Consider the following 144179-nt stretch of genomic DNA (forward strand, 5'->3'; position numbering starts at 1 on the left):
ACGAGTTACGTTGGTAATTGGAGTAATTTTTAATTTACCATTTAATTGTAGCAAAATGTGTCTGTTAATGTACATTTTTTGTTTGACAAACCAAAGCTATCCATTATATATATATATATATATATATATATATACGAAAATTGAATAGACCAAATTGGTGGTTGTATGCCGAAAAGAGGTGCTGTATATATTTGTCCCACTATCAAGACCTCAGTCTTGTGACAAAGGAGGTTGACCAATAGCACGCGGATTTGACCCTATAGCTTATATATATAGTTTTTTTTTTTTTTTTTTTTTTGAATATAAAAAAATTAATACGTGCTTCAATTATAATTATTAAAGTGACATATTTAATAATTAGATAGACATATTTAATTTTGACATTAGGTTAATATTTAATAATATTTAAGTTATTAAACATAATTAAAAGCAACACAATTCAATTAAGCTTGTATTTAGATTATAAGACTATATCACATACCTACAATGCTATAGTCCACTTTTGTTGACAAACATTTGCCACATTGGTATATAGTTGATAATTCAATATTAGTAGATGTATTAAAATTTGAGATTCCTCACACATCCAACAGTAATTTCGCCATTGATGACTGCCTTTGCTTGCCCTAACCAATAAATCCCTTTTAAACTCTCCAATCTCTCTCTCTCTCACTCACGCACGCGCACGCGCGCACACACGAAAACCAGAACATAAAAAATTAAAAAGAACCAACACTACTTTTCAAAGCTTCAAAAACCAGAACAGATAGAATCCACGAGAGATCAATAGGACGATGGAGGTGGTGGCCACATTTCGTTTAGGGATTGGCAGATTCCAAATGATAACAATTATTATGTAATGTTTTCAGGATTGTGTCTCCCTTAAGCTCCTGCCGTTGGATGTTTAATTCAGGATTGGTTAATTTTGTGATTGATTGATCATTGAGCCTAATTCTAATGAAATGTAAATCAAATTACTAGGTCACATTTATTTTACCAAAAAAATAATAAATATTGTTTAATACTATAGTTTAGGAACGGTAATCAATTAGGCACTTATTCACTAAGTTAAAAGCTTACATTATTGGATAATATAACATCTCTACTTATATATACTCGGGTAATCAATTGGGCACCTGTACACTAAATTAAACGTTTAAATTATTGGATAATGTAACATCTCCAACTATATATACTCTGGTTATGTCAACAAGAGTACTCTCTACTAATAATATACAATCGAATTTTTGTGTACCAAAAACAAAACATGAAATTCATAGTTGTCTTCAAGATTTATTGCTTAGAGCATCTCCAATGAAACTCTTAAAAGTTCTCTCATAATTGTATACTTTTTTTGTTAGTTCTAATTTAAATATAACATTTTGGATGAAATGTATTATTGGAGTAGAATTTGTTAAAATATAGTATTTTGACACTGTAACTTATCTTAAAATATAGGTTTAGTATGAAAATATAACATTTTACATTAAAAATGCTCTTATGTCTTTATTTGAAAGAATAAAAAAAAGAAGGTTAAGCAATTAGTCTAGACTTGTGAATCTCGTGTTAATATTGTTTCCTTGTTGTATTAATTCAGTCAAAAAACCAAAAAACAAAAAAGAAGCAAAATTCATTAGGGATTAAAGGTGAATTTATATAGTAATACTCCTATTACATTAATTTAACGGCCCAACATGACTCTTGTTTGATGGATTCAAGTATTTGCACAAAAAAAAAATCAAAATTTATTCTAAATAAAGTTAAATTTGTTTCAACAAAGAGTCATGTTGGATTATTAAATTAATGTAATTGAAGTAAAATTGTGATTAACAGAGATCACCTAATATTGAATAATATAAAAAAAAATTATTTGTTAGAGCAGTCAATTGCCTCCTAAAGCTCTTGTGGCGGTCTTGTAGGACGGCATGCTCTAAGCAAGTGCAAGGGGACACTCACAAATTATCATAGACGAATTACAGTGCCTTAGTTTCCCATCAGCTGGGTACAAAAAGATAAAATATTATATTATATTTTATATATATATATATATATATGTATATATATATATATATATATGTCACTACTTAATAATTATAATGGATAAGGCTGCTCCAATATTATTTATATGTCACTCCTATTATACCGAACCTTTTTGTTATAATACTACTTAATTAATTATAATGGATAAGACTGCTCCAATATTATTTATAATGTACTAAATATTTTAAATCTAATTTAAAAATTTAAGCTATTAAATTATACCAACACACAACTCCCTACTCAATGGAACAAGGTCCTTTGTGTTAGCTCCTTGACATTTGTCTAAGGAAAGACATGGGCTAGAAAAGAAAAAATTCGTGGTATGTTTAAGCCCTGTAACGCGCACACTACATTGTGACCCAAAACTTAATTGAAAAACCATTTCAAGTCCATGAAAAGCTCTCTCTCTATTCAGAAACCCTAGAAAAGAAAAGCTCCATCAATGTGAAAATATATATATATATATATGCAGGAGTGATTGATCTTGAGTGGAAAGTGGTGGATGACAGTTACATGTGCGCCAAGATCGATGTGAAAATTTGGGTGAACGAGAAGAGAGAAATAAAGTATGAGAATGGTTTTTCTTCAATTAATCGATGCTGCTGGCTTTGGGGTCCTTTAATTTCGATCTCTATCCGCTTATTTTCAAATGTGTTTGTTTTTTTGGATATATATATATATATATATATAGTTTGAATGTTTGAATCTTTTTTTGGGGATGATTCAATCTTAACTTATCGTGCAATGAAGATATTTGTGGTTAATTAATTATATATATGTCGTGTTAGTCCTTTATTTATCTTTTATTTATTATTATCGTTTTTTTAATCTTTAGTCCTTTATTTCATAGTTTAACTTTTGGTTTGTGCTCGTAGACTACTGATAATGTAGAAAAAATGGAAAAGAAATGTGACTTGGAAAATTAGAGTCTAATTATCATTTTCCCAAGTGAAGCTTGCGAACGGGGAACTCAATCTAGAACAGCGCGGGATGGAAACTAACAAATATGGATGGAAATTGAAAAATATGGGTTTTGATTTTTTTTAACAATCTGAAATGATACCTGATATGGGTTTTGAACTTTTGATTCTTGCAATTTTCCAAAAAAAAAACTTTTGATTCTTGCATACAAATAGATAATATGAAATGAGATGCTCATATGGGTTTTAAACTTTTGATTCTTGCAGACAAATAGAATTTTTTTTGATTTATGCATGAATTAAATCTTAACTGTTGGATATAAAATAATAAATTATCTTTTTAATTGTTCAATAAAATTTTATTTCACTTTTGTTACGAGTTGAATTTTTCATGCAATAATTCAATTAGCTTTGAATTTGAGAATTATGTACATGATAGAGATGTGATGTGGTGAGAATGTCACTCCTTTTTATTATGCACGAACTACGAGTGAGATAAACTTGTTAAGATTAGGATGACATGAAATTTCCTGTATTTGTAAATATAGAAACTTGGAGTAAACACATTATAGACTATTTTTTTATATATATTATTGAGTGAGAATCAGTCTTGGACACTATTCATCCTTTGTGACATTACTCGAATCTTTAGCATGATTCAACTTGGTGCATTTTGCATTGATTTTTGTCTTTCCCTTTAATGTCCCCCAAATATTAAATGATGAACAATAAAAGGGTAAAAGAATAGTAAGCCATTCATAGACGAGGTGCAGACCAAGCTAGTGATGGTCATTACCACCAAAATGAGCCCTCATCGCATGCTCCTAGGTCCAGACCTCTCTTATTCGTTTTCATCTTACATATTTAGTTATACTTTCATTACCATATCACATTTATTATCTTTCTCTTGTCGCACATTGCCATAAGGGAATATAATAAAATCATAGGATATATTTGATTTATGTGTTCATATGGCATTAAATATTTGCCTATAAAGGCAAGCTTTTGTTTTCGAGCTATAAATTTCATACTTGGTCCGTTTCTCTTAATTGATATTTGAGATTTCTTGGTTGGGTCAAGTGATGAATTGAGTTTAATTAGGTAGATTTGTTATTATTGCAAATTGAAACTTAGCCTTCTTAATGCTTAGATGGCTCTCAAGTAAGAGAACCGTATTTTCTCTGTTAATGTCAGAAACACGCTGATTTCAGTGAACAATAAACAATTATTTTCCTTAATAAGGAGCACAAGCCGAGTTCAGCTTGTAATTATCGCCCTTAGTATTAAAAGGGATCGAATTTAAAGTATCTCGTACTATAAGGGCTCGAGCTGAATGAAACTCGTAATTATCGTTCCTCGTATTTAAAGTTCCTCGTACTATAAGGACATGATCTGAATGAAACTCGTAATTATCGTCCCCCATATTAAAAAGGGTCGACTTTAAGTGTCCCGTACTATAAGGACCCAAACTGAATGAAGTTCGAAATTATCGTCCCCCGTATAAAAAGGGGTCGAATTTAAAGTGTCTCGTACTATAAGCGTCTAATGAAGCTCGTAATTATTGTCCCTTATATTAAAAAAGTGTTGAATTTAAAGTGTCATGTACTATAAGAGCCGAAGCCGAATGAAACTCATAATCATCATCCCTGTACTAAAAGGGATCAAAATTAAAGTGTCCCGTATTATATCATTAACCGTATTAAAAGGAATCATAATTAACATGCTCAATATTAAAAGGACCCAAGTGAAGCTCGCAATTGTCATTCCCCATACTAAAAGGGATCAAGTCAGCATGTCCTATATTAAAAGGTCCCCTTATTAAAAGGATAAAAGGCCAACTACACCTCATTTCTTTATTAAAAGGACGAGAGACCGACTACACCTTCTTCCTTTTTTGCTTTATTAAAGGGACGAGAGGTTGATAACACCTTCTTCCATTATTAAAGGGACGAGAAAACTTCTTCCTTTACTAAAGGAACGAGACAACTACTCCCTTTACTAAAGGGTGGAGACAATAAAGCCAGACCAAAGACTCTTAAAGAAAGAATAGTACTACATGCTAAGACCAAAATCAAATAAGACACAATATCTAAATAGTGCACATTTATTGGGGGAGAATACGATCTTCTAAATAGATAAGTAAAACTATCTACATATATAAATGAGAAAACTTAGTTTGACGGAAAAAAGTTCCAAGCACTACTCAGGAATACACATCATTTGCTTGATAAAGCTGGTCGTGTTGTTTTTTTGGTATATCATCGTACCTTTAAATAGTTTACCATTATCATGTGTATGTCAATGTCATATACACTTCATAAATTATTTCATTGTTTGTTTGCTAAATGGACACATAAAAGAAATGATTGTGCCATGCGCTGGTCACAAGGCTTAAGGACACTGCAATGGTGAGACAGTGCCTAAGTAGATTTGCACAAAATATTAATTATATCCAGCACCAGGTTCATTCTCGATTTCAGTGCATGGATAGTTTTGTAAAGAAACACGGTGTATTGATCCACACACACACACACACACTTCTTGGATAAAAATTACAGATCAAGTTTGCACAATCTTTTTATTCTTGAATAAATTGACGACAAATGAAAATATAATTTCATTAGCTGATTTACAAGCTTCAAATTATTTTTGAACTGTGCTACTGCAAAAATATAACAATAGGCTTGAAAATAAGCAAGGACAGAAGCGGCTCATATTCCCTAAGTTTGACAAGCAAACATATATGGGAATAGAGGGCAACTGATAAAGAATATTAGTTCAAGTGGAAGACTAGCAAACATGAAAGTCCAAGAAGTTTGGATAGATTACACGTAGATGAGATATCGACTTATATATGGAATAACTCTCCTAGTTCTTGGTGGAGGAGTAAAGGGAATCAATTTCCTATGTGGACACAACTATTATTAATTCCTATAAAGAAAAAGTCCAGCAACTCAAAAGGTAGGCTAAAAATTCAATATAAAGTCTCCTTTTGACTTATCATGGCTCAAGTACTAACTTGACCAGGTACACCTGACCGGCACTATGCCGGTTGTCACTTCTCTCTTGTCTTGCAGGAAACACTCTCGGGTCCAGATCGCGTAGATTTTTGTATCAACACTTTCAAATATATTTCTCTTTCATATACATGTATTTTTATTTGGTAGAAGAACTATTACTAATTTATATTAAGAAAAGTTGCATTTATTTTTTTTTTCCACCCCAAAATTCAAGTCAATGTATATATGAAAAATAAATAAATAAATACAAGGTCCAATAATTGGATATATAAAGGGTTGTGATGTACAGCCCAAACATAGAATTAAACTGGCTAGATAGACTGGTCCAAAATAAAGCCCAAACAGAAGATAAACCACCATACAAAAGCCCATCAGAAGGAAAAATCAAATGGAGACGACGCAAATGGAGATGGATTGGAGGTGTCTTCTGTTACTGATTATTAAGCTCCAATGGTAGTTTCGAATGCACAATCTCCATATTGGTGACAGATAAAATTTGCAGTTTTGACTCTCTTCCCTCTCTACGTCTTTGAAAGTGCAATTCCTAGCAGCTTAGGGTTTTACAAACCTTCCTTTTCTCTTTGCATTTATTTTTGAAGGACAAAATCCACAACGTGATTGATTGCTTTGTGTGCACATCATAGATCGGTAAGTGGTCTGAGCTCTAAAGTTTATGTTTAAGATAAGCTATTTCTGTATTATATGCATATATAGAGAGTTGTGACATTTTTACCATTGCACAATTCTAAGACAATTTTTTTTTTTTTTTTTTTTTTTTTTTTTTTCATATTCAGTACATTTATAGTTTTCATTTGAAAATAATATTGGCTTAATTTTGAAGATAGTGCTTGTCAAACATTATTTAAAAGAGAGATCTTAGAGTTTTAGAAGAAAAAAAAAAAAAATTTAAGTTGAAAAGTTACCAAATTTGAGTGACCTAGCTTATATGGAAACCAATGTTTCCCTAATGGGATGACTTTGGTTAAATGAAAACTTGGTCAATTTGAGTGATCTAGTTTATATGGAAACTAAGGTTTCCTTAAGGGGATGACTATTAAGAAAATCAGATCGTCTATTTAATCTATTTTAAAATTAGAATTTGAACTCAAGGGAATGATTTATAAGAAAATCATATGGTTGATTTAATTTGCTATCGAGAAATAAAATTTGAATTAAAGTGAGTCATTTTTAAGAAAATCACGTGCCTGACTACTAAAGAAAATGATTTATATGAAAATTATTTTGTTAATTTAATTTATTTTTTGAGTAACATGATTTGAATTGAAGAGCAAGATTTATAAGAAAATCGTTTGGTAGACTTAGAGTAATCTAAAAATTAGAATTTAAATTTCAAGAAAGACTTTGTATTTGAAAAACATGATTTTTAAGTCCGAATAAGTTCGAAAGATTGAATTTGACTTTTGAAAGAGATTTGGAAAATAATTTATGTTTTAGGAGGAATACCTTTTGGAAAAGACCTAGAATTATGAGGTGAAAATATTTTAATTAAAAAAAAGTGATAATCAATAAAACTTAAAAAGTATATTTTAAGAAACATACTTTTATGAAAGCTTTATTTCAGGAAAGTTTTATTTTAGAAAAGTTTTATTTTAGAAAATATGACTTTTAGGAAAGTTTTTTATTTTAAGAAATATAATATTTAGAAAAAGTTTTATTTTAGGAAAGATGAATCGTGGGAAAGTTTTATTTTAGTAAATATGACTTTTAGGAAAGTTTTATTTTAGTAAATATGACTTTTAGGAAAGTTTTATTTTATGAAAGTTTTGTTTTAAGAAATATGACTTTTAGGAAAATATTATTTTAGTAAATAGGAAGGTTTTATTTTGGAAAATATGACTTTTAGGGAAATTTTATTTTAAGAAATATGACTTTGAAGAAACTTTTTTTTTTTGTGATAACCCAGAACTCCTTGAGGCAGGGCTTTTCGGACCCACTCCAGGGCACCAAACTCGGGATACTGCAGTCGGCCCCACAGCTACAGCACCAAGTTAGTCGACGAAACTAGAAGGCTTGATAGAGGACTCCAACACTGCCCTCGTGTGTGCCAAGCTCAAGTTCCACCATCACTGCTAGCCCGCCAGGGAATTTTTAAGAAACCTATGCATGAAGAAAATTTATATTTTTCACCGAGTGTGATTTTTAGAAAACAAAATGGTTTTAGAATATACAGTTTTATGAAAACTATTATTTTTATGTTACTTTTGATTTTAAAATAATATGACTTTGATAATAAAAAGTAGGATTAATTCCACCTATACCTTGATATCTAAGTAAAATTTTAATATTTCACCCACCCACCCAAAAGAATGCGACCCTTAAGTAGTGGAAATATGTGAATTTACAATATTGCCCATCAATTAAATATTAATATTTCTATAACAATGTACTTGACACTATTACCCTTGTAGTTTAATAAAATAACAAAAAAATTCATACATAGGTGGACCAATGTAACCTTATATATATATATATATATATAGATGAGTCCTACAGCATTAAATTAGACCGAAATGAAATTCAAATGCAAAGATCTCAAATTTTTTGGACAAAAATATCCTCATAGATAATGCCAAATCTAAAAAAAAAAAAAAAGTCATTCAAGTAAATTTAAAAAACCTAACGTCCCTATATTCTCCATCATCGTCTCTCTCTATCTTTCCAGCGCGCCCTCTCTCCTCTGAACCAGAACGGACGACACCACCACCACAATCCCCACCATCGCCACCCAACAACCACCGGCACAACCATCTCCACCCCTATAAACACCACCAGATCTTCATGTCCTTGATGGCTAATATATATATATATATTGAAGACCATCAATGGATATTTGAAGACCCATTTGTTAATGTGCTCAGCAATATACAAGGACTAGTTGTTCTTTTTCACTTACATATGTACATTAAACGTTCATGGTATCAGTCCATTAATCAATTGCACATACCAGTGCAATTACAAAATAATAATTAAAGATAAAATAATTTCATTCCAGAGAAGGTGGGTGAGTACTGGCCGTATATATATGTTGTGTATATGTAACGTATGTTATGTTGAAATATATATATATATATATATATATATATATATATATATATATATCAGCCGCTAATGGTTTGTTCTAGGGATTGCGCTTGCAGCGGGTTCGAGGATTTTGAGTTCCAATTGATAATAGCATATGGAATTCAGTAGAGAATGACCTTCAAACCTTCTAATTTTAAGGCTCAGACCTTCGATTTTTTTTATCTGATTTCAATGCTCAAGCTTTCATGGTTCATCATTCCAAAAAAAAAAAAAAAAGCTTTCATGGTTCACTCTTCTGTGTTTTGATGATCTCCTTAAGATTTCAATCGATTTTTGAGATGAAGCTCTGTATACGATCTCTGTATTTGTATACCTGAAGCACGATTCAGTCAAAGCTCAGCCATGGTCGCCGTCACTGAAACTCAGTACCTACACTCACCCGATGGATCGCTGTAGCTCTATACTTGTCTTCATCTTTGGTCGGACTTGTTTGATCTCTAAAACTTTCCATTGCCGGCGTTGATAGTGATGAGACTACACGTTTTCACGTTGATGGAGCTTCTCTGGTTGGGTCTGTCTTCGCCTCTTTAGAGCTGATGAACAGTGCCTTATTTATTTACTTATTTAGTTTTTGGGGTTCTCACAAGCTATGCATTGGTAGAAGTGCTGTTGAAGTTAAAAAGAAGAAAAAAAAAATATAAGGGTAGTTTTGTAACTCTGCAATGGTCAATGAGGTTAAAAATGTCATTTCAGCCATTGTTAAGGGCAAAACTGCCTTATATACCTGTTTATCCGTCCTGACATTATCAGTAACCGCCTATTACTTAATGGTAGGGGTAACTTGTTAAGTATGGTTAAAGGTTACGAGGTGTGTGTAGAATATTGAAACCTAAAAGGGTGTTAGTGAGATATGGTCAAAGGTTAGAAGGTGTATTTGGAATTAACCCTAAAAATATTTAAAAGTGACCTCAAAGAACCTTGTTTTTTTTTTCATGACCTCTAGGGACTTATTAGGCCTAGATTCAAAGGAATTTAATTTCTAGGTTAGTATGGAACCAACTCCTAAAATTTGAGAAATTAGAATTGTATGTTTGTTTAGAATTAAAAAATAAAATTTGACTCGTTTTTATGAAAACATGACAATTTTATTTATTCTAAATTTTAATGATCTTGAACATAAAGTATATGAATCTTAGGGGTTTGAAGAGTCTTTTAGTGATTTTTATTTACTCTAAGTTGTTTAGAAGCCTAAACTAAAATTTATGTATTTTAGGTATGAAAAAGAATTATATTGACTTTATTTGATCAAAACTAGTTTTACGGAAATACTCTTACAAATGGGTAGAGATAAAATGGGAAGTCTGAGAGAAGGAAGCAATAAATTACCTACCAACTCCTCTAAATTATGAAAAGACATTTTTGACATATATTATGCTAGATGCAGTCTCTTTTTCATGGACCAAAATTGCCCTTTCAAATATTAGTTATATTATATAATTAGATATTAAATTATATATTTCTCCATTAAATATATAATTAGACATTTATAAGAATATTTAATTTAAATACTAATTAAATTTAATTGAAGTTCTTGGTCTTTTCCCATATTATCCTTGTGACACGGTGATGTTGCACTTTCCATAAAAAATGTGACGGAATATCTCACACCAACAATTGTGATCATAAATTTATTTTAAACTTTCTGTTGATCACCGCGTGGGACCTCATTCAAACTAACTATAGCGGATTCTGTGGATTCTTACAATATTATAGCATGTGAGCCGTGTTGGGTTGGAAGGTGAGTTGTCGACTCAAACTCAAGCTATCTCAAACATAAATGAGCGAAGTAAAAAGTCTCTTGTGAAAGTTTGATTCGAGTTTAAGTTAACCTCAAACACTCTTATAGTTTGATTAAGTTAGGATCAAACATACCGTTATTGTTTAATTGAGTTAGGATCAATTTTTAAGTGCATTTCATAAAACAAGCTTAACATGAACAAATCCAAACTTAACTTGTCATAATCCTGAGTGATTAGCCAATAAAATAACACGTCCATGATTATTATTATTATTAAAAAAAATAAAAATAAAAATTTCTTTTGTTCTTTTTGCATTAAACCAAGAAAGCTTAACTTATCATGTTGAAAGACCTAGCGTATTTTATGATATCTATTTTTATTTATTAATTTAGTAAAAATGTAATTTGAAGACTTTTTTAACTGACAATAGTGACTTAAATTTCATTAATGTCGTTACTTTTGTTAAATGATCTTTAAAAATTTAATAAAAAATATTAAAAATTCAACTTTATCTATCAATCGTGACTGCAAACAGTGGGCTGGCCTACTGGTCCATTAGAATTGGCATTAAAAAAATTCTCTTGGCCCAGTGATGGTAGGGAATCGAGTCCATGTCCTGGGCCACCAGGTGACCCACAAATTAATAAATTATTGGTTTAAAATTCATATTTAAGAAGGATTTTGCTTTCCTTTGTTTTTTTTTTTTTTTTTGGGAAAGTCTTATTTAAACTAGGATTAGTATTTAGAAACCAATGAGTAATTCTTATTTAAACTAGGATTAGTATTTAGAAACCAATGAGTAATTCTTATTTAGCAAGGACAATTTGACATATGAGTCTATTATAAATAGATGCAAAGATAGAGCTCATTTGTGTGGATACAAGTGATTAAAAGAGATTTGCTCAATTGATATGGAAGAAAGGATGGATATAAAAGAAAAGAGCTACGGTAGTGACGACAAGACTATCGGTATTCTATCTCTATCTCTTTTAATATATATATATGTGTGTGTGTGTGTGTGTATCCACATATATTTGTTAATTTGGCGAACTTCTTGTAGGCACTAAAAATTTAGCAAGCTTTGGTTTTGACAAAATAAACTCATGAAATATGGGCATAATGTTTAATTAAGTTATATAATTGGCCAAGTTTGGTCCACTTAAATTATTTAATTAGTCCAACCCAGATAATTAAATGGAAAGATAATACGAATAATTATTTTAAAGGATAATTATCACAATATAACCAGCCCGGCCTAGTTATGATTTTATCCTTATCAGTAGATGACACGTGTCATCGTCCTATTAATCTAGGAAGCCTATAAATAGAGGCCTAGAGGAAGAAGAAATTCAGACACAAAATTCAGAGTCCAGAAATATAGATGGTCCAGAAATTGGGAGAATCAGAAATCCAGAAGGCCAGAAATTCCGAGGGCAAATCTGACGGCGAAAAATACCAAGCACATCCAAAGCCGTGCCGTTCTTCACCAAATTCAACAAATTCTCTCCTCTCTGAAGACGAAGAACAACAAGCAAATCCAAAGACGTGTCGTTCTTCCTCACATTCAACAAAGGACACAAATTCAGAATTCTAAAGTCTAAAAACAAAGTACACAAATTCAGAATTCAGAAGTCCAGAGACTCAGAAATTCAGAGACTTAGAAATCCAAAGACTCAGAAGTCAGAGACACAAATTCAGAATCCAAACCCAAAAAAATGAAAAATATCAAGCACATCCAACAATGTACCGTTCTTCATCAAATCCCACGATGATCAATAACAAGCACATCCAACGACGTGCCGTTCTTCATCAAATTCCACAGTGATTCAAAAATAAGCTCGTGCAGCCCTTGAATCCAACCAACAACAAATAAAGGAGATCGAATCAGAGGACCATTCTTTTTGTAAAGAATATTATTACAGAGGATTATACTCCATCTTTATATTTAATAAAATATTCTATTTGCTCCCAATTTTGTTCCTTATTTGCAGTTTACAAAATTTGTGTGTACAAATTTCTAGCACGCCCGGTGGGACCTCCTCTGCCTCTCATCTCTTTCTCCTACATCAAATCCTCAACAAATTCATTATCAGATTCTATAACTTCCAATAAGTTTCAGACGAAGAGCAAGAATACCACCAAAGACATCGCGGTCATGACGGATTACATCAATGCCATCACAAAAGGTGGCAAGAAGGTTGCAACTTCGTCAAGTGGTACAAACACCTCTGCAAGTTCAATGATGTGGAGCATGGCCAAATCATCCGTTCCTAACAAAATACAGCACGATGCGATGAGTGTCAATTCTGTCAAATCTGTCAAAGTAACAACTCAAACTCATACCGCCTTCACCTCGCTGGGGGTAAGGAGGAAGGTTCCTACAACCTCAAAGGTTGCTCCAGTCACAAAGTTCAAGTTCCACCTCGCTGGGGGCAAGGAAAAAGGTTCCTACAACCTCAAAGGTTGCTCAAGTCACAAGTTCAAGGCTGGTCCACCCAAGGCTAAAGATTTTTTCTGACTCCATCACTATGCCAGTCATGATGACGAGTACTACCTTGTATGAAGAGCAATTGATGACTATGACCTGTGTAATTGAAAGATTACAACACTCTCTTAAGGAACAAGATCTAAAAATTGCCTCGATGACAGAAAAGTTAAAATTGCGTGACGACAATGCTGAGTCAAACAAAGGCCGAATTTCTCATTCTAATTCCATGCCAGAGAACACTCCAATTGATAATCAAAATGACGTGTACGCCAATCCAACAACTGATGCTGCCTCTATCACCTTACTTTCTGTCCAACAACTTTAAGATATGATAGTGAATTGCATAAGAGAACAATACAATAGCTCCCTCAAAGTGCTCACATGTACTCAAAGCCTTACACAGAAATAATTGACATTTTAAAAATGCCGGTTGGGTATCAACCTCCAAAGCTTCAATAGTTTGACGGAAAAGGCAATACCAAGCAACATGTCGTACACTTTGTAGAGACTTGCAGCAATGCTGGTACAGACGGAGATCTCCTTGTCAAGAAATTCGTTCTTTCCCTCAAAGGGAATGCATTTGATTGGTACACAAACCTCAAAGCTGGAGGTATTGACAGTTGGGAGCAGATGCAACGAGAATTTCTCAACCGTTTCTATAGCACTCGTCGTACTGTTAGTATGATGGAGCTTACAAATACAAAACAAATGAAGCGTGAATCCGTGTTTAACTACATCAACCGTTGGCAAGCTCTAAGTCTTGACTACAAGGATCGTTTGTCTGAAATTTCTACAGTTGAAGCATGTATGCAAGGCATGCATTGGAAGTTTCTTTACATCCTACAAGGGATTAAGCCTCGCACATTTGAAGAGCTTGTTACTCGAGCCCACGACATGGAGCTTAGCATGGAAAATCATGGTACTAGAGAAGATGTTCCTGATATATCCGACAACCTTCAAAAAGATGAAAGAAGTGAGTCCAAAGAAGAAGACAATATACTTCCTAACTCGGATGACGAAATAGCTTCATCTTTCATTATAAGCATTATATCGAAAGACTTGTATCAAGAAACGCACCATGCTACAACAATGACTTCAACTGAAAGTGCAAAATCACAGGGGGCATTAAGTCAAGGAAACCAAGAAGAAAATCCTCAAAGTGACGACGAGATAGTCCGTACCCTCCAGTATAAGCTTGGATTGTTGTCTGATTCTTGCGAAGTTAAAGAAAATTATTAAAGTTAAAGTGCTCCCAGATATGAGCTTAAACTGTCCATGATGCTCCCAGATACGAGCGTAAACTGTCAACGATGTTCCCTGACACGAGTATAAACTGTCAACTTGAAAGGAAAAAAAAAATGATACTCCCTGACACGAGTATAAACTGTCAACTTGAAAGAAAAAAAAAAATGATACTCCCTGACACGAGTATAAACTGTTAACTTGAAAGGAAAAAAAATGATACTCCCGATACGAGTATAAACTGTCAACTTGAAAAAAAAATGACACTCCTTGACACGAGTTTAAACTGTCTACCTGAAAAAAAAAAAAAAAAAAAAAAAAAAAAAACTCCTTGATACGAGTTTAAACTGTCTCAAAAAATAAATAAATAAATAACACTCATTGACACGAGTTTAAACTGTCTACCTGGAAAAAAAAAAAAAAAAATCAAGAACTCCTTGATACGAGTTTAAACTCTCCCAAACAAAAAAATGGCACTCCTTGACACGAGTTTAAACTGTTTACCTGGAAAAAAAAATATCAAGAACTCCTTGATACGAGTTTAAACTATCTCCAACCAAAAAAAAAAAAAAAAAAAAAAAAAAAAAAAAAAAAAAATGACACTCCTTGACACGAGTTTAAACTGTCTACCTGGGAAAAAAAAATCAAAAACTCTTTGACACGAGTATAAACTTTTTCAGAAAAACTCATGTCTCTTTTGAACTACGTGATGACTTGATCCCTCGTTTGAGGGTACGTAGGTAGCTTAGAATTTCATTCTAAGTTCAGTATGATGAAAAAAAAAAACTCACTCCTTAACAAGAGTTTAAACTGTCTACCTAGAAAAAAAAACCAAGAACTCCTTGATACGAGTTTAAACTATCTCCCCCAAAAAAAAAAAAAAAAAAAAGTTAAGAACTCTTTGATACGAGTATAAACTGTCTGGAAGAAGAAAAAAATTGAACTACGTGATGACTTGATCCTTGTTTAGGGTATATAGGCATCTTGGAAGTTTGTTCCAAGTTCAATCAACCTAAAAAAAAAAAAAGGCAAAGTGTGCTCATCGCATGATATCAAAAGTGCTCGTCGCACCTGTCAGCTTGGCATGCCACCAAAGTGTAGTTGCAAAGAAAATTTTGGTCTGTCGCCAAATTGTAGCTGCAACGAAGAAATTTGGCCCACCGCCAAAATGTAGCTACAAAGAAAAATTTTGGTCCCTCGCCATAATTATAGCGACAAAAGAAATTTTGATCCGGCAAAGTGTAGTTGCGAAGAAATAAATTGGTTTATCACCAGACTATAGGTACCAAGAAAAATTCTGCTCATCGCCGAAGTATTGCTGGAAAAGGTTTTCGTTAAGCTATCGTTGAAGAAAAAAAATTTTGTTCATCATCGAGGTATGGCTGAAAGAAATAAATAAAATTGACTTGCCACCAAGGCGTCGCTGAAGAATCTGGGTCATTGCCAAAGTGTTGCTGCAACAAAGTTTTGGCCTCGCTAAAAAAAAATTTGCTTGCTGTCGAGGTGTTGCTGAAAGAGAAAATTTGGTTTTCTATTGAGGTATTACGTCAAGAAAAATTCACAGCGTCGCCAAAATATAGCTGAAGTAAAAACAAATCACGACACGGAGGCATAGGCATGCAAACTTTGTTTGTCACATCCTTACAGCATCTGCAACAGAGCTCTATCTTCGAGACAGATATACACAAACACACTTGCGTAACTCGGTAACTTCATGTTAAGTGACTACTGGTGTCTGGTGCATAAGTAAACTTATACACTGAGTTAGATCTTTTGGTGGAGTTTCAGCTTGAAATCATCATCAAAACTGATAATGGCTAATGATGCTGGTGGTATGACCTCTCGGAGTATGGTCTCGCTCTATCAATGGCTGCTAGATGATCCTTGGCTGATGAAGACGTTCTGGCGATGGCTAATAATGCTAGTGGTATGACCTCTTAGAGTTTGTTCTTACTCTTTGAATAGTTGTTGTCTGATCTGTGGCTAATGAAGACTACATCTGTCGTTGCTCTCTGGATTGGTTTATAACTGTTGAGTACACTATCTATGCTGGTCGCATGACCTCTCGGAGTATGGTCTCAATGGTTTCTGGATGATCCATAACTGATGAAGACGCTCTGACAACGGGTGTTGATAACGTTGTCTAAGATGTTGGTAAAGCCTCCCTGCGTCTACGTATCACGTTGCTTTCCGAGTCGATTTGTGGTTGTTGACGACACTGTCTGTGCTGGTGGCATGACCTCTCAAAGTTTGTTCTCACTCCAAAACGGTGATAGAAGAAGAAGAAAGAGTCAAAAGTGTGAATTGGCATGCATGGAAGATTTTCGTCCTGAAGGAACAATGGGTCCTTACGGACTAGATGCGTTCCGAAGGAACAATGGGTCCTTACGGACAAGTTGCGTTCCGAATGAACAATGGGTCCTTACGGACTAGATGTTTTCCGAAGGAATAATGGGTCCTTACGGACTAGTGGCGTTCTTAAGGAACAATGGGTCCTCGAGGGACTAAAAAAAAAAAAAGAAAAAAAAACTTCCACCAAGCGTGGAGAAAAAAAAAAAAAAAAAAAATTCAAATCTTCCACCAAGTGTGGAGTAAAAAAAAAAAAAACAAAAATAAAAACAAAAAAAACATACCAATTATTTGTGTTCAAGCAGAGACTGCAATCTAATACGGTCTTCAGAAGTTGTGATCTGACAAGCCTTCAGAGATTATTAGAATTGATGTCAAACTTTACAATATTAAGGGTATATATAGGCAACGAGATACCTCCAAATTGTATTGGGATTTGGACAATTCAACTCAAATAGGAAAGTCAAATTCCAATCCAAAATTGGATAAAAAAAAAAAAAAAAAAAAAAAAAAAAAAAAAAAAAAAAAAAAGAAAAGAAAAAAAAGAAGAAGAAGTTTGGATACTTCAAGTCCCATTTAAAAAAGGAGACAAGTCCTGTTAAACTTGGAACTCGAAGTGGGGGCAATTTGTAGACACTAAAAATTTAGTGGGATTTGGTTTTGACAAATGGACCCATGAAATATGGGCCTAATGGTTAATTAAGTTATATAATTGGCCAAGCTTGGTCTACTTAAATTATTTAATTAGCCTAACCCAGATAATTAAATGGAAAGATAATTATTCCTAATAAAATATATTTGAAATAATTATTTTAAAGGATTATTATCACAATATAACTGGCCCGGCCCAGTTAGGATTTTATCCTTATCAAGAGATGACACGTGTTATCATCCTATTAATCCAGGAAGCCTATAAATAGAGGCTTGGAGGAAGAAGAAATTCAGACACAAATTCAGAGTTCAGAAATCCAGAAGGTCCAGAAATTGAGAGAATCAGAAATTTTCTTCCTCAAATTCAACAAATGACACAAATTCATCCTCAAATTCAACAAATGATACAAATTCAGAATTCAGAACAACGCACATCCAACGACGTGTCGTTCTTCATCAAATCGTCGTTCTTCATCAAATTTTACGGTGATTTAAGAACAAACTCAGAACAAATTTTACGGTGATTTAAGAACAAACTCAAACTCAGAACAAACTCTTGCAGCCGTTGGTTCAAACCAACAACAAATAAAGGAGATCGAATCAGAGAACCATTCTTTTTGTAAAGAATATTATTACATATGATTGTACTCCATCTTTATATTTAATAAAATATTCTATTTGCTCCCAATTTTATTTCTTATTTACAGTTTACAAAATTTGTGTGTACACTTTTATTGTTTATCGAAGTTTATACGGAATATCTATTATCATTATTAGGTTTCAAAAAAATTCAATGTAAGATGTTTTTTTCAGTCAAATTAATATTTCTTCTAAATTTGTTTAATTTTTCATTAGGATTAGCTCTCCATGTTTAGCTGCAAATAACCTTTTTTGGTAAAGTAAATTACGTGATTGTCCTTCCTTTCAGTTTTTGACCACCATCGATTCCGGCCACTTGCCATATGCTTGTTTTCTCCGTCTCGGCTTGTAATTGGGTTAGTTTTTGATCACCATCCATTCCGGCCACTTGCCAATCGCTTTTTCCTCCTCCGCCTTCCACCGCCATCACATGCCACCATCCCCTTGCCCTGCAGAAACCCATCACCTCCTTCTCCGTTGCCGCCGTTGATGATTACATCCTTCGATCGGTGTTTGATTCAGTGTAGGCCGATGTCGGAATTTCCTTCTATATGTCTCTGATGGGTTATTGTGAATGATATAGAGATAGGCGTGGACGGTGGGAACGAAGCTTTTGGATTTGACTTGGGGCTCAATTATTGGGTGTTGGGTCGGCGGCGGCGGCGGCGGTGGTGGTGTTGGGTGCCGGTGGGGAGGGGAGAAACAACTGTTACACACAAACAACTGTGACCTAATAGATTCGTGTATGATTTAATACACACACTAATAAGAAAGCTCTCAATTGATAATTCCTATTGATGGATTAATGAATTACTCCATATGATTACCACAATACTTAACTATTTTGACTTGAATAATTTCTTTTCATTCCATGGAATATAATCTGTTTGTTTCTTTAATGGGATATAATATTTCTTTCCATTAGAGCACCACCATATGTTTATGAGCGCGAGAAAGAGGAAAACAAATGGGTGGAGAAATATAGAGAGATGAAGGGAGGGTTGTGAATTGGGTTTGGTTGATGCCTTTGCATGTACATGTCTTCAATTCTCCGGTTTATTTTCAATTAAGTGTACTATACAAAAATAAAAGAACCACCGGCCGCGACGCTACTCCGCCGTCTGACTGCACTTTCTATTTTCTCCCTGCATCTCCACAACAACCGCCTCAGGGGCACCATTGCCCAATTGCCGATTGCTCCAATAACCGCCTCAAGGGCACCATTAATATGGGAACTGAACTTCTCAGATTTAGTTTCGGAGAGAGCACGAGAGAGAAGCTTATTATACACGAGTTTGTTAGTTTATGAAAATATTAATTTTAACTTTTAAATCTTTAATTTTTAATTAGTGTCCTAATTGCACGGAGTTTTATTTTAATTGTTTTTAATCAAATTTGACTTTTAAAAAGATTCTGCACATTAAAACTAAATTGGTAAATGAGACCCATTTATAATTTTAACCACTAAATTCTACAAAACCTCTCCTGCGTCGGAGAAGATTCTGTTTTCATTTAATATCATGAAAACAAAATCCCATTTATTGTATTAAATATCACTTAAAGTTGTCATCAATTGTGATAATTTATTATCTTGTTTTTTAAGATTTTACCGGAGTTATAAGAAGAAAAAGAGATGTTCTGCCAACTGATTATACACTTAAAATAGACTCATTCTCTTTTTTGTGCGATATACTTTCTGCTTCTTATAAAGAAAAATATCAAATAGGAATCTTTGAAGTGGGTGGTTAAAGATGGTATGTTAATCAAGTCATCTACTCATTATTTATTATTATATTGTATTCAACTTAAATTAGAATTTACTTAAATTAGAATTTAATATTTCAGTTCATACATAAAATTCATATTCTATATATCGTGCTACACTTGTATGGTTTCATTTATTTTTTATTGGAATTTACCAACTAAAGATCAAGAACTAGGAAAAAAAATATCAGTCATAAAAGCAACTACAAGTTCTTTGTTTATAAATAGTTAATGACATTATTATTAATATTAAGTTTTACTTATTATTTTCTTTTGCAGGAAATTGTCTCTATATCCTAATGTAGACTTGAAAAGGAATGGGAATGGTTACATTTCTCTTTATTTAATATTGGAAGATGGAGATTTGCTTCCTACTGGTTTTAGAGATTAGCGAATTTAAGTTATTTTTATACAATCATATTGATGGCAAATTACTTGATCGTACAAGGTAACTAACACCCTTTTTCTTGTGATTGATTATCTTGGTGGTCCTATAATTTTCATTTACACAACTTTAGTTTAATTATTTTCGCTCTTTTAATTATTGCAACTCTTCTAGATGGTGGTGAGACATTGCGTCGATTTCACAAGTTGAAAACTGAACATGGCTTCTCTCAATTCATCTCCATTGCTACATTCTACAATGCTTCAAATGGATATTTAGTAAATGACTCTTGTGCTTTTGGTGCTGAAGTCTGTGTTTTGAAAAATAAATCCAAAGGAGAGTATCTGTCAAAGGAATCCTAATGTTCGTAATAGTGATTTCACTTGGAGGCTCGCCTACTCAAAATTGGTTTCCAAGTTCAATTTTAGTAAATATTTCAGTGTTGGTGGAAGGAGCTGGTAGGTATACTTAAAATTATCACCTATTCAATTTAAATTAAATTTACACTCATAATAATATATATGTTCATGGCAATTTTGGCTTGATCTTTTTTTTTTTTCCTTCCCTGAAATTAATTTTTTCATTTTCTTTGTATCAGGAGGTTATAAATGTCCCCTAAATTTGAGGATAAATATCTCAATCTAACTCTTGAGATGAGTGAAATGAAATTCTATTATAAAATTTTAGGATGGTTTTATACAAACTCATTGGAAAGAAATGAGGAGTAGGTCGAATTTATGCTATTGATAAAGGACCAAATACACAACAAGCATTTGGAAAGAACCCACCCACCCCCCTTTTCATTAGATATATAATTATTTGTCTTTTATTTTGCAGTTCACGGATGGTTCACTCCTGGCACTAGTTGGGGCTCTTTCAGTTTCATGACACTCAATGATTTTAATGATCCATCAAAGGGCTATTTAGTAGATGATATTTTCATTGTGGAAGTAAAATTTTTAGTATATATGCACCAAAGAATTTCTTATAACATTACGGGGCTACTTCGTCGAGGATACTTTTCTTCATTGCGGAAGGCAAAGAGATTGTTGTAGACAATAATTTCTAGTTTGAATTTATAATTTAGATTCCACATTTGTTGTTTACATTATGTGTGACCCATGTGAAAGTTTTAGTTTACAAGGATGTTGTATTATCTTTCCTTTCGCAGTTCGCAAATGTTTAATACAGAACCAAGTACACAGTATAACATGAATATGGTAAAAAAAATAATAATATAATCATTATTATATATATAGAAAATAATTTTTCTTAATTTATTTATATAATTATTAATAATATCACTAATTTGGAGTTTAAGGCTACATGTTTGTTGTTTTTCCTTAGTAAAATTTATATTATTTTTTAACCAACTGATAATATACTTTTAATTTCATTGAATTCCATTATTCTAAAAATAATAATTATATTAATTTTTTGCAAATAAAGAGTGAAAAATGCTTCCTTTTTTAATATCTTTCATTTGAGAACAAAATTGTGTGGTTGTACATTTCCAAAATTCATAGACTTACAACATTGAACCAGAGATATTTTGCAAGATTTTAAAGCTTTTTCACAATTAATTTAGCAATGACAAATTATAAAATTCCTCCTATTCCAAATTAATTTGCAAATATATATATATATATATATATATATATATATATATATAAGGAAACTCGGAGGACACTTACTTATTTTTTGAACAAAAACACCCCCTGAAGGTTCAAAAATGGACAAAGACACCCCTCTACATGAGAAATTGACCAAATTACCTTTTGATCTTTTAGGAGACTTTTTTAACTTTACAATTTAATAAATTGAACCAATCTACCCTCATGAACAATTTATATTGTTCAACATTTTTTTTTTTTTAAATGTCCCAACTTCTTAAAAATGTAGACGTCTAAAATGATTTTTTGATCCCGTACATATATTTCAAATAAATTATATTTTGTTATTACTTCTTTTTTTTTTCTTTTTTTTTTTAAAATTAAGATGCTTAATTCTTTCATCTAAAAATATTAAACTAATCTCTTTTCCTTAAAAATAAAAAATATGGTCCAAGTATAACTTTATGCATCTTAAATTATATATTAAATATTATGCATTTCTCAACATAAACAAAAATAGGTACCATTATAACTTTATGTATCTTAACTTTATGCATGCCTTTTTAATTTTATTTTTTTCCCCTTTGTTTGATTATTATTATTTTTTTCCCTTTATTTTATTATTATTATTTTTTCCCCTTTTATGTTGGGAAATATATAATATTTTATATATAATTTAAGATATATAAAGTTATACTGGTACCATATTTTTTATTTTTAAGGAAAAAGATTGGATTAATTTTTTAGATGAAAGAATTAAGCATCTTAATTTAAAAATAAAAAAGAAAAAGAAAACAAGTAAAAACAAAATATAATTTATTTGAAATATATGTATTTGATCAAAAAGTAATTTTAGACGTCTACATTTTTAAGAAGTTGGGACATTTAAAAAAAAAAAAAAAAAGTGAACAATATAAAGTTTTTTTATTTTTTATTTTTTTATGCATAAATTGTTCATGAGGGTAGATTGGTCCAATTTATTAAATTGTAAAGTTAAAAAAATCTCCTAAACAGTCAAAGGATAATTTGGTTTATTTCTCATGTAAAAGGGTGTCTTTGTTCAAAAAGTAGGTAAATTTCCTCCGAGTGTTCTTTTGCTAAATCTCAAGGGGTGTGGCTGTACTTTACCCATATATATATATATGTATATCGTTCTACTCTTATAACTACCAGCGACGGTTTAAACCGCTGTTGCTGGTAATTCCTTTACCGGTGGTTTTACCTAACCGTCGGTATAGCCACTGCTGCTAGGTTTTACTTGTGCGTTTTCTAAAATGGTTTTATTCAAGCTCTTTTGAAAGAAATAAGATGTTGTCAATTAATGCACGTTGCTGATAAAGGACCAAATACACAACAACCATTTAGAAAATTAATATACTTATTCTTGCCGTGCACCTATCTAACTTTAATTTAAGACTACAATCATAAATTGTAAGAAAATATCGTATTATAGTTTAGATATTTAAATTGTTCTTATTTTATACTATCGAACACATGGTTCGTCCCATATGCACCATTTAATTGCTTAAAAACTTTAGTATAAGCAACCTGAGTTAGGGACTTCAGACTCTCAACCTATGACAAGTGAGTCTAATCTATTTAAGTGGTGAGTGACATTCCAAAACAAAACAATAAATTAGCAATTTGTTAAAAAGTTCAATGTACTCAATTAGTGTAACGGTGGGCGTTTGTCCATTTATTTAAAAATTTAAATTATTTGATAATATTACATATCCACCCATTCATACCCATTCAACAAGTGCCTTGTAGTCACTAATGTAAATGACATGTAAAATATGCTAACACACCCCCCAAACTTAATCTGTGCATTGTCTTTAATGTACAAAGAAGTAACAGATAATGGAAAGAGTATACCAAATGGGTGTAGCAAGTGGGACCCGACAACGGAAGCTTAGTATTGGAAGGCATATGCCTAAACTTAGATTACGAAATCCTATCTAAAAATAGTCACACTAGCAACTATTAAAGCATATGCACCAATTATATAAATGAGAGGTAAAACTAAGAACTGGCAAACGATATGACATATAGCAATATAAAGCTTAGAATATCCAAAACTGATATCCAAATCCAAAAATTCGTATATATCAAGTCCAAAACCATAATCCAAAAATCCAAAGATGCATAGAAATCCAAAACCAAATATCCAAAAATTAAATATATCCAATGCAGTGCAAAAATATCCAAAGTATCAAAAACCAGTGCAAATATCAAAACAGTACAAAAATATCCCAAAATAGCAATGTATCAAAATATCAATGTATCAGCGCAGGTATGATTAATACAGATAGGGATAGAGATAGAGATAATGGTGGAATTAAGGAGCAGGATCAGGCGTCATCATGTCGGCAATGTGCTGTAGCATATCGGACATCTACTTGTTGTATCGAGTGAGATCAGTCTGTAAATCTGCCCGTAGTGTAGCAATGTCTCTCTTCACCTCGGTAACCTCAGTCCTCAGCTCATCAGATCGCCGAACCATATCCTCATGTCACCTCACCATATCATCATGTCTCTGCACCAGGTCATCATGACTCCTCGTGATGTCCCCATGCCGCCCAGTCATGTCAGCTCTAAAAGAAATAAAGTCTGTCTATAGCTGAACTATGTCAACTTTGTAGCTGAAATCAAAACTAGCATAATGGGATCGAGAATCAGCCTGTGGCATCTGCTCTGGAGAAGGAACATGTGAAGGGTCGGCTTGCTGGGATGGAAGGGGTATATCTGGCTGTGAGGTGGATGCGGAAGTAGTAGTACGACGCCTCTGTCTAAAGAGGTGATCCATCAAGTCCCTCAGCTGCCTCCGCTGCCGCTGCATCCTCCTAAGCTCTCTCCTGATCTTGCTTCCTCTTCTGATCTGTATTCTTTCTACAAAAATTTAAAGTCTTATTCCATTTTGTAATGTTATATGCTCTCCTAGCTCTCTACACATCAGTCTCAGGAATCTCATCCGGTTCAAAGGGATAGCCCTGGTCAATCAACAACTGTGTAATCAAGTGGCCAAATGGTAGTGGCTAAGCATCAGCTCTAGAATTGTGCATGTTCATCATGTTGGCCCAGTATTTGTTGATAATCTCCCGGATAAGAGCGGGAATGGAGATCCAGTTTCCTTGGCTCAAATAGTAAAGAGCCCTAAAAATCCCCTCCCGTCTCTGTGTACCATGGCCTGAGGGAAAGGCATTGAGATGTAGCAAAAAATCTTGAAACAAGTATCGGGGATCAATCTCAATCCGGTCTGCAAATGTATTACCCTCAAAGGCAGCATACGGAGATATAGTCGCAACCATGGTTAACTTAGAGGGGTACTTCGGAATAATGGGATAAAATGGCTCCTTAGAGTTAGCGACCAACGGTGGAAGGTGGGGCATCGACAAATAACAGAAATGTCAGGGATATAATTGTTGATATCATACCATCTATAGTTGTATGCATAAGCTGTCTGTTATCCTCATCGATCCGGAGGTACTCGAAGAATAGAGCAACCAACCGAGGATAGACTACAATGTCTACCAGAGTCATAAGGGCATCAATGCCCCTTCGGGTGAGCTTATCAAAAGACCACTTGGTCTGCTCCAACTTGGAAAATTGAGCATGGTCGAATTTGAACTCTAGTTTAAGCTTCCTGTTAGAGAAAAATGGTCTAGGTACTGCTCTGACAACTGGGCTTTGCTCCTCCATAAAAGCTGGCTCGAAATGAGCTGATGCAGATGGTGTAGCCTAGGAAGATGAAGAAGACTCTATCGGAGGAGATTGAGGAGGCTGTGCAGCGATAAGGTAAGAAATTGATAAGAAAACATAAAGCATGCCTGAATCAAGTAAAAATAGAGAATAGACACATAGGATCATGTTTGTGCAAGAAATGATCAAGAAAGTTTCAGAAATATCATTCAACATGCTTCAACTAAACAAGAATAGATCGTGGCACAATAAGTAATCTCAAATGGCAAAACAATGCAATGAGGGCAGAAAATTCACTTTTGGAACATTTTGAGCAAATATGGATCAAAAGGATAAGTATAGGATGGGATGTGCATAAATGATGCAATGTGCATTCACAAACCTAAAACTCAAGAAGATTCTACAAATTCATGGCAAGTAGACCCTAGGATGATATCGTATCAATTCCTAAGTAAGAATGTCTACAAAATCAGCATTTAAGATCAATGTGGCGAGCAGGATAACATGGAGTATATAAGCATGGCGACTGTCAACCTAGAACTCAAGAAACATGTGTATCATGAAATAAAGAGTAAGTGAAATGCACAGTTACAAAATACTTCAATCCTAGGCATGTTATGATATATAAGTTCAAAAATGAATCCTAAACATGGTATGCAACTAAATGGCATATATCTGAATGATGCATAAATATCAACAAACTCCAGAAAAAAGAAATATCATGTACTCCATTGCAACAAAATCAACATCGTATGATCACTTCATGGCTCGTGACCCCCTTTTAAAGCTTAAATGAAGCAAAAAATGGTCAACAAATAAAAATAACAAGAGACTTACCATTTTTGAATCAAATTCAAGACCGGAAAGAACCTCGGTCTCAAGCCCTTACTCAGCTTTCAGAAATGGATCATAAGTGTATAGAAATAAGCAAATGGCATTTGAATATCATCTTTCCAAGAAAAGACACACATACAACTAAACTTGGTTCAAATTGCATTTCAAAATTCCAAATAAGCTTAAGAAGTGATACTAAGGCCAAAGAACAACAATGGCATCCCAAACATGAATTTTTACCTCTAGACATCCATTTCCCACCCCCAAACTTATTCAAAGATCAATTCCAAGAAGATTTATTCAAAAGAATACACATAAACTCCCAAAACCATCAATGTGACATAAGTGTGTGCAAAATGGTGTATATAAAAGTAACAAGTTACAAATTATTCCAAATTGCACACAATTATATAAAGAAGATCACATTTGACAAGTTACAAGTTCATAAAGCAACAATAGAATCATTTGACTTCAAATAGTTTGGTTTAAAATGGCAATTCAACTCAATTTTCAAGATAAGTTCAAAATCATGAAAGATGAGGTCAAAAGACATCAAACTTGTGATCTAAGATAGAAAGAATCAAGAATTTAGCACAAACAAGTTCAAAGGCACTTAGAATATGAAATTGCATGGAAAGGAATCAAATGGAACATGTTTTAACTCAATCAAGGGCATTTTGGTCAACTTTGAAATTTTTCAACACTTTTGGGGCAAAATTGGAATTTTTGAAAACTTTGGAGTCCAAAACATTTTTATGCATTGTAGGTAAACATTATAACAAGAATTATGCATTGAATGAACCACAAAAGAAGGAATTAAGCAACTTGACCTCTCATTTGCAAACAAAGTTCAAAAATTCTTTTTTAACATTTTGAAACCAGCAAGTGTTAAACATTCAAGGATCATTTTACCAAAATAAAGCACCTTATCCATGAGCTATAGCCAATTGAAGATCAAAACTTTTCAAGACAGTCCATTTGAAACACATTTATGCGATATAAACAAGACTTCTCATTTTAAAAAACAAAGAAAAAGTTTCAAGTCAAGTCATACTTGCATGCATTTAGAACAACTTAAGATCAAACACATGCATGCATTTCATACTCAAAACAAACAAATGAAACAAGTTGGGAACCATGCTCACAACATTTCAACTTCAATGCCATTTCAAGTTCTAAATATCCAAGAATTTTTCAAGCTCAAGAAGATTTCCATTTCATTTCAAATATCAAGAAAAACAATTCCTTTTAGAAATTCAAGTCTCCATTTTAAGTTAACAAACAAATTTTCAAATCCATGACATTTCCAAAGTCCAAATTCAATCAAAAATTTCACATTTTATTTACAACTTGAAGTTTCAAATCAATTTTCCAAAGACTTGAAATTTTTTCCTTTTTCAATTCAAACCAATTATGACATCTAACTTTAAAAATCCATTTTCAATTCAATTGCAATTTAAGCTTTCAAAAACAGACCACATGCCATCTAGAATTTAAAACCAAAGTTTAAGCTTAATTTTACAAAAATCTAGCATGGGTTCCCCTTAAAAATGAATTTTTCCAAAATTTTTCAAAGGCATAACAACAAAATCAATCAATTCCTAAACACATCACAGGGGACATCGCTCACAAACATAATTCATATTCAAAATTTTCGCCCGTGTACCTTCTAAACTACCAACATGATCCATTCTCCATTTTTCATTTCTGCCCAAAATACAATGTTATCCCAATCATTCATTCAACTAGGTCACAGTCCAAAGTCCATGGGTCTATTTTTTTTTACAATTTTTATTTATTTATTTATAATTTTTTTTTTAATTTGATTTTTGATTTTTGATTTTTTAATTTTTATATACCATTTTCTATTTTTTATTTTTTATATTTTAACATCAAACATATATACAACAAAAATATAAAAAGCAAGAATTAATCAAACTAAAAATGAAAAATGCAAAAATAAAAGAAAAATAAAATAAAAAATAAAAAGAAATGAATCTACACATACCCGATCCAAAAGATGGAATAGAGGATTGAAACGGAGAGATTCGAGATGAAATGAAGAATTCCGGCCTAATCTTGGCCGGAAGTGGTGACCGGAACCTCACTGGAAGTTCGCCGAAAATTGCAGACGACACCAGAGTGAGAGATCGGGGTCTTCTTGGCCTACATCTGCCAGAGACAATGAGGATGAGAGAATCCAAGAGAGATAGGGCCAGGGAGATGAAAACGAGCTTGGCTATGGAGACGGTGGCTTTGCTTGGGTAGGTCTTCGTCGGTGATGAAGATATGGTGAGGTTAGGTGGGTTGGGTTCGTCCTTGCTGGAGATGAGGGAGAGATATAGAGGGATGAGAGATTGAGAGAGTGAGAAGAGAGTTTGAGAGAGGGAGGGTTATAGGGAGAGAGAGTGCCGAGAGTTACAAGGGAGAAGAAGAGGTAGAAAGAGAGAGAAAGAAAGAAGAAAAGAAAAGAAAAAGAAAAAGAAAAAGAAAAGAAGGGAGGAGAGAGAAAATGAATAAAAAATAGGGTTTAGGGTTGAAAATCAGCGACCAAAGTAAGTCTCAAAAGTTCAAAAGACGTAAGTTTATTTTGATCGATCGAAGGGGTTTTCGATCGATTCAACACTTACTTCGATTGATCTAGGATAAATTTTGATTGATCTAGAATTCCTTCAATCGATCAAAGAGAAAGATGAAAAGTCATGCATTCAAAGGGTACGATCGATTGAAGTGGGCTTCAATTAATCAAAATGGGCTTTGATCGATCGAGAGAACACTGGAAGTGCAGAAAATGCAAGAAACTGTCCGGAAACTGGAATAATCAACTTCAACTCATATCTAGATCACGCAAAAAATAACAAAACAAGAAATGAGGGAGGAATAGGGTTGGAAAACCCTACAAAGCACTAATCTTTAATATCTTAACAAGACGTTGGGCTCTTATAGCCCGGATCAAAGATCTTAGTGGACATCCCCTTCTCAATAGGGTGAATATAACTTCGAACCCCACCCAACAATTTATTCCCTAAGAAAATTGTTGGATTTGGTTCAAGTGAAAATTAACAGCTTCTTATTAAAAACATTTTTGGGCTTCCATGCCCATTTAACACTACAATTTAAGACAACATCTTTTGAAAAATCTTTTAGAGGAAAATCATTTGAATTTTCAACACTAAGTAAGGACTAATTTTTTTAACTTCATTTTCAAAACATTTTTCAACAACACAAATGCCTTCATGTTTCTCCATTGAATTGGGAAATGGATTAAAAATGTTTAACTTCACTTTCATGTAGCCAACAGAGATCTTCATTATCCCCGTCCTACAATTGATGTTGGTATTAGCGGTAACCAACAAGGGACAGCCAAGGATAACGGGTATTTAGCTTTTAGGATTTGGGACCGGTTCTGTGTCGATAACAACGAAATCAACTGGGAAGAAGAACTTGTCAATTTTAATCAAAACATCCTTTATGATACCTCAGGGCTTCTTAATGGATCGATCGGCTAATTGCAAAACTACCGATGTCGATTTTAAATCACCTAAGCGCAATTCGACATAAACTAAATAGGGAACAAGATACACACTCACCCCTGAATCCAAAAGAGCCCGATTGATAAGATGATCACCTATAGTACATGAAGTAGTGGGTGAACCGGGGTCTTTGAATTTCGGAAGAATGTTGTGTTGAAAATCGAGCTCACTTGCTCGGTAAAAACAACTTTCCTAGGTGCTTGGCTTTTGTTCTTCCTCTTAAGAGTGCAAAGATCTTTAAAAAATTTGGCATAAGCCAGAATTTGTCAAATTGCATCCAAGAGAGGAAGATTGATTTTAACTTGCCTAAACACATTAATGATTTCATTAGTTTTGCTTTGTTATTTTTCAATAGAAGTGGATGCTTTCAAAGCATCCAGAAATGGAGCCTTTGGCTCAAAAGATTTTTAAAAAACTTTCTTTGAAACATTCTCAACAACTTTGTCCTTTTCACTAAATGAAGGAGGAGTGGAATGTGAAACGGGACGGGTGTCAACACTAGGTTACACCGGTTCGCTCTCTTCATTAGACTCACCAACTTGATTGTCAATAATTTTTTCACTTCTCAAAGTGGTCACCGCATTTACATGTTCAAGTGTAGATTTTTCGAATGGGAAACGGTCTCTACAATAAATTGTTGCTTTGGTGGAGGATTCAAAGGCATATTTCCTTTCTCCCTTGTATTCAAAGTGCTTGCTATTTGCCCTACTTGGGTTTCTAGCTTTGTAATTGATTGGGAGTGGGAATGAAGCAATTGAGTGTTTGCCTCTAAAGTACCTAAAGTCAATAAAACTTTCTCTTTAAATACGGGACTCCTAGAATGACCTTAAGAGTATGATGGTTGGTTTGGAAAATGAGAATTTGAGAATTGATTTCCATTTGGTGATTGGTAGGATGAACTATAACCTTGGGAATTTTGATTTTGCATGGGAGGTGGAACATACTTACTTTAGAAACCACCTTGGGAAGGGTTTGAGCCTTCCTCTTTGCTTTTCTAAGAGAAATTTGGATGGTTCCTCCACCCAGGATTATAATGACTTCCATAGGGATTATTCCTTTGATTCACAAAAGTTGTATTCATTTGTTCAAGGTGTTCATTGTGCATATATCCATGGGAACAATTGGAAGTAGTATGCAAAACACTAGAATAAGTTATGTATGATTCATTGGAATGATGATGATGATGAGGAGGAGGAGAAGTAGACCCTTGATAGGCCGAATTTTGATTGATAAAAAATTGATCAAATCTTTGAGATAGAGATTTTACTTCGACAACTATATCATCAGAATTGTCAACGTGATATAAGCTTGAATTCTTCCTTCCACCTACATTTCTATTGGTGCATTGAGTTTTTACTCATACTTTCATATAAGCGCCACACACCATCTTCATGTTTATTAAAATAGGAACCCCTCATTGAGGCATCAACTATGCCTTTATGAGTGTCCGACATACTTTCATAAAAGTGTTGAACTATTTGCCACTTTGGAATGTCATGACGGTGACATTTCCTAAGCAAATCATTCAACCGTTCCCATGCCTCATACAACATTTCCCTATCACTTTATGAAAATTCACGAATTGAAGTACGCATTGTATTGGTTTTAGACACAGGATAATACTTACTCAAGAACTCTTGTTGCATTTCTGCCCAAGAAGTTATAGAAAGTGGGTCTCAAATTGTTAAACCAATACATTGCCTTATCTTTTAGAGTGAAGGGAAAAAGTTTCAACCTCAAAACTTCTTCCGGCATGTCCGTATATTTTACGGTGGAATAAACTTCAATAAATTCATCTAAATGCTTTTAGGGTTGTTCATTAGGTAGCCCAAAGAAATTGGGAAGCATTTGAATTGTTTGTGGTTTGATCTCATAGTGATGTGCTCTAAACGAAGGAAGTTTAATACATGTTAGTGCATTGTATTCATTTGGCACATAATGATCTTTCAAAGCCATAGGAGGATTTGCAATTGGTGGCTTAACATAAGCCTTATTGTTGGTCTGGACAATGGGAGGTAGAGGTGGTACAAAGAATGGCCTTGGCATTCCAATTGGAACTTGGTCTTGTGGTTGTGGAACAAAAGGTCTAGGCATGCCCAAAGGGACTTGTACATTGTCTTGTTGTTGCACATTCGGATGGAGTATACCATGTTAGTCTATGTGGCCAAGATCTTCAACGTGGTCGTCCATTAATGCAATGGATCCACTAAAACTACCCCTACCTCTTGGATTGCACACAATCGATTCAAGATTAAGGTTCAATAGACAAGAGTAGGATTTAAAGATTTACGACCATGCATGCACAATGCAAATCAACACAAGCAATTAACAAAACAATTATCAAACACTTCTCTACAACAATCAATCAACAACAATCCTCCACATACGATTATCACATACTCCCATGCTTTTAACAAATGCAAGAAAAATAAATTGCCTCCACGCGGGCCGACGATTTAACTAAGCAAAAGGAGTTAGAATAACTCACGAAGAGTCTTTAATCAACTTCATGATATTTTAAAGCTTTTTGCTTTGCTTTGCAATTTTTATTTTATTTTTGCTTTTTATGCTTTTGTTTTCTTTGCTTTGTCTTAAGGTTCCTTTGCTTTACTTTCCTTTCTCCAAGTACTTAGCCAAGCAAGAGTAACATAATAAGAAAATAAAATAAAATAAAGTAAAACAAGGATCAAAGGAGTACTAATTCCTAATCAATTCCTAGTAATGCGTTGCTACTCCCCGGCAACGGCGCCAAAACTTGGTCGTGCACGTCGCTTAACATGCCAAATTGATGTCATTGTGGCTAAGTTTGAATTTATAAAAGTCACTACCACTACTAATTACTAATGTAGCAAGAGTAAGTAGGGATCGTCCCAAGGGATTTGCATATTACTTAGGAGTCAATATCAGATTAGTAAGTTAAATGATCAAAGAAGGATTTGTTGGTTGAATTAAGCTAATGGCTCAATTAAAATTAATGTAATTTAAAACAATCTAGAAATTAGAGTAAAGAGAATGAGAGGAAGGTCTTGGGGCTTAGAGTTCACCACTAAGCTTCACCTCACTAAACACTTGGTACTTGTTAATTTAAGGGGAGTTTCATGTTGTAAAACAAATGTGTGCGTGATTAATTGAAATACTAAGCATAGATGGCAAATTAAGTATAACTTGTCCAATCAAACTGGTGAGTAGTACAACCTATTAAACTAAGCCATTAACCATTCAATTAAACCGCAAGTAATACATACACAAAAATCTAAAGAAATGTACCACTTGTACCTATAAGCATGGATCATCAAACAATAAGAATGGATTGTCCACCTATCTAGGAAATTAAAACAATTACATTACATCTAGACTAATGACATGGAAATTAAACTAATTAAACTAAGGTTGTGGCACAATCTGTAATACCCTTAATTTAAAAATGATAGTCTCGGTATTTTTACTTGTTTCTTTTATTTGCATTTTTATATTATTGGTTCACTTTCTTGGTTATTTGTTTAATTGCTTATTTTATTAATTGTGCATGTGGTTATTTTATTTAGTTGTTTATTTGTTTGTATGATTCGATGCGGTGTGTTAAGTCTTTAATGGTAATTAATTGTTTAAATTAAATTAAATATTTTTCTATTTATTTTATTGTGAAAAGGAGTTGGGCTTGGACAGTATTAATGGACCAACCGTTTGGGTCTCATGGATTACTTGGATATGACGTTAAATGGGTACGGTTAATACCTATGGATGGTTATACATATATATATGTGGTATATATGTATCTTTATGGATATTATATTTATTAATATTTTAAATAATTAATATTAATAATTATAATTAGTTGTATATATTTATATTGTTATAAGTTAATTAGTTGTATATATATATATATAATTAGTTGTATATATATATATAGTTGTGTGTGTGTATATATATATATATATATATATATATATATATATATATTTTTCATAACGTACAGACTTATATGTAGTTATTCTTTTATTTTTATTTTTCTTTTAGTTTTCTTTTCCCTTAAGTTAGCAAAATTAGGGTGCAATTAGGATTAGGGTTGGTTTTGTATAAGCCTATATATATGACATTAGTTGTTTGCCTTAGGGTGCATTCATGCCACCTTATAGAAGAGAGTGGTAACAGAGAGGTTTGAGAGAAAAACAAAGAGAACAATTTAGGTTTCGGCCATAGGTTGAAGGTCGGACCAAGGAGGACGGAAGGTGATTGCTGGTGGGCTGAACTAGGAGCAACAGAGGTGTTTAATGGCAGTCTAGGAATTACCGAAAAATGTAGGAAAACGACGGCATGATTTTAATCCGAAATCTCAAAGGAAAGTTCTATATCTTACTCTTTCACGTAAACCTGTGTTCTGTGCATGCCTAGATATTCTCCAGGATTAATCGGACTGTAAATCTAAACTTGTATGCATATTAATTCAGAGGTTTAACTGTATTATGTGTTGTTGCTTGAAACTATTTTATTTTATTAATTGTTTTATCTGTTCATCTTAAATTGTTGTTAATAATGCATGCGGGGTTGTTATGAGTTTTCGGGGTTATTTGGAACTTAGTTAGGACTATTAGAGATCTGAACAAAGAGGGTCGGAAGAATTGGAAGTTGCCGGAGCTGAGAGTGACGGATGGCTTCGGACCACGGATGGCTTCAGACCACGGATAGCTTTGGACCACGGATGGCTTCGGACAATGGATGTCTTCACTGAACTAAGGGACATTCATTGAACTAAGTGTTTAGTGTTTATTTTATTTTATCTACTTGTCATTGTTGTTATATTTATCTACAAGGTTATTTAAATTGTTATTTTTTGTTTGTCATTTAAATGCTAGGTGTTTAGTGTTTATTTTATTTTATTTTTTTATCTACTTGTCATTGTTGTTATATTTATCTACAGGGTTATTTAAATTGTTAGTTTTTGTTTGTCATTTAAATACTAGGTGTTTAGTGTTTATTTTATTTTATTTTTTTATCTACTTGTCATTGTTGTTATATTTATCTACAGGGTTATTTCAATTGTTAGTTTTTGTTTGTCATTTAAATGCTAGGTGTTTAGTGTTTATTTTATTTTATTTTTTTTATCTACTTGTCATTGTTGTTATTTTACAGTTTAGTTTGGTTGTATGAATGGATAGATATATATATATATATATATATATATATATATATATACATATATTTTTTTTTAACTCTATGTATATTTTTATTAAAATATTTTAAATAGCATTAATTTAGTATTATTAATAGTAGTATTAAAGTTATTATGGTTATTATTATTTAAATGTATAATAGAGTTAAAAAATATATATATGTATGTCCATTCATACAACCAAACTAAACTGTAAAATAACAACAATGACAAGTAGATAAAAAAATAAAATAAAATAAACACTAAACACCTAGCATTTAAATGACAAACAAAAATTAACAATTTAAATAACCCTGTAGATAAATATAACAACAATGACAAGTAGATAAAATAAAATAAAATAAAATAAACACTAAACACTTAGCATTTAAATGAAAACTAAAAATTAACAATTTAAATAACCATATAGATAAATAAAATGAAATAAACTAAATAAATAAAAGACTTAAAATTTAGGGCTATTACACACTCTTCCATGGAGCCGGCTTTCTCCCTCTCTGAGAGTCGTCTGCACTACTGTAACTTCTACGGCCTTCTGCTTCGTCTCTGGCCGCTTCCACCTCTTCTGTTCTTTATTAAAACTAACCCTAAGGGTCTTAAATTATATCCAGTTATCAATCTAGTCCTTTGTTTACCACAATTTGCATTAATAGAACAATTAAAGCAATTATCGTTTCAACATGCTCAAAGATTAAAAGGTGAAACCAACTTGCCGTAATATTTCCAGATTATGTTCAATACATACAGATGATAAATTTAATATGTATTAAACATGCACGATTCAGTTTTATGGTCCATTAAACCCTAGAGCCCATCTAGGTGCACAGAACACAAGCCAACGGGAAAAGAGGAAGAAGAGAACTTGCCTTTGCAATTTTGGAGTCAAAACCTTGTCGCCGTCTTCCTAAGTTTTTCGACGACGTCTGATCCACTGTCGATCAATCTCCTACTGCTCAACCTTCCCTTCTCTTACGTCCGTCCCTTAATCCTCAGCCGAAACCTCGACTGTAAACTTTCTGTTTTTCCTCATAACCTTAATCTGTTTTCTCTCAATATGCTAGGTACGTGAATAAGGTTTTTCTCTAACCCTAGCAGACGTGTTGCTCTCTCTATATACAGACTTGAATAAAACCCTATTCCCTGTATGATTAGAGATAGTACCCTAATTATATCCTAGTCGGCCCATAGAACAAAACCTAAGTTAATCTATGTCGGCTACACATACTGACTTCTTAGAGAACCGTAGTTAATTAATGTATTTTAAAAACTTATTTAACTTATTTTACATCATTAAACAATTACAATAAATCAATTAATACTTAATTAAACCAGTTACCAATAAATTCAATTAAAGGAAAACAATAAATGCTAGTAAAGAAACAATTACATCAAACAATTAAATAAAACAAATACTGCAATTTAAAAGAATTAATTAACCATAATTTAAAACAACCAAGCAAATAGCCAAAAAACCACATAAAAATGTAAAAATTACAATAAAACTGTAAAATAAACTACCGAGATTATCCTTTTCAAAATTAGGGGTATTACATTCTTCCCCACTAACAAAAGAAATTCTGTCCTCAGGATTCGCTCTTACCTTTTTCCAATATTTCATGAAACTGCGAGCGAATGACATCCTCCCGTTCCCAAGTAAATTCAGCCTCATTGTGATGACTCCACTGAACACGCACCAAAGGAATAACCTTATTAAGAAGGATTTGATCCCGTCGGTCGACAATACGACACGGTGGCTCCAAATAAGTTGCATCTGACTACAACTCAATCTCTCCAAACATCGATATACGGATACCGATCCTTATCTCGTAGAAATTTTCGCAACATGGAAAAATGAAACACGTTATGCACGCGATCCAAATTATCTGGAAGTGCCAACCGATAAGCAATAGCTCCAACTCGATCCGTAATCATGAATGGACCGACAAATCACGGAGATAACTTCCCTTTTTTCCCAAAGTGCACTACACCCTTTATAAGAGACACTTTGAGTAAAACCTGATCCCCAACCTGAAACTACAAAGCACATGTGCGACGATCCGCATAACTCTTCTGCCTACTCTGGGCTAAACGCATGCGATCCCTAATAAGAGCAATCTTCTCAAAAGTATCCTTAATGAACTCAGGACCCAAGAATCTACTCTCGTCAACCTCCATCTAGCAAACAGGTGATCGTACTGATGTTTGTCTATTTATGTTAACAGTATGGTTAACACTAGAGGAGGACATAACATGAACAGTGGTCAGAGGAGAGCGGCACGTAGGCAGCAAGAACGCCTGCGGCGTCAGCAAATGGAGGAAAAGCAGCAAATGCCTAGGTTTTAGGATGGTGATGGTCAGTTCCAAGAGGAGCAGGAGGAAGGTTATCAGACTCAGGATCCGGTCAGAGATCCAGAGTATCCTCCTCATATCAATGACCTCATTGCTCGGGCTATAAATGCAGGGGTAACAGTTGCACTCCGAAATTAGCCACAGGTTGAGCAAACACCTGTAATAGCTCCAGTGGTTAAGACTGATACTTGGGAAAAGGCTAGCAAATGCCTTTTGTTGATTATTTTGGCCATACTTGCTCCTATGTGTTATAATTTTATCTCACTCTTTCTAACTTCTCATTCTCTAATCCCTATTTAATCATCTCTAAACTTAAAAGGCATATGATTTAGATGATTACTCCTTCAACGTATTATATATATATATATATATATATATATATATATATATATATATATATTGATAAGAAAAATGAGATGTGTTGGTATCATATGATATATTGTGCACATATCTTTGGGAAACCCATGAACTTTAAATGTTGCATCTTATCATTTTCATTAGTGAATTAAGGGTTTTTAAGTACGACTTACTTTATGTTATATCTTAAGCATACTTTACCAATCATTGCTTTATTGTTCCACTCATTACATAATCATTGAATGATATATGATGTGTGATACCCCTCGATTCTAGAGCCACAGGTGATCAAGTCCGAGCACAGATCCGAGGGATATCAGACAATCAATATGTAAACAAGCAGAAATTAAAAACTGAATTTAAGGATAAATTAATAATACGCTGAAAGAAATCTAAATAAGAATCCTCAAACTTGAAATAATAAATTAAGTATAATTTAAAACCGTACAACTCGGGAATCCACCTAGTGGACCCCTAATCCCAAATCCTTGAATAAATTTACAGAATTAAAATCCAACTAACAATAGAAAGGAAATCCTATGTAATCGAAAGAGTGAGTGTTTGTATCTGCATCAACACGATCACGCTCTAAGCCTGGTACTGTTAACCACCTGAAAAAATAATAAAGTGGGTCAGGCCCACATGCAAGTCCTGATCTACTACGATCCAAACAGGAATCCGATACGTAGATACATCTTAGATAGACTCAACAATATCTAGAGTAGTCCATATATGTATATATATTACACACTATAGGACGCTCACTAGTCCAATATATATGTCTCAGCCTGAGTAGAGATACCATGCAAATCGCACGTAATGTGGTCATGTGTATCTAGACCTACCAGGGAACATAACCACTGTCCAGTTATCCATCCTAGACGATATACGCACCCTAACCATGGTCCTGAGACTCAAGCTCATACCATGGCACTATAACATAAATATATAAAGTCCGTTCAAGGTGTGTCATTCAAAAAATTTATTGACCTGACACATAGTTATAAGTAGGACTTAACTTTTGTAGTTAATCCATCTTATTTCAGAGTAGGTAGGTCTTAGTGTTTGAACTAAGCCATCCCTAATATGCCACCGTCCCATACCGGTGCATATACATCCATATAAGTAGGGTTTAACTTTTATAGTTAATCCAACTTATTCCAAAATAGGTAGGAGTTAGTATTTTAACTAATCTGTCCCTAGTATGCCACCGTCCCATACCGGTGCATACAATCCTCCCAAGAGCACAGTTTATAAAATAACATTATGCATTTAACAACCATTCTCCAAAATATGCATCAATATAATTTAACACATATATATGAATATTAGGCATTCACTATAGGGCCTAAAAATAACCTTCCAATAATATAAACTGCTAAAATAATATAAGCATTTACATTCTCCAACTTGCCTATAAATTGATGCAGTTAAATAACAAACATATATCAATTTTTAATCCAAACCAAGCATAGATAATTTCAGGTAAATCTCTACACTTATAACTCCACCTAAATATGATTTACAGTATTAAGTCATAAATAAAACAATCTCCAAGTACAGTAAATAGGTTTCTTAACCACAACAGTGCACCACCAACAGGTTTTCCCCCAAATTCAACTTACTCTATTCCTTAGTCCAATTATGAATTGATGTTTCCCTATTGTTTAATACAATTGGAGTACCAATTAAATCTATACTAAGTATAGTTGATTTAATTAATTCACCATACTTATAACACTATGGAAAACATGATTATATCTATAATTAAATCATATTTAAAAGCCTTGATAAGTTCCAGTATATAAACCTAGCAAAAAGAATTGCAATACTGCAAGGTTTCTTAAACTGAATGCTACTCCATCTCCTAATACCATACTGTACCAATGTTTTCCAATAGTTTTATAAGTTCCTAGTAATTAATTACATCCAAGAAAATCAATTAAACCATTTAAGAAAAGTTTGTACAACCCAAAATAGTCCCTAAAACTCGTTCCTGTGCGTTTTAAGAAAGAACAGGCTCTCAAAATTGGGAGCCTGCTCTACTTTTCATCTAGAGCCGGCTCTAAGCTCTTAGAGCCGGCTCCAAGAACACCAAGAGCCAGCTCCCCCCTTTGGGAGCCGTCTCTAAGAGGTTTGGGAGCCCTCTCTCCCTCCTCTTAGCAGCCTCTGTTCGTTTCATCTTCCTCCTCTCCGATTCTGATGATCACCAGTCCTCTGTAGTAGTTTTTAATACATGTTTTAAAGTCCACCTAGATTCCATATTGGTCACAGAACAAGAACATACAACCAAAACTTGAATTTAAACACACGTTGTTATACAACAGCAGTAAGGTTTCAAGTTAACATTGTAAAGCAAACTAAGAACAAATTTATTTCATGAATTTAAATACAAATTAAACATGCATAAGAGATGTAATTAAGACTTAATTTAATCCCTGGAGGCTATCTAAGCATGCACAGAACATAAATTCCTGGGAAAGAGAAGATCAGAAACTTGCCTTTGAAACTCAAACTTGCAAAGCTAATCCCACGTCTCTGAGTGTTAAACCACCCCTGCTGCTCCTATTGTAGTCTAGTAACACACACCAAACTTCCCTCCGTGATTCTGTTTTGTGAACCACTCAACCTCCTACTCCGGTTCTCCCTGTATCTCTCTGGTTTTCACTACCAATTTAGGGTTCTGTTTGTGGTTTACAGAACGTAGTTTATTTTGTTCTTCAAACCCTAAACCATATCTTGCTTTATATTTATAGGTGTATATGAATACCCTAGTCCACGAATAATCAGAGACTAAGCCCTAATCCCCATCCTAATCGGCCCATGAACTATCTCAGTTCTAATCTACAGCGGCTCACCTATACGTGAATTATAAGCCAAAAATTATAACTGTAACCCTAAGTTACCATACAGAAAATAAATACACATTACATTAACTAAATAAAATAATTAAATAAGTATAGTAATTAAACAGGTAATGAATCCAAGTTACATATTACTAAGGCAATTAATTTAAATAAATTCAGATAATATAATTAAAACAATCATAATTAACATGTAAATTAAATACACACAAATATTAATTAAATTAATTAGGCAAACACAATTAATCACTAAAAAAAAAACAAAACAACAAGTCACATAATTAAATACAAATGAAATCAAAAATCAAAATCTAAAATTTAAATTCCCATTTTATCCTTTTGAAAACTAGGGGTATTACATGATGTAAATGAAAGCATGTTGATAGGGGAAAATTATTGATAATCTCTTGTGGAGGAATATTACATGTTTTGCTAAGCTTCATTGACTTTCTTAAAATTAATAAGCATGCTACAAAATGACTTTTTGATCATTATATTCATTTTAATGGGTTTTAATGTGTTTGAAGTTATTTCCCTTCTTCTTGAAAATATCAAATGGGAAAATAATATTAAAATTTAAGTTCTCTTAAGTTCCTAGATTTGCCTTTGAGAGATTGTTTGCCTTTTTGGTTTATTCTAGTTTATACTTTATGTGTGGTTTATGTCTTAGTATGCATACTTTTGTATATGACATGAATCTTAATGACACGTTGAACTATGAGTCTTTCATGAAATTGGCTTCGTATGATATAATTGCTTAAGTATTTCATTCCAAAGCATATTATAGGCATTAATACTTTTAATGCCAATTCTTGACTTCGTTATGACAATTCACTATGATAAATAATCAAATGCTAAAAGAAGAAGTCTTGACCTCTGTGATATCCCTCGTATCCGAGACATGGGTTGATCAGGCCCAGGCCAAACTCGAGAGAATATTAGACAATTAATATTTAAAATGAACACGGAATACAACTGAATTAAAAATAAATATTAAATAGCTGAAGGAAAAAGATCTCTAAATAAAAACCTCAGATAATAAATATTAATAAAATCCAAATCCTTTCCAAAACCTCTAATAGTTTTAACAACTCAGGAATCCATCCATAGGACCCCTAATATCAAAATCCAAACTAAAATATAAATAGCTAAAAGGCATCCAAAACTAAACCATCAAAAGAAGTCCTACGTCGTCGGAAGAGTGAGTAGTAATCTCTACTCAGCACGATCAGATCTAAGTCTGGAACTGACGAGTACCTGAGAAATAGACATCAACTAAACTTCCCAATTACAGCTCCTAAATACATCTATAGCGTCGAAAAACAAGCCCGGAATCAACCAAACCGTCAAAAATACAAGAGAAGGGGAAGGAGCCGCCTCCCCCACAAGGGGAGCCACCTCCCCCTTGAGTGGAGCCAGCTCCACACCATGTGGAGCGACCTCCACACTTGATGGAGCCGGCTTCCCCTTGTGGGGAACCGCTTCTTTGCCCCGTTTTTCCTAATCTGCTTGTTTCCTCCCACTGTGTCATCTCCGGCGACGTCTTGTTTATTCATCCTAAATTGCTAAGGCTGTTACTGGTTAAAATTATGTTCCAGTATAATCCAGAAATAGTTTACTGCTTTAGTCATTCACCGACCTCAATTGAAACAAGAATTATGCAACAAAAAGTTAAAACGAGCAGTTTACCATTCAAGAACACGTACTATTCTAAGTAAATCAACTATGCGAACCAGAGTAATATTAAGGTTTCCCAGAGTGTTATAAACTAATTCAACTCTTTATACATCAGCTTACATGACTTAGGCCCACGAACAAGTTCTATCCTACTACAATCTAAACAGAGACTCGATACGCATATATAGTCTAACCAACTCAACAATATCTACGTAATCCGTATAAATTTATATTTCCACACTATAGGTCTCTCACTAGACTATGCAGGGGGTCTCAACTTGAATAGAAGGCAACATACAAAGCGCACCTGAGTGGGCATGAGTACCTAAGCCTAACAGGGAATACCTCAACCTATCATATCCAGTTACGCATCCTACTGCATATACGCTCCCTAGCCAACGATTCTGAGACTCAAGCTCATATCTCGGTATCATAAAAAAATATATTTAAAGTCCATCCTATCCATCCAAGGTAAGTCCAATTAGTCATTCAGCTTATACAGCTTCTTTGACTTGACATAAATAGCAAGTAATCCAATTAGTCATTCAGCTTGCGCAGCTTCTTTGACTCAATTATAAGTAGGATTTTATTGATATAATCCGTTCCTTTATTTCGATATAGGTAGGACTCAACACTTTAAGCTAATCCAAACCTAGACATGCCACCATCCCATACCGGTGCATGTAATCCAATATCAGCAGTTGACAACACAAGTAATAAATGTAATTATCAACTATTTCATATATCCAACAATCGATAGTAAAACATTAAATATAAACATCAATTGTTCCATATTAAGTATACTCAAACTTTGTAATTTAACAGGCCTATTTAATACTACTCCGCACAGTCCCATAATTGATATTACAAATCATACATGTAACCCTCAATTAAATCCAAGTAAGCATAATAAAGTATATAAATTTACATGCTTACCTTATAACACTGCATTGTTATTCAGGAATTGATAATACAGTTAACGTATGTATATATCATTTATCCATTATAGGCATATAATCATTCTGTATTCTAACATGCTTATAATTCACCACAGAAACATGAATAAACAATAACTCCATTCACAGATAAATTGCTACACATAACGTTGTGCAATTCAAATCCTAAATCTCCAAGAACAGTCTACCAATTTACTCAAAAATTATATATTGTTCCAACAATCAACATTAATTGGTTTATTATGCATTAACAAGCCCTCTGAAGATTTAATTTGATCTTAGACATCAACTAAACTTCCCAATTACAGCTCCTAAATACATCTGTAGCGTCGAAAAACAAGCCCGGAATCAACCAAACCGTCAAAAATACAAGAGAAGGGGAAGGAGCCGCCTCCCCCACAAGGGGAGCCACCTCCCCCTTGAGTGGAGCCAGCTCCACACCATGTGGAGCGACCTCCACACTTGATGGAGCCGGCTTCCCCTTGTGGGGAACCGCTTCTTTGCCCCGTTTTTCCTAATCTGCTTGTTTCCTCCCACTGTGTCATCTCCGGCGACGTCCTGTTTATTCATCCTAAATTGCTAAGGCTGTTACTGGTTAAAATTATGTTCCAGTATAATCCAGAAATAGTTTACTGCTTTAGTCATTCACCGACCTCAATTGAAACAAGAATTATGCAACAAAAAGTTAAAACGAGCAGTTTACCATTCAAGAACACGTACTATTCTAAGTAAATCAACTATGCGAACTAGAGTAATATTAAGGTTTCCCAGAGTGTTATAAACTAATTCAACTCTTTATACATCAGCTTACATGACTTAGATTATAAATTTCATAGGGAAGAGTATAAAATGAACAGTACACAACTCACAACTACGTTCAATTTCAAAACATCAAAGACATGAAAACCATTTTAATTTTAATTCTTATTTATTCATGTAGTTGCATTAGACATGCAAAGAACACGAGCCAAAGGAATAGAGTTAGGATTATAACTTGCCTTTAGCCTTACACCATCGTCTTCCTAAGTTCTCCGGTGACTACTACTAAAATCCAACCTCTGTTCTCTCTCTGCCTCCAATGTTGTGAATATGGTTCTAAAACCCTAGCTAGACGTACAGTACATATTTATAGACAACAATACCTAACTCCAATTAAATCCTAAACCTAAACATAATCGGCCCATAAACAAAACCTATTTTATACACGCTATGTCTACTACCAATTTAATAAAACAAAATTAATTAACTAAAACTTTTAATTCACCAAATAACATAATCTATTCAACAGTTAAATCACTAAGTAAAATAAAACAGTTAAATAATCATTTAAATACACGATTAAACAGGTAAAACAAATCAACTAATAAAATAATTAAATAATTAAGCAAATACGCAATTACTCACACAAAAATAAAATAAATCAATAACTAAAATGCCGAGACTATCCTTTTAAAATTAGGGGTATTACAACCTCCCACCTTTTTGAGAAGCCAAAAGGGGGAGAGAAATGTGACATGTTAAATGATCTAAAATGCATATTTATGTCTAAAATGATTTATGATATATCAAGCATGCCATTTTATGATATTATGTTTATTATATTCACTTTGATAGGGGGAGCATTTTTCAAATGTTACTCTGTATGCTTACGAACACGTCAATGTTTTGTCATCATAAAAAAGGGGGAGATTGTTGACCATAAGGGTTCATCTAAGGACAATATATGTGTTTTGATGATAACAAACCATTAATGGTGTTTAAGGACTAATGTTTACATTGAGTGTTATAGATTATTTACATTCAAAGAAGAACCTCAATGAAGTTCATAAATTTCATTCCAAGTATTTCATTACTCAAGATCACATCAAGGAAAAAAATAGATACAAAGAAGACTTAAAGTTGCAAGGAAATATAGCATGAACTACAACGAGCAAGAAAACAACTCTAAGAAAGGAAGAAAGCAAGACTACCTCAAAGCCTACACGATCATAGACAAAGCATAAAGAAAGGGATAAATAGATTGGTGAGTGTTTAGGATTCATTGTCAAGGTATTTATAAATCCAATTGAAACTCATCTCTATAGGACCATAAATATAATTCATCATTCATATGTTCTTTTATCCATTAGTAATAGACTATACACGTTATTTATATATAATTGACATATGGAGTCTTTGCTAAGGAATGAGTTTGTTTAAGTTTGTTTAAGCCTTGAAAGAACTCATCACTTGGGCTATCAATACTAGGACCATGCACATTAATCTCATGATTTATGTTGGTCACTAGAAAGTAGAGTCTAAGGTTTAGAACTTAATTACTCATCAATAAAGCCTTGGTAAAGGACATTAGGACACAAATATGTGTCTCATGAAAAACTGTATTTTTTGCTAAGTATGAAAAATGGCTAAGTGTGAAAAATGAATTTTTACAATAATAATTATTTCAAAATAATTTTTCCCGATAATAACTCCTTACACTTCAAATAGTCTAAACTGATATTATAGGATTTTTTTCATTAATTCTACATGAGCCTACACGGAAGATTAGGTTTTACCAAAATTGTCGGGAACCCCAATTTGTACTAAAACTGATTTTCTACATTTTGATTTAGTTGGATTTCAATTTTCTTATATTTTTTATTAAATCCAAATGGGAGTCCTTATTTACATTGTAAACTTAAAATAAATGGACATATAAAAATAGTAAAGACATTATAGTACTACCAAGTAGTTTTCATTTTTTGGACAGCAACAATATTGTACATGAATAATAGTATACGTGAACAGTACTATATGAATAGTACTATACATGAATAGTATCGTATGTGAACAATACCCAAACGGAATACCGTATGTCATTGTATACCTCACCTCTTTGCAGATGTCATTGCATACCTCACTTCTCTGCAGATGTCATTGCTTACCTCACCTCTGTAAATGTCATTGCATACCTCACCTCTACCAACTATATTGACCTTCTCTCACTATAAATACGGGCTAAACTTTGAGAAATAAACATACACCATTTGAGAGACATCATATTATATTAGAGAGCTTTTGTTCTCACATCTTCTCTTCATCTCTCTTATTCACTCATATACAAACCTTGAGAGATTTAACTAGGGATTCAAAGGGCTTTTTCTCTAATTCAAAATTTCATAGAGATTTTGCTCTATTCTATACTTGAGAGATCTTATTGAGTTCATTAGAAATTTTGTTCTTCGCTTATATCATCTTCTTTCATTCATATCATTCGTAGAGTTTGAACTTCACTTATATTCATTAATACTCTAGTTGTGAGCTAAAATTTGTATATCTATCTTTGAGAGATTTCTTGTACTTCATTGTTCTTGTTACTATTTATTGTAAGGGTTGGTTTGATCCACCGGGTTGGTGTGACCCAAAGGAAGCCTAGGAGAAGGGTGTTCTCCTAGCAAGGAAGAGAAGCAAGGAGTTGCTTCATTAAAGGTTTGCTCTCCACCCGTAAGGACAAGTCATAGTAGATTGGGAAGTTTCAAGAGGGGTCTTAAGCTGAGGAGTAGGAGTTTCTGAACCTCGTTAAAATCGCCGAGTCATTGTTTGCAATTTCTCTTCCCTTATCTCTTTTACAATTATGCTATAAATTGTTTACTTTCATATCTTGATTATTGCATAATTGATTAAATTTTTTATTAGAAATTGTAAATCGATTAATTGTGAAAATTTGCAATTGACTCTATTCACCGCTCCTCTAAGTCAATTCTTAGGGAACAATATCTATTTTTATATATTAATTTAGTAGAAATGTAATTCGAAGACTTTTTAACTAACCATAGTGACTTAAAATTCATTAATGTAAAGTCTTTTGTTAAATGCTTTTAAAAAAAATTAATGAAACATACTATTAAAAATTCATCTTTATCTAGAAAGTCAGGTATGGGTATAGTCTAGGCAGTTTAAGCAAGATCAAGAAAAATTCAAGATTGCGATAATCAATTTCTGATTCACTTACACTCCAATTAACCGTGGACCGGCAATCTCGACCAGGTGACCCACAAAATAACAAATTATTTAAGAAGGATTTTGCTTTTTTTTTTTTTTTTTTTTTTTGGAAAGTATGCTTGTTCAATGGATCAAAGGATGCATATAAAAGACGAATTATTATCCCATCTACAGCAGTGACGGCATCACTACTAGTATTCTATCTATATCTCTGTTAATTTGAGAGTTCCTTTATGAACCTTTTTTTAAAGTGAGGGTAAATGTTTTGAGTGAGGGGTCATTTTTGGCGAGCTTGTATTGTTTCTTGAAGTTTATAGGGCATATCTATTATTATTATGGGTTCAAATTTTTTTAATTAAGTTGTTTTTCAGTCAAATTAATTATTTATATTTTTTCTAAATTTGTTTAATTTTTTATTATTCATAGGAATTTTTTTATTTAATGGAATTGCTGATGAATGTTAAAGTTGTTTTGAAACTAGTTAATGGGTAATTTATGTTAAAAGGTTGAGCCCCTCCTCATTCAATTTTCTGGCCGGAAAGGACCCACACACACACACACACACGCATGTATAATGAGACATGAGTTGTTAGTTTATGAAATTCTTAAATTTAAATTTTAATTAATTCGTCCTAACTGCTCGAAGCTTTTTGTTGAATATACTTTCTAATGCTGGCGTACAAAAATACGAATCAGGATATTTTGAAGTTGGTAGTTACAAATGATATGTTAATCAAGTCTTCTAGCAATTATTGTGTTGCATTCAATTTGAATAACAACTTATTGGAGTCTCGCTTAATCAAATTAAATTGGTTTCCAAGATCCATTATAATAAATATTTCAGTATTGGTGGAAGGATCAAACTATATTATCATTTGTTCAATTTAAATTAACACTTACAAGTATATATATGTTCAAACTAATTTTAATTGGTTTGATTTTTCTTTTTCTTTTTTTATTTTCATTCCCTGAAAACAATTTTATCCTTTTCCTTACATCAGAAGATTAGTACTCTCCCATAAATTTGAGGATCAATATCTCTCTATCTCTTGAGATGAGTGAATTAAAAACCTATTCTAAAATTAAGAGATGGTTTTATATAAACTCGTTTGAAAAAAACAAGGTGTACATAGTATGCAAGTTACTCATAAACGACCAAGTACATGACAAACATTTGGAAAAATCAAGTAATAATTCTTGTCATCACTTATCTAACTTTAATTTAAGACTTTTCTTCTCCCTTTCATTAGATATATAATTATTTGTATTTTCTTCTGCAGTTCACAAATGGTTCGGCTATGGCGATAGTTTGGAGTTTTTAAATTTTGTGACGCTAGATAATTTAATGATCTATCAAACAATTACTTAGTGGATGATATTTTCATTGTCGAAGTAAAATTTTGGCTTATACGTGAAGGGAAGAGTTTCTTATAACATTAAAGGCTACTTAATGGATGATACTTTTGTTAATTGCATAAGGCAAAGAGTTTGTTGTAAATAATAATATTTAGTGTGAATTTATAATTTAAATTCCAACTTTGCTATTTATACATGGTTTACATTTTTATATACTAATTTATTCTATTGAGAAGAGGGTATTATAGTTATTTTAAGTCTCGAGGGAAGTATTGGCACCAAATCGATAGTATATGAGACATGGACTTTTTTTGCATTATATCGATAGTAGATGGGAGTTTTTTTATACTTAACCCATATATTTACATTGAAATAACCACTAATATATTTACATCATAGATTACATCATCAATAACAATTACCTGCTTGGTGAGCAAGTTTGTTATCTTAGCTTAGCATCGTACTCCAAAAGATATAAGAAGGAAGCAAAAAATTACCTACATAACCCTCAAAATTATGAAAAGACATTCTTGACACATATTATGTCTTTTTTTCATGGACCAAAATTGCCTTTTTCAAATATTAGTTATATTATATAATTAGATATTAAATTATATAATTAGACAGTTAAAAGAATATTTAATTTAAATACTAATTAAATTTAATTGAAGTCTTTGGTCTCTTCCCATATTATCATAGCGGCACAATGGTGTGGCACTTTTCACAAAAAATTGTAACATAGTAACTTATACCAACAATCGTCTCACATTTTTTGTTTTTCACGTCATGCTCTTTGTATTTATCTTTATTTAACTTTCTCTAGTAAATTTGTGACATAAATTCATTTAAACTTTCTGTTGATTAGCACGTGGGACCTCCTTCAAACTAACTATAACAGATTGTGTGGATTCTTCCAAAATTATAACATGTGAGCCATGTTAGGTTGATAGGTGAGTTGTCTACTCAAACTCAAGCTATCTCAAACATAAACGAGTGAAGTAAAAAGTCTCTTATGAGAGTTTGATTTGATTTTAATTTGAAATCAAAACACCCTTATTCTTTTATTACTGTTATTATTTAATTGAGTTAGAATCAATTTTTAGGTGCATTTCATAAAACAAGCTTAACATGAACAAATTCAAACTTAACTCGTCATAATCGTGAGTATGAAAGAATATTCAGTTTAAGGGTTTAGAATTTACAGATTGGATAAGTTTTTAGAAAATTTAGAGAAGGTTAGGCCCTGCTTGGAATGGATTTATGAAAACTATTTTCTGTTTTTATAGTATCAAAATTTTGAAAACTGCAAAAAAGGTCTGCTTGGATCTGTTTTATAAAAACAGTTTTATGAAAACTGAGATAACAGAGTTGAGGTTTTCAGAGAACAACAATTTGTTGTTTTCAGAGTTTTGGGAACACTGAGATGCAAAATTGAAAACACGGAGAACTGAACGGGCTACTTAAAAGTACGGACAAAACTGCGTAAAACTCTCGCTCGTTTATAACATCGTCCACATATATCTCTACGCAACCTCTACAGCTCTCTCTTTCTTTAACAATAACAACAGTTTTCTCACATCAAATTTCCAATCCTCATATCTTGGTCATCTTTTTCCAGATTCTCCTCCTCTTTGAAGAGCCATCTCTCAGATTTCTTCAAGCCAGATCTGCACTTCTTTCCTCACAATCGTCTCTCTGTTCAGGTAGAACTCTCTAACCCTCAAATTTCTTTAATCCATACAAGATCTGCGATTTTTCTCACAATCGTTTATGATCTTATCAATTGTTAGAATTTTTTTCGATTTCTTTCACAATCGTTTTCTCTCTCTCTTCAATCCGTGCTGGGAATCTCATGGCTGCTTCAGTCGCAGGATCGGCCGCCGTCGCCTTCAAATCTGCTGGAGTTGCAGAGAAATCTGCACTTTCCGGCAATGCTCTTTCATTTCCGGACGCGCTGGGTCGATTAAGCTCCCAAATCGCATCAACTTGGATTGCAGATCGAGGAGATCGTTTTCTTCCCCCGGTATAACTTCTGTTTCCTTTTTTAAGCTTTTGATGCTCACACGATCACATCTAAATTTGTGACCTGTTTATGTATATTTATATGAATGTGCATGTTTACAAATGTGAAAAGCATGAACAATTTGAGTTGGATATTCCATGGAATTTAAATCTGTTCTTTGTGCTTTCCACACAGTTTTAATATCTTTAGAAATTAATTTCTATCATCTGATCTGGGTATAGTCTCTTTTTATTTTTTTGATGATGATTTTGAGTGCTTGTTAGATCCTCTCTGTTACTTCCAGTTGTTGTGCTGCGTCAAAGCAAAGAAACAGAACCCCACAAAATATTTTATTAATGTTTCACCAAAAAGAACTGACATGTTACCATTGGTAGACTAATGTTGAATCTGAAAAAAAAAATAAAAAATAAATAAATAAAGACAAAGTACAATTAAGAGTATGTTGCCCTGAATGTGAATGTTCTTCCAATTGAAGGGATGGAATTATCATAATAACACAAACAAGGGGCTATATACCGGCATCTAAACTATGGGTTGAGGCAGCATAAGTTTTTTTTTTTTTATCCAAGTAAAGACTTGGAATTCTCAGAGGTCCCTGTCATTGGACTCATTGAACCTACAGTAAGAAGGTCTTTGTGCTGCAAACCTCATTAATCTCACGTGAATCCAATCCTTTAATATTAATCCTCAACCAAATAAGGACACAAGATTATTTCGTAATTGTCCTCCACCAAGAACAGGCAGTGGATTACTTTACTTCAATGTCCATATTTAAAACAAACCTAATACTTATTTAAAAAAAAAAAAAAAAAAAAAAAAAAAAAAAACCTAAATGCTCATCCTGGCTGCGGAGAGCTATAACACAAAAGGATTTCTTCTTTGACATTGCAATTTCTGTTACTTTGTGAAAGGACCGTGAATCATATAATACAAAGTTACTAACAGATTATTTTATTTAAAGATTCTACTCTATCACTTGTATTTTAACTGAATAAAGATATACTCAAGAGGGTGTCATTAGCTTCTAAGTTATATTGACTCCTTTCATTGCTGAAAAAGGGTTTACAAAAAACAATTTTATATTTTGGGAGTTAAAAAAAAAACTGTTCTTCAATTTTTTAGTTTAATTATAGCACATCAACTTTGTTTTGTCTAGGTTCTTGGAAAATCAAGATGGGCATAGATTGGAGTGACACATCGTCTTCATCGTCTAGTGATTCAGATAAAGATTTTGATGACCTTGTAGATTGCATGTATTTGAATTTGATACAGGAGAATGAAGATTCATTTAAATCTAAGGTACCAAAGAGAACTTCAAGGTTAACAGGTCATGAGTATGTTCAGGAATTGTTGAATGACCATGCTGGTGGATGTTTTGATTTATTACGAATGGATAGAGAAGTCTTTCTGAAATTATGTCGAATATTGAGAGAACATAAATTGTTGGAAGACACACATCCAATTTCAATCGAGAAGTCAGTGGCAATGTTTCTGTTCATTATAGGACATAATATTCGTCATGCAGTGGTAGCTGAACGATTTCAACATTCTGGCGAAACAGTTTCTAGACATTTTAAGTAGGTATTGAGAGCAATATGTCGCCTTGGGAAATTCCTCATACGTCCACCACAAAGCAATGATGTGCCTTCTCATATACTTCATAATCCTAAATACTATCCTTGGTTTAAGAACTGCATTGAAGCAATTGATGGAACACATATAAGTTCTTTTGCACCTGCCAGCAAACAAACTCCTTATAGAGGAAGAAAGTCTATAATGATACAAAATGTTATGTGTGTTTGCTCATTTGATATGCTATTTACTTTCGTTTACGCGGGTTGGGAGGGAACGGCAAATGACTCAAGAGTTTTTATTGATGCAATTACTAGAGCTGTTGCACGATTCCCGATACCACCTGATGGTATCACTACAACAAATTTGGGTTATTGCCATGAAATTTTTTGCACTGGTGTTAATTGATAAATCAATTAAAAGGGCTACTCCATATTTTATTTTGATTATAATGTAGAGTCAAAGATGCTTCAGTGTTGATCATATAGAAAAATTATTTAAGAGTCCGTAATTCGAACAAGCAAATGAGATAGAGTATGGACTACACCAGGCCTCTATTTCATTGGGCTGTTCGGAATTCAGACTCCGTATATATTTAAGTAAATATTAGGGGCTCTTTGGTATTTAGGATAATGAATTTCTTGTACGAATTGGGTTTGTCTATTGCTGAGGGCTTTCTTGGTTCGGTGTCTCTTCTCATTTAACTGAAAAAGTAACAGTAAAAAAAATTATTTAGTAAATAATTTTTTAACAACAAAGGTTTTTTTTTTATTTTAAAAAAGCCTTTATATTTCTCTGAGAGATCTTAAAACCTGTTTTATTTTATTTATTCTTTGTTGTTGAGTGAACCAAACAAATTCTTACTTTCTTAATTATCTCAATTCTCAGAAGTACTAAAATTATTATTGCTTGTTATTGAGTGGATGTTACTTATCGGGAATACTAGTGTGACATGAATTCTACAGATCATAACCTGTGATGTCGAACAAGTTGCCCATGATTATAGAGAGCGGTTTCACCATCAGAAAAAGGCCAAATGGGCAGGGTGACAATTTTTGAGGTACTTTCGACTAGCCTGTTTTGACTCTAAAAGATCCCTTTCCGATTGAAAATGAGTCAACCTGCAAAAGCTGCTGATGTACTCTACTTTTTGGTCAACTTCCATTGTTTAGGCTGCCTAGAAATCGTGTTTTCTGATTTTGAATATTTCAAAAAAAAATTCTAGAAGTCTAAATGGTTCTATCTTTTTATTTTTGATATTTAGTAGTTTCTAGTGGTTATGCTTTTTATCTTCTTTTTTTCATAATTCTTAGAGATGTTAAGTTTCCTAATTCCGTGAGGTTTTCTTTATTATAAATACATGCACTACAAAAGCTGTTTATTCATTGATTAATAATATTTTCAAAATTCTTTTTGTCTATACTTTATGGATTAAATGTTGTTTGTTGTTTATTTATTAATGTTCATAACTTCTGCTTTTTCAACCTCTACTATTGATCCTTGTCTCAAATGGTATATAAACTAATTGTGAATATTCGTTAACAAGACGAATAATTCAATCAAACCTCTAATAAATTATGTCTCTCACATGTTTAATTTCAAAGACACGTTAGCTAAAGAATGAATGATCTATTTGAAGAATTTAGGGATAGAAAAGGATAAAGTGTTAGAGAATTATCGAAGTGCTAGAAATTATTTCAAAATAGCTTAACTAATATTCGGATTGTTGGAATAATAGTTTTATTGATATAGACCTAGTTTATAACATTAGCTTAAACTATTTATTCATATGGTTAGGATCAACACATTACTTGTGGATTCCAATCCGATTCGGAAGCCTACTAGGTGCCATTTCTTTTCAGTGAGCTAAAGATGAGCAGTGCTGGGTTGTGGTGAAGAGAGCATGGGCTACTGGTGTGCAGGGTTCTAATTTGTTTAGAGATACAAGGGGATATGAAAAGTCATAATATATAAGTCTGTTATAGAAAGGGTCTCAGCAAGATTTTAGGCCATGCTGTGATTCCAAAGGATGTGAACACAATGACTTTTCCAAGGTGTTAGTTATGCAAACAATACATACCAGATTCAACCTTCCTGTGCTATCAATACTCAGAAATATTCACAATAGTACTAAGGTTTTTATCCTTTTTTGAGCAGATTTTTCTTATCATTATCAAATGAAAATGGTGACTAACAGGCAAATTCAATATTTTCTTGGGTGCTAAGGTTTTATCCTTTTTAAGCAGGTTTATTTATTTATTTTCATTACATGAAATTTTAGTGACATTTTTTTTTTTTTTTTTTTTTTCTTCTAAATCGCAATTATAGGTATCCATGTCAGAATTGATCTTGTGTATGGGTTTACAGAATGGTTAAACTCTTTTTGTTTGGTGGTATGCTCTTCTTCTTTGGTTAATTTTGATTGTCTACAAAATTAATTATTTAGCCAAAGTAGATTAAAAAAAGTTAACATTAAAAATTATGTAAAACTACCTAGTCTATTAAAAATGAAGTTAGTAACTTCTAGTTTGGTGTAATATATTGCCCAATAGTCTATAGTAAAAGTCTGGTTATGTGATTTGAGTTATTAAAACTCATGGTCTAATTCTCTACCTAATAGAAATTTCAAGTTAGTAAGTAGTGATAACCTTATAAAAAATTATTATCAATTTTGTTTCACAAAGTAGATATACTTAACTGATGTTGATTTTTCAAAGCTTAGCTTATTAGTGATAAATCTTAATAGTAGCATTTTGTCTTTTCTATTTTGTACTTTCTTGGATTGGTATTCTTATTTTCTATTTATACTTTTTCTTGGATTTTTTTTTTCTTTTTTTCTTTTTTTTTTTTTTTTTAAATTTTTATTTTTACATAGGCACTAATTGTATTTATTCATTGTTTGTTTTGTAGATTTTTGAATGGGCTCATGCTACAAGACTTCAAGCTCTTTTTGTTTAAGATGGGTAGGTCTTTGAACCCTTTGTTTAGGAATTTATAGCTCATTTTTGTCTAAGATCTTGAAACATTTTATTTAAGATACTAGCTTGTTTTGGTCCAAATTATTAGAGTTGAAATTGTTTTAGATGCGAATACTCATTTTTTACGCAATGGGCGTTATTATGTATGTTGTAAACAATACATTTTTTGGTTGGTGTAACTTATGTAATATCAAATATTTATTTGTTTGCATAATCGTGTTGATATGATAATTTTTTTTTAATATTATTTCTTTTGTTTATAATGTTACTAATTTACATGTTTACAACAAATTCTTATTGTGCCGTGATAAATATGTGGCTTATTTTTTGTATTTGTCACAATACATAATTTTTGTTATTAAATTAAATTTTATTTTATTAATAATAGAATAGCCACGGATAAATTCTGTGGCCTATTTTGGATAGTTGCCACGACATGTATTCGTGGGTAATTAAAATTATAGCCACGAATAAATTTTGTGGCCTATTTTGGGTATCTGCCACGACGTATATTCATGGGCAATTAAATTTATAGCCATGAATAAATTCTGTGGGAAAAGACCTATTCTACCACGATAAATATTTTCGTTGCAAAAGGATTGATTTAGCCACGATTAATTCCTATATTGGGATTGCTACTTGCCACGAAAGTATTATTATTTAGCCACGAAATAGCTTGTGGTAATAGAAGGTATTTTACCACGAGTTTAAATTTGTGGCAAAAGGTTCACATTTTGCCACGAAAATTTTTAGTCGTGGTTATTGGCATTCTGTGATGGAGCTACGCCCACGACTGAGCCACGAGCTATTTCTTGTGGCTAAAAGGGTTTCGCCATGAAATTTGAAAGTTTTTGCCACGAAGTGTCTTGTGGCTAGAACCCAAATTTGTTGTAGTGTATTATTATTACTTTTGTCTTTTTAATATTAATAATAGCATGCTACTAACCCTAATAAAATTTAAATAATTTTTTGCAGGGAAATACTATGTAGTTGATTCTGGTTACCCATGCACAAAAGGATTTCTGCCTCCGTATCGTGGTCAAAGATATCATCTACAAGATTATAGGGGCAACAATCGGCAACCTCGTGGTGCAAAAGAATTGTTTAACTATCGGCATTCATCGCTTCGCAATGTCATTGAACGTTGTTTTGGAGTACTAAAGGCTCGTTTTCCCATTTTAAAGCTTATGCCTTGCTATAAGTTGGTTAGACAACGACTCACAATAACTGCTTGTTGCACGATTCACAAATTCATTCGTCAAAATATAATAGATGATCGTTTTTTTATGGAGTATGGGGAAGAAGATGTTAATGTCACTGATGGGGGGAATGGTAACAGTAGTATGCTGGTGTACTGAATGCACTTAATTTATCTGACGATGGTGCAACACAAATGGGAGCCTTTAGAACTCATCTGACAAATCAAATGTGGGCATCATTCAGAGGCAATGGTTGATGAAGTTATTTTTATAATTCTCCAATGTTTTGCTTTGATTACCTATTTGTGTAATTCTCTAATATTTTGTTTTGGTTATGTATGACTATAATTAATGTTTGTACAACTAAAAGTGCATATGACACTTTGAAGTAATTAATGTAACTCTTTTATTGTATTTCAATTTAGTCAAATTTTAATTAAACTTGATATATTGTATTTGTGCAACTTTTTTTAAATATACTTGCTAAAATGAATTCACCTCCATCACTTATATATATATATATATATTAATAGTTAATATCATAAATTAAAGAAATAAAAGAGTGATGTACAATAATATTTTTATTTATTTTCTTAGTTCAGAAAACTATTTTAAAAAACTTTACAACCAAGTAGTTTTATGAGTTTTTGTTTTTCAGAAACTGTTTTGTAAATTCTCTTAACCAAGCAGGCTTGAGATCTGAAAAAACTGAAAATTTTTCTCTAAAAATTGTTCTCGAGAATTGTTCTTGAGAACTATTCTCTGAAATGCAATCCAAGCATGACCTTATTTTCAAAAATTTACTAATTTTAGGGTTTAGCCTTTGACGATTCATTTTATAGAAAATCATTAATTGTAATTGTATTTTAACATAGTTTTATTTTATGATGTATAGTTGTTGTTGATCTAGACTTTTTTATCTTTATATTTTGTTGCCTTGGGCTCCAAGTCTTTGCCTTCCGGTTGTGTGATTAATCAATAAAAAGAAAGGGGCTTGTGATTAACCAATAAAATAACACGTTCATGATTATTAGTATTATTAATTTTTTTTTTTCTTTTGTTCTTTTTGCATTGAACCAAGAAAGCTTACCTATCATGTTGAAAGACCTAGCATATTTTATGATATCTATTTTTATTTATTAATTTAGTAAAAATGTAATTCAAAACTTTTTTAACTTCAATAGTGACTTAAAATTCATTAATGTCATTACTTTTGTTAAATGATTTTAAAAATGTAACAAAAAATATTAAAAATTCAACTTTATCCATCCAATCGTGACTGCAAATCGTGCGCTGGCCTTCTGGTCAATAATGGTAGGGATTTGAGTCCTTGTCTTGGGCCGGCAAGTGACCACAAAATGACAAATTATTGGTTTAAAATCCATATTTAAGAAGGATTTTGCCTTTTTTTTTTTTTTTTTGTGGGAAAGTCTTATTTAAACTAGGATTAGTATTTAGAAACCAATGTTTAATTCTTATTTCGCAAGGACAATTTGACGTATGATCGAGTCTATAAATAGATACACATAGATACTAGTGATTAAAAGAGATTTGTTCAATTGATATGGAAGAAAGGATGGATATAAACCACAATTATCCCATCGACAACGGTAGTGACGACGACGACATGACTACTGGTATTCTGTCTCTATCTCTTTATATATTTGTTAATTTGGCGAACTTGTATTGTTTATTGAAGTTTATGAGGCATATCTATTATTATTATTAGGTTTCAAAAAAATTCAATGTAAGATGTTTTTTTTAGTCAAATTAATTATTTAAATTTCTTCTAAATTTGTTTAATTTTTCATTAGTGAGCTGACATTACCTCTCCATATTTAGCTTCAATATGGAGAGGTAACAATAGTGATTCCGGCCAGTTGCTATATGCTTGTTGTCTCCGTCTCGGTTTGCAATTGGAGTTGTTAGTTTTTGATCGCCATCCATTCCGGCCACTTGCAATTCGCTTTTTTATTAAAAAATATTTTTCCTCCTCCGCCTTCCACTACCATCCCCTTGCCCTGCAGAAGTCCATCACCTCCTTCTCCGTTGCCACTGTCGTCTCATACGACGGTTTGCCCCAAAATTCGTCGGGCCGCGCTTCCACCGCCACCTCACTCGACGCCGTGTGCTTATACAGTTTCGATTCCACGCCGCCGCCGTTGATGATTACATCCTTCGATCGGTGTTTGATTCAGTGTAGGCCGAAGTCGGAATTTCCTTCTATATGTCTCTGATGGGTTATTGTGATTGATATAGAGATAGGCATGGACGGTGAGAACGAAGCTTTTGGATTTGACTTGGGGCTCAATTATTGGGTGTTGGGTCGGTGGTGGTGGTGGTGGTGTTGGGTGCCGGTGGGGAGGGGACAAACAACTGTGACCTAATAGATTCGTGTATGATTTAATACACACACTAATAAGAAAGCTCTCAATTGATGATTCCTATTGATGGATTAATGAATTACTCCGTATGATTACCACAATACTTCACTATTTTGACTTGGATAATTTCTTTTCATTCCATGGAATATAATCTGTTTGTTTCTTTAATGGTATCTAATATTTCTTTCCATTAGAGCACCGCGATATGTTTATGAGTGCGAGAAAGAGGAAAACAAATTGGTGGAGAAATATAGAGAGATACATGAAGGGAGGGTTGTGAATTGGGTTTTGTTGATGCCTTTGCATGTATATGTCTTTAATTATTTGGTTTATTTTCAATTAAGTGTATCTCTTTCTAAATTATAGTCTGTAATGTGGATTAACAATTGGCTATGGTGCTGGCCATGGTGGGAGGGATGAGGTGACTCTCTCTCTCTCTCTCTCTCTCTATATATATATATAATGAACTTCCAATAGAAAAAGTAGAGATATGCATGTGTGTTCTTAATCTTAGAATTGAGTTTTCCTCACTTTTTATTCTCTTGTTTTTCAATATTTTATAGGAATTATAAGAAGAAAAAGAGATGCTCCACCAGCTGATTACATACTTAAAATAAAGTCATTCCCTCTTTTGTGTGATATACTTTCTAGTGCTGATGTACAAAATTACCAATCAGGAGCCTTTGAAGTTGGTGGTTACAAATGGTATGTTAATTAAATCTTCTAGCGATTATTGTGTTGCATTCAAAACTACTTGTTGTTTGAGTTCATACATACACTTTATATTCTATATATCGGACTAGTTTTTCTACAATTTTATAACTTTCTAACTTCTTGGTTTCATTTTTTTTTTTTTATTGAAATTTACCAACTAAAGATAAATAAACAGAACTGTAAAAACAATTGATTTATGTGTTTGTCAGTAATTAATAACATAATTATTAATATTAAGTGATACTTATTATTTTATTTTGCAGGAAATTGTCTATATATCCTAATGGAGACTTGCAAAGAAAAGGAAATGGTTATATTTCTCTTTATTTAGCACTCGAAGATGGAGATTTACTTCCTCCTGGATTAGAGATTAGTATAGAATTTAAGTTATTTTTATATAATCATATTGAAGACAAATATTTGATTGTACAAGGTAGCTCAAGCCCTTTTCTCATGATTACCTTTATAGTCCTATAATATTTTTCATTTAAACAAATTTAGTTTAATTATTTTCTCTCTTTTAATTGTTTCAACTCTTCTAGATGGTGGTGAGAGAGTATGTCGATTTCATAAGTTGAAAACTGAACATGGCTTCTCTCAATTCATCCCTATTACTACGTTCAACAATGCTTCAAATGGATATTTAGTAAACGGCTCTTGTGCTTTTGGCGCTGAAGTTTGTGTTTTGAAAAATAAAACCAAAGGGGAGTGTTTGGCAAGTGTATTGGTTCCTGATATTCGCGGTAGTAATTTCATTTGGAGGCTTGCTTACTCAAAATTGGATTCCAGGATCCATTATAGTAAATATTTCAATGTTGCTGGAAGGAGCTGGTACGTATAATTGAAATTGTTCAATTTAAATTAAATTAACAATTACAAGTATATATATGCTCAAACAAATTTTTGTTTGATCTTTTTTAATTTTTTTTTTCAATTTTTTTTTTCTGAAAATTATTTTATCCTTTTCCTTGTATCAGGAGGTTATTACTCTCACCTAAATTTGAGGAAAAATATCTCTCTTTATCTCTTGAGATGAGTGAATTGAAAACCTATTCTAAAATTAAGAGATGGTTTTATACAAGCTCATTGGAAAGAAACAAGGTGCACGTAATATGCAAACTGTTCATAAAGGACCAAGTACATGACAAACATTTGGAAAAATCAAGTAAATATTCTTGTCATGCACTTATCTAACTTTAATTTAAGACTTTCTTTTCTCTTTCATTAGATATATAATTATTTGTGTTTTCTTCTGCAGTTGGGAAATGGTTCAGCCATGGCGATAGTTCGGACTTTATAACTTTTGTTTCGCTAGATGATTTCAGTGATCCATCAAACGGTTACTTAGTGGATGATATTTTCATTGTGGAAGTAAAATTTTTGCTTATATATGGAGGGAAGAGTTTCTTTTAACATTGTTAATGGATAATACTTTTGTTAATTGCAAAGAGTTTGTTGTAAACAATTATTTATAGTTTGAATTTATAGTTTAAATCCAACTTTGTTATTTATTATAAATGTGAAAATTTTAGTTTATACGTATATGTCGTATTGCGGCCAAGATATCTGAGTTTTGAGAGAGAGCTAAGTTTGGCAGCAGTACTCAAGAGAAACTGTATTGTCACAGCAACCTGTCAAACCGGGACCCAATATATCTAAGGAATTGATTGCAAACCAACTGTCAGTAAGAGTGATTAATAGGAACTTAAATGATTTTATCTAAGCGCGGAATCACCTTGATTCGCGATAACCAATCCCTGGTGGAAATCACAGAATTCTCCCTTCTTCGACTAATGATAGCTTTCGGCGTCGAAATGCTCGTGCTTGTTTAGATTGATTCTGTTGCATCCTTTCAACTATTCTTAAAGAAAAAATCTGCACTTTCAGTCCGAGTGAAGCTATAGCTACATGGCCTTACTTTCTGCAACTCCTGAGCCTTTGACGTGGACCTAACCAGTCTAATGGTGGGTCTGACTTATCCCTAGGACTCGAAGCTTTTCAATGTGGAAAGCTTGGAACATCTGCAGCATTGGAATGAGCTTCGGGAATAGCGGTCAGAGGATTGATAGGAGCGTTGGTACAGTATAGATAGCAGGGGGACTTTAGTAGCGGGAAAGAGCGTAGGAACCCTTCCCAAGCCTTCTATTTTAGATAGGATTTTCTTGATCTGAATGTGAAAATCCGTTGTAAAGTAGTCGCGCAAGGGTAGCGGTTTCTGTTTGATTTTGCGGACTGACTCTTGGGTAAGGATACCAATACCGAACCTGTGTTGGCCGGATTTGAAATCATAACTAAAAACCCTCCGAAACGCCTTTTCTAATGGCTTAGGTTCTTCAGATAGAAAATGAAATTAGATTTGTCATAAAATGCTATTAAAGTTGTTTCAAATTCGATGGAAATTGTTACAAAAACAGCTCTTACAAATACTCCATTAGCACAATCATCAATCTCAGACAAATTGAACATTCTTGGTCACTTAGCAGCTATGTCGCTCAGTTCACTCTTGATTCTAGGGAGCATTCCTTGGTGGAAGTACAAAGAACACTATGTTCAAACTCGACCTCTTCTGATGCTCGTGCATTAGCAGGTTGAAAAGAAGAGCTAGTCTTCCAGTGCATGCTTATAGGTTTCCTGAAGTGATCATGATGTGGCTCTAAGGTCGGTGGTAATCAAGGTTGTTAGAATCGGAATTCTAAGTAGGATCGTTGAGGGGTCTATAGGATCGGAATCGTAGAATCGGATAGAGAATCGTAAGATTCTATAAAACTATTAGAAAATTAATTCAAACTAACTTTCTAAATCAAGATAAATTAAGAAGAATAAAACAAAATAAAGAATTTTTTTGAAATTTTAGTCCATACCTTCGAAATTCAAAGTTTGATCGTCTTTACACGTAACATTTGTTTATTTGGTTTTTGTTTTTAAACTTTAATTTTTTAATGTAATTAGGCTAAAGAGTTGGACTTTATATTTAAAACGATTAAATTTTTTAGTCCAAAACTAATTATACGCCCAAATAAATTAAGAACAAAATAACACAATTTAGTAGAATCGGTAGAATCGTAAGATCCTATGAGATTCTACGATCCTACTTCCAATTCTATAGATTCTACTAAGATTCTTTTTCCCAAAGATTTTAGATGGGGGGATCAATTTGTCAATTTGGGAAAATAGTAGTGTAAGTAGGGATCGTCCCATGGGAAAGGAGGTGTATTTTTGCTTGGAAATCAATGTCGGAGTAGTAGGTCGAATGATCAAAGATGGTTTGGTTGGTTAATTAAACTACAATTTAAACTAAATAGAAGCGATGCAAAGCAACTAGAGTAAATGAAGTGTAGAGAATATAAGAGAAAGGTCTTGGGACTTAGAGTTCACCACTAAGCACCACCTTCCTAAACATTCAATTTTTGATGGATTAGGAGGATTATATGTTGCAAAGGAAAGTGTGTGCCATTAATTAAATTCTCAAGCATGGATGACCAAGTAGGCATACATTGTCTAGCCAAACTAGTGAATGGCACAACATATCAAATTAAGTCATTATATGTTCCTTTAAGTCCACAACTAATGCACATCATCGAATTAGAGAAATATAATACTTGCATTCATAAGTATGGAATATCAAACAATAAGCATGGATTGTCCTCCTATCTAAGAAAGTAAGGCAATTACACTATAACTAAGTTAGTGACATGAAAATTAAACTAATTAAACTAAGGAGGAGGCACAATCCATCAAGAAATAAGTATGTAGCATCAAACAAACCACAAGAGTAATCCATTTAAGCACTATGCCTTGACCATCACTAGATTCATAGTATCAACACACATAGACATGCATCAATATCACAAAATCTAGAAATAAACGCATGAACATTAACTCTAGCATACATAGACATATAGATAGAATTAAATGATTAATTGAAAGTATTAAACCACATAAATCATTGTACAAACAAGATTCATGTATATATAAGATGTTAAGACAAACATTACAACACAAATCCCCTTTAATGACAAAGCATCAAAGTCTAGGAGGCATGTTTAGGGCTAACTCTAGCCCCAAGAAGATGTTTAACCACTCATTGATGTTGTCATCCAACCTTCAAGGGCTATCTCCATGGTAGAAATGATTTTTTTCTCCTTGGTGGAAACCCTAAATGAGTGGAAGAACTTTTCCCAAATGGTATAATTTCTCTCTCTAATCTCTAGCCAAGCCTCGCTAACTAACCAACCTCTTTACTCAAAATAGCCAAAATCCTTATATATGTAGTTCAAGTGTCACACCCAATGGTCAAACCTCGTGCACTAGGACCTCCAAATGATTACACCACAAGCACACATTTAATTTGACTTGAAATCAACTTTTCACACAACTTGAGGCAATTCGATCGTGTTACTTGGATCGATTGAACCTTGGCGGCGTACTTTTTGGATAAAGACAAGGTTGTAATATTTTTGGAAAAAGGACAAAAGTGGTAGGTGAGGATAAGATCAAAGGGGTTCGATCGATCAAAGGAAATGTTGGATCGATCGAAGAAGATATTTTGTTGAGGATAAGGACAAAAAGCTCGATCCTGGCATGGTTGAATCGATTACTGTGTGATCGATCGAATCTTGGGTTCGATCGATCATGGAGAACTTCCTTCACTATTTTACTTCCATTTTTCTCTTTTTTCCATTAAGCTTGAGATTGCTTCTTTAAAAGCTCTAATTCGGCTGAATTAACTTATTTTGGGAATAAGTGCTTGAAAAGGGAAATAACACGAAATTATACTAAAACAGGAAAATAAGTTAAATGAGCACTTTTCAACGTTTATCAAATAGAATCGTAAAATTATGAGATCTAGAAAAGATTTTACAAATCCTAATTTGCATTGAACACTTTAAAATTTTGTTACAAGTTCACAAAAAAAAAAGGTCAAAAATAATATGAGACAAGCTTAAAATACAAAACACTAGGAGATCAACCAACCAAAATCATTCGCATCCATGCGGTCCATGCTACACGCGCTGATCCATAGTATAACAGTTTCATAAAAGTATATAATTTGATAACAAAAACTCTTCAAGCTAAATGAAAAAAATGAGTACATTTACTTAAATATCAAAAGTATATATATTTTTTCCCCGTAATTTTAAATAATGGTGTAAAAGAATGTATGTACAAAATTAATCTTGTAAGTTAATCAGCAAGTGAGATACTAACAAAATGAGATGTAAATATTTTTTAATTGATAAACTATTAGTAGAACAAGCAAAATAAGTTGCTAGAATTTACCCTTTTCTTTTCCAACACTACTCAATCCAAATGAGTCTTTATGTTACTTTTTCAAAACAAAAAACCTGCATTACTAAAATTATATAAGCCATATAATATGAATATTTTATTTGGCAAAATCGATCAAACTGTTGAAACAAATCTACAACTAATGACTCAGATTTACAACTAAACAAGTGAAGTGACTAAGAGGGAGAAAAAATTGTAGGACCATAGGTTTCTGTCTCAAATAGCATCTGAAACTAGATGGGATCATGGTAAGGCTAGATCAGAGGTTGAGAAATGAGGTTGGTGTCTCTCTCCTTAAATAAAGACATTAATTAGATTTTTCAAAATCAAAGTTAAAGAGATGAGAAAGAAGACTGACATTTGTAGAGGAAAAAAAGAAAAAAAGTTGATTTCATAGAAAAAGGAAATTTTAACTGTTTCTGGGGAGCATCATGCTTTAAAGTTCATCATCGTATGTGTAACGTGTGGGCGCTTGCCTATTTACTCAAAAGCTCAAACTGTTAGGTAGTGCTATATACCCATCCATTTATACCCAATCATTTTCCCATCTGGATCTGATATGGAACAAATGACCCTTGATATGTTCTCCACCACCCAAACTCACAATGCCCTCGTTGCGGCTCAGGCCACCTTGCCTACCCGAGGTGCTCACCCGGACGCATTTTGGGCCGGTCACTTGGTGTGACACCCGATCAAGGAATGGTCTGGCTCTGATACTAACTGTAAAGAGTGGGCGTTTGTCCATTTACCCAAAAACTCAAACTATTGGATAGTGCTGCATACCTACCAATTTATACCTAATCACTTTCCCATCCGGATCCAATGTGGGATAAATAACCCTAGTTACAGTACGGCTATATGACATTAAATAAAAAGCGAAAAAGTTAAAATGTGACTGTTGTACGAAGCATAATGGTTAAAGTAATGGCATGTCAAAAAGAAAAAACAAAAGAGAATTCCATTTTCAATCGCATTGTGATTTTTTGAAAAGAGTATATGTGTGTGTGTATATATATATATAATTTGGAATGCCTAGTATAGTCAACTATCGTCTTTCTCTCGTCTTTTTCCAATAACTTTATGTGATGCCCAAGTTTTACAAACCCAGTGCGTCAGCGAGTAACCCAATGAATTGATCTGAGAACAGATCCAAAATGCTGAAGCAAAGAAAATGAAATGGTCACTAGGGATAAGCACAAACCCTAAGACCCGAAATGGACTTTTACGAAGCCACGAAACTCAAAGAATAAACTGAAAGTGAAAGTTAAGGTCAAATAGTGCCTCTTGGCACCGCTGACACCAAAAGGGAACAAACTTGTTACCAACAAGCCAAACATAAATTCTCATCTCCCTGTGGGTTCAACACCTTCTCTATAGTATTATCCTACAAGATTCGTCCTATTGCGAGTGGTTTAATTTTAATCGGTACACAAACCGACACAACACGTGAGAAAGTTATAAATATTAATCTTAGTTTAAATAAGACTTTCCAATAAATAAATAAATAAATAAAATCCTTCTTTAATATGAATTTTAAACCAATAATTTGTTATTTTGTGGGTCAACTGGCGACCCAGGACAAGGACTCAAATCCCTACCAACCATCATTGGGCCAAGACTGCACAGTAGGCTAGTCCACGGTTAATTGGAGTGTAAGGGAATCGGAAATCGATTATCGCAATCTTGAATTTTTCTTGATTTTGCACAAGCTACCTAGAGTGTACCCATACCCGACTTTCTAGATAAAGTTGAATTTATAATATGATTTATTAAATTTTTAAAGATCATTTAACAAAAGTAATGACATCAATGAATTTTAAGTCACTATTGTTACTTAAAAAGTCTTCAAATTACATTTTTATTAAATTAATAAATAAAAATAGATGTCATAATTCATAAAATATGCTAGGTCTTTCAACATGATAAGGTAAGCTTTCTAGGTTCAATGCAAAAATAATAATAATAATAAAATATAATATAATAATAATAATCATGGACGTGTTATTTTATTGGTTAATCATAAGTCCCTTTCTTTTTATTGGTTAATCACACAACCCAAAGGCAGAGGCCCAAAGACCAAGAGCCCAAGACAACAAAAAAATAAATAAAAGGAAAGGCCTAAAGCCCAATTCAATAACAACTGTACATCATAAAACAAAACTATGATAAAATACAATTATAATTCATGATTTACTTTAAAATGACTCCTCAAAGACTAAACCCTAAACTTAGTAAATTTTTGAAAATAACCTTCTCTAAATTTTCTAAAAACACTCCAATTTGTAAATTCTAAACCCTTAACCTGAATATTCTTTTTATACTCATAATTATGACGAGTTAAGTTTGGGTTTGTTCATGTTAGGCTTGTTTTATGAAATGCACTTAAAAATTGAGCTCAACTCAGTTACAAATAAAACGAGCTTATGAACAACTGAACTGTCACTTAATTCGATTGTAATTCTACCTTATACCTTCTGAAAAGTCTTTAAAAAGTAATTGTAAATGAGCTAAACTAAATTGAACAACGGTATGTTTGATCCTAACTCAATCAAATAATAAGAGTGTTTGAGTCAACTTAAGCTTGAATCAAATTCTCACAGGAGGCTTTTTACTTCACTCGTTTATGTTTGAGTCGTCAACGACTCACCTTTCAACCCAACATGGCTTACATGTTATAATTTTGGAAGAATTCCCACAATCTGTTATATATAGTTAGTTTGAAGGAGGTCCCCTATCTTTCAGTTTCCAAATCAGGTTCGCCATTGGCAAGCTTCAGCCACTGGCCCGCTGTCTCTCAACTCTCAAGCTTTCCCCCCTCTCTCTCTCTCTGCAACTGCTAACTTTTATGTATGGGTTTTGTTTTTATTTTTTTTCTAAATCAACTAATCAAGCTCTGTAATTCTTGTTTTGCAAACTAATCCTATTTGGAGAAAAAAATTATGATCTTTTTAAAATATAAAGTAAAAAAATTTGTATTGCATTTTGAGGTAATCATCGTAATCTACATTTTATTTCAGCAAAACAAATATATATATTGTATTTCTATTTTTTGTCCTTTTTTTTTTGTTGTCAATTATGTCTACAAGAAAATTAGAATCTGGGGATGAAAAAAAAAAAAAAAAAAAAATCTGAATTGGATTAGAAATCAGCAGAGATTGAATTTGAAACATTTTTTGAGTGAATTCCATAGTGTTGGAAGGGGCTTGCCATGAACTACCTCACACTCTGCTTCCACTAGTAGATTCTCAAATAGGATTAGTAAATTGGTCGAAAGAAGAGATAGGGTAGTGAGTGGTGAATTGTTCAGAAATAAATTAGTAATTTTTTTATTAATTACCCAAATAGGATTTTCTATGCCTTGATCAGTCAATTTCTAAAGAAACGTTGTTAGTTAACTAAAATTGAATTAAACAACAATTGATTTTGGTTAATATATTTTGATTTAGCCCACCCCATTAAGAAATCCTGGATGTTTTGTTTCACATAGAAATACAATATGTGTAATGCACGAATGATATATTCAATCTTTCTGCCATATTTTTATTTTCAAATTTTGGTTTTTGATTTTCTTTTGTTATTAGAATGTAGAATATCAATATATTGATTTGTTAATTTTGAAGATTATTCCTAAACTGATGCATTATACTTTGTTATTGGATTAATTTAACATAAGAGCTGAGTACAATATGTGCTTATTACACCTATCCGTAATCACACCTTTTTCTACGGATAGGTGTCCAACATTTTGACTGAAAGCATAGTTGGGTTGGGTTAATATATGATATATATATAGTACTTAGGTGGTGTTTTAATTGTTATAAGTGAGATTGTGAAACATCTTCCTCAGAACTTGAGTGTTTTCTTATTTTTAGGATTAGCATCGAGCTTTAACATTTAGCAAGAATAAGGTTCAAAAAACGTGTCTCCTTAGTCATCAAGGTAACAAACTCTTACTTTTTCTAAAATTTTAATTGGCATTTTTAGCTATTGGTTACGTTTATTTATTCATGTTTTACATACAGATTTTTTGTTTTTGTTTCTACATGCATATATAATATTGTTATGATGTGATGCTCGAACAATTTATTAATAGGGATTAAAGACTTGGAAGTTTAGTTTTCAATTTCAGAATATACGTTTTACAAGTCTATTAATGCTTTTAAAACTTTTCCTGTGTCCTAATAATGTAGGTCTTTTTTCTTAAAAAAGATAGTTGATTAGAATGGATGGAGTAGGGAAAAAGAAAATAGGTCTCTTTTGGAACATGAGCATCTTCCGTCATGGACTCCAGTAGCTCGAAAATTTTGGAAAGTATTTGTGAACTCAAGAGGTGTGAGAGATTTCGTGTAAAACGCCATTAGAGAGATCGAGAAACTTTGAATATATCGAATTGTGCAGGATACATGCAGCGCAACTTAGAGTAAATTACTACACTAAAACTAAATAATCAATATATATAGTCCACTTTGAATATATATCCATATAAATTTGTTCTATTTTATTATATATATATATATATATATATATATATTTTTACATACCTTTTGAAGTTGACCAACCACTTATTTTATACAAGCATCCATGATGGTAGTGTGTATGAATCTCCATTCCAAATTATAAGAGTCGTGGAAGTGTGGAATAGGGTGATAGTTGTTATCTCTACCTCTTTAATTTATTCACGTTCAAACTTTTAAACCAGACGAACATTTGGTATCATGTTTTATATATATATATATATAATTATTAAGTTGACAAATTCCAAATTCCAATATAAAATGAAAGATTATAAAATAGTACCAACACCATAGAAAATGAATTGTTTGTATGAACCCAAATAAAAAGTTCTCAAAGGAAAAGGACAAAATGGTATTAAAAATAAGCAAGAGTTTTTGGTGTGTAATACCATTTTGTATCGTATGAAAAGAAGAAGGACAAAATGGTATTACGTCCCACACAAAGTGTATGAGATTTGTCTCCAAAGCACACAATCTCTGTCCTTCTTAACCTTTTGGCAGGGGTTTAAACTTGATACTTCGATCTAAGAGCCGCGCCGCAGGAGTGAAGTATTTTATTATTATTGTTATAGTAATTAAGAATCAAAAATTAATAATTATAATAATATTTAAAGACAACACGTGCGGATTAATGCAAATTTAGGGTAATGAATTGTGCCAAGCAAGCAAGTTGTCCACTACCACTACTAGCATGTAGCTTGCACTCCTATGTCCAGGGTTCACTTTTATTCGTCATTGGGACTTCAGTCACTTCACTAACGTTTTGATTGTTGCATGAACACGAACAGTGCCCCGTGGTTGTCCTCTTAGTAGGAGTTCTCCTTATCACAGGAGTCCCTCTATACTTTCCAATCTTTTTTTTTTATCTGTTTTTTTCTGGTATTTAAAATAATTGCATAATTTAAGTAGGATTTACCTAGCCAAAAACCCTTTTTTTTTTTTTTTTGAAAAGTTACCTAGCCAAAAACTTGACACAATGGAAGTGAATACAAACTACAAGCACGTAACTCATGATACCCATCATGATATTATTGCATGCACACTTGTTACTGTTCCAATTTATACTTCTTTAAATATACGTTCTTTTGCTTTATTAGTGGGTTGGTAATAATTACTACTAAATACTTTGGAATTAAGTACTGCTAAAATTGGACCTATTTTTTGTGTCTCGCTTTTCTTTTTTTGTTATTTCCATGAGATTGTGGGCCAATTACCTTCTGGATTGGGACCTGGCGACTCAAATCCCTACTACCAGACCATCCACTGGCCCAACTTGATTTATTGACTAGTTGGGCCAGACAAGAAGTTTGTTTATGCAATCTAGTATAGTAGCCTAGGCCTGGTCAAATCTCCCACAGTATCATGCTTGTGGACGTATTTTTATTTTATTGGTCAACACCCGAGCACTTTTGACGTTAAAGGCATTTTTTTTTTTTTTTTTTTTTTTTTCTCTCTAGGTGTTTTAGTTACTTGAGTTCAATGAAACACTTCTATTAAAGGAAAATTTAAAATTTAATTGAATTTCTAGGGTAGTTTCTAAATATGTTATAAAAAAAAAAAAAAAAAATTTGGGTGAAAAATTCATTGACCATAACTAATTATTAGTATATAATGAGACATGAGTTCTTAGTTTATGAAAATATTAATTTTAACTTCTAATTTTTAATCAACGGGTCAGTGGTTTAGCGATATCAGTCTCTTACCTTTCAAAGGAATGTCAGGGGTTCAAATCTTGAAAAAGATATGTGTGTGTGTGAGTACCAACTAGAAAAAAATAAATAAATAATAACTTTCTTCTTCTTTTTTTAACGAATGATTAAATATCACTCAATAGTCATCAATTGTGCTAAAAAATATAATGTCAAACTCTCTTCTTCTTCTTTTTTTATAATTATAATAAGAGTAATTAATCTATCTAATTTTCATTCAAACAAAAAAAAACTCTTAAATGACATTTTTAAACTAATCATTATATTTTTCAAACTTTGAACACTTTTTTACCAAACATGTTTTAATATTTTTATTTTTCAAAAAACTTTGCAACAAATGAATATTACCAAACATGTTTTTCATATTTTAAAATAATTACATAATTTAAATAGAATTTACATAGGTAAAAACTTAACACAATGGAAGTGAATACAAACTACAAATATGTAACTCATGATACTCATCCTGAAATTATTGCATGCACACTTGTTACTGTTCCATTTTATACTTCTTTAAATATATGTTCTTTTGCTTTATTAGTGGGTGGGTAATAATTAGTACTAAATACTTTGGGATTAAGTACTGCTAAAATTGGATCTATTTTTTTCTCTTTTCTTTTCCTTTTTGTTATTTCCATGAGATCAGCCTTGTGGGCCAATTGTCTTCTGGAATGGGACCTGGCGACTCAAATCCCTACAACCAGATCATCCACTGGGCCAACTGGATTAATTGACATTTTGGGACCAAATTAGTTGGGCCAGACAAAAAAGTTTGTTTATACAATCCAGATAGGTTTTGTACATACACTTGGTGTGAAGGAATCACCACGCCAATTTTGCATAGCTTTTTAATAATACAAAGGAAGCATATTTTTGTTAGAGAGAGTAATTGGTGAATTCTAATCCCCGAAGATTGACTAGGAGAGTCATGTCACCCAAATAATGGAACACGAATTTTGTATGTTTTGATGCATGAATATAGATTTTGTAGATGCACTCAGTGTGAAGGAATCATCACACAATTTTTGCATTGGTTTCCAATTGCATAGATTTTGTACGTAACAGTGTATATTTTACTCATAACAGTATTTTAATAGACGATAAAAGTAAATTACGTTAAAGGTGCTTTAGTTATTATTATTATTTTCTTTTTCCCAAGGTATTTTAGTTAATTAGTTCAATGAAACATTTCTATAAAAGGAAAATTTAAATTTAACTAAATTTCTAGGGTAGTTTATAAATATGATATAAAAAAAAAAATTGGGTGAAAAAGTCAAAGCATCACTAATCATTAATAAATAAAAAAGAAAAAAAAAAACTAATTATTAATATATATGATAAATATAAAATGTTTCTTTATTCAGAAAGAAGCGGGTGAAAGACTAAAAAAAAACACTGGTAATTCAATTACCGTTTCCAGCGATATTTAAAGAGCGCCAGTTTTAATTTTTATTTTATTTTCCCATTATATATACCCGTTTATTTGTTTGCTTCTTTATATTTGTTTATTTGCCTCATGAACATTTGTTTGCTGCCAGTTTGATAGAGTTAATTGGTTCAATTATGTAGCTTTATTTAATTACACCGCTTGAATCAGTTTCCATCTTCAGGGGAAATACGGAAAAAATCTAAAAGCCCAAAATGAATATCAATGTGATCCTTAGGAACTAGTCTCGAATAGAACGTTAAATTTGCCAAAGTGAACGTTAACATCAATGTGAACGTTATATATATACATGGAATCAGAAATGCATCGAATAGTTTAAAGAAAACTACTTTGGAATTGAAGAATATGCAAGTGGCATCAGATTGAATGCGAAAAGGTCCGATCTCTTCAGCACCTCCATACGCTAGCCCTCCATTGAGCCACAACACAAGTCTTTGCAAATAATAGAAAACAATAAACACAATAGCAGAAACCAGGCAGCAGGCTTTGGTATTGTGTCAAACGAGTAGCAAATGCCCTATCATGGATGGTCCAAATAATAGGTACACACTTGAAAGGCTCCTGCATGAGGCTGTCACAAATAAAGTCTTTCGTGTTAACTTAATAAGGACATTGTCAGCAGAATCAACTCTAACCTATTATAGCTAATATTAGGAACAAACAGATAAAAAAAAAGCAAAGTAATCATGTCAGAAAACTTGTATTATCACATATGAATGAGCTTCTACATAAGCATATGCAAGAATATACTTGCTACCGCCAAAAAAAGATTTTGCATTTTGATCGACCCCAAAAATGCTAATGCATCAGCTTCTGCATGAAATACTTTTGGGGTTGGATTGACCATTAAATTGCACAACTATTAAATTAGTGTCTTCAGCATAAGGAATAATCTGGTTATAAAATAAAATAATATGGCTTACCAAGGAAAAATGCCACTGGCTTCCAAAGAGTTTACGAGTATACCATCATAGCTGCAAAAGGCATATACCATGATCAGAAAGACCTAAAATTATTTGGTTTAATAAGCCAAATCAGTCTCATCCAATCTGTTAAAAAAACAAATGTATGACATGCAAACTACCAATAATGATATCGTATCAACTATACACTAGCACTGATGAGATATTCACCAACGGGCCAGTGGCCTAGCTGTATGAGCCTCTTACTTCCCAAAGGGAGGTCAGAGGTTCAAGTCTCAGTAGAGACGTGTGTGTGAGTACCAACTATGAAATCAAAAAATAAATAAATAAAAACTGACGAGATATTCAAAAGTGTTTAAATTATTCTTTATGCAAAGTTACATGAGACTAGTTGATTGTTCCCCCACAACACACACAAAAAATAATGAGATAACTGGAAAATAAAATGACGCAAGGACCAAGGACACCTATATAGCAGCAAAAGAACTGAACAGACTGTTGTCAATGCTAAAAGGAAAGGAAGATCCCAAGTTAGTTACCATTTCTAACAGTTTAGTGATTAATTGAAGTGTGGAAGTTCCCATATATGAGAATCATACTTCAGCCAATCTACAATGATCTCCACTTCCCACCAGTTTCCATGATTTTGACTGGAACTCCAATGTTTCTCCAAACAGCATGCACAGGACCATCTTCAAGTGAGTAAACCTGCAGACGTAAAAACAAATGATACTTAAGATGACTATATTTACCTCATTGAATGTTACCTGAAGAAAATTGCACCTAATAACTTAAACTTTTAACAAAAGAGAGCTTAGATATAATTTTTCTTACCGTGAGGAATGGGCCAACAATTGGGTTGTGAGTTATCCCAGTTGAGACTTGAGATTATGACTTCTGCAGGAGGATTTTCCCTCCTTTTTGAGAGTGTTTGTCACCCTACCCTGCATTTTCCTCAATTAAAAAAGAAAAAGTTCTCCAAGTATCATATCTAATAACATAAAGGAAAACTGATGTGTTCGCATTACATAACCCCTTTGTCAATATTAAAAGCCCATTTCCCACCGAAATAATTTGTTGTGTGTGTTGTCATGTGACCCAAGTAAGATACCTTAATCTCCAATTTTTAACTTTGTTAATTGCATGAGTACTCTCAAATAGAAAGCATTATTAATGAAGCAGAAGATATTCAAGATTCATGAACAAAGCCACATGTTATGATTAATGAACAAAGCAGAAGATATTCCAGAATAATGAATGAAAACACGGGGTCAACAGAAACAAGCATACACTATGAGAGGACACTGCCAACAATCTTGACTGAAAACTCCAAAATAATTCAATTCTGACTCCCTCAGTCTCAGACATCTAAATTTGAACTTCAAACATATAAATAAGTGATAATTGAGATTACCACAACTTTGTAACCAATCTCCCGCAATGCAACTGCAACACTAACCATCAGTATCTGCAGCGGATCAACCAGTAAATGCGCAAACACCTACACATGAGAATTGAAAAAGAATAACTAAAAACACAAGAAAAACGAGTAAAAACAGTTCCAAAAACAAGAAACTTCACAAGAATTGAAAAAGAACGAATAAAACACAAGAAAAGGAATCAAAACCCAAGAAACAAATAAACACATTCAACATGACAATCCATACGATTAACAGCTGAAAATAAAACACATTCATAAGAAACGCATTGCAAAAGAAAACAAGATTGACAGGAAATAGGAATACATACCAATGCTTAGAAATCCCAATTTCAATAAACAATAGCAGAAACCAAGGGCTCCAAATGCATCTTCCTCGCTGAAAAACACAATAGGCACAAACAATAATAAATATCAAAAAAATTAAAACAACATACATACAAGTGAGCAGTTGCAGAAAGAGAGAGGGGGGCAAGCTTGAGAGTTGAGAGACAGCGGCTGAAGCTTGCGAACGGCGAACCCGAACTGGAACAGCGGGCGATGGAAACTGAAAGATATGGGTTTTGATTTTTTGAACAATCTGGCATATCAGATATGGGTTTTGATTAGGTAATAGGTTTTGAACTTTTGATTCTTGCAGACAGATAGATAAACTGAAATATATGGGTTTTGAACTTCTGATTCTTGCAGATTTTCTAATTAGCAGTAGCAGAGAGAGAGGGGGGACAAGTTCAGAGTTGAGAAAAGAGAATAGAGATGGAGGCAATTGGGGAGTTGCAGAGATAGAGAGGGGGCAAGTTCAGAGTTGAGAACGAGAATAGAGATGGAGGCGATTGGGGAGTTGCAGAGAGGGGGGGGAAGTTCAGAGTTGAGAACGAGAATAGAGATGGAGGCGCGCAATTGGGAGTTGCAGAGAGAGAGAGATAGAGAGGGGGGGGGTTGGGGTTGGGGGAGTTCAGAGTTGAGACCGGGAATAGAGATCGGGGGCGATTGGGGAGGCTGAAGAGAAACCTAGGGCTCGGATGCGATTGGTAAAATTAGAAATAAATGGTAAATTAAGGAAATAATATTAAAGCGCCCACTTACCAGCGTTTTTTTTCAGTAAACGCCGGTTAAAACAACGCCGATTAAAGTATATAATTACCCTTATAGGAACGCTGGTAATTACTACCAGCGGTCATTTAAAAATCACTGGTGAAACCCTAATTTCTTGTTTTCAATGGAATTATCAATTAATGTTAAAGTTGTTTTGGACTTGTAAATTTTTGCTAAAAGAATGTATCCCTCCTCATTCAATTTTCTGGCCTGGAAGGACAAGACCTATCATTATATTTGTGTGTGTATATAGTATATGATGAGACATGAGTTCTTAGTCTATGAAAATATTAATTTTAACTTTTAATTAATTTATCCCAATTGCACGGAGCTTTGATATCATGTTTTAATTGTTTTTACTTAAATTTCAGAATTGTGAAGCTCAATGGATATCGTGGAAACAGAATGCCATTCATTGGATTAAATATCCATTTTTTTTTTTTTTAATGAATGATTAAATATCACTCAACAGTCATCAATTGTGCTAAAAAAATATAATGTCAAACTTTTTTTATACTTATAATAAGAGTAGTTAATCTGTCTAATTTTCATTCAAGGAAAAAAAAAATTCTTAAATGACATTTTTAAACTAATTATTTTATTTTTCAAATCTGGAACACTTTTTCATGTTTTTGTTCTTTTAATGCAAATGAAATGAAAATACATAATTTTGTACAGTAAATGACGCAAAATGACTCTAACAATTGATCTTTATTTGAAATTACGAAACTCTTTTTGACCAGATGTCTAGTGGCATTGACCGATTTTGACTTGGTTTAAAGTGAGAGGCAAGAAAAGGAGGAACAGTAGGCACTAAAGAAGGGCTTCCTACAAATTGTCTCAACTTAAAGCTTGTGGGGGTGTTGATGTGAAGAAAAGGAAATAAAGTATTTCATCTTGCCACCAATTTCTCAATGTAATTCTTGAAACTCTTCTCCACTCATTTTTGCGCAGGTCAATGTGATCTTAAAGAAAATAAGCACTAGGTATGAGATGATTCTCCTTATGTTTCAAAAAGTGCTGGCACCGAACATCTTAATCTTGTCGTTGATCTCGCAAAGTTTGTGAGAGTGTGTGTTTATGATTTGTTTGTGGGTTTTGGTTTTAGAGGGAGGTTCAACCCAGCTTAAGATTTTCCTTGATGAGTCACTCGTTGAATCAGTATTGTTTGGTTCTTGATCATTTCACAAAGCTTATGGCGCTCATGGTTGAGTATTATAGGGATACTTAAAGAATTAGAGGAAAGTGGTTTTAATAACCCGAATATAACCAAAATGATCACTTTGTTTTGAAAAGTGTTTTTATACCAAAAGTAGTTGAAAATAACCATTTTCGTAAAAAAAATGACTTTTGATGTCGGAAAGGTGAAAAATGACTTAAAAGTGGGATCAAAAGTGACAAAAAAGACCATTTTGACTTGAAAATGATTTTCGGTGTCAAAAAGGGAAAAAATGTTCACTTACTTAAAAAGTGGGTTTTTGAAAAAGTCGCAAATGACCAAAATAACCATTTTAGCTAAAACGGTTCCAAAAGTGTCGAAAACCAACAAAAATGATCTCTTTTAAATGAAATGTCTATTTATAATTTAAATGAAATGTCTATTTATAAGTTAAAGTCAATTTTAATGTCAAAAATGGTTGGGATTGACTAGGATGGTTGTTGTGATACCCCTAAATTTCCAAGCACGAGTTGATCAAGTCACAAACATGGAGTACAAAATGATATAATAATAAAGAAAAATAAGGTAGAAATGATATCTAAGAAATACTGAAAATCCATCCATCTATTAGTAATTAAAGTTCAATAGTACAACTTGGGAATCACATATGAAGGACCCATAAATCCAAAACCAACTCTATAATTGGAAATAGATAAGTTAGAAGTCATAAACAATAAATAAAAACTTCTACCCTGAAGTAAACAGTATAATAGATGATGGATTAATTCACCGAACAACTGAGTCCTCAACCATGTGTTTGAAACTGAGGAGGACCTGAAATATAACAACAGAAGGTGAGTCAAACCCGCAAGCAAATCCTCTCTACTACAACCCATCAGAAAACCGATAATCAAAACAATCTATATCTAATATCCGTAAAAACCATCAAAACTAATATAATAAACATCCAGGTAAACAATATATATATATATATATATAGGCAACTCATCCATGCCTTGAAAATAATATAAATATAATATATATATATATATATATGCAACTCATCCATGCCTTGAAATAGTAATCCTCCAAATAAAATATAAATAGGAAAATAAATCATGCCATAAAATCGACCACATACTTAGACAACTCAACCATGTCTCGGCAACTCAATCATACCTTGGTAATAGTGAGATTGCATTTATTAGTCAGTCTACAGTGGTTTCCTTAATTCAATATAAATATATAATATGGTAATTATCATTTACCCATTTATCACAATATAATCACAATGTGCTTAATAACATTAAATTATCCATAATATATTTACACTTACTCATACAAATGTTTCTCATACCTTAGACACGAGTTAAAATATGTAATATGGTAATTATCATTTACCTATTTATCACAATATAATCAGAATATGTTTAATAACATTAAATTATCCGTAAAATATTTACACTTACTCATACAAACGTTTCTCATACCTTAGACGCAATTTAAAATTGTAGTCGTGTCTAAAATATCATTTAAAATAATGTAATAACATTTTACAGCTCTCAAAACACCATAAATACATCTTCCTCAGCTCTCATAGACGGATCTGGAAGTGCAAGCCTGTAAACATCCTCATCCGGAACCCCTTGCTGCTGTCCTCTCATCTGATTCATCTGTAGCTTGAGATCTCTAATCTCAACCATCATCCTGTCAACCATAGAAATCTGATGCTGCAAAAAATGAGAATACATGATGTTTGCTTATGCTCTTGTGAAGTTCCCTTTAGGAGGAAATAGCTGAGTAACTTCTGGAGCTTGTGACGAACCCCATCGACACCTCGCCTAGCCTTTCTTGCATTCTCCCTAGCAGATTATGACTTTTTCAAGGAACGAGGATCCAACTCAGTCATCATAGGTTGATGATATGCTCTTGGAGGAATATGAACATTCTTTTTCTTAAAGATTTTCATGATAATCACCGAAAAATTAGCTGAATACTTGCGCGAGTTCTTCTTATAATAAGTTATCATTAGCTGCACAATAAATGGTGCAAGCTAAATAGTCTCATTAACAGTAAGAAAATAGAGAACTCATGCTCTGTGATACCCTTCGAATCCGAGACACGGGTTGATCAGGCTCAGGCCCAAACCCGAGGGAATATCAAACAATTAATATTTTATAATGAACACGGAATACAAAATAAATTAAGAAATGAAATTAAAACTGGAAGGAACTAAAAAAAGAATCCGCAAAATATTATAATCATTAAAATCCATCAAACCCAAACTCCAAAACTCCATCAGTTTACAACTTGGGAATCCATCTCTAGTGGACCCCTATTAAACATCCAAACGGAAGATAGAACAACTGTAATAAACGTCCAGAAATAAAACTATAGAGAGAGCCCTACATCGTCGGAAGAGTGAATAGAGACCTCTGCTCAGCACGAACACGTCTAAGCCTGGAACTGTCGTGTACCTGAAAAATAGAAGTGGGTCAGGCCCACGCGCAAGTTCTATACTACTACAATCCAAACAGAAGCCCGATACGCATGTACATCCTAAACAATTCAACAATAGCTGATAGTCCGTAAATATATATATAGTCACACTAAAGGACTCTCACTGGATTACAGGCCGGTCTCAACCTGAATAGAGGTAACATGCTAAAAAGCACACGAAGTGGGCATATGTACCTATACCTAAACAGGGTACACCTCCAACCATCATAGCCAGCTACACATCCCGATGCATATACGCTCCCTAGCCATCGGTCCTGAGGCTCAAGCTCATACCGAGGCACCATAACAGTACATATATAAAATCCATCCAAAATCCCTAGTATTGCCGCTCAACAAGTAGTTGTCATGACAATACAAATCCACGGGACTTAACTTTTAGTTAATCCCATCCTTATTCCAAGTAGGTGGGTAATGGTATTATTTTAAAAATCAAACCCATCCTTAGTATACCACCGTCCCATACCGGTGCCTACTTTCCAATCCTCCAGTAGTCAAAAATACCAATAAATCAAGTATATATCAACTAAATTCCAACATCCAACATTCAATGTTAGCAGTGATAAAATAAGCATTGATAAACAGGGTCACAACAACAACATATACTTGCCCAGTTTAAGTTGTTCCCTTTAGTCTGATATAAAGACAGAATTAATTAAAACTTCCATTTAACACCTTACAAATGACATACAGATATGTAGGGTATGTATCACAAAATCCTAACCTCCACAGTTGATATTAACTGTGATAATGTAAGCATCAAAACAATATTCACAGTATGTATGTAAACATGCTCAAATTATAGTGTTCCACAAAACCGATCTAGTATTAAACTCAAATCCTCCTAGTATTTAAGTTCCAACAGTTGCTATTACAGAAGTTAAGATAGCTATCATCTAGACCCATCCTTCCAATAATTTATACTAGCAGTGGTAAGAAAAACGTGAACCACAGAACCACAATGCATCCACAAACATGCTTAGTCTAGGTTGAACAAGCATACAACACTACTGTAACTACCAGTTTCATAGCAAAACAGATATCATTTTCGTTTGGTTTAATCTTCATTAATCCTGGAATCATTTAAGAGTGCAAAGAGTATGAAGCCTAAAGGAAAGAGTAAGGATAGAATCTTGCCTCAGAAACTTTTGTTCAAAGTTTCAACGTCGTCTTCTTAAAAAATCCCGGCGAGTTTCAAAACCCGGTTACTGTTCACGGGTACGAAACACTATTCCGAAGTCAAAATCTGATCTCAACCGTTCAGATTGTGCGACACTGAGTCATGAACCTATCCTCCAAATTTCAGCTCGATCGGACCACGGACGAAGCGGGATCGGATGTTTGATGAAATCTGGGCAGAATGAAAAAAAACCTGTGCGACCCAGTTACTGTTCACGAGTACGAATCACTGTTCCCAAGGTCAATTAAATCACCACAAAAGAAAACAATTAAGCACCTAATTAAAAAAATAATGACACGTAATTAAATAAAATACACTTAAATAATAAATTAAATACCATTAAATACCAAGAATATCCTTTTTAAAATTACGGGTATTACATGCTCGCTCAAGATTAATGTCATTTTTCTTTCCAAAATAACCAAGATTCGCTATTGCAAACAAATTGAAGAACGCCACTTCATCTATTAGGAACCGGACTGGAATATTGTCTTGATTCATAGAAGAGTTCGGTACACAAATCTTTAAAACAATCCGGGAAAAATCTGGACCCGTGATTGTCAAATACAAAGTCTGTCCTGTCAACTGACGACTGTCTGGAAGGTCTAGGATAGCTTCAATATCCTTCTCATCTACCATGTAATCAACTCCAAAAAGAGATACAATAAAGTGTGAATCTTTGGTATCTCAAATATTCACATAGAAGTAACAAATCATATCCAAACAGTAAGTACTCTTTCCAAGCTTAGTAAAGAAAAACCATTTGTTTTCTTTGACGTAATTAACTAGCTTTTGTCCCACTGAGTCTTGAAGCTTTTGAAGATTAATGTTCCTTTCAGACTTGATAGGACCATCCATGTAAACCGAGAGATACGCTTGCCATGCAAGGTTATTATAGAAGTGAGATTCTTCAAACTCAATTCTGCAGGTGCTAGAAACAGATGGATAATTCATTAGAACATCTCTCGAAGCATGTGAACCACCTTAAGGTTCGTGAATGGTTATGTTGGTTCGAGACCTTTTGGGAGGTCTAGGTTGTGTAACACCTTTGCATTTAGCTTCCCTATACAATTTAGGAGCTATGTTCTTTACAAAAAATTTCACTTTGAAGTCTTCAACCTCTCTTAGGAATTCTATCAAACAATTGGTGTGCAACCCCAAAAGTGTTTATAAAGTAGCTTGATTTAATCTTCAATCCTCCACAAAAATCAATAAAAAGGTAAGGTTGTGATCTTAACAACAATATGAAGCTTCAATCTCGCTTTAACAAATCATAAGTTAACCAATCCTCTTAGATTTCAATCCCACACTCTAATTTCAAATTAAAACCCATTTTTCAACTTCGATTCTTCACACAACTTCTTCAATCTTTGTTGTCAATCTCCAATTGTCATGTAATGATCCATGTATAATCCATGAATGAATGACAAAGCTATGATATATATGACGTATATATGTATATACATATATATGTGTGTTTGAATGAATTATAGAGTGAAGGAAAGCAACCATGCATATAGAGGTAAAGAAATAATGCACACAATGAAGCAATAAGCAGGTTAAAAAGCCAAAAATCCGTGCCCTTGAACCGGTTCAGCCCTCTTGAACCGGTTCAAGAAGGGTAATGCACTTTGGCGCACAAAGCTTAAACCGGTTCAGCCCTATTGAACCGGTTTAAGAGAGGCAGTGCATAAGGTTTGAACCGGTTTAGCGCTATTGAACCAGTTCAAGACCCCCAGTCTTGAATAGGGATGGCAACGGGGCGGAGTTGGGGTGGAGTTGGCTAAACCCTACTCCACCCCAGGAAAAAAATTAGTCATACCAACTCCGCTCCAATTCCAGGATGGGTTTATAATTGGTATACCATTCCCGTCCCAATTTCGGTTGACAAAATACCAACTCCGCCCTGCATACTCCGTTTAATTGCGGTACAATTGAAACTGTTGAATTAATTCATGGACTTAGAATAGAATACTAAGATCTTAAATCCTTGATTGATTCTTGAAGATTGAATCACGTACATAATTATATAAGTAATGATTCTAGTGAATATTTAGTCAAAATATATTAATGGACACTCAACTTAAATATATACTTTATATATATATATATATATATATATATATATATATATATATATATATAATCGGGGGCGTGGCGGGGGCGGGATGGGGGCATCACTAAATCCGCCCCTGCCCCAAACCCGCTTCAGGTTTTCAATTCTTTTACCATATTTGCCCCAAACCCATTCATGGAGCTACCAAATCCATCCCATTAGGAGCGGAGCGGGGCGAAAACCCAGCGGGTTGGAGGAAATTGCCATCCCTAGTCTTGAATCCACAGTGTATTGAAAAAAAAAAAAAAAAAAAAAAAAAAAAAAAAAAAAAAACTTTTTCGAAATTTTTCCAAAATTTATTCGAACACATCAGTGATTAAAAAATCAACAAAATCAAAATCTAAAAACCTAAAAATCAAAAATCTTTTTGAATTTTTCAAACTTTTCAATTTTTTTTTCTTATTTTATTTTTAAATTAAAACAAATCACCAATTATTAAAATTATCCGATCAACACACGATTCAAAACTCCTTTCAAAAAAAATTTAAATATCTCAGAGAACAAATATTTGACTCCACACACTTTCAAATAATATCAAATCTCATAAAGTAATCACAATATGAAATCAAACTTACAAATTTTACTAAAAAATTTAGAAATTAATCTAGCAAGTTCATTTGTGTGTGTGAAATCCAATCTAATCCATCTTCAATTGAATTTCAATAGATCATTGTCTAAACCTTATTAATCAAAAAGTATTAAGATAAAATTGTTTTGAGCAATTTTTCTAAGTAAGGTGGCTTTCACTCTAGAGAGTAGTCAGCAATTCCCCAACTCAACTTATCTTTGCTTTTAGCTTCAATTCACAGTCTAATGGGAGCTTTCGATCAAATCTCAATAAGTAGCCTTTTCCTTAGCAAATTATTCTGCAACTTTCAAATTTTTCTCTCTTTTCAAGCTGAATTTATTTTCAATTTTTTTTATTTAAGCTCCTATTTTTTTCTTTTTAAAACAATAACCTTTATACCTTTTGTGAACAATAAACCCTAGTCAACAGATCAAAAGATTTTCCACCAAATTTGTCAAAGATGGACTAGTGCACAAAAGTTTATGAACTTAAGAGATTCAAATCTGAAAATTCCCTAATCAATGCAAATTATCTTCATTGTATAGATTACAGACCAAGAATCTATTTTTATCCAAATTATCATGTGTCTCAATTTGCATTCAAAGATAGATCATAAATTCCTTAAAAGATTTTCCATTCAAAGATAGATCAAAAGATTTTCCACCAAATTTGTCAGAGATGGACCAGTGCAAAAAAGTCTATGAACTTAAGAGATTCGAATCTAAAAATTCCCTAATAAATGCAAATTATCTTTCATTCTATAGATTATAGACCAAGAATCTATTTTTATCCAAATTATCATGTGTCTCAATTTGCATTCAAAGATAGATCATAAATTCCTTAAAAGAAATTTTCACATGTATATCAAGAAGATTATGTGTAATACCCCTAATTTTAAAAGGATAATCTCGGTATTTTAAATTATTGTTTTATTGTATTTTGGGTGACTATTTGGCTTATTTGTTAATTGTTTAATTGTTTCAATTAGTTATTTGGTTTAATTGTTTATTTATGTGTTTTGATTTCTTGTTTTCAGTAATTGAATTGTTGTATTCAATTGTCTTTTGTTTTTCTTTAATTGGATTAATTTAGTAATTATTAATGTTAATGTAAAGTAAGTTAAATGAGTTTTTAAATTACATTAATTAAAAAGGGTTCTCTAGGAAGTCAGTATGTGTAGCCGACATGGATTAACTTAGGTTGCTCTATGGGCCCACTAAGATTGATATTAGGGCTCTGTCTCTAATCATACAGGGAATAGGGTTTGATTTAAGTCTCTATATATATAGAATAGTATGTCAACTTAGGGTCTTAGAACACATAAACTCTATTCACGTATCAAGGTTATAGAGAGAAACAGAGAGGTTTTTGAGCAAACAGAGTACTTTCGGTGAGGGTTTCGACTGCGGTTTAAAGGTAGGACCTAGGAGAAGGGAAGAGCAGAAGTAATAGGAGGCTAGACAGTATTTCAGTGTTGTCGGAAACATGTACACGACACCGGGATTTCATAACTGAAATCACAAGCAAGTTCTTTTCTTCCTCTTTCCCGTGGCTTGTGTTTTGTGTACCTAGATAGGCTCTAGGGTTTAAGGGATCATAAAACTGAATTATGCATGTTTAATACGTATTAAATTTTTCATCCGTATGTATTAAACTTAATCTGGAAGTGTTGCTGTAAGTTGGTTTCATCTTTTAATCGTTAAGCAAGTTGCAACGGTAATTACTTTAATTGTTCTTTTAATGCAAATTGTGGTAAATAAAGAACTGGATTGTTAACTGGATATAATTTAAGACCATTAGGGTCAGTTTTAATAAAGAATAGAGGAGGTGAAAGCGGCCGGAGACGAAGCAGAAGGCCGTAAAAGTTGTAGAAGGGCAGACGGCTCTCAAAGAAGGAGAGAGCCGGCTCCATGGAAGAGTGAGCCGGCTCCCCCCAAGAGTAGATCCGGCTCTAGGGGATGTACAGCCAGCTCAACCCCTTTAGAGCCGGCTCCAAGAAGTTTTAGAGCCTGCTCTATTGTTTTTGGAACCTGCTCTACAAGTTTAAGAGCAGGCTCTCTCACGGGGAATGTTTTCTGAACTTTATGGGCGTTGTTTGGATAGTTTTAATGCTTCCTGAACTGTGTTCTGAGTGTACTGGGGTTCTTAAGTTAAATTTTAAGAGTTATTAAAACCTCTTATTGCATGGTTTATGCCCCTATACTAAAGGATGGAACAGTATAAAAGTATATAATTTAGCATACTGTTAACGGATGGAAAGAACTGGACTGCTTAATGTAATTTTAACAATTTATCAGATTATAGCATGAATATAAATCTTGTTTTAAATGCATGATAGGGTCATCTATTTATTAGTTTTGATCTATGCATGCTCTGGTTGCTAATTGTTGAAATGTTAAATCCCTTTCTGCAATTACAGGGATTGTCGCTTAGATTTAAATTGCTGTATTATTAGATATTCTTCTGTAATTATTAGGATAATGGTTTTGGACTGCAAATTACTAAACTACTATTTATGTGTTGTAATTTTCATGGATATAGAGAATTGTATGCATCGGTATGGGACGGTGGCATACTAGGGATGGTTTAGCTCAAAATGCTAAGACCTAACCTATCGGATTAAAGGAATGGATTGTAAAATATTGAATCCTATTTGTGTTTAAGTCAGATCAACTGGCTAAGTTGAATGGCTTCCTGGATTAGTTGGTTGTAGTTAAGTCATATCAACTGAATAAGTTGAGTGACTAACCGAACTGTGTTTTGTATGTCACCTCAATGAATAATTGAATGACATACTCTGGTTTTGGGATGGACTTTAGATATATGGTTATGGTACCACGAGATGAGCTTGAGTCTCAAGCTCGTTGGTTAGGGTGCGTATATGCAGTGGATGCGTAGCTAGCTATGGTAGGTTAAGGTGTACCCTGTTAGATCTAGGTACTCATGCCCACATTTGGGTGTATTTTCGCATATTGCCTTCTATTCAGGTTGAGACCCCTACTGTAGTCCAGTGAATGTCCCTTAGTGTGATATATATATACGTATGGACTAGATAGCTATTGTGAGGTATCTAGGGTGTATCTACGTATCTGGTCACTGTATGGATTGCAGTTAGATTCGACCTTGTTCATGGGCTTGACCCACTCTTTTATTCTTTTCAGTTACAGGACGGTTCCAGCCTTAGAGTTTGATCGTGCTTGTCTAGGACAGTCTCTCAGTTATCTGCTTACGTAGGACTTCTCTCGATGTTCTAATTTCGTTTTAATTTCTATTATTTCAATTTAGTTGGGATTTTGATTTAGGGGTCCACTAGATGGATTCCCAAGTTGTACTCTTGGAGGTCTTGGAGAATTGGAATATTATTATTCAATATTATTTGGAGGATTTATATCTCATAGTTCTTTTCAGTTTTGTTATTTAAATTATTAACTCTTTATATTCTGTGTTCGCTTTAAAATACTTTAATTGTTTGATATTTTCCTCGAGTTTAGGCCTGAGCCTGATTAACCCGTGTCTCAGATCCGAGGGGTATCACATTATAATCAAAAATTTAAAACCCTAACCAAACCCTAACAAGTGATCTAATAGCAACAAAATTTTCTTTTAAGCACAAGCCATGATCACTGAATTTCATAGGACTCAGTTTGAAGGTGAAGTCCTTTTGGAATCTAGTTCCAAGGACAGTAGCCTTGGAAGAAGCACAAGGGTGGTTCAGATGGTCACAGAGATGTGGTACCTATTCAGTGACAGCAGAATGGGGGACCACAAGCAGGACAGGGTCAGCCACAGGCTAACCAACAGAGAAGGCCATTTGGTACTTTCCAGGGTAGTTGTTACACTTATGGAGAGCATGGTCATACCTCCATATAGTGTCCTAAAGCAAGACAGGGACAGTGACAACATGTGCAGCAGGGCCAGAGGGCGCCAGTGCCTCTACCAGTTCCACAGGTTCTACGGATTCAGGGACAGGTATATCCAGCTTTACCGGCACCGCCACAGCCTCAGGGATAGGCACCGTAGCAGCTACATTATGGCAGGGTATACAACCCCATACCACAGGATATGCAGGCACCTCAGGCTGTTGAGGGTAAGTTTCCTATTCATTGTTTACATGGACATGTTTTATTTGATACGGGTGCTACACACTCGTTTGTATCTAGATCTTTTGTTACTTTATCTGGGATGGTGACGCGGGTTTGTGACAGACCTCAGGGTATTTCTACACCGTTGGGCGACACAGCCATTTTACATGAGAGTGGCGGGCCTGTGACACTAGATATTAGTAGACTCAAATTTCTAGCCAATCTATTGGTCCTGGACATGCACACTTATGATGTACTACTTGGGATGGATTGGTTGTCTCACTATCATGCCCAAGTTAATTGTTTTGATAGATCTATTGTGTTCACCATACCTGGTCAGGATATGTACGTCGTCGCTATGCCACGTTTTAATGGGGGCAGTAGCACTTATTTGTTCCATGTGGAGAAGGAAACGGAGGAGGAGGTTACCGTGTCATTGGATCGCAGACCAATTGTACAGGACTTTCCGGATGTTTTTAGGAGATTCCAAGGTTGCCACCTAGTCGGGAGATCGATTTTGTGATTGACTTAGCTCCAGGCACTACGCCTATTGCTAGAGCACCATATAGGATGGCACCAATGGAGATGAGAGAGCTGAGAGATCAAATCCAGCAATTACTCAGCCAGGGTTTTATTCGCAGAAGCACTTCACCCTGGGGAGCACCGGTTCTATTTGTGAAAAAGAAGGACGGTTCACTTCGGCTGTATATAGATTACATGGAGTTGAACAAAGTTACTATTTGTAAAAAGTATCCGTTACCCAAGATTGATGATCTTTTTGATCAGTTGAAGGGAGCTACGTACTAATCTAAGATTGATCTACGGTCTGGATATCATCAACTTCTGGTTTGGGAGCAGGATGTTCCGAGGACAGTGTTTCTCACTAGATATGGATCTTATGAGTTTCATGTGATGCCGTTTGGGTTGACTAATGCACCAGCAGTCTTTATAGATTTAATAAATAGAGTCTTCCGGGCTTATTTGGATCAGTTTGTCATTGTTTTCATTGATGATATCTTGATCTACTCTAAGTCTGAGGACGATTATGCTAAACATCTTCGGATTGTGTTACAAACGCTTCGTGAACACCAGTTATATGCCAAGTTCGAGAAATGTGAATTTTTGCAACGAGAGGTGAAGTTTCTGGGTCACGTGGTGTCAAAAAGGGGAATAGCGGTGGATCCAGTCAAGGTTTTAGCAGTGGTTGAGTGGCGACAGCCTACTTTACCTACCGAGATTTAGAGTTTTCTTGGGTTGGCAGGATACTATCGTAAGTTCATCCAGGGGTTCTCTAAGATAGCAGGACCACTCACTCATTTGACTAAAAAGGGTGTACGGTTTGTGTGGGATGAACATTGTCAGAAAACTTTTGATGAGCTGAAGACTAAGTTGACTTCTGCACCAGTTTTGTCTACCTCGCAGCGCAGAGCGGCATATAGTATCTTGTCTACACGGATGCTTCTTTGCAGGGTCTTGGATGTGTTTTGATGTAGAAGGAGCGACCGATTTCGTATGGATCATGTAAGCTTAAGCCTCACGGGCTTAATTATCTAACACATGATTTAGAGTTAGCAGCTATGGTCTTTGCCTTATGTATTTGGAGGCATTATCTATTGGGTGAGTCCTTCAGATTATTTAGCGATCACAAGAGTCTGCAATATTTGTTCACTCAGCGGGAGCTGAATATGAGACAACGCAGATGGTTGGAGTTTGTGAAAGACTGTCACTTCTCTATACAGTACCATCCAGGGAAAGCGAATGTGGTGGCAAATGTACTAAGTCGCAAACCTGTTGGTAGTCTTTCTGCTCTATTCACTACTAAGTGGAATGCGTTGAAGATGGTGGATGAGTTGTCGGATGCTTTCTTGACTTGCATGGTAGTCACACCATCTATCATTCATAAGGTGTGGAAGGCACAACTCACGGATCAACAGTGCATTGACAAAGTTACAGAAATAGCTTCCGGTGAGGTCCCATTTTACTATGTTGGGACTGATGGGGGTTTGAAGTACAAGGGACGTTTGGTGGTACCTTCTGCTGATGATTTGAGGAAGGATGTGATGACTGAGACTCACCACTCTGAGTTTTCTGTTCATTCAGGAGGCAACAAGATGTATCAAGATATGAAGCGGCAGTTTTGGTGGGCAGGTATGAAGAGGGACATTGCTCTTTTTGTTTCGCAGTGTAGTACCTATCAGATGGTTAAGATTGATCATCAGAGACCGCCAGGAGCTCTACAGCCACTGTCGATACCGGAGTGGAAATGAGAGAGCATTTCTATGGATTTTGTGGAGGGATTGCCAAATTCCTTCAAGGATCACAATTCCATTTGGGTCATTGTGGACAGATTGACGAAATCAACTCATTTCTTGCCTATTCGCACTAACTTCACTTCGAAGTAGTTGGCGAGACTTTACATTACAGAGATTGTAAAGCTGCATGGAATTCCGTTGTCTATTATATCGGACAGGGATTCGAGCTTTGTGTCAGGTTTCTAGAAGAGTTTTCAGCAGGCTTTAGGTACAGAGTTGCATCTTAGCACTGCTTATCATCCTCAGACTGATGAAGAGATTGAGAGGATTAATCAGATTAAGGAGGATATGTTTCGGTCGTGTGTTCTTGATTTCAAGGGCCATTGGGAGGATTATTTGCCATTGGTGGAGTTTGTATATAACAATAGTTTCCAGAAGACTATTGGGATGGCACCATTTGAGGCATTGTACGGTCGACCGTGTCGATCGCCTGTTTGTTGGATAGAGGTTGGCAAGAGCAGATTCTTGGGTCCTGAGTTCATCAAGGTTACTTTTGAGAAAATTACTCTTATTAAGGATCGCATACGCACTGCCCAGAGTAGGCAAAAGAGTTATGCCGATCGTCACACACGTGCTTTAGAGTTTCAGGTTGGGGATCATATTCTACTCAAAGTGTCTCCTATGAAGGGTATAATGCGCTTTGGGAAGAAAAGAAAGTTGTCTCTGTGATTTGTCAGTCCATTCATGATTACGGATCGAGTTGGAGCTGTTGCTTATCGGTTGGCACTTCCGGATAATTTGGACCGCGTACATAACGTGTTTCATGTTTCCATGTTAGGAAAATTTCTGCGAGATGAGGATCGGTATCAGCATATCGATGTTGGGGAGATTGAGTTGCAGCCGAATGCAACTTATTTGGAGCCACCGTGTCGTATTGTAAACCGTCAGGATCAAATCCTTCGTAATAAGGTTATTCTTTTGGTGCGTGTTCAGTGGAGTCATCACAATGAGGCTAAGTCTACTTGGGAACGGGAGGATGTTATTCGCTCGCAGTTTCTTGAAATATTGGAAGAAGGTACAAGCGAATTCGGAAGACGGAATTCCTTTTGTTAAGGGGGAAGAATGTAATACCCCTAATTTTAAAAGGTTAGTCTCGGTATTTTAAATTATTATTTTATTGTATTTTGAGTGACTATTTGGCTTATTTGTTAATTGTTTAATTGTTTCAATTAGTTATTTGGTTTAATTGTTTATTTATGTGTTTTGATTTCTTGTTTTCAGTAATTGAATTGTTGTATTCAATTGTCTTTTGTTTTTCTTTAATTGGATTAATTTAGTAATTATTAATATTAATGTAAAGTAAGTTAAATGAGTTTTTGAATTACGTTAATTAAAAAGGGTTCTCTAAGAAGTCAGTATGTGTAGCCGACATGGATTAACTTAGGTTGCTATATGGACCGACTAAGATAGATATTAGAGCTATGTCTCTAATCATACAGGGAATAGAGTTTGATTTAAGTCTCTATATATATAGAATAGTATGTCGACTTAGGGTTTTAGAACACACAAACTCTATTCACGTATCAAGGTTATAGAGAGAAACAGAGAGAGGTTTTTGAGCAAACAGAGTACGTTCGGTGAGGGTTTCGACTGCGGCTTAAAGGTCGGACCTAGAAGAAGGGAAGAACAGAAGTAATAGGAGGCTAGACAGTATTTCAGTGTTGCCGGAAACGTGGACACAACACCGGGATTTCATAACTGAAATCACAAGCAAGTTCTTTTCTTCCTCTTTCCCGTGGCTTGTATTCTGTGCACCTAGATAGGCTCTAGGGTTTAAGGGATCATAAAACTGAATTGTTCATGTTTAATACATATTAAATTTATCATCTGTATGTATTGAACTTAATCTGGAAGTGTTGTTGTAAGTTGGTTTCATCTTCTAATCGTTAAGCATGTTGCAACGGTAGTTGTTTTAATTGTTCTTTTAATGTAAATTGTGGTAAACAAAGGACTGGATTGTTAACTGGATGTAATTTAAGACCTTTAGGGTCAGTTTTAATAAAGAACAGAGGAGGTGGAAGCGGACGGAGATGAAGCAGAAGGCCGTAGAAGTTGCAGAAAGGCAGACGGCTCTCAGAGAGGGAGAAAGCCGGCTCCATGGAAGAGGGAGAAAGCCGGCTCCATGGAAGAGGGAGCCGGCTCCCCCCAAGAATAGAGCTGGCTTTAGGGGATGTAGAGCCAGCTCAACCCCTTTAGAGCTGGCTCTAAGAAGTTTTGGAGCCTGCTCTATTGTTTTTGGAGCCTGCTCTACAAGTTTAAGAGCAAGCTCTCTCACGGGGAATGTTTTCTGAACTTTCTGGGCGTTGTTTGGATGGTTTTAATGCTTCCTGAACTGTGTTGTGAGTGTACTGAGGTTCTTAAGTTAAATTTTAAGAGTTATTAAAACCTCTTATTGCATGGTTTATGCCCCTACGCTAAAGGATGGAACAGTATAAAAGTATACAATTTAGCATACTGTTAACGGATGGAATGAACTGGACTGCTTAATGTAATTTTAAGAATTTATCAGATTATAGCATGAATATAAATCTTGTTTTAAATACATGATAGGGTCATCTATTTATTGGTTTTGATCTATGCATACTCTGGTTGCTAATTGTTGAAATGTTAAATCTTTTTCTGCAATTACAGGGATTGTTACTTAGATTCCAATTGCTGTATTATTAGACATTCTTCTACAATTATTGGGATAATGGTTTTGGACTGTAAATTACTAAACTACTATTTATGTGTTGTAATTTTCATGAATATAAGGATTGTATGCACCGGTATGGGACGATGGCATACTAGGGATGGTTTAGCTCAAAACGCTAATTCCTAACCTACCAGATTAAAGGAATGGATTGTAAAATATTGAATCCTATTTGTGTTTAAGTTAGATCAACTGGCTAAGTTGAATGGCTTCCTGGATTAGTTGATTGTAGTTAAGTCATGTCAACTGAATAAGTTGAGTGACTAACCGAACTGCGTTTTGCATGTCACCTCAATGAATAATTGAATGACATACTCTGGTTTTGGGATGGACTTTAGATATATGGTTATGGTACCACGAGATGAGCTTGAGTCTCAAGCTCGTTGGTTAGGGTGCGTATATGCAGTGGATGCGTAGCTAGCTATGGTAGGTTGAGGTGTACCCTGTTAGGTCTAGGTACTCATGCCCACCTTTAGGTGTATTTTCGCATATTGCCTTCTATTTAGGTTGAGACCCCTACTGTAGTCCAGTGAATGTCCCTTAGTGTGATATATATATACCTATGGACTAGATAGCTATTGTGAGGTATCTAGGGTGTATCTGCGTATCAGGTCACTGTATGGATTGCAGTTAGATTAGAACTTGTTCGTGGGCCTGACCCACTCTTTTATTCTTTTCTAGTACAGGACGATTCCAGCCTTAGAGCTTGATCGTGCTTGTCGAGGACAGTCTCTCAGTTATCTGCTTACGTAGGACTTCTCTCGATATTTTAGTTTAGTTTTATTTTCTAGTATTTAGTTCAGTTGGGATTTTGATTTAGGGGTCCACTAGATGAATTCCCAAGTTGTACTCTTAGAGGTTTTAGAGAATTAGAATATTATTATTCAGTATTATTTGGAGGATTTATATCTCATAGTTCTTTTTAGTTTTGTTATTTAAATTTTTAACTCTTTATATTCTGTGTTCGCTTTAAAATACTTTAATTATTTGATATTTTCCTCGGGTTTGGGCCTGGGCCTGATCAACCCGTGTCTCAGATCCGAAGGGTATCACATTATGATCAAAAATTCAAAACCCTAACCAAACCCTAACAAGTGATCCAATAGCAAAAAAATTTTCTTTTAAGCACAAGCCATGATCACTGAATTTCATAGGACTCAGTTTGAAGGTAAAGTCCTTTTAGAATCTAGTTCCATGGACTCAACAAGTACAAAATTGATCAAACCAGACTTTTTTTATCCACACGGTCTTTACTCTTACTTTCTGAAATTATCTTTCATTCTTTACCTCTTTCTTAGGCAAATTTTCAGCTTTAGAAAACTCAGGTGGCATAAAATTCTTTTTCTTTTTAGAAAACACCTTTTTATTAGCTTGAACGTTCTGAGAATGAATTTCAGAAAACTTTTTCTTTTTCCTTTGAAAACATGAGTAATACTTATGTCTAGTCTTACCACAGAAAGTGCAATGCAACAATTTAGGTATTTAAGACATATTAGAATGCAATAAATCAGACAAGCATGGTTTAGACATATTAGTAGGTTTAACAAAAATTGTTTTACCTTAGTCACTAGATGAACCTCTAATAAATCATAACCCAGTTTTATCATTCACATCATTTCCCATGTTGATTATCTTATTCAAACTGTTTTGACTTATATTGAATCTTTTCAGTTTATAATTTTCAGATTTCAATTCAATTTCAAGATAATCATTTTTTAAAGCAAGACATTCATTCAATGAGTTAGCAATACTTACCTTATCCTCAAGAATGATAATTTTCTTCTCAAGCTCAACGATGACAGAATCACTTTCAAAAGCTTTCCTCTTGCTTTCAGCAATCTGTTTCCTTCGATCTTCATTCTCTTCTTTTGCTTGGATAAGCTCATTTGCTAGCTTATTGATTACCTGTTTGACTTCCATAGTTTCTTTGACCATTTTCTTCAATCTTTCATCGTCCTTTTCTGCCTCTTGCACCTATTCATCTTGAACTTCATTATCTGAAATATCAGAGTCGGATAAAGTAACTACATGAGGACCTCTTTCAAGAAAAGCGACATAAGAAAAATCATTAGTATCATCCTGAGGAGAATCATTATCACTTCAAGCAGAATTTTCAGACATAGGAACTTTCATTGTTTTTCATTTATTCCTATCATTTTGTTCTTTCCTAGGATTAGGACAAACATTGGATGCATGACCTTTGCCACCACAACTCCAGCAAGTGAATTCAGTTTCTTGTGATTCTTCTACTTTCTTGTGATTAAACCTAAATTTTGACGTTTTGTCAAAATTTTGAGGATTAACCATGTTGCTATTCCTTCTCCTCTGTTGTCTTTGCAAGATCTGATTGAATTACCTTAACAGAAAAGCAAGATCATCATTAGAGATGTCATCCACAGAATTCTCAACCTGTGTAAATTTTAAAGTAAGATTTTTCTCTTTTAGATTTAAATCAAAATTCTGCATCTCAAAAGTTTTTAATGAACCTATAACCTCGTCAACTTTACAAGAAGTTAAATCCCAATGTTTAGTGATGGTTTCAACCCTAATTTGAAATCATTTAGGTAACGACCTTTAGATTTTCTCACAGATTTTCTTATCACTAACCCTTTTTCCTAAGTGATGCAGTTCAGAAATGATTTCAAGAAGAATAGAATAAAAATCAAAAAAGGATTCATCTTCTTTCATCACAATATTCCCAAAGTTATGAGAAAGCATCTGAATTTTGAATAACTTCACTTTTGAAGTTCATTCATGAGTAACCTGCAAAATATCCCAAGCTTCTTTAGCAGTTTTACAATCAAAAATTTTAGCATATTCAGTTGGAACAACATAATTAATAATTGTATATAAAGCTTTGCCATTAGCATCATATGTTCAGTTTCAATAGCAGTAAAATCAAAAGGATCTCCAAACACCTTGAATTCTTTACCATCTACAATTTTATCTACTGTAGGTGGTGAATAGCCAGAATCAACAATAGCCCGAGATTTACCACCAGAATTTTACAAATAAGCTCTCATCTTTGATTTCCAAAAAATTATAATTATCTCCTTCAAACAAAGGACCACGTTGATTAGAACCACATTCTTTTAACGCATAAGACATGATTTTGAAAACAATTAAAACTTTCCACAAGGATCAACTCAATGTGTAGAGATTGGCTCTGATACCAATTTGTGAGTCGTATGCAGCGGACTGTTTTAGAAAGTTTTGATTATTTTAAAAATAGATCTTGTGTTTTTCTAACTTTCTTTATTTTAACAATTAATAAATTAATATCATGTAATATAAAATAAAGCAAAGTAAAGTTAGAGATGACACCAGGATTTTTAGCGAGGAAACCCCAGTTGATAAAATACATCAACTGTTTGTATGGGAAAGACCTCGTGGACTGTGAGGTCCAAAATAAACCAATTCACTATGCTTGAAACAAAGTACACTGAACTTTGACTCTAACTCACACCCTATCGTTCTACCAAACACTAATTGCTAACAATCATCTGGCTTTGTGACTCCCCGTCCAACAGCAACTTGACCTTGGGCAACTTGATATTTGTAGAAGAGTAACAGGTAGATTAGACAACACTCCTCAAATGCTCCAACCCTTTCAAAGTGTGATCAATTTTACTTCTGTTCTTCAATCGTCTGAATTCAATGTAGAAGTAGATCTACTTTTGTCTGATCGATATAGATGTAACTGTATGATGACGATCAGGATTCGAACAACACAACTCTAAACTCACTATGTGTTTATGTGTATATGTTCTAAAAAGACAAACAAAACATTCTCTAAGAATTTCTGAAACAAATATCTTTCTAAGGCTTTTTAAGAATAATAAATTGATAATGCAAAAGCTGTAAATAAACCAATGTATATGACAAGGTTTATATAGAGTATAGAATGACCTAATCCCTCTGAAAATATGAAAAAATTCGTGCATAGGATTTGGTACAATTCTAGACCAACTGGGAACAAATCAGGAAAGGAAACTGGAAATTGGAAACTGATCAGGACACCTTGAACCGGTTCAAAGGGGCTAAACCGGTTCAAGTTTGGCAGTTAGATTTTTGAATCCAAACTTAAAGCCTTGAATATGTTCAGAGGGGCTGAACTAGTTCAAGTAGGCCAGATTTTGGAATGTGGTTCTTTTGAACTTGAAACACTATATATGGTAAGTCTGAACGGTATACCAAGTGGAGAATGTCCTAACCTGTTTAGAATTCTTCCTAATGTGTTGTTCTTACCTTTTTCTTCGAATGATCTTCAATTACGGTAAGTTGAACAACTTTCCAATTCCGTAGTCGCCGTCGATCTTGATAACTTGCATTACAAGTAACTTGAATTACAACTTGACTTGGAATTGTTTTATTTACGATAATTGCCAAATACAAAAATAATATCTCACATAAGAAACTCTGCGCTGAGGAAAAAAAAAAAAAAAAAGTCTTAAATTAAAGTTAGATAAGTGCACGGCAAGAATTATTGCGTGAATTTTCTAAATGGTTGTTGTGTATTTGGTCCTTTATCAGCAACGTGCATTAATTGACAACACCATTTTTCTTTCAAACGAGCTTGTATAAAACCATCTTAGAATTTTAGAATAGAATTTCATTTCACTCATCTCAAGAGTTATTGAGATATATTTACCCTCAAATTTATGGGAGATTAATAAGATATAAGGAAAAGGAGAAATTATTTCAGGGAAGTTAAAAATAACAAAAGAAGAAAAGATCAAACTAAAATTACCATGGACATATATACTTACAAGTGTTAATTTAATTTAAATTAAACAATTGATAATTTCAACTATACATATCAACCCCTTCCACCAACACTGAAATATTTACTATGATTGAATTTAGAAACCAATTTTGAGTAATCGAGCCTCCAAGTAAAATCACTGTCTCAAACATCAAGATTTGACAAACACTCCCCTTTAGATTTATTTTTCAAAACACAGACTTCAGTGCCAAAAGCACCAGAGTCATTTACTAAATATCCATTTGAAGCATTCATTTAATAAATATCCATTTGAAGCATTGCAGAATGTAGCAATGGGATAAATTTAGAGAATCCATGTTTGGTTTTCAACTTGTGAAATTGACAGACTGTCTCACCACCATCTAGAAGAGTGAAAGCAATCAAAAGAGAAATAATTAAACTAAAGTTGTGTAAATGGAAATTATAGGGTAATCAACAAGAAAAGAGCGGGAGTTACCATTTACTATCAAGTATTTGTCTTCAATCTAATTACATAGAAATTACTTATTAAATTCTACACTGTTCTCTAAACCAGTACTCTAAACCAATAGGAAGCAAATCTCCCACTTAGAGTACTAAATAAAGAGAGATGTAACCATTTTCCTTTCTTTTCAAGTCTCCATTATGATACATAGATAATTTTTTGCAAAATAAAATAACAAGTGTCACTTAATATTAATAAAATGTTATTAATTACTGACAAACAAAGAAATCATAGTTGCTTTTATTGTTGTGTTAATTTTTTTTAGTTCTTTAAATTTAGTTGATAAATTCCAATAAAAAATATAAAACCATAAATGTGAGAAAATTTTAAAATAGTAGAAACACTAGTAAGATATATAGAATATGAAGTATATATGTTAGAAATAAAAGAGAGAAATTGTATATTGTATTGAATTGTATTAATGAAGATTACATAAATATCCTATATATTGGAGAATGTTTGGGGTAGGTAAGTGATAAACAAGTAATCTATAGATACTAATATGGTAGGTATAATCATATTGTATTTTATAATATGCAAGAAACCTATATGGTAGGTAGGGGATGAATTTGTAATGTGACAACCCCTTAAATTCAAGGTGAGTATGAACCCAACTTGAGATTGAAGATAAAATTATAAAATGTGGAGATGAGCTTTCACCTATGATGCAAATGGAGGCACGGTTAACAACTGACGTGGCACTACTGTTGGTTGTGTTTCACATGACAGTTGTCGTGGCAAGTGACATGATACTGCTGGGACCGCACTTGCTATGTCTGATATGGCAAGTGACGTACGTGACACAACTGGTATCGCTACTGGTTGTGTCTGACATAGCAATCGTGACAGGTGACGCACTACCACTGACACCACTGTTGATTGTGTCTGAGGATGAAGAGGCGGAATTATGCCGCTATTGCCGTGAAACTGCAATGACGTGTCTTGAAATTACAATTATATTGTATATCTAAACTATTAACTCAAATTTGTTTCAAACCCTTTGCCCTAAACCAAATTCAATCTTTGGTTCCAAAAATCTGAATTCGTTTGCTAACTGTTCATCTTCCCTCCATAACTTAGTTACTGATGCAAAATTCCTCAACCTGGCCCTAATATTTGTGTAACAGATTGATTTTTGAATTGTTGCTAAGTCATCTAGAGTTCACGACCTACTAGAGAAAGTTCATATGTGCATTACATGATCATAAACGGTCATCAGGAGCTCACAGCCTTTTAGACGGCTAGAGCCTAGAATCCTATCACGACTCTCCAACATAGTTATAATAGCAGATCGATATATATATATATATTTTTGAAAATTAATTTGGAACAACAGAGGAATTTTATAATTTGTCGTTGCTAAATTAATTCTGAAAAAACTTTAAAATCAAGTCTGTGAACTTTGGAAATGTACCCGCATGTATTTATTTATTTATTTATTTTTTTTTGCAAATTAATTTGGAACAGCAGAGGAATTTTATAATTTGTTCGTTGCTAAATTAATTGTGAAAAAGCTTTAAAATCAAGTCTATGAATTTTGGAAATGTACAACCACACAATTTTGTTCTCAAATGAAAATTATTTAAAAAGGAAGCATTTTTCACTCTTTATTGGTAAGAAATTCAAATATAATTATTATTTTTAGAATAATGGAATTCAATGAAATTTAAATTATATTATCAGTTGGTTAAAAAATAATATAAATTTTAGCAAGGAAAAACAACAAACATGTAGCCTTAAACTCCAAATTAGTGATATTATTAATAATTATATGAATAAATTAAGCAAATTTATTTTCTATATATATATAATAATGATTATATTATTATTTTTTACCATATCCATGTTATGTTGTGTACTTGGTTCCGTATTAAACATTTGCGAACTTCAAAAGGTAAGATAATACAACATACTTGTAAACTGAAACTTTCACATGGGTCACATAATGTAAACAACAAAAGTGGAATCTAAATTATAAATTCAAACTAGAAATTATTGTCTACAACAATCTCTTTGCCTTCCGCCAATGAAGAAAAGTATCCTTCACGAAGTATATATATAATGAAAGGGGGAAAAAAGGTCTTAAATGAAAGTTAGATAAGTGCACACTGCACGGCAAGAATTATTACGTGATCTTGTCAAATTCTTGTTGTGTATTTGGTACTTTATTAACAGCGTGAATTCAACATGCACCTTATTTCTTTCCAACGAGTTTGTATAAACTCATCTTAAAATTATAGAAAATGATTTTATTTATCCATCTCAACCGTTGGAGAGAGGTTTTTACCCTCAAATTTAGGGGAGATTAATAACCTCATGAAATAAGGAAAATGAGAAAATTAATTTCAGGGAAGGAAAAAAATAAATAAATAAAAGAAGAAAAGAGCAAACCAAAATTATCATGAACATATATATTATTATAAGTGTAAATTTAATTTAAATTGAATAGATGATAATTTTAAGTATACGTTCCACCAACAGTGAAATATTTACTATAATTGAACTTGGAAACCAATTTTGAGTAAGCGAAATCACTGTCACCAACATTCGGATTCAATACCTTTGACAAACACTCCCCTTTGGATTTATTTTTTAAAAAAAATTTTAACACCAAAAGCACAATCACTAAACTCTTGCAGTAATGGTGTAAAAGGAAGTTGTTCAACTACTTTTCCTTGCGCATAACAACAAAGATTTCAAGGGTAGTTGTTACTTCGCGCAGAAATTTCTCACTGTTGATCAATATAAGTGAATTTCCTTTGGAAAATTCGGCTTCTTTCAGCGGACCCAAAACCAAATATGACCCCCCAACGGCCAAAATGACAAAAATGAAGTTTTGAATGAAAACTTGAAACTTAAAATTAGGAAATTGTTTCGAAATACCGTTTGACCCTTGGCCACACCTCATGCACGATAAATGAATGCTAATGGATGAATTTCATACATAAAGCACATTCCGATACAAAATAACATACTAAAAGAGTTGCAATAATTAAAATAGAGAAAATAATTAAACTAAAGTTGTGTAAATAAAAATTATAGGACCTCCAAGGTAATCACAAGAAAAAGAGTGTGAGTTACCTTGTACAATCAAGTATTTGTCTTCAATATGATCGTATAAAAATAACTTAAAATTTACGCTAATTTCTAAATCAGTAGGAAGCAAGTCTCCATCTTCCAATACTAAATAAAAAGAAACGTAACCAATCCCATTCCTTTTCAAGCCTCCATTAGAATATAGAGACAATTTCTGGCAAAAGAAAATAATAAGTAAAACTTAATATTAATAATAATGTTATTAGTTATTGATAAACAAAGAACTCATAGTTGCTTTATGACTGTGATATGTTTTTTTTTTTCTAGTTCTTGATCTTTAGTTGGTAAATTCTAAAAAAAAATGAAACCATACAAGTGAGAAAGTTACAATATTGTAGGAACAGTAGGACACTAATTAAAATGTGATATCAAAGCTCCGTGCAGTTAGGACACTAACTAAAAATTAAAAGTTAAAATTAATATTTTCATAAACTAACAAACTCATGTACAATAAGCATCTCTCTCATGCTCTCTCCGAAACTAAATCTGAGAAGTTCATTTCCCATATTAATGGTGCCGTTGAGGCGGTTGTTGGAGCAATCGGCAATTGGGTCAATGGTGCCCTTGAGGCGGTTGTCGTGGAGATCGACGGAGAAGATAGAAAGTGTAGTCAACAGCGGAGTTGATGGTCTATAAAGAATGGGTAATGCCTATTTTTAAATTATTTTTTATTTTTTGGACACATATTTTAATACCATTGAACCACATCAAAGGGAAGGATGAGGTTTATCCTTCTTGATGGAGAACCCAATCATTATCCATAATTATAGAGATACACTTGTCATTTAATCTCAAAGCAAAATTAGTGGGATCGGACGAAAAAAAAAAAAAAAATCACTTATAATCAATTACAAGAGGGAGTTGTTTCATTTGCTTACGGTTGTTTTGTAAACTCTAATTAATTTGTGTTAGACTTTAATTATAAATTATCATAAAACCTTAGATCTTAGAATTTCAATTAAATTTCACATCCTTATAACGCATAAATAAATATAGTTAGATATACATACCTCTATTCATGATATCAAACCTTATTGAGATTAAATTCAATGTCCAGATCCTTTAACCACGAACCAATTTGCGACTCTGATCAATAGGCAAAAGTAGAAGCTGGTTTTTCTCTCTTGGCGTTTTGCACACAATAACCTTTTACGTATTGTCTCAATAATCGTACATAATTGATGGAACATATACACTTTTATAAAGGTAGAGAGAGGACCAGTTTCCTTTTAGTAACATAATTCTACTTTCCATCAAAATAAGGAATTAGAAGGAAAATACTTCTCCAATAAGTAATTACCAAAAAGGTAATTATAAGTTTGACAAAGAATAATTAATTGATATCTATTTACTTAGCCACTAAGTAATATGCCACATGTCCAAATCATGTGGGCCACAATTAAATAAATAATCTTACATTCTCCCACTTGGTACATATGATAACTTCTGTAGTGGTTTAGTAAAATAGTCATTAGTGTGCACCATAAATCAAATTAAGGCATTAATTTGGTCATCATAAATACCATGGTAAACAAACTACCAATGTGAGTTATGGCGGTTGTATATCTCTAAATAACAGAGTCTCTTCCATGTACCACAACATTAATAACTCATTTAACATAGTCTATAAGTGAGAAACATTAATAAAGGTCTAGCAATAATGCCTTTTCTAAGACTATTCCTGTTTTCATCATTTAAAGTAATACATGCATGTACATACATAAATTAACAGGAAATATCAGAAACACATTTTAATGAGCTCAAAATGTCAAATATATATAAGCATTGTTAAGCAATCCACAACAAAAATAATAATTAACTTTGATTCTTTCAACATGCACTATGAATGTCTTGGGTGGTAATCCTTCTGTTAATGGATCTGCAACCATAAGTTGTGTGCTTATATTTTCAAAAGACACTCGTTGTTTCTGAACTTATTCTTTAACGGTAAGATATTTCAGCTCCATATGCTGTATGTCATTGGAATACTTATCGTTTTTAGTAAAGAAGATAGCTGCGGTGTTATCACAATAAATTTTCAGCGGTCTGGAAATTGAATCCATAACACCAAATCCCGAAATAAAGTTCCGCAACCACAAACTATGATTTGTAGCCTCAAAGCATGCTACAAACTCAGCCTCCATAGTAGATGAAGCAATAATAGACTGTTTTGCGCTTTTCCATGATATTGTCCCTCCAGCTAAAAGGAACAAATAACCAAAAATGGATCTTCTACTATCCACACATCCAGCAAAATCTGAGTCTGAGTAATTAATAACCTCTAAGTCACCAGTCCTTCTAAATGTGAGCATATAATTCTTTATTCCTTGTAAGTATCTCATGACTTTCTTTGCAGCTTTCCAGTGATGCATTCCTGGATTGCTTTGGTATCTGCCTAGCATTCCAACTGTAAAACCAATATCTGGACGAGTGCAAACATGTGCATATATCAAACTTCCCACAATAGATGCATAAGGAATATTTTACATTTCTTTATGTTCTAATTCATTCTTTGGGCATTGCATCAAATTAAATTTATCCCCTTTCTGTATTGGAACAATACTAGCTGAACAATGTCCCATACCAAATCTCTCTAGAATTCTCTCAATACATGTTTTCTGAGACAATCCTAACAATCCACGTGACTTGTCACGGAATATTTCTATTCCTATCACGTAGGATGCCTCACCCATATCTTTCATCTCAAAATTCTTTGAGAGATAATTTTTAGTTTCATGCAATAAACCAAGATCACTGCTAACAAGCAAAATATCATCAACATATAGAATCAGAAATATTATCATCAACATATAGAATCAAAAATATAATCATCAACATATAGAATCAGAAATATAAACTTACTCCCACTAACCTTCTGGTATATATACCGATCAACAGTATTTTCATTAAAACCAAAATAAGTAATAGTATCATTAAACTTTATATATCATTGTCGAGAAGCTTGTTTAAGTACATATATTGACTTCTTGAGTTTACAGGCCACGCGTTCTTTACCTTCTAATCTGAAACCTTCAGGTTGATCCATATAGACTTCTTCTTCTAAACTCCCATTTAGGAAAGCTATTTTCACATCCATTTGATGCAACTCTAAATTATAATGAGTTACAAACGCCATGATAATTCTAAAGGAATCCTTCTTAGATACATGAGAGAATGTTTCTTTATAATCAATGCCTCATATCTGAGTGAAGCCCTTGGCTACAAGTCTGGCTTTATATCGTTTAATATTGCCATTAGAGTCACGTTTGGTCTTAAAGACCCATTTACACCCGACTTGTTTAAATCCTTCAGGCAATTCAACGAGTTCCTAAACTTTATTTTGTTCCATTGACTTCAACTCCTCATTCATGGCATTAATCCAATTAATAGAATTATTATTATTAATGACTTGTGAATATGTAACCGGATCCTTACATATCCCTATATCAAAATCAGATTCATGTAGATATACCACATAATCATCTGAAATAGCAAGTCTCTTTTCTCTTTGAGACCGTCTTAATGTTATTCCTTGTGATTCTTCTATAACTTCATTGGTGATAGTTTCATTATGGAGTTGTTGATCATTTAATTGTTCTTCGTTGTTATGCAGTTCAACAAGTGGAGAAACAATTATTTCTTTAGAAGTAATGGGTAGAGGGATTTGTACCCTAACTTGTTGAATGATCACATTCTCATTTCTATCACTCCCACTGATTTCACCATCCTCAATGAATCTGGCATTACCGGTTTCAACAATTCTTGCACTATGTGTAGGACAATAAAACCTATACCCTTTGGATTTTTCTGGGTAACCAATAAAGTACCCACTAACTGTTCTAAAATCCAATTTCTTTTCATATGGATTATAAATCCTAACTTCCGCTGGGCAACCCCAGACATGCAGGTGCCTTAAACTAGATTTCCTTCCTGTCCACAGTTCCAATGGAGTTTTTGGAACTGCCTTACTAAAAACCCTGTTTAATACATACATAGCAGTTCTAAAAGCATACATCCACAATCATATAGGTAACGAGGAATTACTTAACATACTCCTAACCATTTCCATAAGAGTACGATTACACCTTTCAGCTACACCATTCTGCTGTGGCATGCCTGGCATAGTGTATTAATCACAAATGCCACACTTTTCAAGGAGTTTAGCAAACAGTCCAGGGCATTGACCCGTTTCATCATACTTTCCAAAATATTCACCACCTCTATCAGACCTTACTATTTTCATTTTTTTATTTAGTTGTCTTTCAACCTCATTTAAGTATACTTCAAGAGTATTCACTGCTTGAGATTTATCATGCAACAAATAGATATATCCATAACATGAAAAATCATCTATAAAGGTGATAAAATATTTTTCTCCACCAAAAGATGGAACATCAAGAAGTCCACAAATGTCTGTATGAATAATTTCAAGAAGCTCTATACTTCTTGTGGTTCCTTTCTTTGTGTGTTTGGTTTGTTTACCTTTAATACAATTCACACACACAATAAAATCAGTAAAATCTAGGTTCCAAAGAATTCCATCTTTTACTAATCTTTTTAACCCTTCACTGGATATTTGACCCAATCTTTTATGCCACAAGAAAGATGAATTTTCATTAATTGAGCTACGTTTAATTCCAATATTATGATGCAAGGTCAAAAGTGTTTCAGAAAATAAATCATCAAGCTTTATCTTGTATAAACCATCAACAAGAATACCAGAACCAACAAATTGGAATTTTTTGAACAAACTGAAACATCCATTACCAAATTTAAATGAAAAATCATCAACATCAAGTTTGGACAAAGAAATCAAATTACGGGAAATTGAAGAACATAAAGAGTTTTAAACAAATCTAAATGAAATCCACTATTTAAAACTAAACGAAATGTCCCAATGGATTCAACTGGAATTTTCTCCCTATTCCCTGTGAACAAGAAATCGTCATTTGGATTTGTAGTTTGGGTTGAAAGGAATCCCTGCATCGTATTGGAAATATGAATATTAGAGCCTGAATCAACCCACCAAGTCTTAAAAGGAACTTCAATTAAATTTGATTCAAAACATACAAAAGCCAAAGGTTTACCTTTCTTTTCGAACCATTCTTTACGTTTTATGCAATTTTTCTGAAAGTGTCCAGATTTGTTACAAAAATGACACTTATCATTCTTGCATTCCTTCTTTTGAGTAGTTTGATCAGAATCCTTTATTTGGGGTGTTGCTCGCTTAATGCCTTTTCCAGGCCCTTTCCCAAATTTCTTTCTAGCTTCTTGAGTCATGAGATGAACATTATGATTATCTTGTTGTTTAAGCCTTCCTTCCTCCTGAACTAACATACTAGCCAATTCATTCACATTCCACTTGTCCTTAATAATGTTATAGTGAATTTGAAATGGCCCATACTGAGTAGGTAAGGAATTGAGAATAAATTGAACGAGAAAAGTCTCATCCACATTCATCCCTAAAGTTTTCAATTTCGCAACAAGATTAGTCATGTCAAGAACATGCTCATGCATACTACGAGTACCATCAAAACGCATAGTAGTGAGGTCAGCCATTAATTTCCCTGCAAGAGACTTATCTGCAGTACCGAAATGTTCTTCAATATTTTTCAAATATTCCTTAACACTATCAGTTTGGGGAAGAGTTGTTTTGAGATTGTTTGCAATAGTCATTCGCATAAACATAATACTCAATCTGTTTGATTTCTCCCAAACTTTATGAAGATTATTTTCTTCCTTACGGCTTTCACCAGTAATAGCAGTAGGTTTCTCAATTTGAAATGTTAAATCAAGATCTATCACATCTAAATTGAACTGAACTTGCTCATTCCATTATGAGAAGATAGTCCCATTGAGAATTGGAACAGATGAAGCATGCGAATTCACTGAAACAGGAAGAGATACTGCAATAAAATAATTATAATAAGGTAAATGCTCATAACATTAATACTTTGATATAGCAATACATATAAAAATAAATAAATACATTGTACAACTATGTTACCCCTTTGGGTAGTAACCACAAAATACAAAGAATGATGCTTAGATGTATTTATTTATATATAGCTTCATTGGTGATGCACTAATTAATTAAATAGACAAGTTACCTTTGGATATCATATATCTACCCAATTAAGAATTACATACAACCCCTTAATGTTTATTTATCACTTGAAAATTAATTCCCTTTGAGGAATTATTTCAAACAATTGAATAAACCCAATATTCATGAATTTTACAAAAAAAAAAAAAAAAAAAAAAAAAAATTATAAGCATCATTATTCATAAAATATTGCAATTATGTCTACTACTAAAATTAATATCCATTAATTATTATGGTTAGGCCACTTTAGTAGCTACCAACCTTTCTATAATATGAATATTAAATTACTTAGTGATAAATTTAATAATAAATTACCCACTACATTAAAAGTCAATTAATTAAACTGTTGGTGGGTGTCCAAAATTTCATAAATACATATATTGTAATGTATATTAATAAGCATATATTCAATTATATACAAAACAAAATAAAAAAAAAATACATGTACTGTAATGTATATTAATAAGTATATATTCAATTATGTACAAAAAAAAATAAAAAATATATATATATATAAAATAAAAATAAAAAAATCATTACAATTTGGCAATCTCGATTTGCGCAGCGGAATCTGAAAACAAATTTATCATTCTGAATACAGATTATGCAGGAAATAGCCATCTTGCTTTATTTGTCTCATTATATATATATATATATATATATGTAACTTTCATCAATTCAATAGGTTCGGAAAACAAGGCACAGCCCCATAAGTCAACAACCTGATAAAACCATATACAAATAGATCCGTATATATATATATATATGCATGTGACCTTCATTTATTCATTTAAATTGGGAAATCATGGCACATAATTTAACTTTATTTGTTTAAAGTCAACTAAACTAATCAAAACATACCACAAACAAACATATCCTTGACCAAAAACACTCGCGGTACATGAAATTGAAAAAATTTGATCATGACAAGCGAGTCCACTCGAGTAAAGAGTATCCGAATATAATAAATTAGAATTATTTAATTATTTAATTTTAATTTAAACTTCAACATATTATTTATACAAGTATAATGAAAAAACAATGAGTTCCAAAACTGCGGGCTCTGATACCATATGTAAACTCTAATTAATTTGTACTAGACTTTAATCACAAATTATCATAAAACCCTAGATCTTAGAACTTCAATTAAATTTCACATCTTTATAACGCATAAATAAATATAGTTAGATATACATACCTCTGTTCATGATATCAAATCTTGTTGAGATTAAATCCAATGTCCAAATCCTTTAACCACGAACCAATTTGTAACTCTGTTCAACAGGCAAAGGTGAAAACTGATTTCTCTCTCTTGGCCTTTTGCACACAATAACTTTTACGTGTTGTCTCAATAATCGTACATAATTGATGGAACATATGCACTTTTATAAAGGCATAGAGATGACCAGTTTTCCTTTTAGTAACATAATTCTACTTTCCATCAAAGTAACGAATTGGAAGGAAAACACTTCTCTAATAAATAATTACCAAAAAGATAATTATAAGTTTGACCAAGAATAATTAATTGATATCTATTTACTTAGCCACTAAGTAATAAGCTACATGTCCAAATCATGTGAGTCACAATTAAATAAAAAATCTTACATGTTTTGTGAAAAATGAAAATTAAAAGAATGATAGTGGACCAAGATAACATTTTTATGATGAGATCGTGAGAAACTAAACAATAAGTAATATAAGGGGGTATTAAAGAAATGTTAGTACATGCGCTTTGGGGAGCCAAAAGTTGCTTTTACCAGTAATAAGGCCAAAGTTTAGGAGCCAAAAATTGGTTTTACCTGTAACATATATAAATTCAGCTCTATATATCTATCTATATCGAGAATGCTCTCATGTGGTCCAAAATAACGGACTTTTCAACGGACCAAAAGTTAATTAGAAAAATTACACTTTATTACTTTATCAAACCTAACCATAGTTAATTACCATAATTAGCCAATACCTTTATTCAATCTCTCTCGTTAATCTCTTCCACCATCCTTATAATCTCAACTACTACCGTCATATCCACACCTTCACAGTGACCATCTTCACTACTACATCCACAACACAACTACCATATTCATTCTCTCCAAAATCGAATCCAGGTCATTATATATTTTTCTCTCTTCTTTTTGCATTTTAATTTTTTAATTTTTTACTTTTTTGCTCTCTTTATTTTTTTACCTTGATGGCCTGACTGTTGCTCTTTTATTTATTTTTTATTTTTATTTTTTTCCGTCAACCCATTATTCCACACTTTGTGAATATGTTTTTTTTTTGGGTTCAAATGATACCAATTTTTTAGGGTTCGTGAATAAGCACAACCTCCAATAACGGAGTCTCAAATAGAAAACATATATTGCTTAATTCTGCCATGAAAATAATAAAAGATCTCTAAATTTGGGTTTTCTAGAACTCCATAGCTCAAATAAGAAAAATTTCCAAATTCTGTCAATTTGTTCGCTTTCATTTCCTCAAAATTTATGTCACAAATACAATTATGGTAAATTAACTATGGTTAGGTCTGATAAAGTAATAAAGTGTAATTTTCCTAATTGACTTTTGGTCTGTTTAAAAGTCCATTATTTTGGACCGCATGAGAGACTTCCGGCTATATATATATAGATATATATATATATATATATATATATATATATATATGTATAGTGTGCATATATATACTCCAAAAAAACCTACATTTGTTTCCATCAGTGGTTTAATGGCCATATATATATGTGTAATAATGTTTTTTTTTTTTTCTTTTTTTTTTTTTGACTATGTATGTATCTTTCAATGGTTAAATGACAGGTTCAATGTTATAAAGAGGAGGACAGAAAATGTTAAGGGCATTTCGGTCCATGTGTTTTTGATTTTTTTTTTTTTTTTTTGTCATTTAATTGCATAGATAAGGTTATTATTGTCTTTTCATATAAAAGAAGGGCAAAATGGTCAATTTTGAAAATTAGGTTTTACAGTTTTGTCGGAAAGAAGACCTCAGGGGTGTAATTGAGCAAACTTAATCAATCTATTTGCGTGATATTTGTCCAAATCTCAAGGGAAGTCAATGTAATTTATTTTAAAATGTATGCACATTATGTTGGGGCAAAATAGGAACAAAAAGAGTAAAATCAGATTTTCAAAATTATTTTTTGTTAAAAAGTGGTGCATATTTTCAAAAAGAAAAGAATCATCTTGCACATAATTTATATTTTAGAGTTTTTTTGCACTTAACCCAAGATAGATAAAGGGCTTTGGTTTTTATTATCCGTATACATGGAAATTGGAATTACGATTTGGCAAATCGTAGTATTAATAAAGCATATTGATTAAAATCTATTCTTTTATTTTTAGATTTTTTTTTTTTTACTTGAATATAATATATGCTCATCAATAACAACAACAACTTATGTTATATTTATATGAGTTAAATGGGCTTCATTTAATTTCATGTGACCATCAAGTGCCTTGTGCTCTTATCCAAAAAATATTTAAGTCCTTTTTTGGTACAAATTGGTAATTTCGAAAAGCAGAGGAGAGATTATAGTCCTTAATAGGGACTTGATTGAGGTTTATGATGATTTCAAAAACTTGAAGTTGAATTTGGTTCTAATTTTATTAGTAGTTCAAACCTCTACACAAGCTTTAAAATTAAGTCTGTGGACTGTGGATAACTACTTGATGTACTACATTAAGACTCTTTTGATAAAATTAACAATTAAAAACTGATAATTTGAATAATTGAATTTTAAATAGAAATTAAAATATTTTTTATATTTCTTAAAATTTTAATATTTAGTGTTCATTAATTATAATTTTTTTCTCTCAGTGCTCTTATTTTGAAGAGCAAATGCTCTTGCTTTTTTTACTTTAAAAAATAAATAAATATTGATATATATAAACTAGTAAATGTCTTATTTCTCAACTTTTTAAGAATTAACGCTTTCTATTTTATTTTATTTTTTTAACACGAGAATCAACCTAACCATTCAAGTTACACAATACTCTTAAGTTTAGTTGTCTTTTTTCACTTGTGAGGCCTTTTAATGCATTAATTAATTTGGCAATTGTTGTATATTTGGTCTCAATAGAAGTTAATAAGCAATATCAAGCTAAGTCATATAAAGGGAGAGCAAAAGTGTGAAAGAGGTCAAATTTAAGTCCCATATGTTGCCTTTGGTGTACATGAATAGAATGAAATGCAAATGGGAATGAAATGAGAATGTGGATGGAATAAAATGGTCATTCCTATTTTATTGTTTGGTTACAAATAAAAAATGTGTAGGGATGGAATGACAAAAATCATTCAAATATTTGGTTGGACTAATTTAAAATTTAGAATGTAATAAAATTCAAATTGAATTATCTAAAATAGCCCTTAGTGACCAATAAATCAAATTTACAAAATAACATTTAGCTATACTTTTTAAAAAAAGAAAAGGCGGCGATGGTGGTGGAGGTGATAGTGTTGGAAGGCAACGGTGGTGGTGGAGGAAAGTGGCGATGGCAGTGGTGTGGTGATGGTGGAAGGTAACAATGGTATAGGTGGAGGTGGTGGTAAAATTCGGCAATGGTGGTGGTGGAAGACAGTGGTGTAGGCCTAATGGTATTAGACCTTTATTTTCCGGTTAGATATTCAAGTCTCAATAGAGGTATGTATGTATACTAACTAACAAAAAAAAAAAAAATTATAACCACAATTTCAATATTACTTGTAATTGTTATTTGGTCTCTTGTTTTGTAACCATTTGGGCTTCTTTTGGGCTGGAATGGGCTTCATCATTGAGTTTATATATAATAGTTGTATCCATGACTTGCCTACTATAATTGTGGACTTACACCTTTGGGGCCATAATACATGGGTTATTAACCATTACCTTTCAAAAAAGTATGGATACATGCTTAGGAGATCGTTGAAAGACATTCATGCCATTGTTTTTTACGGCAAATTAACTGAAAATGGATCATATATATATATATATATATATATAAACACAAATCATGGATCATTGATTTATGATATTTTTGTTTGTAGCTACTTTTTTATTTTAGACATTATTTTATAGGGACAATTTCAAAAAAATAGTGTTTTGATGGTCAAATGTCAAAAAATAAAAAAAAGTGAAGTCAAATTCAAGTTTTTTAAATTAATGGAGTTTTATTAAATGCTAACTAGGACATAAAAAAATTTTGTTAATTTTTTTTAAAATTTTTTAAACTTTTTTATTACTAAATGACCCAACTACCCATTCAATAAGAAATTTCCACGGAGCCCGTGGGTGAAAATCCTAGCGGTAGACTCCCAAGTGTTTCGCTCATACCCATACATCAGACCATCCAAATATCCAATCATCATCACAAATCCCAATATCACAATTGCAACAACAACAACAACAACAACTTGCATCATTTCTTGAAAGCCCACGTGTCCCCAAAAGCTAGAGGTCTTTTGTGAAATTCTCAGCAGAGCCTCACATTTCAACCCCTACCTGAAATTGTCAAAGAGGTTATCACGCTCTCATATGGTTCTCCGATGGCTGTAACGAGAGAGGAGTTGGTGCTTGCAAGATGACAACAAATGATTTAGCAGTGGTGGTAGGTATTAGAGGTGGTGGTTTTGTTGGGCCGGCGAATCAGTGGTGGTGATGTTCTTTTGATCATTTTTTAGTGTTTTTTTCAATTCGACCCTAGGGTTAAGATTTTTGTGGTATACACTGGATAGTGGTGATGATGGAGAGAGATAAAGAGAGATGGGGGACTTGTGGTGAAGAGATAGATAGAGAGAGAGAGTGGAGAGTGGCCAACGGTGGTGGTCGAGTGACTATGTTTTGGGTTTCTCCTTTGAGAACAGAGTGTTTCTGAGAGAGAGAGGGAAGGAAGGGGTAGTTTAATCCTTCAAAGTCAAACCCAGATTCGCCTCAAGCCAATTTAAGAATTATAAGAAAATTTGCAGTCCCATGTGATAAAACTCCATTAATTTTAAAAAATTGGGTTTGACTCCACCTTTTTTACATTTTTTTTAAATTATTCCTATTTTATATTGTTATTTAGTTAGTGCAATTAATATATATATATACATACAAGTTATGGCACTTTGTTCTACGTAGAAGTTAGGGGTGACAAAATTTAACACGACCCGCTAACACGACTCGAACACGACACGAGATAAACAGGATTAGGTTTATCTTAAATGGATTTAAGTCATAAACGAGTCGACACCATTAACTCGTTTAATTAATAGTGTCGTACTAAGGTTGAGGGTCAACATATGTAACATGTTTAGACCCGTTTAACTAAGAGTTTCATAGTCGTATTAATATTACTCGTGTAATTCATTACTTGTTTGGAACCAATTACTATAGATAAGTAGGTCATTTCAACATAAACCCTAACAAAAATATACATTAGCTCTTTAATTAAAGTATATAATATTTATTATTTGATTGAGTATTATAAATAATCTAAATAATATAATGTTCAGTTTTAATAAATAAGTCATTAAACAGGTCAACACGTCTAACTCGTTTAATAAATAGAATGGGTTAGTATTAAGAGTTTCTGATACGATTATTAAATGAATCAGGTTAGTGTTGATCTCTTTAATAAAATATCCTTATATTAACACAACACGATTATGATACGTGAATACAAATTGCCACCCCTAATAGAATTTGTTTAAATTTCAATAGAATAAGTAAAACGCCTTTTTACTTATCATAACATTCACAACAAAAGTCTCACACTATTAATTCATTGTAATAATTCAAACTTGCTATTAGAGTGTGCATTTATAATAGAAGTCTCAGATTCCTCATTAAGTAATCATGATAGCAACAGAAGTGTTTTTCTCTTTTTTTTCTTTTTTTTTTTTTAGTGATAAAGTTGAGCATGACAAATTAATTCGGATTTCTATATATATATAAAATATTATAAAAAAAAAAATTAAAAAGAAGAAGAAGAAGAGAGTGAATCATCCGGACACCAACATATCAAGGGTTAAATGCATAAAACATCCTGAAATATACTTACAGTGCATATTGTACCCCTCATATGCAAAAAAACACCCATAATCTATGACATTTGTGCAAATAGGTCCCCCTTACTTAGGGTTGGCAATATTTGATACGGCACGCTAACACGACACGAACACGACACGAGATAAGCGGGTTAGGGTTTGGGTTAATCGTGTCCGTGTCATAATCGTGTCGACACGGATTGACCAGCTAACTAAACGTGTCGTGTTCGTGTTTGACCTTGTAAACACGATTATGACACGATTAACCCGATTAACTAAACGTGTCAGATAAACGTGTCGTGTTCGTGTAAAAAATGACCCATTTAGCAAAATATGTCGTATTCGTGTCGAAAATGACTTAAATGTGCCTTTTCGTGTTGTATCAAATCTTGACCCATTTATTAAACAGATTATACGTGTCGTGTCGTGTTACACGTATAATAATCATGTCGTGTTCGTGTCAAGGGTCTTAGACACGATTAATAATCGTGTCGTGTTCGTGTCAACCCTAATCGTGTCGGTGTCGTAATCGTGTCGACACGAACACGATACGCCAATACAAATTGCCACCCCTACCCTTTCTCATTTAGGATAAAATTGGAGTAAAATGCCCTTAATGACACATTTTATGAAATATATAAAAATAATAATCTTATTTGAAATGACTAAAAAGGGTATCCAAAACCCATTTTCTTCAACTCCGATACAATAAGAGAACAAAAAATCCGAAACCGTCGGTCACCTGAAAACCTCTATTGCTGGTGAGAGAAAATATCAGGAATAGTTTCATCGAGCTTCCAGATACCTGCGAACTTTTCAGCAGCGAACTCCAAAATTACACTGAATAGTTCCGGTGACTGCAACCAACTTCAGTGGGCTCAAAAGCAACATAAAACTCCGTGGAAGTCCCAAATAGAATTTTGGACTCTATTTTTGTAGGAATAAAACTCTCCAAACAGATCCAAACTAGCTATGGCTTTAAATCAGTTCAATTCAATAAACAAAGAACAAAATCAAACGGCTTTGATTAATCTAGCTTTTAAGTTTTAACACAAACACACACTTCACCCAATTTGGGGTAGAGACACTATTATAGTGTCGGTGGTGCTTGATATTGGCTAGGAGAGAAAAGTAATCGGTGGTGTTTGAAACGGCGATGAGATGGAGTGCGAATCCAGCGAGAAAATTAGGTGAAGTGATGACTAGCAGAAAACTGCGTGGTCGTTTATTATTTGGCGGGATGTTGCGGTCGCCGTAGTTTTTTTTCAAGCCAGACTGTTCTCGTCCTCGTCGACTATGTCATTTCCCGCTGCCGCCTCTGGCGAGTCCCTCATGTTTCCACTACCATCTAATCCACCGCCTCTGTAAATGCAAAAATCCATCTGAAATGACGACGAAGCACTATTTGGAGATGACACCACAACTGCGGCGACGTCACGTTCACGTCAAAGCCCCTTGCCCCCATGTTTCCCGATGACCCCCCATTTGAATTCCCTATCGCAAACCTACAAAAAATTAATTTAAACCCAAAAAACTATATGCATGTGTGTGTGTGTGTGTGTGTTTTATATGTGTGTATATATCATACGGCTATCAGAAGGCCGTGGGAAGGACTGATGGTGAGAAGGTGCGTGATGAGGAGGAGGAGATCCTAAGAGGAGTAGGAAATTCTAGAGAGAAAAAGGGGGAAGTTTGCTTCACTAATTGAGAGTCTGTTTGCTTCACTAATTGAGAGTCTTTATGCACGTGATTGAAATGGGTTTTGTACAGTGGTGGTGGTTTTGGGGGTGGAGAGTAAGGTTTGGTATGGGCATTTTTGGAAGAGAAAAAGGGTAAAATGAGTATTATAATATCATTTTATGTCAGATTTTTATTAATGCTATGTTTTGTTGGAGGGAAGGATTGAGGGGGATGGATGAGAGGAGGGATGGATAAATATTTTCGTGTTTGGTTGGAGGGAAGGTAAGAGAGGGATGAAACAAGGAGGGATGCTTCATCCCTCATTCCTTTATGTTTTTCTATCCGCTCACTTTTGGGGGGAAGGGAGGAGAGAAAGAAGGCATAACTACCTATGAATTGGTAATTTACAATTTTAACCTTTTCAAAAATTTTGAAATAAATATCTACCTTTTATAATTTTATATAAAAGGGTATATTGGTAAAAATAATATATGAACTCTCCTTCCCTTCCTTCCAACCAAACAAGAAAAAAATATCACTCCATTCCCCCAAACATAAAATGGGAAAGACACCCTCCTTCCCTAGGGATATCTCATCCATCCCTCCCCCTATCTTTTCCATCCATTTTTCCATCCCTCCAACCAAACGAAGCATAAGAGTGTTTTTCCACAATATGAAAAGAATAGAGGTGTTTTTTGCACATTTTTTAATAAAGAGAAAGAGACTCAATGAGAGTTTTATAGAGAGATATACAGTGATCAGATCTATGTCTACAAGCAGAATTCTTGGTGGCCGTAACGAGGCGTGGCTGAGGCGAAGGGCAATTACGATCATCGGAGCAAGCATGGCTTAATAATGGCCATTTGATGATTGCTTTGTGACACATTGTGGTTACGCTTTTTATGGGTGTAGATATATATATATATATATATATATATATATATATATATATTAGGGTTTGTTTGGCTTCCATAGTAAAAAAGATGGGCAATTTAGCCCTTTCAGATTTAGAAGGGCAATATTGTCCATAAATTTCATATAGCATGTCACGTGCCATTTAATGGTGAAATACAGACGGACGTTCACCAGATGGGGTAAACTGCAACAAAAACGCATGGTTTAGGAAAAAAAAAAAAAAAAAATTCAACTTTTGTAGTTCAAAGGTTTTTTTTGGCAAGTAACCCACTAGTTCAAGGTTTTTTTGTATTTTGTTCTTTAATTATTTATTTTTATATATATCCCCAACTGGATAATTATTCTCCAAAATTAAATTTGTGTTGAATGTCAATATATATTTTTTGTTCTTGCTACACAACTAATATATTTTTATAGGTCAGTGTCAATTGGGTCGCCTAGGTTCAAGTTTACTAAATGTAGCTGCATGGTCCACACAATTTTTTCTTTTTCTTTTTCTTTTCTTTTTTTTTTTTTTTTTTTTACCTGTGTTTCGATTCTTGCTTGGTCCCACTCACAAGATTTCTGCAAGTTGAAAGATTTGCAAATAATGAAATCAGTTCATACGCCCAAATATATTCAGAATTATCACATCACTGTGGCTTATTATGTTGTTCATGCTTTATTGTGTTATGTTCTTGTTTATCCTGAAATTCTTCACTCATGTATCCCTAATTTTGGTACTAAATATAACTATATATTGAATTAAGCAGCACTTAAAAAAGGAACGAGTTGCTAATCTCTATGTACACACATTTGTGACCATCACAATGAATGAGAAAGGGCCACAGGTTATGGAGATGGATTTTCAAGCATCATTCTGGTTGGGAAAGTGTAACCGAAAAGTTTGAATTAAAATTAAATTAATTAAGTATATTGAATTAAGTTAATGTTAAATTAGTCAACACTTTATGCACAAGGACACATAAAATGGCATATTTCTTTTTAAGATTTTGAGACTTCTTCAACAAAGACTACACAATCCAGTCACAAGGGAATTGGAGTCCTTTTATATTCATCGTGAATTCTCAGTGGCTGTAACAAAGTTACATTAAGCTGATTATGATGGGTGAAAATTAGATATTCGGATATTTGAAAACATAGACACTCTAGAGAAAGATAGAGTAATGTTATATCTCAACTGAAAAATAAATAAATAAATAAAAATTCATATTTACCTTTTCTACCAAATCAAAAAAATGTTTCTCTTATATGAAATAAACCTAATCTGCATTGAAGAGATTTTACAAAACCTAATCTGCATTGAACACTTTAAAATTTTGCTACAAGTTCACCAAAAAAAAAAAATAGTCAAAAATAATATGAGAAAAGCTTAAAATACAAAACAACCTTGTCAAGGAATAAAAATTGGAGATCAACCAACCAAAATCATGCTACAGCCATGCTTCACTGATCCATAGTATAACAGTTTCATAAAAGTATAAAATTTGATAACAAAAAGTCTTCAAGCTAAATGAAAAAAATGAGTACATTTAGTTAAATATCAAAAGTATATATATTTTTCCCGATAATTTTAAGCAATGGTATAAAAGAATGTATGTACAAAATTAATGTAGTAAGTAAATCAGCTCAAGTGAGATACTAACAAAATGAGATGTAAATATTTTTTAATTGATAAACTATTAGTAGAACAACCAAAATAAGTTGCAAGAATTTACCCTTTTCTTTTCCAACACTACTTAATCCAAATAAGTATTTATGTTACTTTTTCAAAACAAAAAACAAAATCAATCAAACTGTGACTTAGATTTACAGCTAAACAAGTGAAGTGAGTAAAAGAGAGAAAATAGTAGTACCATGGGTTTCTGTCTCAAATACCATCTGAAGCTAGATGGGATCATGATAGGGCTCGATTGGAGGCTGAGAGATGAGGTTGGTGTCTCCCTCCTTAAATAGAAGAAGTCAGACATCAATCAAAAAAAAAAAAAAAAAAAAAAAAAAGAGCTAATTTCAGTATCATGTTACGTATAACAGATGGGTATTTGTTCATTTACTCAAAAATTTAGCTTATTAAGTAATATTGCATTTACTCAAAAATTTAGCTTATTAAGTAATATTGCATACCCACTTATTTAGACCCAATTACTTTTTCATTCGGATCCGATGTGAGACAAATGACCCTTATTACATTCCCAACCAAATTCGCAACGCCCTCATTACGACTCGGGCCACCTGCCTACCCGAGGTGCTCATCCAACACTTAACATAACACCGAATCTAACTTCAATGCCAATTATAATAAGTGGATAGTTGCTCATTTACTAAAAAAAAAAAATTCAAGCTCTTTCAATAAGGTATCATATCCACTCATTTACACCGTTACATGACAGTAAATAAAAAGCTAAAGAGTTCAATCATGACTGGTACAAAGCATAAAGGTTAGAGTGATGGCATAATTAAACAAAATTAAAGCAAAAGTAATTCAAAACGAAAGTAAGATCACAACAAAATTAACCATAAGTTCACCTTCTCAGTGCAAAAGCTTCGAAATAACTTCATGAATTCCAAGGATTAGACTGAGAACAAGTTTCAAAATACATTCATGCATTCAATATATATATATATATATATATATATATCAAAAAAAAAAAAAAAAAAAAAACACATTAACAGAACTGAAAAATGAACCAAATAAAATCGAAGGATTAATTGATGAACCCCCCCCCCCCCAAAAAAAAAAAAATCAAAGATGGATGGATCAAAGCTCTGTTTTCTCCAACTTAAATTCGAGCTCTCGTTGGCACTGGATCGCCTTCTTGCCGTCTTCCGTGAGCGGGAGAGATAGCCAGAGCACACCTTGATTAAGCTCCGCCTTGATTTGGTCCATATCGCACAGCAATGGACACCCTGGAATGGTGCCATTGCAGAGGCCTCCTTCGTACCATGCTTGGGTTCGTTCTTGCACTTTCTGGCAAACACTACATCTTTCTTCTTGTCCACCCAAAGATCCAAATCCTTTGATCCTAAACCAAGCAGCTCAAGCCTGATCCAATAGAACTCCTCTCTCACCAGTTTAATTTCGTATGGCTGCCTCCGCCCAATCTCATCATCACTCTCTCCTATATAAATCAAGTAACACAATCGATATCACACACACATATATATATACTGTATATGAATATATATCTATGTCTATAGATTGTAAAGGAAACAGTAATAATTTTACACAGATCATACAGGTTCGAAGAGGAATAGTATGAGAATATATATGCAACCTTTGTTTGGAGCTGAGGCCGGCGTGGGACTCCGAATCGGAGTCGGAACTGCTTTTCCGAACAGGGACTGCGCAAAGTGAACGACAAACGAAGGGAGTGACCATCGGAGGTGAGCGGAGGAGTTTCGTCAGGCCAATGGCGGTGGTGAGAGCGTCGGATTTGGCTTTGGAACCGCTCGCGGAAAGAGCGACGGTGTGAAGTGAAGGAGCGGTGAATGGAGTGACGTCCATATGAGGAGAGCGTTGTGAGGGTAGGAGCTTCGTCAGATCAACGGCGCTGGAGACATCGGAGTTGGTTACGGAAGCGCTTGCCGGAAAAGAGAAGACGCTACGAAGTGAACGAGTAGGGAAGGGACTGGCAATCTGAGGTGAGAGGTGGGGCGGAGGAGTTTCATGAGACCAGTGGCGGTGGTGAGAGCTCGTGAAGAGGCCATTGATATGGTTTCTCAATATTCACTGAGTGAGTGAAGGAGGTGATAGAGACAGACGAGTAAAGGGCTCTCAGCAGAGGGTGAGTGGAATGGAAGGAGAGCAAAGGATGGGCACCTGTCACGTGACGGTTAGAGGAAAATACTTGACGTGTCGCATGAGTATTCTACTTGACCTCCTATCCATTGGATTTTTTCTTGATTGATCAGAATTCGTGGAAATAATGATTTTTTTTTCTTAATTTTCCTTTTATCTCTGCATTTGTTGAATAATAAAAAGAAAAGAATATAATAGTGACTCTGCAATAATTACATAAACTTGGTTTAATCAAATATTTAGAAAAAGAAATTAACAGTGTCTCAGAATTTGATTCTAGTAGTGTACAAGCATTTCATAAAGATGTGTTTCACAATCACGAAATCAACAAATCCTGAAAAAACCATCCAACGTGAGAAAACTCTTTCAAACAATATATTCAAATAGAGTGAAGAGCACTAAAATAAACTAGGCCAATTTGGTAAGAAAACTTCTGCTCTTTTAGAATTCTTTGAACACCACCACTGGAAGAGGTGAAAGGCTCATCTTACCCAGTCCCTACACAATGACACTCATTCATCTCATCGAACTGTTGACACCGGCCATTCAAAGACTGCCGTTTTCTATATATATATATATAAACACACACACACATACACAAAAGCTGAAGTTCCTGAATCTGTTCATGGTGTTTTAAGCTAAAAGAGCAGAAGAAGTCCATAATACTTGTCTGCTAAAATTGGTACTGTGGAGTGTGGTCATATAAACCTCTCAAAGTTCAAAAAGAAACACACATGAAGTTCCCCGTTCTGTACCATAAGATAAAATTCCATTTCATGAATTTACACCGGACGAAAATCCCATTAATATCCGACATGACTTGGAAAATCACAGTACTACCTTTTAAAAATAGGAATAGACTATTGGACATGACTTTTTCTATGTCCTTCAACAATAATTCTCATGAAGTCCCACAGCATCTTCATCCATAACTTTTGTTGCTGTCACGCTTCAAGGGTTCCTACACATTGTCATCTCATAGGGATGAGCCACTTCCATGGTTCAAAGGAAACAGTAACATATAACAAACAATTAAATTATCATATCAACAGCACAGTTTTGAAGCAAGAATAACATTTTATCCTATCCTCAAACCTTGTTTTCCCCTTTTTCTTCTTTACCAATCCGAAAAACTCAGGGAAATACAAGGAAAAGAGGTCAAACATCCAAAAATGTCTACCTTTTTGTAAACTAATACCAACAAATCTAAGACCATTTTCTAATAGGAAATGAACTAATTTAAAAGGAAGAAACATACACTATGGAGGAGGTAGCTTAAAGTAAATTTTAAAGATATAGACAACATAACCTATGCTCAAACAATGTCAAAGAGTTATTAGAAATCTATCCTAACTTGAAGAGAACATTCCACTGAATAACCTTGGAACACAAGGTTCATTCTTTATTCTTATTCCCTACCAATACAATGTAATAATTAGTTGATATCGGGTCAACTTCTATCACTACCAAAATTAAATTAAAGAAAAGAAAAATAGAGAAGGAATCCAAAAGAGCGTCAACCCTCTCCAATCATGGTTCAAAGGAAACAGTAATGTATATAAAAAAACAATTAAATTATATACCAAAAACAAAGCTTTGAAGCAAGAATAACATTTTATCCTATCCTAAAACCTTGTTTTCCTTTTTCTTTCTTTTTTTCATTACCAATCCGAAACTGAGGGAAATTCAAGGAAAGAGGTCAAACTCCGAAATCATCTACATGGCTTGGAAAATCGTACCCACAAATCTTAAGACCATTTTCTAATAAAAAATGAACTAATTTCAAAAGAAAAAACATACACTGCAGAGGAGGTAACTTTAAGTGAATTTTAAAAATATAGACAACATAAATGGTGCTCAAACAATGTCAAAGAGAGAGATGTATTAGAAAACTATCCCAACTTGGAAAGCACATTCCATTGAATAACCTTGGAACACAATGTTCATTCTTTATTCTTAATCTGTACAAATACAATGAAATTAATTAGGTGATGTTGGGCCAACTTTTGTTACTTTCACCAAAAAAAAAAAAAAAAAAAAAAAAAAAGATATCTAACTACACAGCCAACTCTTCACAAGAGACATTATTTAAACAGACTGAATTCGCTCTTAGATCTTGCAATCTTTAAAATGGATTCTTTTATTTGGTATCTTCTTTGCTACACTAGGTGGCCATAAGAAGTTTTGAGTCAAAAGTAATCCTTGAAAATCCATGACTTTTCCAACAGATCATGTGCATTATTTTGAAATATGTTCCATTTGGAAGTGTTTGTAACAGAACAATGCATTTTTATGCTCTGAAATGCTCTTGCATCAACAGTTTAATTTTATATAACATTATGACATTTTTTTTTTTTTGTACATAATTGCATTTGCAAGAACCATACCTTTGATATATAAGTTATATTGAACATGGCTAAGATAACAATTGTTATATTCAGCATTGTCCAAAGACAGAAATAAATAAACATTCAGTTTACTTAATGATCAAGATCCCATGTAAGCTTATTCTCATTGTCAAAAACACCCAAGGGACTAAGTCATTAAATTGGCACAGCAATTAGCGCAAAGCTCTTATGAATTACACCAGTTGTTTTTCTTATTGTAAATTAGCTCTAGATATCATCATATCACGCATCAACATTTTGTTCAATTACCCATACAATGATTCTTTTTTTTTTTTTTGGATAAATAATCAATTTATTCAAGCAGAACACAGAAGCAAAACAGAGGAGGACATCCCCCTCAACTGGAAACCGAGGGAGCCCAGAAGAAATTACAACAAAACAGAGCTGAAAACAAGACAGCAAACCAAGGCAACAAAAGACAACTACTAAAACCAACTAACAATGAACTAATCAGCATCATCCACTCCAATAAGGTAAATATTTAACAGAATTCCTATTAAACTTAGAGATGGGGAGAGAGAGCATCCTAAGTCTAAGGGAATTATAAACCTGAAGAGCCACAGAGCATTCATTTGAGAAGGCAATGGACAATCTCCTATTATTTCTCTCATCCCAGATCATGTAGACACAACAAGCAAGGGAAATTTTGTGCAGCTGATGGGACCAATTCTTCTTAACCTGACAGTTAGCAGAAGTCCAAGCAATAATATATCATTCAAATTCGTCATGCCATGCCAGTTGAGAGAAATTGCCTCAGCCACTGAATTCTAAACTTTATGGGGAAAAACAATTAAAGAACAGATGTTGTGGAAATAGGCAATTTGATATCTCACCCTCTTGGTTTGGGCTACCTCTAATATACCATTTGTTGTTAAGGATGCTTATGATAGCTTCAGAAATTACCATAGGCTTTGGGACTATTATAGAGCTGTTTGGTCCTCTACTGGTATTCAAAAACATTGCTTTATCCCATACAATGATTCTTTATAGAATGTAACTTACGTATTTCTAGCCTTATGCCCTTTTGCTAAATCACTGACACCAAAGATACATGCATATATATATATACATATATATATATATAAAGATATACATCATGATCAAAACACTGAAAAAGATAACTTGGACATGAGGCAGGGAAGACAAAGATACCATGTTGAAAGGACATTAGAAGTATTCCAGCTTAAAAACTCATGAATGCAAGATGTAATTATAAGAAAAATAATAAAGAAGAATATAAAATAGTATAGAATGAAGTCATATATGAATCCCTCACCAGTTCCTGACGAAGCCTGTTACTTTGTTGAATTGCAGTATCCTTCTCCTCCATCAAACATTGAAATCAGAGCTCTTCCCTGAAATTAAACCAGAAGTTCTATTTTATGCAGATTAACATAAGCTACTAAAAGTTCATACACAAGCTACTAATAGCAATTGCAGTGGAACTCCAACCATATGGACCCTGACAGAAATACAGCTTAGCTTCAAGTTGGATTTGAGTAAAATACTGGCTGAATATGTAAAGAACAGAGGAAGATATATATACATTTTTTATTTTTGGTCAAAAGGCACAAAGGAAGAAATATACATTAACACACACATAATTAATCGGTTAAAATTTAAATTTCTGATGTGTTCAATAAGCAGCAACAATAAATGGGTAAAAATTTAATCAAAATAATAAGAATGTAAGATATTCTTTTAACAGACGGAACACAAAATCAAAACAAAATTTCTCCTAAAATTGATAACATTTATCCTTGTAAGAAATAGGCAAATATAGCATCTAAATTTGATCAAAATATATACATTAGCAATTTACCACACAAAAAATAGAACAAAAGTACTTAAATATAAATTATGTATATCTGAATGATATACAATAGCAAAATTGTGAAAAAATTAAACCAAAAGTACTTAAATATGAAATACATATGTCTGCATGTATATACAATAGCACAGTTACAACAATAATAAGAAAAAGTAATTAAATATGAAATCCATATAGAGCGCATCAAAATTTAACCACAAATTGACCTTTTCATTGCAAGATCAGTTTAGACTGAGAAGAAGGCTTGAATCACTCACTAAAAACATTCATCCATTCAACATAAATATATACCATTTAACAGATGGGAAAAGAGAATCAAAAAATAAAACACAAGTAATTAAATATGAAATATGGATGTCTGAATGTATATACAATAACACAGTTGCAAGAAAATGAAAGCAAAAGTAATTAAATATCAAATCAAAGATAGAGCACATCAAAATTAAACCAGAAATTAACCTTGTCAGTGCAAGATCAACTTAGACCGAGAAAAAAGGTTGAATCACTCACTAAAAACATTCATACATTCAACACATATGTATATCCAAAAAACAAACACGTTAATTAATGGATAAGCAGACAGAAATTCAGAAAAAGGAACCAATTAAATCAAAGGATTAATTGATAGAATTATAAACCCAAAACCCCTAATATATGTATCAAAAAGGGATGGATCAAAGCTCACTTTTCCCCAAGACTTCGCGTTCCCACTTCATGGCCTCCTTGGCCATTTCGGTGAGTGGAAGAATAATCCAGAGGACACCATGTTTCAACTCAGCCGTGAACTGGTCCACGTGGAAGAGCTATGGAATGCCTGGCATGGCGCCACTGTAGTCGCCTCCACGATACTCATACTTGGGCTCGCCCTTGATCTTTCCCTCCAACGCTAATTCTTTCTTCTCGTTCACCCAAATTTTCAGATCCTCTGAGGCTATACCAGGCAGGTCCCATCTGACAACACAGAAGCTGCCATTCACCATTGTCTTATCACATACCTTTCTCGGAGCACCATTCTGTTCAGCCACTCCTATATATAACAATTAACACAGTACCCAATCATATATATATATATATATATGAGTACCGAAGGGATCTTTGAAATATGGACTGGGGGCGAAGGGATTAAAATGTGTGAGGCGGCGGTGGTGGTGCTGGAGGCGGCGGAGGGACAGGGAAACAATCTTGACGCGGTGGTGAGAGGTCTTGAAGACGACATTGACGGACTTTTTCTCCGTCTGTGACTGTGTATGAGAGGCTGGCTCACCCAATTGGACGGACTTTGAAATCACACTGGTAGTGGTACTCTCAACTATTGTTTATTTTCATCTAAAGTTTGACTCATCGTTTAAAGTTTTTTATCCCTGTGATTTAGGTCATTTACGTCATCAAATTCGATATTATTCGTTCCGGTTCAGGATTTTTTCTCGTTTCAAATTATCATTCATATATTGGGGCGGAGCCGATTAAATGTGCCCCTCATATTTATCTAATGCCCCTCTTAATATTTCTTTCGTTTCATTTTTACTTTCCAAATTTCTTTGATTTCTTATGAAAAAAAAAAAAAAAATTCTTCTTCAATTAAATTCTATTTTTTTTTCCTTTACATTTCTCTAATTTTTTTTTTTTCTTTTTTTTTTTGGGAATCTTTTTTGTTTTCCATTTCTTAAAATTCTATTGTTCTTTTTATTTCTATTCTTTCTTATTTAAGTCAATATATGTAATTTCATGTATAACTTCAAAATAAGAATATAAGTACATGACAATGTAATTGTATTTAGTGAAAATATTATTTATCGGTGGAAGCAGGGTTTTTGGAAACATTTTAGGCTAAATCATATACAATCAAACCCAATCAAACCCTCCAAATTCACTGTTACCGCTTCTTCCTCTGAGTTTTCCCTTCTCCAGCATGCAATTGTTTCTTCTCCCACACTTCCTATGAAAAATCTTTCATTGACCTGCAATTTATACACAGAGAGCAAAGGTGAACACGAATATTTAAAAAAAAAATTCCATCATGCCCTTTGTGAAGAAGATAAATAGTAATTTATAACTATATATATATATATATATATATATACATAAGGGTGTGTTTGGGGTGTTTAAAAAGTGTTTGAGTTTAACAGTTACAATAAGGAACATTAGTGTCTTTTCATGCTCACAAGGTTATTATAGTTATTAAAATTATAGTGTATGTCATGTGCCATCACGTGGTCACTTTAAGAGTAAGATCCGATCGGAATAGTGACAAATCCAACCGGACCGGAATAGTGACGGATGGGGCAGTCTATAACAAAATTGCATAATTCAGGAGTTAATTGTAACTTCAGTAGTTCATAAGTTTTTTTGCATTTTAATCTTATATATATATATAGTATTTTCACCGGATTGGTACTTTGCTTGCAAGGGAGTGATTGTTGGGTAATTGTTTGGTTGAAACATTTTGAGGTTAGAATTTCAGTTGCAAGGAAGCAGGAGTTGACTCGGACAAAAATGAGAAATTATTGCATATTTGAATTTAATTATTTGATGGAAATAGAAATAATTCAATGAAACCACTGACATTGCATTGCAGTGTTGAGGTAATTAAAGATATTAGGTAACATACATCAAAATGGAATTTTCAGGGCGGTCTATAGGGCATGGGGCAGAGCTAGGGATGACAATTTGACCAGCCCCGCGATTAGTTACCCCACCCCGCCCCATTTTTGGCGATTTTGATGGACCGTTTTGCTTATTTAGGTAGAAATAGTTTGATACAATAAAAATTCACGCTGGTTTGGTGCGGGTTAAGTATCCTTATTTCATTAATATATATATATATATATATATATATATATATATATATATATATATATTACTTTATATTAATTACCCCATATAACAGTATCAAAGTAACAAATGAATTTTATTAAAAGGAAAGTTGCAATGGTGAAGAATTGAAGATGAGGAAAGAAAAAAAAAAAAAGCAAATTCATTTCAACAATAATTAAATTATGGTCTTAAACGGGATGGAGCGGGTATCCACGGAGTAAAAATATTAAACGGTTACGGGGATAGGGATGGGATAGAAAGTTCATTTGTTTTTACAATTTTGGACAAGAACGAGGACGGAGTTTTTAAACGGTTGCGGGGGTAGGAGAAGATACACCCGCCCAAACCCGCCTCCGTTGCCATCCCTAGACAGAGCCCAGTAGGTCAAAGGGTCTGACTATATTCCATGTTGGTCATGAGGCACATTATTTTCTTTTTTTAATTTTTTTTTAAGAAAAAGAAAAATTATTGACCCTTTTTCTTTAATGATCATTTGTGCTAAAATTTCTGTGCTAAGTCACACAATCTTTTTCAATTAATTTTGATTTAAGACATCACATAATCTAAGCAGAGACCGATCCGAAAAAGAATCTCTCACCCAAAACTGCATGGCAGACGAGTTTAAAGGAGTTTTTTATTTCGTGGTCAACAATTAGCTTACATATATTTGTGCAACCTCATCGGCAATTTTCTTTTATTATTATATTTATTTAAAAATAATTATTTAATCGCAAGACATCAAAGATTATTTCATAAAACAGTCAATAAAGTTTTACTAGATTTAGTTTTATATATATATATAAATTGATAGATCTCGTAAACCCGAAAAATTTAAGCAAGATTATAGATATATATATATATTTCCTAAGCAATATTATAGTATATATATATATAGGTATATAACTCTATAAGTGCTGACAGAACCAAACGAAATGGGGCTTGCCCATAAGGCATGGTTAACACAAAAAGAATTACAAACAAGCTAATGTTTTGTAGTTGGTGGGCTTAATGTAATGTTTAAGTGACAGAGACTTATATTGAAAATTTAGAAAGATTGGAGAATCAAAAAAATATTTATTTTTTAATTATTTATATTGTTTTATAATGATATTTTAAATTATTTTTATTATCTTTTCTCTTATGTAAATATTAATTATACTATTTACTTTAATTTTATTTTTAGTATCAATTTATCATAAAAATAAAAATAAATAAATTTGTAACTATTATTTTCTAAATTAATTAACTTATTATTAAAACTTTATTATTTATAATAAAACGTATTATAACCAATTTAAATATTTTTATCGTAAAAAAATATATATATATTTTTTTTCATACAATATATTAATGAAAAATTAATAAAATATTTTTTAAAAAAATACCTTCTTCATTAAAAATTAATTAATTTGTTTAAAAAAAAATTCTACTTAAAAAAACAATTCAGGCTGAGTTTTGGTCAATGTCTTATTTAGTTACAATTCAAATGGATCGCTACAATTCGATTCCATTTCCTTTTAAATTATTCGGTTCAAATGATGGTTTGGTTTTGATCAATTTGGTATTACACCATTTTGTATCATAAATATTAACTGTCAGTTATATATAGTGAAAATGAAGAAGAAACAAATGATTGATTACGAATCCCAGAGTTTATTGACACATGACAATATAACACTGGTAGGGAAGATCAGAGATTTGATGGCTGATCTTTTTGCTTTGCAGGTAATTAAGATGATTTGAAAGATGAAACCACATTTCTTTCTTGGTTGCTGAACAAAAGATCCAAGTTTACAATTGTAAGCATATTATATAGGGTACCATTTAATTCCATCATTGTGAATGGCTATCAATTTTTATGAATATGAAATTTTTGTTTTTGACATTATTAATTAGTACAATATGAAGGATTTATAGCTAGTTACATTAATGTTAGTATAGTTAGGACATAATTAAATTCATAAGGTTTGACATGAGATTCAACTGTACCATAATATTCATCTAAATTAATATCATAAATTTCAATGTAAATTAAAACATCATTAGTCTCGTACAAGGTTGAACTTATTATTTGAACATATATCTAAGACAAGGACTTAATATGGATTATGCTCACAAAATTTAGGAGGAAATATATATTTACGCATGAATTTTTTTTACTAGTGAACCTAGCCGAGAACCAAAATTGCAATTGTACTATTTTAATTAAGAGTGCACAAAATTAAATAAATTACATGCAAGTCCTTGCGCGTCCCAAGAGTGTCCTGTTACATGCAAGTTCTTGCGCGTGCCAGGAGTGTCCTTGTTTGTTTCGACTTTTCAAGAAATAAGAAACGGGCGCACGTTAGCAACCTCCAGTATATTTTCTTGGTTGCCAAACACGAGATCGAGTACCCCAGAAAGTGACAGAAAAGAAGGAAATTGAAAATAGTAGAGCAATGTTATACTTCAATGTTGAAACCAAAAGTACTTCATTCATCCAGATTTTTCAGTACGTTGATGAAGACGCCATTGATGGAGGTTTTCTAGGGTTTCTGGATATTGACTGCGTGTGTGTGAGAGAGAGAGATTGTGAGTAAAGTGACTGAGTGGGCCGAGTGCAGGAGGGGTTTGTATGTCACGTGACCACTGTTCTGTTTGCTATTAGACTCAGCAAAACAGCTTTAGACTCACCAAAACAGCTTTAGACTCACCAAAACATTCATTCAACATCCAAAAAAACAACAGAAATCGAAAATGAAGCAAAACCCAAAATCTCAAATCAAAATCAACGATGGCCTTTCTTCTTCATGAATGATTGGATAAATCAATCCATAAACACACTAGTCAATCTCACACACACACATATATATATACGACCATAGATATGGATTGAAAGGGAGGACAGGTGCTGAACGACTGAAAACCAGTTGAACGGACTGTAGCGTCCGTGCTATATATATATAGAGGCCGTGTATATGCCCTCGAAATCAACCACAACATAAAATGGAAACAGATTCTCACTTCTCGGCAAACAAACAAAGATCGAAACAAGTAGATAGAAGGCAAAAATCAGAAACAAACGCAAGAACATAAAGAAACATAAAGAAACTTTCTCAAGCCTTCCCTTCGTCGACAACTGCTCGATCTATGCCCTGGGACCAGCAACGGCATCAGAGTGAACAACGACGGCAAATTTCTGGTTTGGCTGAACTAGGGACAGCTCCCTTCCAATCTGACCAGCCGCTTCCACGTTCACCGCCGGAGCGAGGTTTGCCGCCGGAGGGTGAAGCAAGTCCTCCAGGCGAAGTGATCCGTCGTCTTCAACGAAACGGAGTACATCAAACCTATTTTTTACTTCAACGACGTCATCCTGTGCAGATACAGCATGCAAACTCAAACTGAAACTCATCTTCTCCGATGAAATGTAAATCGGCAGACTAGAGAGTACTCAGAGAGAGAGAGGGGGGAGACGGTACAACAAGAGAGCACTCAGTGGTTCTGTTTTATAGTGCTCGAGTAGGATGGATATATGCACAGTTTACTCTGATTTGACCGACAGACGTTAATTACACGCGCTTCACCTAAAGATGCGATAACAAAATTATTGTAAATTTATAAAGAAAAATAGCGCAATTGAGTTATAAAATAATAAAATTCATGTATTATTCCATTAATTATTGGCTCGCCATCTATGTTTTTACTTCAGGACAATTGAAATCACCATTATCACAAATCCAGGGAAAACATCGAACGGCTAGGAAGGTCCCGTTTAATAATATAGTGCGACACATCAAGTAATTTCTTTCTCACCAGCTGTTAGCACACGAAAATGCTCACTTGACGACTCTTTCTTTCATCTCAACTCAGCACTCACCTAATGTACTCAAACACTGAATAGCCAGAGACATTAGAAAAGCTCCATCCATCAATAAAAAATTAAGAAATATATAATAAAATTTTAAATATAGCATGTACAACTACAACCTAATTACTTAAAACAATCAACACACATATATAAATTTTTATCCTCTACGTCTACATACTATATTTATTGTTGGACTTGTGGGGGTATTCAACAATTATAACGAATCAATTATTTGTAACAAAAAAAATTCGCTAGAAATCCATTTTTGGACAAGCAACCAAGATATATGAAGCTGCAATACATCTAAATGTATTGTTATAAAAGTGTAAAACTTTTTTCTAATTTCTAAATATGTTTTTGTTTTTTTTCATTAAAAGAGTTGATTGTTGTCCTAATTTTATATAGTGCTATTATGAAGAAGCTTTCATGGTAATACTACTAATATACTTATAGTATTGATTTGTAATAGTAACTTAGCAATAAAGGGCAATCCATTATTCATATAATTTTGACTTATTTAAAAATATTTTTCAAAATTAGGACTTCACTGTCTTCGGAAAGATTTCATAGGACATATTTGTCTTTAAAGCTTAAAAGTAAGATTTATTAGGAATTTTTTCCTTTAATTAACAAAGTCAAGTTAAACTATGCACTAATTTTTAATTGAATCATAAATACCTACCTTTAGACATGTAATCACATTAATTAGACTCATAAGTGATAATTAAAAAGAACTTTCAAGTTTGCATGCAATAATTTCATGATGAGTATCATGAGTTACATGTTTGTAGTTTGTACTCACTTCCATTGTGTCAAGTTTTTGCCCATCTAAATCCTATTTAAATTATGCAATTATTTTAATTGAGTCATAATCTTTGGACATGCCCTAATTTACCGTGGACTTTTTGCTGTGTGTATATATACCTTAGAATTATTGAGAACTTGCAAAGAGCTTGTGAACCAATACTTAACCTAGATATAGGTTAAGTCACACAATTATTCTCAATAAATGTCGCTCTTATAGTTTGAATGCGCTCTCGCCTTCACGTTTTGCACATATTTTTACTTTTATTTTTATTTTATTTAACTTAAATTTTGTCACTTTCATGGTTTTAGCTCAAATAACTCATTTGTATAACTATAGTCCCATATAAATCAAACTGCAAATTCATGTCCCTGTGGGCCCATATATCTTGCAGTATGTCCAAGGTAATTTACAATCCAAGGTAATTTACAATCCATTTGACCGAGGGAATTTATAATCCATTAAAATTTTCTTTTATTGTTATCAGGATTACTTATTCATTCAAGGGAGATTAAAATCTCTGAGTGCGGTACAAATAAAATAATATGATATATTTTTAAAAAATTAAGACGACAATATGGTATTAATATGTTAAAAAATAGTAATTTAATATTTTGTTATATATAAAGTTACTCATTTTTATTCACCTTTTTCACATAAATCATGAATAAATGCACTAATTTGAATTTTAGAATTAAATGTTTATTATTTTTGTTACTTTAAATTTTATATATTTTTTTATTAGTCCATAATATATTTTAAATTGTATTGAATTTAATTCTTATACAAAAAAAAAAAAAAAAAAAAAGGTCTGAATGAATTAAGTCTTCGTTTGTTTGGACGTAAAAATATTTATTTTCTGGTATTTGGTTGTTGTAAAATATTTACGAAGAAAAAAACTATTAAAATTTAACAAAAATAAATTATTCATTAATTTTCTACAAGTTATTTTACATGGCCCACTCATAAACTCGACCTCAACCTTGACGTAAACCTCTGTCAATCACTAACAAAGTAAAAATTAAAAAATATTTTACTTAAAAAAATGTATATTTTGTAAAAAGAATACTTTATGTTTGTTTAGCTTAAATGTTTCCTAAAATTAACATTTTTTGAACTTGTTGAACGTTCCATTACTTCCAAATTTTAGGAAAGTGGGAATAACATGGACAAAAATTCAACGCTCTTGAAAACATTTAAGCGTGAAAAAAAAAATAACAACAATAATAATTGTTTTTTAATGATATATTATTCGAGCACATAATTTTGAATCTTGTGACAAACCATTAAATTTTCTATTATGCTAATTAGAATTGGAATTAAATTTTTGCTATTATGATTTTAAACAACGGAACCATTCCTTTTAGAGCCCCAATCACATGCCAATTCTCTCTCTCCCTCTCTCTCTCTCTGTCTGTATATATATACATAACACATACAAACATAATTGAGATACGTGTCATCTTTTGGCTTGTCAAATAAACATAATTTTTGCTGTTATAATACTGGTAGTGCTTTGTGACCTCTGATGAGCAATACGTGATTAGCAAGCAACTCCTTGGATGATTGGCTCGTTGAGTTTGCTCCAATCATAATTGAGATACGCGCGTGTCAGCTTTTGGTTTGGAATACTTGATGCATGCTGGGTCTGCCTACAAAGAGAGAAAGTTGGTCTACACAGTACTACTGCTAAAGAGAGAAATTAGCAGTTTGAGTGAACAGCTGCTGCACCCAATGAAAGGATCAAGTGTTACCACTCCCTTCACCCGATTACGTCGTGCGTGCTCTGATTCTCTCTGATTCAGATTCATAACCCCTACAGTCCTTTAATTACCATTTTACCCTTCCTTTTTAAACTTGTTACTTTGCTTTTCTCTTTTTCAAATTAAATCACTATATTATTTTTACTGGATTGCTTTTTCGATTTCAAATTGATTGGACAAGAAGGCCTTTGCATCAAATTTCTAAGTAACTCTCTACCCTCGGTTCAATAATGCTTTTGTGTCAAATTCCATTTGATTTGAAAAACTGGATCTTATAAAATAAGGAAGCAGCCTTACTGCAATACTAGATACATCCAATCCTCCCTAAATATTGTAATGACAAAAAACTTGTGAATATACCTTGTCTAGTGTTGTTGAAATTTTTATTCTTCAAATTATGTTTGGATTAAACTTGAACTTCAATAATATATTCACGACATTCATTTTTATTGATTTCAAGGTACTTGGTTGGACTTTCAATCTAAATGTGTAAATGAAAAATAAAAAGTTGGATTAGGAATTTTAAGGTTCGTAAATTATTTATGACAAAATATGTATATTAAAATTTAACAAAAATAAATCATTAATCAATTTTTAACAAGTTATTTTATATGCCTCGCTTAATGGATTCGACCTCAATTTCGACATAGACTTTTGCCTAACACCGACAAAGTGGGCTCTGTTTGTTTGGATATAAAATCTTTTTCAAAAAATATTTTTATTTTTTATTTTCTGGTGTTTGGTTATCGTAAAATATTTATGAAGAAAAAAAAATATTAAAATTTAACAAAAATAATTTATCCATTGATTTTCCGCAAGTTGTTTTACATGTCCCGCCCAATAAACTCGACCTCAACCTCGACGTAAACCTTTACTAAATACCGACAAAGTAAAAATAAAAGAATATTTTACCTAAAAATATATATATATATTTTTCAAAAAGAATATTTTACGTCGAAACAAACGAAACCTAAATTTATTGATTTTTACTGTAAGAAGGTTGCAAAGGAGTATCGGATATGACCCAGCAGTTTATTCGTTGGACTTTGGAATTTAGCAAGCCCAAGGTTTGGGGTTCGAGTCCCGCTGGGTATTCTTTGTGACTATCCTCCGTTACCCCTGCAATGACTTGCCCGGCCCGAGTGGAGAGACGCCCTTTCGTTTCTTCGGGAACTAATCGAGTTGTTGAGGGGTTCCAAGGATTCGTGCCATCCCGAACTCTCCGGGTCAATAAAAAAAGAAAGAAAAAAAAAAAAAGAAATAAGGTTGCAAAGGAATAAAATGAGTGTGTGAATTTCTTACCAATGGCCAAAAAATAAATAAAGAAGAAGACTTCATCCCTCCAATGAATTAAATCACCATTTTCAAAAACTCATCAATCCGAATTAGTCGGGTTGTTGAGGGAATCTAAGGGTTTGTGCAATTTCGGACACTTTGAGTTAATAAAAAAAATTAAAAAAATAAAATAAAAGAAAGAAGGTTGTAAAGGAGTAAAATAAGTGTGTGAATTTCTTACCAATGATCAAAAAATAAATAAATAATAAGAAGAATGCCACTTCATCCTTCCAATGAATTAAATCACCATTTTCAAAATCCCATCAATCAATAAAAGCATCCAACGGCTAGGGCAGGCTGGTTTAAAATTGATGCGATACATCAAACATTTTCCTATTGCCATGCAGCTGTTAGGAAACAGAAATTGTCATATCTTGAATTTGTTTTATTAAATATTTATTTGATATTATGAGCTTATAAGTGCTAAGCTCAGCTTGAATTGCATGACTATGATGAGTGGAAAAAAAAAACGGATGAAAAAAGAGTAAATAAATAAATAAATATAATAATAATAATAATAATAAATAAAATAAAATTGAGGTGATACGTGTGGAGTTTGTGTGTGGTGACAACTATGCTTATGATGTGTGGGTTGTGGCGTCAAGTGGCCATGGAGTTGGTGTGTTTGATAACTTAATTATATACTTACATTCCAAGCATACCTTGGAAGCATTGGAATTTGACTAAGTAAGATAAGTTACGGGCACACATTTTGATAAGTGTTATATATAAGTAGTAATATATAATTCTGATGACAATGATTTGATACGTTGGGACTTGTCCCTTCCTCTCTTTGACTGCGTGACAATGAGACAGCCCCTCAAATTTTGATGAAGAGGTGGCTAATATTAAGTTTTATCTTTTTCCATGCAAAGTTGGTAGTGCAGGTTAATTAAGTGGCTAACATGGATAAAAATTGTGACATCTCCGTTTTTTGACAATATTCAATGTGTTGGGAACATTATAAAATACGCGTTTACATAAAGAATTTTGATGTCTTTGAAAAAATATACAATGTGAATAGTTTATTATACACCGGTCACATCACAACTTTTGGTATAATCTTCTCAGTCTTTAAATAAGTATTCACTCATTTAAAAAGTAATTATCCTATTTCTTATAATATTATTAATTTAATTTTGCTACATTAAACCTATAAAAAATAAATTATTATATAGATCCATTAAAAATAATTTATTTCCTATTAATCATTACATAACTGTGAATTCACATAAACATAAGCACTCATATGCATCCTATTTTTGTTCTATTTTATTATTATTCTTCCTACTGGTATACATAAATACTGGTAGGAAGAATAAATTGGTAGTTTGTATAGTCTCCTAAAAGAATAAATTGCATTGAATTACTTTCTTTTTTTTAAATAAAAAAAAAATCTAAAAGAATTAAATCTATTGAATACAACTACAAGATGTTGCGCGCATACAGTTTTTGTGAATTTATATATATATATATATATATATAGAGAGAGAGAGAGAGAGAGAGAGAGAGAGAGAGAGAGAGCTGAATTTATATATATTTCAGATAATACCAACTTTTTGGCTCCTGAACTTTGGCACTTCACCAACTTTTTGTTAGAATGATCTCATCCCACCTGTTGATTTCTACCGTTTTCTTTCTCCTTCCCCTTTCTCATCTTTTGTCCTTTCAATTGTTTTTGTGCTTGTTTCTTTTCAGATTTCTATACATCAAATTGGAACTAGGATTTTTCATTTTTAGGGTTTTATGCTCATCCATCTGGATTCTTGGGGGGAAATCACTGAGATTCGGTTTTGATTTGCTTGGATTTTGCGGGCGTCGGATCTTGCGCCTCTATTAGGGTTGTCGGTAGCGATCTCCTTTGTGCACATTGTAGACACTAAAATTTCATAGACTTTTGTTTTGACAAGTTGATCCATCAAATATGGGTATCATGTTTAATTAAATTATTTAATTGAACCAAACTTGGTCAACTTAAATTATTTAATTAGTCCAGCCCAGATGATTAAATAAAAAGATAATTATTCCTAATAAAATATATTTGGAATAATTATTTTTATAGATAATTATCAAAATATATGGATAATTATTACAATATAACTGGCCTAGCCCAGTTATAATGATGTCCTTATTAGGAGAATACATGTGTCATCATCCTATTAATCCAAGAAATCTATAAATAGAGGCATGGAGGAAGAAGGAAAAGGGTCCAGAAATTCAGAGACTCAAAAATCCAGAAGGTCCAGAAATTGAGAGACTCAGAAATCCAAATGGCTAGAAATCTAGAGGAGGTCCAGAAATTTAGAGATTCAGAAATCCAGAAGGTCAGAAATTGAGATACTCATAAATCCAGAGGGCCAGAAATCCTAGAGAGAAATACAAAAGCTCTGCCAACATTCATTCCCAACACCCTGTTAGAGTTACACTACACAATCAACCGAATTTGATTACAGTTGTTGTGGCGGAAACGCAAAATAACAACGTACGTTGTTCGAGGAATAATCAAGCAATCACAAAGAAAAAAAAATCACACACAAGAATACAAGATATACATGATTCACCCAAATCTTAGGATTACGTCCATGGAGCATATCAAACAAATTCACTATGAAAAAGATGAAGAATTATAAGGAGAATTATCTCTCAATCTCTCTCAATTGATCTCTCTTGTATTAATACAAATTTTTCTCTAACTTTCTCACCCTATTTATAGAGTTCCAAACTTGTCCTACAAGAATTTTCCTTTTGTAGAATCCAAAACCAATAAGGAAGTTAAATCAGATTAGGAAACTGAATTTTCCCTAATAGATTAGGAAACTGAATTTTTCCTAAAATTCAGTACTCTTGAAGTTTCCATATAATTAAATCTTCCTAAAAATCTTCTATCTAATCAGACTCCACAAAACCACAACAATCTCCCACTTGGAGACTGGAGCACTTGTAAACCCATTCCATCTTCTTCTCATGCATGTCCTATGCATGTCTGTGCGCTTCTCTCTATCTTCAAGCAAGAAGACCGACTGAAGTTGCGCACAACTTCAGTTTCTTCATGGTCACTGTCTTGGTCAACATGTCAGCCGGATTCTAAGTGCCAAGTATTTTCTTAAGTATCAACACCCCATCTTCTAACAAAGATCTGATAAAGTGATACCGAAGTCCTATATGCTTGGTCCCTGAATAAAATGTTGAATTCTTTGCCAGATGTATCGCACTCTGACTATCACTGTGCAAAACATTCTTCTCCTGTTTGAATCCCAACTCTGTCAACAAACCTTGTAACCAAATCATCTCTTTACTAGCCTCTGTCATCGCCACATACTCTGCCTCTGTAGTAGATAACGCTACAATCCTCTGTATTTGCAAAACCCAACTAACTGCAGTCGTACCCACTATGAACACATACCCGGCAGTACTTATTCTGTGGTCCACCTCACCAGCAAATTCTGAATCTACATAGCCATGTAGCTTCACTTCGCCCCTTTTGAAACACTGGCATTTGTCTGTGGTACCCCGTAGATATTTCAATATCCACTTTACTGCTTCCTAGTGTAGCTTGCCTAGATCCTTCATAAACCTGCTTACTGCTCCCACTGCATATGCAATGTCTGGTCTTGTGTACACCATGACATACATCAAACTTCCAATGGCTGAGGCATATGAAATTTTAGCCATAAAGTTTTTCTTATCTTCTGTCTTCGGACACTGATCTTGAGATAATTGAAAGTGATTAGCTAAGGGAGTACTCACCGCCTTAGCATTATTTGTGTTGAACCTTTTCAGAACCCATTCAACGTACTCAGCCTGAGACAACTGTAAAGTACCTTTCTGTTTGTCTCTGCTAATCCTCATCCTAAGAATCTGTTTCGCTATACCAGATCTTTCATCTCGAATTCACTAGACAACTGCTTCTTCAATTTGCTGATTTCTTCAAAATTAGAACCTGCCACTAACATGTCATCAACATAAAGTAGAAGGATAATGAAACTTGACTTAAACCTCTTGAAGTAGCAGCAATGGTTAGCGTTGCACTTGTTGTAGCCATGTCGCTTCATAAAACCATCAAACTTCTTGTACCACTGCCTTTAGGCTTGCTTCAAACCATATAAGTTTTTTTTCAACTTGCACACTAGTTTCTCTTTTCCTTTGACTGAGAAACCCTTCGGTTGTTGCATGTAAATCTCCTCCTCAAGGTCACCATGGAGGAAAGCAGTTTTGACATCTAACTGCTCAATGTGCAATCCCTCTGCTGCAATAATGCTAAGAACTGAGCGAATGGTACTCAGTTTCACAACTGGGGAAAAAATGTATGTGTAGTCAATGTCTTGCTTTTGCTGAAAGCCTTTGACCACCAATCTTGCCATGTATCTCTTGGAACCATCGTGTTCCTCTTTTACCCTGTACACCCATTTGTTGTGAAGAGCTTTCTTCCCCATAAGCAGCTTGGCTAGTTCCCATGCTTTGTTGGAGATAAGGGATTTCATCTCATATTCCATTACAAGCTTCCACTCGCTAGCATCTTCAACCTAACATGCTTCATCATAGCATTCTAGCTCACCATCATCTGTGAGCAACATATAATCCAAATATTTCCTATTCGATACATGAGGTCGCGTAGACATTTTAGGTGCAAACATAGGAGTTGGAATCTGCAGTGAACTATGTTCTGTGATTTCTGGCCAAGAACCCTCATCTATCTGCTCCGCATCAACGCTCTCTGGATCATCATCCAACTCAATAAACTCAGACTTACTCTGTACAGGACTAGTTAACTATGCTGCATCTCTATCCTTGTACATCACCTTCTCGTTGAAAATCACATCTCTACTTCTGATGATTACTTGTTCTGATTATCCCAGAGTCGATAACCAAACTTATCTCTGCCATACCCAACGAAGATGCATTTTAGTGACTTGGGGTCGAGCTTTCCCCTAACATGGTCATTAATATGCGCATATGCAATACAACCAAAAACTTTTAACCATGAAAGATTTACCTCTTTGCCACTCCATACCTCTTCTGGTATTCAATTCTCCAAAGGCACCAATGGTCCACGATAATTAGGTAGGATGCTGTATTGACTGCTTCTGCCCAAAACTGTTTAGGTAGACCCGAATGTATGCACATGCTTCTGGCTCTTTCTGTTAATGTTCGGTTCATCCATTCTGCCACCCCATTTTGCTGTGGGGTTCCTTGCACAGTCCCTTCTAGTCTGATCCCATTATCAAAACAAGAATCCTTGAACCCAGTGTCTTCATACTCACCACCATTGTCTGATCTTAACCTCTTGATCTTCAAGCCTGCCTCATTCTCCACCATGACCTTCCACTTCTTGAACATATCAAATAGCTCAGATTTGTGCTTCAAAAAATAAACCCATACGTTCCTCGTGTAGTCATCAATGAAAGTCACGAAGTATGATTTTTTGCCAATGGATGAAACAATGGTTGGCCCCCAAACATCTGTGTGAACTAACTCAAGTTTCTCCTTTCTGAAATCTCTGCACTCTTCTTGAAACTGACCCTCTTTTGCTTGTCTATCACACAACTCTCACAGAAGTCAATATCAATTGCCCGTATGCTTGGTAGTTTCCCCTTTGAGTGCATAATCTTGAGCCCCCTTTCACTTATGTGACCTAGTCTTTGGTGCCGAAGGTTGTGATCTTCTCTGTTTTCTACAACTGTTATAGACCCACAAGCACTGGTAGTTGTGTAAAGAGTGCCAGATTTCTTACTGTAACGACCCACTCCACCACATGGTATGATATTGTCCACTTTGAGCCTGAGCCCGCACAGTTTTGCTCTTGGACTTCACCTCAAAAGGCCTCATACCAATTGGAGATAACACACTTACATATAAGCACTTCACTTTTATTCTACCCAGGCGATGTGGGACTGTGCACCTGTAGCTCACCAATGTGGTAGCCTGACAGTGTCACTCGCACCCGCCCACGGCACACCCGCCCACAAGGTCATCACAATCCACCCCCCTTGGAGGCCCGACGTCCCTGTCGGCACACTTCTAGCTGGGTCAGGCTCTGATACCATTTGTAACGACCCACTCCACCACATGGTATGATATTGTCCGCTTTGGGCCTGAGCCCGCACGGTTTTGCCCTTGGGCTTCACCCCAAAAGGTTTCATACCAATTAGAGATAACATACTTACATATAAGTACTTCACCTTTCCTCTACCCAGGCGATGTGGGACTGTGCACCCGTAGCTCGCCAGTGTGGTAGCCTGACAGTATCTCTCTTACCCGCCCATGGCACACCCACCCACAAGGTCATCACACTTATCACGTGCAATGGTCATAGCGCCTCTAGAAACTTTCCACGAGTCTCTATTGAAGGTTGTAACAAAACCTTCATCTGACAATTGTCCCACTAAAATCAAATTCTTCCTCAAGTCAGGGATGTGTCTCACATCCTTTAACTTCTAAGCTGACCCATTCAACTTGATTTGCACTTCACCCTTGCCAACGACGCTGCAAGGCTGATCATCACTAAGATATACCTTACTAAGGTTACTCGGTTCATAGTTATTAAAAAAACTCTTTGTTTGAGGTGCCATGAAACGATGCGCCAGAATCTAAAACCCACGACTCCGCCTTGCTCTCCAAAGAGCATATCAATGCATCATCTGATTCTTTTGATACAAAGTTTGCTTCAGTTTTTCTTTCGGTTCCCTTCTTTGAAAGTCTGCAATCAACACGGTAATGTCCCTTCTTTCCACAATTCCAACACTCAACGTCATTGAGATCTGTGGAATTCCTGAAATTTTGAGACTGTGTCCTTCCATTCCTTGACTTGGATCTGCCTCTGTTTCTATTATTGTTGCCCTTCTTCTTATTTGAACCCTTACCTCTGCTTCAACATTCAATGTCGAACCACTGGTGGAAACCCCTGCTATTTACCTTCTGATTTCTTCAGTCAGAATCATGCTCATAACTTCATCAAACTTCAACTTGGTCTTCCCTGTAGATTTACTAATCGCTATAACTATGCCACTCTAACTCTCGGGTAACTGCCCTAGAATTAGCAGTGCTCGGACCTCGTCTTTGAAGTCGATATCAACAGACTCTAATTGCCCAACTATCTCGTTGAACGCATTTAGATGTTCGTTGAACTTACCACCTTCGACCATCTTTATGTTGAACAATTTCTTTATCAAATGCAACTTGTTCGCTGTAGAAGGCTGTTCATACATACTAGAAAGGGCTACCATGAGAGACGTTATCGTCTTCTCGCTCTTGATGTTGAAGGCGATTGATTTTGACAATGTCAATCTGACGGTGCCAAGAGCCTTCCTATCAAGTAATTCCTAATCTGCATCCTTTGTATCCTCTAGCTTCTCTCCCAAAAGTTGATACAGATTTTTCTGAAACAAGAGGTCTTCAATTTGCATCTTCCAGAAACTGAAGTTTGTGCCATCGAACTTCTCGATCATGGATATGGATGTCTTATCTTCTGATGCCATTACTCCCACTCGAACAGACAGATCTGATCGAAAAACTTTCAGAATTTCGTCAAACACCTTCTGTGGCTTAAGTTCTCAACCAAAAGCTCTGATACCAGTTGTTAGAGTAGCACTACACAATCAATCGAATTTGATTCCAATTGTCGTGGCGGAAACGCAAAATAACAATGCACGTTGTTCGAGAAATAATCAAGCAATCACAAAGAAAAAAAAATCACACACAAGAATACAAGATATACATGGTTCACCCAAATCTTAGGGTTACGTCCATGGAGCACACCAAACAAATTCACTATGAAAGAAATGAAGAATTATAAAGAGAATTCTCTCTCAATTGCTCTCTCTTGTATTGGCACAAATTTTTCTCTAACTTTCTCACCCTATTTATAAAGTCCCCAAATTTGTCCTACAAGAATCTGCCTTTTGTAGAATCTAAAACCAATAAGGAAGTTAAATTAGATTAGGAAACTGAATTTTCCCTAATAGATTAGGAAACTAAATTTTCCCTAAAATTCAGTATTCTTGAAGTTTCCATATAATTAAATCTTCCTAAAAATCTTCCACCTAATCAGACTCCACAAAACCACAACACACCCATCCCTGAAGACGAAGAACTACAAGCACATCTAATTCAAAATCGTTCTTTCTTCCTCAAATTCAACAAAGAACAACAAGCACATCAAAATTGTGTTGTTCTTTTCCTGCGATTCAATACGTTTGAAGAATCACCAAATAACACTGTTCAAGATCAAGTTTCGTCAGCCCTCGATCAAAAATCATCGGCGATCTTCTTCAACTACAAATACTTGAAAAAGATTGTCACCAAATTTATTTTTTTATTTTTTATTTATTTTCACATGAATATATAGGATCAGTCAATTCCGTTACCTGAAAAATAGAGTTTTAATAACTCGTAACCTCTAACAAATGCTGACTATAATTAAGGATGTAATATTTCATAATTAAGTATTGATTTTCTAAATTACTATTTTTATATTTCTTTTCAATTTCCTTTACTTGTGTTAGATTTGGCTTGTTTTGAAGCCCTTCAGAAAGATATTGGAATCCTTAATACCGTACCAATAAAGAAATAGACAAGGGAAACTGATATCGGTTAATTGTACAAGGATGATTCTGTATTTTTTTTATCTACAAGTTTAATGCTTACAATGTTCACTCTGATTAGAAAATAGTCATAGTTAGGAAACTATAATGATTTAATATTTGTTTATTTCATTTCAATTTCTTTTTTGAATATTATTCTAATTGTTAACTATTTGCTTAAGAGTTTCTATTTAGATATTTTATATAAAAGAAAATTCTATGTTGATTTTACTACTGATTGATTTTTTTTGGCAGATTAAGCCAAAAACACTAAAATTGACACCCTAATAAATTCGTT

At 33.4% G+C, this 144179-nt stretch overlaps 1 protein-coding gene and 3 long non-coding RNA genes across 8 annotated transcripts; 2 read left to right on the forward strand and 2 right to left on the reverse strand.

Moving 5' to 3' along the window:
* Positions 1–24100: 24100 nt before the first annotated feature.
* On the reverse strand, positions 24101–29030 carry LOC132306299 (uncharacterized). The gene is made up of 2 exons (XR_009481912.1): positions 28494–29030; positions 24101–25732 (listed from the first exon to the last, which is right to left on the reverse strand). It is a non-coding gene; the product is annotated as an uncharacterized LOC132306299 (long non-coding RNA).
* Positions 29031–50041: 21011 nt separating this feature from the next.
* LOC132306300 (uncharacterized) lies at positions 50042–56941 on the forward strand. 4 transcript variants are annotated; one of them, XR_009481914.1, is made up of 5 exons: positions 50042–50194; positions 50347–50431; positions 50594–50751; positions 51908–53383; positions 55234–55543. It is a non-coding gene; the product is annotated as an uncharacterized LOC132306300 (long non-coding RNA). The 4 variants fall into 4 exon arrangements; XR_009481916.1 differs by lacking the exon at positions 50042–50194 and adding an exon at positions 56277–56941 and having other exon boundaries at positions 50209–50431; positions 55234–55286; XR_009481913.1 differs by lacking the exon at positions 50042–50194 and having other exon boundaries at positions 50209–50431.
* Positions 56942–58767: 1826 nt separating this feature from the next.
* LOC132309168 (uncharacterized) lies at positions 58768–62190 on the forward strand. Its single transcript, XM_059807503.1, has 5 exons — positions 58768–58825; positions 59448–59589; positions 59862–60031; positions 60141–60429; positions 62013–62190. Exons 1-5 carry the CDS (start codon positions 58768–58770, stop codon positions 62188–62190), a joined length of 837 nt encoding a protein of 278 aa, XP_059663486.1.
* Positions 62191–72752: 10562 nt separating this feature from the next.
* On the reverse strand, positions 72753–75939 carry LOC132306301 (uncharacterized). Of its 2 annotated transcripts, none has more exons than XR_009481918.1 (6): positions 75230–75939; positions 74895–74981; positions 74315–74419; positions 74020–74188; positions 73481–73531; positions 72753–73128 (listed from the first exon to the last, which is right to left on the reverse strand). It is a non-coding gene; the product is annotated as an uncharacterized LOC132306301 (long non-coding RNA). The 2 variants fall into 2 exon arrangements; XR_009481917.1 differs by having other exon boundaries at positions 74315–74424; positions 75230–75937.
* Positions 75940–144179: the final 68240 nt, after the last annotated feature.

The sequence above is a fragment of the Cornus florida genome, unplaced genomic scaffold (assembly GCF_030987335.1).
Source record: "Cornus florida cultivar Cherokee Brave unplaced genomic scaffold, ASM3098733v1 CherokeeBrave_3.0.0_Hap2_Chr05, whole genome shotgun sequence".
Lineage (NCBI taxonomy): Eukaryota > Viridiplantae > Streptophyta > Magnoliopsida > Cornales > Cornaceae > Cornus > Cornus florida.

Coding starts and splice junctions, on each gene's coding strand:
- LOC132309168 (XM_059807503.1), top strand. CDS start 58,768: ATGGACGGTGAGAACGAAGCTTTTGGATTTGACTTGGGGCTCAATTAT. Junction 59,590..59,861: donor GAAGTTGGTGGTTACAAATG/GTATGTTAATTA, acceptor TTTATTTTGCAG/GAAATTGTCTATATATCCTA. Junction 60,430..62,012: donor AATGTTGCTGGAAGGAGCTG/GTACGTATAATT, acceptor TTACAAAAACAG/CTCTTACAAATACTCCATTA.